The sequence below is a fragment of the Saccopteryx bilineata genome, chromosome 6 (genome assembly GCF_036850765.1).
Source record: "Saccopteryx bilineata isolate mSacBil1 chromosome 6, mSacBil1_pri_phased_curated, whole genome shotgun sequence".
NCBI classification, from domain to species: domain Eukaryota; kingdom Metazoa; phylum Chordata; class Mammalia; order Chiroptera; family Emballonuridae; genus Saccopteryx; species Saccopteryx bilineata.
In genome coordinates this window covers 152,899,876-153,040,127 of record NC_089495.1, presented here as the reverse complement: position 1 = coordinate 153,040,127, position 140,252 = coordinate 152,899,876, and the positions used below count along the sequence as shown (strand labels likewise).

Below are 140,252 nucleotides of genomic sequence, written 5' to 3'. Positions count from 1 at the left end.
GTGGGCTACAGCCTGCAGAGAAACACAGCCTCGGGGGGGGGTACTAAGTGGGCACAGCAGGTGCAGAGGGGATATAGGGGGAGTTCATGGTAAGGTGACCAATCGTCCTCCTTTAGGGTGGACAGTCCTTCTTTTGTAAGTTCCGTCCTCCCTGGAAAAGTGTCCTCCTACATGTCCTCCTTTTTGATATTGGAAGACTAATCTGTAAATGTCCATATTCAATCAATGCAGAGTCGATCCATCATGTGTGATGTGATGTATTTGTATTTGACAGGACAATTTGTCAAGGATCAGGACAGGCCGGCAGGATGCGATTATGAGATGCATGCGTTCCGCACAGAAGACCTCTAGAGAGCGCGCAATATACCGAGTGTGCAAATGGCTTTGTGTACTTCTTACTGAAATGCAATATGGCACATATGACGTTGTAGACTCACAATTATTTCTTTCTCGGTGAATATTCAATCATAGGTAAACACAATTCACGTTTTATTAATTCATTATCTATTTAATAATTTCCAAATATATATAATTTTATTTACAAGTATTTTCCCAAAATTAAAGTTTTAAAGTGGGAATCTAACCTCAAACCATATCTACTAATAACCATTTTGATTAAATAGTTGCATAAAATAGACATTTCTTAATTAGAAAATGATAAATACACCCTAATATCACTCCAAATTAGTGGTTTTGTTTGATATTTAGTTTTACTAAATGAGTACTTTTTTCTTAAAATTATTATTGAAAATTAATAGGCATGTAAGCATAATTACAATATAAAATATTACAAATGTTTTTATTATGCATTTATCATATTATAGTATATTATTGTTGCAGTGAATAAAATGTTTCTTTTATTTACGTTATTGTTTTATTCAATTTACTTTTGTCCATCTTTTCATTGTAAAAAAGTTGGTCACCTTATTAATGGGAATGTGGTTGCCCTTGAGGTCCAGTCTGCTGGAGGGAGAGAGGATTGCAGAGATTCTGGGGGTAAAGAATATGAAGGTGGAGCAGTATGGTATGGTGTATGGCACGGTGACCAAGTCAGATTTGGCTGCAGGGATGGGTGATGGCGTGGAGGTAAAGACTTGTAGTTGAGGAAACGAGGGGAAGTCTCAGGTGTAGGTGAGCCTTCTGGTAGACATGGCTCATTCAGGTGACAGCAGAAATCGGAGGACAGGAAAACAGAGCCAGGTCTTCCAGGAGCCCCAGGTGGGGCAATGGCCTTGCAATGGGGAGTTGGCCTGGGTCTCAGGGAGGAGTATCACATGTTTCCAGAACACAGAAGCCACGAGGAGCCAGCCAATACACAGCATGTGCCCAGCCCAGAGATGGGGAAGTCCCCACTCAGGAGACCAGGGCAAGAGGTGGAGAGCCAGCCTCTAGTCAGGGCGAGGAAATGGAGGGAGCGTCTGCGAAGAGATGCAGCCCTTGGTCTGGTGTCTCTCCAGTAAAATGGGTCTCAGGGCACAGGCAGGAGACTGAGCCATGGGAAGGACTAGCCTGAATATGGGTGAAAACACAGGAGCTGGTGGGAACCCAGCAGTTTGTGCTTCAGACTAAGTCTAATTCTGACTGGGACATATGGGAAGTTGCTCAGAGCCAGAAGTGACATGGGGCCCCAGGCAGTAACTGCGGTCTTGACTTTGCCAGCTGGTTTCTACACCAGCAGAGAAAACGAGGCAGTTCTCTGTTATTGCCGCAGAACCGGACCCTGGATGTGAGCCCACACATTGATGGGGAGACAGGAAGGCCTGATTCAAGCCCCAGGGCCAGTCTGATAAGCCCCCATCACTACTGCTGGACCTGGACCCCACAGCAGTCACCTCTGACCCTGGCCACATTCTCTACTGGTTATATTTGCAGGGAAAAAAAAATACAATTAGAGCCATTTAAGGGTCATAAACACCTGGTAGTATATAATTAACTTTAAAAAATGAATCTGTAACTATACACTATACACAAATATATATATATATTTTTTGTATTTTTCTGAAGCTGGAAACCGGGAGAGACAGTCAGACAGACTCCCGCATGCGCCCGACCGGGATCCACCCGGCACGCCCACCAGGGGGCGTCGCTCTGCTGCGACCAGAGCCACTCTAGCGCCTGGGGCAGAGGCCAAGGAGCCATCCCCAGCGCCCGGGCCATCTCTGCTCCAATGGAGCCTCGCTGAGGGAGGGGAAGAGAGAGACAGAGAGGAAGGAGAGGGGGAGGGGTGGAGAAGCAGATGGGCGCTTCTCCTATGTGCCCTGGCCAGGAATCGAACCCGGGACTTCTGCACGCCAGGCCGACGCTCTACCACTGAGCCAATCGGCCAGGGCTACAAATATTTCTTAATCTAACATTCAGCCTCCAAAAGAGAACAGCTTCACAGTTTAAAAAATAAAAACCAAAAGTACCGGGTATATTGGATTTGTATCTTGTTGGGTTTTACCTTAAGCTGCTTTTGTCATCTTTCCTAAGGAAAGAGTTCCATAGGAGTTCCTAGGGAAGCACCTGTTTTCTTTCCCCCTTGAAGTAAAGGGTAGATGAAGGAAAAGGCAGCTTGGCTGCCTTGACCCCCGCGAGTTCCAGAGATAAGGCATAATGCCCTCTCCCAAGAGAGACCCTCTCCGCCTCTTCCTCCCTTGGCTCTCTGGCTGTTGAATGTTTATGAATAAATTTGATGCATCGACATAGATTACCCTCCTTAACAACATTCTCTTAGGATCTCATCTTTGTCCAACCTACTTGTGATTATAGAGGAATGTCATCCACCATGCACGCACGCCACATTGCTCAGAAACATGATTGTCACACTTAGAGATTGGGTGGCGGGACCCTGGCTCACATCGGCCACTAGATGGCGCCCACACACGGCCTCTGTTGCTCCTCAGTGTCAGTCATCTGAGTCACAGGCATGTATGTCTATGGCTCTTCCAGCCTCTCTTCCCTGCTGCACCAGAGGTCTTGGTACGAGATGAGGCTGGGGTCCAAAGAGAAGGCCAAAGGGCCATGCTTTATAAAGAAGTCTCTCATGAGCAGGTATCAATAGTTTTCTAAATAGTGCATATTCACAGTCTTTTCTCATTCACGGATTAACATATAACATTATGTACAGGCCCCTCCCTGTGTGGGGATGATTTTAGGGTCTGACATTCCGTGAATTCATTCAATGGTCAAGACACATACTAAGATCTCCTAGAGACCTAGTCAGCCTATGTGTGCCTACAAGGACACGTGTAAGTTCATGTCCAGGCACCAATAGTAATTGAGTCTGAGTCAGTGTTTTATAAACCACAGCATTTATTCCTCCCAGAAGCCCTTAGAGGGGAACTCTGAGGTGAACCAGAGGAACTTAGAGAGTAGATGTGGGATCCCAACCAAATCTCTGCTCAACCTCTTGCTGCTGCATGCCTGTTCAACTCTCAACATGCTTGTGTAGTAAGCATAGCAGGAATGCTGGATGTAACTGTATTTTTACCCCATTTTACAGAGGAGCAAACTGAAGCTCAGAGATGTTAAGCAACTTGACCAAGGTCACACAGCCGGCAAGAAGCTGAGCAGATATTCAAACACAAGTTATCACTTCACTACATCAGAATGACTATAGTCTTCGTCATTCAGTCTGGCCTCCATCAGGCTAGTGATCCTACAACTGCCCTGTGAAACACTAGCCTTCCAAGGGCCTGGTCAGCACTTCTAATCCAAATGTCTGGTTTTTACTTGTGGTGATTGCTTTTACTTTTACTTTATTTATTTATTTATTTATTTATTTATTTATTTATCTATCTGAAGTGAGAAGTGGGAAAGCAGAGAAACAGACTTTTGTATGCACCTGACCAGATCCACCCGGCATGCCCACCAAGGGGCCATTGCTCTGTTACAACCTGAGCTATTCTAGCGGCTGAGGCAGAGGCCATGGAGCCATCCCCAGCGCCTTGGCCAACCCTGCTCCAGTGTATCCTCAGCTGCAGGAGGGGAAGAGAGAGACAGAAAGGAGAGGGGGAAGGGTGGAGAAGCAGATGGGCGCTTCTCCTGTGTGCCCTGGCCGGGAATCGAACCTGGGACATCCACACGCTGGGCCAACGCTCTACCACTGAGCCAACTAGCCAAGGGCCTACTTTGACTTTATTTAAATTGAGAACACTTTCACATTGGTGCTAATAGACTGTGGTCCCAGGACTAGAGCATCAGTATTTCCTGTGAACTTGTTAGTAATGCAAATCACATCTGCTGAATCAAAGTTCCGGGATGGAGTCCTCCAGTGATGCTGAAGATGCTAAAGTTTGGAAATATTTACTGTAAAACACGTGTCTCATCAAACCAAGCCTCCTGCTTAAGTCCTGTAAACAGTCATTGAGTGTGCTCTTGGTGGTGTGAGGAAGATGGCAGCAGAAAGTTAGCAGAGAAGGGAAGGAAATAAATGTGAAATGAGATTTGCCCAGAAGCTGGAAAAATAGAGTGAGGGAGTATGGGGGGTGGGGTGGGGAGAGGGGTTCTAGTTCAAATGATGCGTCAGAACTGTCTGTGTGGCTTTGAAGCTGGTGAGGGAGTAACAGTTGAACAGTTCTGGGGTGGGCCCAGCACCTCTACTGCTAAAAGCTGCATGGACAATTCTACGCTTCAGTCAAGTATGGGAACCCTGCCTATTAGAGACAGCTTTTGGGACCTCACAGCTGGGCTATAGTCAGGCCCACAGCTGACCTCTGCCGTCCCACAGGCACCAAACTGGACCATGCCTCCGTGCCTCTGCCCCCAAGTTGCCACCTGAGTCCTCACCCACCTTTCTGTTGTTTCACTCCTGTGCTGGCTCTCAGCATTGTGCACACTGAAATCACCTGGAGAGCTTAAGAAGGCACCTGCAGACTTAAATACACATCCACCCATATACATTCGCACATACATACACACACAACATGCAACTATTGTAACATGTACCATTTGAGACCCTAAAACGAATGATCTCAAATTCAAATTTAACTGGGTGCCAGAGGTGGATTAAGATTGGTTGAGGCCCCGTGCACAGAAGAAAATATTGGGCCCCTTACATTAGAAAAAAGTGTAAAGTTGGGGTTTTGTGGGGTCTTTCAGAAGCCACGGCCCTGGGAGGCAAGCCCAGTGCACCTGCCATTAACCCACCTCTGCTGGGTGCCTGTATTTTAGGAGGGTCAGAGATAGTGCTGGTGACCATGTTTAGACCCCCTATAATTCCAGAGCTCAGGCCCACTTCCTGAACCCCTTTCCTCATTGTGTCCCCCTCTAAATGTAGGCTTTGGTGCCTGTTGGGAAAACAGCTGTGTTAGGCTTGCTCATTTGTACTTTGCCTGATTAGTACATGAGCATGTGGCAGCACCACATGTGTGTAGTCTGTGTAAGGCTGTGGGTGCTTGCCCTCAGGGCAGATTGCAGGTTGCCTGCCTGTCACTATGAGGGGCCATTGTTGCTGTTTGTTTGCCTGGGAAGTGGTTTCCCTGTCTGTTTGCTCATCTGCCGTTGCAAGACTCTATTACATGGGAATGGTCCAATGCTTTTTGGCTCTGCAGTTTCTCTACCATCTATCTGCCCAAATCCAAAGGGGACCTGCCTGGTCTCAGCCGCCGGCATTACATCTGGCGTAGTTGGCAGGATTTGGATTAGATCTGTATGGAGCAGCCAACACCCTTGAAGGGTGGGGCAGAGGAGTGGTCATTCTCCAGCATATGGTTCCCTGTGGCTGTTCTGTTGGGCTGGGTATTTTTTACAGCCCTGTGGGAAGAAACTGAGAGCTCTGGTGAGAGACTGCCTGAGTTCAAGACCTCCAGGATGAGCTGCAGATGGAGTGCTGACAGAAGCAGGAACTGCAACAGTTGCTGGAGAAGGCCGACTGCTTTCGTGAGCTGCAAATTGCCCTGGAAGCTGAACGTTGGCAATGACAGTTGTTGGAGAAACAGCTACAGGTTCAAGAGATCGAGCTTCAGCTTTAGGCGAAGTGCTGGCAGCCGCAGGAGCCAAAATGAACACTGAAGATGCAGCCGCATTGTGCCGGCGGAGTGGCTCTGAGTTGGTGGGAACAGGTGTCTCTGACTCCTCTTCTGAGGGGAAGGTTGGGGCTGAGATTGCCATCTGCAGACTCAGAACCCTTCCAGTGGTTGCCCAGAAGGTAAAAGCCCAGCAGCCAGGAGTTCCTTAGGGGAAGGCACAGCCCTCTCCACAGGTGGTGGGACAATCTGTGATCCAGCCCTACACCCAGACAGAGCTGATGGAGTTGGAGGCGCAATTCAGGCAGAAACCCACTGAGCTCCTGGCGGCCGGGTTGCTGCAGTTGTGAAACATAGGGGGTGGATGTCATCATGCCCTCCGAAACAGAGATGGAGAAATTGGCTGCCATTACCACATACTCCTCCCTAAGGCAGCGTCTTCAGAACTGCCATGACAACCCAGGAAAACATGCCCTATTAGAATGGGTGGTGGCTGCCATTCGTACAGTCTAGTGCAGTGGTCAGCAAACTCATTAGTCAACAGAGCCAAATATCAACAGTACAATGATTGAAATTTCTTTTTTTTTTTTTTGTACTTTTTCTGAAGCTGGAAATGGGGAGAGACAGTCAGACAGACTCCCGCATGCGCCCGACCAGGATCCACCCGGCACGCCCACCAGGGGTAATGCTCTGCCCACCAGGGGGCGATGCTCTGGCCCTCCGGGGCATCGCTCCACCGCAACCAGAGCCACTCCAGCACCTGGGGCAGAGGCCAAGGAGCCATCCCCAGCGCCCGGGCCATCTTTGCTCCAATGGAGCGTTGGCTGCGGGAGGGGAAGAGAGAGACAGAGAGGAAGGAGGGGGTGGGGGTGGAGAAGCAAATGGGTGCCTCTCCTATGTGCCCTGGCCGGGAATCGAACCTGGGTCCCCCGCACGCCAGGCCAACGCTCTACCGCTGAGCCAACCGGCCAGGGCCCCGAAATTTCTTTTGAGAGCCAAATTTTTTAAACTTAAACTATATAGGCAGGTACATTCCTTATCAAGGTAGCGCCTGCATGTGGTACTTTGTGGAAGAGCCACACTCAAGGGGCCGAAGAGCCGCATGTGGCTCGTGAGCCGCAGTTTGCCAACCAGGAGTCTAGCAGAATGCCGGAGACTTGCTGGGGGCAGTGAGTTGGTGGCAGACATATACGGAGCAGCCTCAGGTCCTTCAGGAACTAGGTATGAAGGATGCTGCTTTTAACCTGAGGTCCAGTGGGCCAGATGAGGAAGTGTTTACAGCAGGGATGAGGGACCTTATTCTCTGTAGGTCCCATCTGCCCTTTTTGGGTCATTAGTAGCTATCTGAGTCCCTATGTGGGACAGTCCATCAGTGTGGTTACACAAACTGTGGCAGATTTGGGAGAGCTGGAGGCAGCACGGGACTGTAGGCTCTGTGGGCTGCTGCCCATGCTGCCCCTCCTCCATTAACAAGAGAAACAGGCCTGTAAAGGTTACTCGAGGCCCTGGCCGGTTGGCTCAGTGGTAGAGCATCGGCCTGGCGTGCAGGAGTCCTGGGTTAGATTCCCGGCCAGGGCACACAGGAGAAGAGCCCATCTGCTTCTCCACCTCACCCCTTCTCCTTCCTCTCTGTCTCTCTCTTCCCCTCCCACAGCCAAGGCTCCATTGGAGCAAAGTTGGCCCAGGTGCTGGGGATGGCTCTATGGCCTCTGCCTCAGGCACTAGAATGGCTCTGGTTGCAACAGAGCAAGGGCCCAGATGGGCAGAGCATCGCCCCCTGGTGGGCATGCCGGGTGGATCCCGGTCGGGTGCATGCAGGAGTCTGTCTGACTGCCTGCCTGTTTCCAACTTCAGAAAAATTAAAAAAAAAAAAAAAAAGGTTACTCGGATACAGATGTGGGTAGATTTGATTGTGGCCAGGGAAGATAGAGAGAAATTGAATGGCAGGTCTAATAGAGTCCTGTTAGAGCTTTGGTGGCACCTTGAGCCGGAACATTAGTTCCAGCCACTGAAAAAGAGGGGAAAGTGAGTGGCCCCTGCAGCTGCCAAGAAAATGGCTGGCATTCAAGTTGCACAGTTGCAGGATTATGTGTTGGAGACAGCTGTGGGAAAGGAGGATCCCCAAGACCCATTATCCCAGTTTGGATAGGGGGAAGACCGAGGGACCTGTCCAACAGGGATGGGCAGGGGGCTGGCTGGAGAGCCCATGTGAAACTGGCGATCCACTGGTCCCCTTCTAATGTGCAGCAGGGGTTGGTGTTAGAGTAGGTGTTTGTTTTTTTGTTTTTTTTTGTTTTGTTTTTTTTGTTTTTTTTGCAGGTAAGAGATCAAGAAGGCACAGGCCTTGAATATGTTTGACCCTGCCAGGCCCTATGAGCTTGGACCTCTGAGGGGTTTGGATGGGTCTTATGGTGATAGAGTGCTGAGGCCCGTTTTCAAAGAGCTGTGTGGCTAGTTGCCTATAATAAACTTCCACCTTGGGTGATTTTAGACTGATCATTGAGTAGTGTAATGGACCCTTAAAGCAGGGACTGCCACCAGAGTGGGGCCCTGGCTCCCTTGCTAGATGGACACGGCGCTTGTGGATGGTACTATGAAAGGCGCTGCTGGGGGGGCCATGGCACCCGTGGAAGTCCTCCTGCACTGGGAAGCTATTCTCACCCAGTTGCAGAGAGGCACCAAAGACACTTTCTTCAATGGACACAGCTCTGGACTATACAGTCCTCCCACCTACCGTGGGGTAGGGGGCTAGAGATGGGCCCCAGTTAACTCTCTGGGCAGAGTGTTCAGGAAGACATTGTGAAGGGCACCTTTGTAATTATTATGATTACTGTATAACTTGTGCTGTTGCTGTAGTCTGTTTGTTTATGTAATATACCTCGCTCCTCGCACAGGGACCATCATGGAAGATACCTCTCATGCCGGTAGCCGAGGCCAAGCAGGTTCACAGTGAATTCAGGCCGACGGTAGAGGAACTGCAGAGCCGGAAAGTGTCAGGCTATACCCATTTATTGGAGGTTCACAAAGACAGGGGAGCAAATAACAAAAGAAAAGGAGCTCATAAAGGAAAAATATGCTTTTTGCAGTGAAAGGCAAAGGAGCAGGGAAAACCGCACCTCACAAGGGCAGGAGAGCAGTCTGGGAGAATTGCCGCCCAGGGGAAGCACCCACAGCCTTACATAGTCCGCACACACAGGGCGCTGCCACACACCCACGCACCAACCAGGCCAAGTGCTTGCAGCCGGTAAACCCTCGAGTAAGCCCAACACAGCCATTTCCCCCACAATATCTGTTGCATAGATTGAGAGGCAAACAACCCTGAAGGTGTGGAATGTTGGGGAAGCAGCTGTGTTAGGCTTGCTCGCTTGTACTTTGCCTAATTAGTGCGTAAGCACGTGACAGCTCCACATGTGTGTATAGTCTGTGTAGGGCTATGGGTGCTTGCCCTCGGTGCAGATTGAGGATTGTCTGCTGCCACCGTGAGGGCTTGTTTTAGCTGTCTGTTGATTGCTGACGTGAGGAGAGGTTTTCCCTGGCCTGTATGCTCGTCCGGGACTATTAAACGGGAATGGCCCAATGCTTTCTGGCCCTGCAGTTTCTCTACCGTCTGCTGGAATCCAGTGTGAACCTGCCTGGCCTCGGCCACCAGCATTACAACATACAATGGAATAAATATTATTCAGCCTTACAAAGGAAGGAAGTTCTGACATGTGCTACAACATTGATGAACCTTGAGGATATTATGCTCAGTGAAGTAAGCCAGTCACAAAAGGACAAACACTGTGTACTCCCACTTCTATGAGGTCCCTAAGGTCATCAAATTCATAGAAAGTAGACCAGTAGTTGCCAGGGGTTGGGGGAGGGGCAACTGGGGAGTTTAGTGCTTCATGGGGACGAGTTCTAATTTGGGAAGATGAGAAGTTCTGGAGAAGGGTGCTGGAGATGGGTGCACAACATACAAAGGTACTTAGTGCCACAAAACTGTATACGAAAAATGGTAAAATTGCTATGTATCACAAGTTTTAGAAAAGGGGGATCGGCAGAGGCGGATTTAATGGTGGGCACACCAGGCGTGCCCTGGGCCCCGACTTCTGAAGGGCCCCACAAAACCGCAACTTTACATTTTTTTCTAATGACACCAAGTTTGGTTTCATCTGTGCAGTTTTAACATTAATAGTACATTATATTGCCTGACCAGGCGGTGGCGCAGTGGATAGAGTGTCGGACTGGGATGCGGAGGACCCAGGTTCGAGACCCAGAGGTGGCCAGCTTGAGTGCAGGCTCATCTGGTTTAAGCAAAGCTCACCAGCTTGGACCCAAGGTCGCTGGCTCGAGCAAGGGGTTATTCGATCTGCTGAAGGCCCATGGTCAAGGTACATTTGAGAAAGCAATCAATGAACAACTAAGGTGTCACAACGTGCAATGAAAAACTAATGATTGATGCTTCTCATCTCTGTTCCTGTCTGTCTGTCCCTATCTATCCCTCTCTCTGACTCACTCTCTGTCTCTGTAAAAAAAAAAAAAAGTACATAATACTTTAAAATATTTATTTTAAAATATGGTTAACATGTGTTTTTATTTTCCCTGTCTCTCTCTTTTTTTCTTAATGGGCCCAATATTTTCTTCTGCGTGCCAGGCCTCAACCAACCTTAATCGACCTCTGGGGACTGGACTAAAAGAAATGAGAGGCCCTGGCCGGTTGGCTCAGCAGTAGAGCGTTGGCCTGGAGCGTGGAAGTCCTGGGTTCAATTCCTAGCCAGGGCACACAGAAAAAGTGCCCATTTGCTTCTCCACCCTTCCCCCTCTCCTCTCTCTCTTCCCCTTCTGCAGCCAAGGCTCCATTGGAGCAAAGTTGGCCCAGGTGCTGAGGATGGCTCTATAGCCTCTGCCTCAGGCACTAGAATGGCTCTGGTTGTAATGGAGCAACACCCCAGATGGGTAGAGCATTGCCCCCTGGTGGGCATGCCAGGTGGATCCCAGTCGGGCGCATGTGAGAGTCTGTCTGTCTGCCTCCCTGCTTCTCACTTCAGAAAAAAAAAAGAAAAAAGAAAAAAAAAAGAAATGAGAATGTGGCAGAGGAAGCACATGACTTCTGAGAGCAAGAAACCAGGAAGCCTGAATTAACTCATCAGAACCACAGAGCATCTGCGGCAGCATCTCATTCAGCTTTCACCTCTTGGGCTGCACTGGACCCCTGGCCACACTCCTGCCCCATCACTGTCACTCCATTCAGCAGATGACAGGTAAAGTCATGCTTCTCACCTCCCTCTTGGCAAAATGGAAAGGGTTTGGGATGGAGTGTCCAGGACTGAGTTTCAGTCCCTTCCCCTCTCTGGGCTTCAGTTTCCCACGCGTGAGTGTGGGGGCTGAGGATCTGAGTTCCATCTGGCTGGATGTTCCCAGCTCTGCAACTCTGGTCTGCTATCTCTGGGCTCTGCTTTCACAGTGGCTTCCTGTTTTTGTCCTTCCACTTCCTCTCCAGCTCTGCCATTGGGGTGACAGATTCAGAAGTGTGGAGCTACCTTTTTGTCCAGGGGCCATCTGTGCTGGGCCAGAGCGAATACCTAACGGAAGGGACAGTCCCCTCCCTCTGGGGCTTACACCTGGGGTCTATGACAAACCTCATTTAGTGAAATCCTCTCTTGCCAATGAGAGGGGGACTTCCCTTACATTCCCATGGAGCCTCCTCTTCTTTCTAGACATGGAGGAATTTCTCTTTCAACTTAATGTCTGACATATATGTAACATACAAGTATATTATACACAGCACAATAATATGTTCAGCTCCAAATCCACCACTCAGCGCAAGGACGACATATTCCTAAATCTTGCATCTATCTGTGTGTTAGCACCCACCCAGATGTGACCACCCTCCCAAATTTGGGGTTTATTGTTTTCTTGATTTTTTTAGTGTTTTATCACATATGCATGCTTGTTCTTATTCTATGAAGCAGTTATATAACATTTACTGTGTGCTAGGCACTGTTTTAAATACTTAAAAGTATTAGCTCCATTATATTAAATCACCTTTGCATACCTGTGGTGAGCTCCACTTGGATGTGATGTCTTACATTTTTTATACATTGCTAGAGTTGGTTTGCTAAGTATTTTTTCCCTAATTATTGCTTCTATATTCATGAATGAGACTGGATACTAATTTTTCTTTTTCATCCTGTACTTGTCTCATTTTGGTGTGAAGGTTACCGCTGGCCTCATAGAAGCAGTCATAGAGGGCCCCAGCCCTCCCGTTCTCAGAAATAGTTTTATAAAATTAGAGTTATCTCTACTTAAATTTCTGTACAACTATCTGTACTAGGTATTTTCTTTGAGGGACATTTTAAAATTACTGATTCAATTTTTAAAAATAGTTCTAGAACCATTGGGGCTTTTTATTTCTCTTAAATCAAGTTTCATAGCTATATTTTTCTAATATTTGATCTACTTTTTTCATATTTCTTGGAATAAATTATAGCCATTTTTAATTGTGGGTAAAGTACACATAACACAAAATGTATCATCTCGACCATTTTTTTTCTGTCTGCTTCATTATTCATAGTTGAGGGTTGTGTTTTATTTATTTATTTTAGAGAGAGAGAAAGAAAGAGAAAGGGGAGAGGGAGCAGCAGGAAGCATCAACGCGTTGCGTTGTAGTTGTAGTCACTCATATGCCTTGACCCAGCAAGCCGGGGTTATGGAACCAGCAACCTCAGCATTCCTGGTCAATACTCGACCTCAGCATTCCTGGTCAACGGGTGACCTCAGCTTTCCGGGTCAATGCTTGATCCACTGGGCCACCACAGATCGGAGTTGAGGGAAGTGTTTTAAAATGCCTTGCTATGATGGTGGCTTGATCTGTTTGCAGTTTTTTCAAGATTGGTGCTTACAAAGTTTAGAGCCATTCAATCTTCTCGGTTAATTGACCCTTTAGTTTAGGCACTCGTTCTATCTCTAGTAAGTATTTTTGTCCTAAAAGACCTCTTTGTCTGATAGCAATAGGTGGCTGCTCACGCACATCCACGTTGTTTTGCAACTAACCTCTGGAATTTTCTTATACAAACCGGAAGTCCTACCCAGTAAACAACTCCCCATTGCCCCACCCACCCACCACAACCGTTACAACTGCCACAGTACTTCCTGTTTCTGTGAATTTGTAACGTGTCCCTGTTTTCATTCCTAATAATGTATACTCTGTTTTTACCAGAGCTTTGCCCATTCCATTAGTTTTTCAAAGAACTAACTTCTGGTTGTATTGATTCTGTCTACGATATCTTTGTTTTCTATTTTATTGATTTCTGCACATTGTTATTCTCTGAGTTTATTTTTGGGTTTACTTTGTTTTGTTTGATTTCTTCTCTTTATTCCCTTTTGTGTCACATTTGTATTAACTTTTTCTAACAACTTGACTACTTAAATTGGATACTTATTTAACACTCTTTTCTAATATAAATATTCATGGCTAAAAATTTTCTTCTAAGTACCACATTTGATGTATCTCATAAATTTTAATGTTTTTTTCATTACCAGTCAATTCTGAAGATTTAAAAATGTGCTATTACTATTTTTTTTTGACCCATGGGTTATTTAGGGCATGTTTTTATATTAACAAATATATGGAATTTTAAAGTTTTAAAAAATTTTGTATTCTCTAATTTATAGGTACATATCAAGCTTTTAAATTGTGTGTTTCAGCTCTGCTATTCATTTACTGATTATTTTTGTCCACTGCATTATTCATAGTTGAAAGTGTATTAAAATTTCTTGCTATGATGGTGGTTTTATTTCTTTGTAGTTTTTTAAAGCTAGAGGCATACAACTTTAGAACTTGTATAACTTCCTGGTGAACTGACCTTTTAATTTAGGCACTTATGCTCCTCCTAAACATTTTTATCTTAAAAGTCCTCTAGTCTGGTATCAGTAGAGTTTTCCTGGCTTTCTTCTGGTTCGTGTTTGCCTGGTCTATCTTTTCCGAACCTTGGACTTTCAACAATTCCATACTCGTGTTAGGTATGTCTTGTAAACAGCATAAAATGGTTTTATGTTTTATTTTATTTTATTTTATTTTTGGAGAGAGTGGGTGGAGACAGACAGGAAGGGAAAGAGATGAGAAGCATCAACTTGTGGCACCTTAACTGTTCATTGATTGCTTCTCAAACATGCCTTGGTGGGAGGGGGAGGACACTCCAGCTGAGCCAGTGACCCCTTGCTCAAGCCAGCGACCTTGGGCTTCAAGCCAGTGACCTTTGGGCTTAAGCCAGTGACTCCACGCTCAAGTTGGTAAGCCCACACTCAAGCCTGCGACCTCGGTGTTTTGAACCTGGGTCCTCAGTGTCCCAGGCTGATGGTCTATCCACTGCACCACCGCCTGGTCAGGCTCTGTTTGTTTGTTTGTTTTTGCGAGAGACATAGAGTGACAGAGAGAGGAACAGATAGGGACAGAAGACAGGGAGGGAGCAAGATGAGAAGCATCAATTCTTCGTTGTGATACCTTAGTTGTTCTTGATTGCTTTCTCATATGTGCCTTGACGGGGGGAGGGGAGGCAGCTACAGCAGACCAAGTGACCCCTTGCTCAAGCCAGTGACCCCGCGCTCAAGCTGGTGAGCCCGTGCTCAAGCTGGCGACCCTGGTTTTTTTTTAAATTTTATTTTATTTTTATTTATTTATTCATTTTCGAGAGGAGAGGGAGAGACAGAGAGAGAGAAGGGGGGGAGGAGCTGGAAGCATCAACTCCCATATGTGCCTTGACCAGGCAAGCCCAGGGTTTCGAACCGGCGACCTCAGCATTTCTAGGTCGACGCTTTATCCACTGTGCCACCACAGGTCAGGCCTGACCCTGGGGTTTTGAATCTGGGTCCTCTGCATCTCAGGCCAACGCTCTATCCACTGCGCCACCACCTGGTTAGGGTGTTTTAATCTTTTAAAAATCTAAACCGAGATGAGTTGTTAGAAATAACTGAGTCCATGACTTTCACTAAGCCCTGCTAACTAAAAACTGAGTTTAAAAACCTGCACTTCAACAACAATCCATATTTGGTAAAAACCCCAACCCAGAAGATTCTCTTCTGAGGTTGCGTTTGAACTATAAAAAAGTTTAAACCTTTTAATAGGTGTTATATTTTATTTATTTATTTTTTATTTGATTTTTTTTTTTCTGTATTTTTCTGAAGCCGGAAACGGGGAAAGACAGTCAGACAGACTCCCGCATGCGCCCAACTGGGATCCACCCGGCACACCCACCAGGGGGCAATGCTCTGCCCACCAGGGGGCGATGCTCTGTCCCTCTGGGACATTGCTCTGTTGCAACCAGAGCCACTCCAGCGCCTGGGGCAGAGGCCGAGGAGCCATCCCCAGCACCTGGGCCATCTTTGCTCCAGTGGAGCCTCGGCTGCGGAGGGGAAGAGAGAGACAGAGAGGAAGGAGAGGGGGAGGGGTGGAGAAACAGATGGGCGCTTCTCCTGTGTGCCCTGGCCGGGAATCAAACCCGGGACTTCTGCACGCCAGGCCGATGCTCTACCACTGAGCCAACCGGCCAGGGCCTAGGTGTTATTTTTTAGAGCAGTTTTAGGTTTACAACAAAATTGAGGGGCTGGTACAGAGAGTTCCCATATACTCCCTGCCCCCAATATATGCAGCCTCCCTCACTGTCAACACCCCCAGCAGAGTGGTACGTCTGTTACATTCAGTGAATACACTGACCCCTCTCACCGAAGTCCGTTAGGTTTCACTCTTGGTGTTGTACATTCTGTGGTTGGGACAGAGAGTGACTTGTATCCACAGTTATAGGATCATACAGAGTCGTTTCACTACCAGAAAATCCTGTTCTCTGCCTCTTCCCTAACCCCTAGCAGCCGCTGACCAGCCAGCCAACCTCTTGCCATTCCTAAATTTTCATCTCTGCTCTGTCGCCTAACAGCTCTGTGTTCTGGGCATGTTAGTTATTCACCTGAGCCACTGCTCCTCATAGGCACAACCAGAATGCTCTTTCTGTTTGTAGTGTGGTGTGATAATTAAATAATATGTATATATTAAAACCATAGCTTAGACCCTAGCAAAGAAAACGCATCAGCTAAATGTTAGTTTCCTTTTTTCTGCCTCCTTCTCTTAGTCATCTGAAATCATGTTTTGCTGAGAATAAGATAGAGAAAAGTGCTCTGGTCACAGTATATCTCACCAGAAATCCAAGCACAGGGGAGGGGAGGGAGGACTCCCAAACCCTCTTTCCAACTTGGAAAATCTCTCTCCTTCTGCTTCCTGTTAAGAATGTAACAAGCCATTCATCTCAATTTTCTCAGTCCAACTCCTTCAACCTGCATCGGACAAGCACACAGAAGCACTATCCCATAAGTATTTCCAGAAGCTAAGTGATTTCAAACCGAGCTATGTGTACAAGGTGGCAGGTAGCTGGGGCATCAGAGAGACTCAAAATCGAGGTCATGCCCATTGGCTCGTCACATTGAATCTTCTGGTTTCCAAGGGAACCAGCTGGATCACATGGAAAATTAGAGGATTTGTAAGGGTCATAGGCCCATGCACTAGTCCTCTCTCCTGGCTGTTCCAGTGTCACTGATGTATGAATATGAGGCGCTGCCCTTTCATTAAACCCAGACATCAGACAGTAATAGATGAACACAGGGCAAGGATTAAAAAAATCAGATAGTCTCTTTGAACTGTAGCTAATTTTTTTTATCTTTCTTGTGGTTATTAACAAATTTTTACTTTTTTTTTTAAAGGAGAGGAGGGGAGATAGTGAGACAGAATCTTGCATGTGTCCCGACTAGGATCCACCTGGCAATCCCTGTCTGGGGTTGATGCTCAAATCAATTGAGCTATTTTTAGCACCTGAGGCTGAGACTTGAATCAACTGAGCCCCTGGCTGTGAGAGGGGAAAAGGGAGGGGAGAGGGAGAGGGAGGGGGAGAGAATCAGTGGTCACTTCTCCTGTGTGCCCTGAATGGGAATCAAACCCTGGATGTCCATACACCGGGCTGATGCTCTATCCACTGAGCCAGCTGGCCAAAGCCAACAAATTTGGACTTTTTAACAGCATCTTTTAAAAATTTACATTTATTTAACTTTTTCTATGCATTTATCCTTATTTGATTTGTTTAATTGATTGGATGTTTGTTTCTATACCATATTAACTATTCTAATGGTTTAGAACTTATAAACTCTATCTCTTCTAGTCTTCCTTGAAATTTTTTTTAATTTTTTAATTTTTTAATTTTTTACAGGTACAGAGAGAGTCAGATAGAGGGATAGATAGGGACAGACAGACAGGAACGGAGAGAGATGAGAAGCATCGATCATCAGTTTTTTCGTTGAGACACTGTAGTTGTTCATTGATTGCTTTCTCACATGTGCATGACCGCGGGCCTTCAGCAGACTGAGTAACCCCCCACTCGAGCCAGTGGCCTTGGGTCCATGCTAGTGAGCTTTTTGCTCAAGCCAGATGAGCCCGCTCTCAAGCTGGCAACCCTGGGGTCTTGAACCTGGGTCCTTCTGCATCCCAGTCCGACGCTCTATCCACTGCGCCACCGCCTGGTCAGGCCTTCCTTGAAATTTTACCATACTCATAAAACTGAAAGTGTACCTTCCCTTCTGCACTACATAGGACTCTATAATGCTTTAACTGTAATCATTTCTTATACATTATTGCCCAGTATGTTAGTTTTGAAGTTTATAAAACTTCTCAAAAAATATTATTATGGCAGACAATGATTATTGGGAGTTCCATACTCATTTGCCATTTTATTTTTTCATCTTTTCTTCTTGCATAGAAAAGTGTCCTGCAGTCATTTTTAGTTTTACCTGAGCCCTGTGTTTAAAAGTTCCTGTAGGGTTCTCATCTTGGGAGCAAGCTCTCTCAGACTTTTATTTGTATCTTTAATTCACTTTAATTCTTGAAATACAGTTTTTTTCAGAAATATGGTTCTAGGCTGAAAGTCATTTTCTTTCAACAAGAATATAAGTGATAGAGGTCCCTGGGTTGAGACCTAGGCAGCCCTGTAAAAGAGATGAGCTCACCTCCTATACCGAGGCTCCAGTCTCTCCCCCCTCAAAGTCTCTGCTATCTTCCAGAATCTGTGATTCCTTCCCCCTGGTGTCCAGCTACCCACTCTCTTGTACACATAGCTCGATTCTAAATCATTTAGTTTCTGGAATTGCTTAAAGGATAAAGAGTGCTTCTGTGTGCTTGTCAGATGTAGGTTGAGGGAGTTGGACTAAGAAAAATGGATGAATGGATTGTTACACCCCTGACAGAAGTGTTCAGTCATCAAGGGCTGGCCTTGTCAGCTGGACCCAGGGAAGCAGAAGGGAGGGGATTTTCAAGTTGGAAAGAGAGTTTGGGTCCCTGGCTGGTTGGCTCAGTGGTAGAGTGTCGGCCGGTGTGTGGATGTCCTAAGTTCAATTCCCGGTCAGGGCACACAGGAGAAGTGCCCATATACTTCTCCACCCTTCCCCCTCTCGCTTTTCTCTCTCTCTCTCCTCCCCTTCTGCAGCCATGGTTTGATTGGAGGGAGTTGGCCCTGGGCACTGAGGATGGCTCCATGACCTCTGCTTCAGGCGCTATGAGGGGCTCAATTGCTGAGCAACAGAGCAACGCCCCAGATGGGCAGAGCATCACCCCCTAGTGGGTTTGCCAGGTGTATTCCTGTTGGGGTTAATGTGAGAGTCTGTCTTTCTTTCCCCCCTCACTGAATAAAGAAAAAAGAAAAAGAAAGGGTTTGGGAGGCAGTAGCTGGAAGTGCTCTCTTTTCCTCTTCCCTCCCCTCCCCTGCTTTGTCCCTTCCACTGTGGAACTCAGAGAGACTTAAAAAATAAGCCAGGGAGTATTTGATGAGGAAACAGTGGTCTGGGAAGGAACACCTGAGTTTCTTCTCTCTTTCTCATGATGTTCGGTGGCCTCCATCTCTGAGCAACTCCTTGGCATCAGAAGCTTGCTCTCCCCCTTTATTTGGAAGCAGTGATTATGGCATTCTAGGGTCTACTCATCATCAGCCCCCAAATCCTCTTCATTCTCTCTCCCAGAGGCTTCCTGGGAAGTAGACAGCTCCACCCCCCACCTTACCTCCCCTCTTGCCCTCAAAATCTTGTGAGGCAGAACGCACCCTGTGGGAACTCCCTTTATACAATGACCCACATCTAGCCCTTACTCTCAAGGGCAGGTTTGAAGGGCCAGAACCTTCCGCTGATGCCTGGCTAGAAAAGCTCTTTCATTCCTGCAACAGAGAAGCATCATCAGCCACTCCCCCGCAACCCCCCACCCTCCGGAGTCCACCCTGCCCCCCCCCCAAGTCAAGCACATTACCTGTGATAGTTCTTCGCTCCACCAGGGAGCCTTCGCTCTGTTGGCTTCTTCACTCACAGGGGTTGGTGGGCAGAGGCAGGGGCTGGTGGGCTCAGGGCAGGACCTGGGGCCACAAAAACCTCACTAGGTCCTGTGGGGAAGGAGTCAGGCTGGCCGGGCTGCGTGGGCAGTTGGGGTTCACAGGCATTGTCTCTTCTAAGAATTGGGGCTCTCCGGGCATGAACAAAACTGCCTTTCCCGAAGCCTGCATGGCAGGGAAGGCCCCAGCAATATCTCTGGCCATCTGTCACCTTGCATTTCCCTCCCAAGGATCTCCTGGGGATCAAGTCCCTAAGAATCCTTCTCTTGCCCCTGCTCTGGTGGGTTTCAGCAGTCACCAGGCTGCCTCTCATTCATTGTGCCCATTCACTCTCTCCTTAGTGCGTGACCTTGGGCAAATCACTTAAAAACTATATCGCTCTGTGACTCAGTTCCCCCATCTTATAGATGGGGACAACAGCATTACCTACCTTGTGGAGTTTGGGGTTTAATTAGTTAATATTTCTATAGTGTGTATGCCCTGTAGTCAATAAGTGTTCACCATTGTATTATTGTCGTTTTTGGGTTTTTTTGGCAGAGACAGAGAGAGTCAGAGAGAGGGACAGATAGGGACAGATAGACAGGAAGGGAGAGAGATGAGAAGCATCAATTCTTCATTGCAGCACCTTAGTTGTTCATTGATTGCTTTCTCATGTGCCTTGATGCGGGGGCGGGGGGAGGGGGCTACAGTAGAGCAAGTGACTCCTTGCTCAAGCCAGTGACCTTGGGCTCAAGCTGGTGAGCCTTGCTCAAAGCAGATGAGCCCATGCTCAAGCTGGCGACCTTGGGGTTTTGAACCTGGGTCCTTTGCGTCCCAGTTTGACGCTCTACCCACTGCGCCACTGCCTGGTCAGGGTGTTTCTTTTGTTGTTATTATTGTTCTTCAGATTCAGTGGAGACCACAGAGTTGCCACCAGAGCAGGACCTGTTGTGTGGGACCTTGGGGCTGCCCCCTCAGTCTCCAGCTTGGATGGGAGGAGTGTTTCCTGAAGCCACACAGACTCAGATCCCTGGGCTGGGGTTCAGCCTCGCTCTCTTGTCCACCTCCCCTCTGTATCTTTCCGAGGCCCAGCTCTTGTCCTAGGGCTTCCCAAGTCCTGGCTGACAAGGCCAGACCTTGATGACTGCACACAATGGTAAAAGCCTTTGGCCTCAGCAGCCAGAGAGAAGGGCTTGACTTCACCCTGCCCTCCCCGCCCAGGACCGAAGTTTGGCCTGAGCCCTGAGAATGCAGGTGCATTCCTTTGGAGGGGCCCCATCTGGGGTGCCCCTGAGAAGGTAAGGAGGCCTGCCCCTCTCCTGCCTCTCCCAGCCCAGCGGTCCCAGGTCCTCCTAGCCTAAAAAGACTGGAGCCGTAAAAGGTTGGATGAGTCAGGATCAAAAGCCTTCTGGCAAGATCCTCCCTACCACTAGAACCCCCTTTTCCCAGGCTCACTGCTTCTGAGGAGCCCCACCACAGGTGACAAAGCCTCCTAGAAACACATCGCAACTTGTTGGGGCCCTAGTCTCCCCAGACTAAGGCTGTCTGCCTGAATGGGCAGGGAGAACACCCCGTGCATGAGTCAGGTCTGGAAAGGGAGGCTGAAGATTTGGGCTACAGCTAGACTGACCCCCACGACCTCTGTCTGTGCCTGGGCTGCTGGGGGACTATCGCGGGGCATTTCCCGAGGCTCTGAGCCTCAAACTGTCCCTGGACCAGCTGAGTCAGGGACAGGCTGAGGTTGCAAGGTAGTCGGGTGTTAAGGTTTAAGTAGACTTGTGCTGAGCTGTTAACTGGAGCGCCTCTGGTTCCCACCTACATTTTCCGGGAAAAGCTCAGCTCTATCTGTTTCGCTGCAGTGACCTGTGTCATGCGCACATCCTGACTTTGGATATTTCCTTCCCAGAGGGGACCACAAAAATGTGTCCTATGAGATTTGGGGTTCCCTGGATCTGTGGCTTGTAGTGATCACTGTCTTCTGTGCCCACACAGCACACTGAAATCCTGTGTGCACACTCGTCACTCACACACATGCACTAACACACCCATCACCGCCCTGCCCTCCACAGGAGCATTGCCCGAGGACTGGGTTACGGCCCGCTTATCAGCAGCTTCCCGGCTTCCTCTGCTAGATTCTTACAGGCCCAGCCCTGGGAGCCCACCTTCCACGTGGCCTCCCAAGAGCCGCTCAGATAATGAGAGGAAATGCAGTCACCAGCTTACAAAAGGCTGGAGATTCCAGGCTGCCACTGCAGGCCACCACTCCCTGATTGCACCCTCCGTCTCTCTCCAGAGTTGCTGTTCTCTGCATGCCTGTGGATGTCACCTGAAATGTCCCCTTTTGGTTGCTGGGGTCTGCCCGCGGCCCTTCTTGCCCTGCTCTTCTGCCCAGGTGAGCCAGTGCCCGGGGTTCCTGACTTGGTATGTGCCAGCCCAAAGGGCGGGCCGCCCGCCCCCCCAGCTTTAGGTGGGGGGAGTGCTGTCCCTGAGGTCTCTGAGGCTTTGAATACAGTGGCTGCTCCCATGGCTACACATGCAACCTGGCTTCCCTGTGACCCAGGGCAGCAGGTGGATGTCCTCACCATTTGGACACCAGGCTGAACGGCCCCACAGCTTCATGGCATCTGGATGTGGCAGGTCTTGGAGGCTGAAAGGTGGGCGGGGTAGGGGTCTGAGGAGGTGAAGGGGTGCGGGGCTTCAGGAGAAGGTCAGGGCCTGCCCCTGCTCATCTTCAGATAGGGCCTAGGAGACAGAAGGGGGTAGCAGAAGGCCTCACTTCCTGGCTATCCTCAGAGGAAAGCTGAAACCCCTTTCAGTGGGTCATGGGGACTGAGAGGGAAAATGCTACCGTGTGCCAAGCACTGTGTTTTGGACAACCTGGCAGGTACTTTCAATGTGCTATCTCTGAACCTTCACAACAACACTAGGAAAGGAATTGCTAGCCCATTTTACAGATGAAGAAACTGAGGCTCAGAAGGAGAAAACACCTTGCCTAAGGTCACATAGCTGGTAGATGGTGAACTCAGGACACAAATTCAGTTTGCCTAATGGTAAAGTCCCTCTCTTGCCACTTCATTATATACTACGATCTGAGGGCTGAGTGGCGGCATGTGGGCGTGGCATTAGCACAGGACACAGGCTGGGCCTCGGTGGCTGGAATCGAGGACCTTCCTGGTCATTGCTGAAGGAGAGGTGAGTGCTGAGTCTTCATGGATCAAATACTTCCTGAGCCTGTACACACAAGACATTGTGCTAAGCACAGTGGGAAACAGAGCCCTGCCTTCTAGAGGCTAAGGAGAGTCAATGCAAATATGAATCACCGGTTCAATGGGTCATTGGCAAGGTGGTCCCATTTCCTCTCTGGCCTCCTCCCCTGCCTTTGTCCTGGCTGAGCTTGAGCACCCTGGACACCTCACTGTTCCTCAGACACACCAAGCCCACCCTGGAGCCAGGGTGCCCGGCTGCAGGTCCCTCTCTCTGGAACACTGTTCCCCAGATACCTGCAGGGTTCGCCCCCCACCTCTCTCACGTCTGTGCTCTAACGACGTTCCTTCAGAGAGGCTTGTGCTAAAATGGCCACCCTACCCCACTCCCTATATTTCCTTTCCTTTGCCATCCGATGGCTTGCATATTTGTTTATTACTGTCTGCTTCCTTCTCTAGATTGTGAGCTCTGTAACGGCAGGGTTGGATTTGCTTTGTTTATTCCTGCAGGGCCGAGAACAGAACCTGGCACATAGCAGGCGTTCAAGGAAGAAAGGAAAGGAGGGAGGGATGGGTTGAACCCTGGGCCGCAAGGGGCTCGGAAGACACAGTCCACCTCCATCTCAATGAGGCCTTCGTGGAGGAGGGTACATTAGGGCCAGGCCCTGGTGGTCAAAGGGGATCCCTCTCCATGGAGAGAGAGGGTGTGCGTGAGGGAGAATAACCCAGAGGTGATGGGCTGGAGGAAGGACAACCAGAGGCAGGGAGACAGCCCGGGGTAGGAGCAGCCTCCTCGATCTACACTCGGGGCAATAAGGCCCAAACAAGGGTAGAGCAGAGGGACCATGCCTGGCCTTTCTTCTGGGCCCCTCCTTCTTATTTTTTTATTTTTTTTAATTTTTTTTGTATTTTTCTGAAGCTGGAAACGGGGAGAGACAGACAGACTCTCGCATGCGCCCAACCGAGATCCACCCGGCTCGCCCACCAGGGGGCGATGCTCTGCCCCTCCGGGGCATCGTTCTTTTGCGACCAGAGCCACACTAGCGCCCGGGGCAGAGGCCAAGGAGCCATCTCCAGTGCCTGGGCCATCTTTGCTCCAATGGAGCCTTGGCTGCGGGAGGGGAAGAGAGAGACAGAGAGGAAGGAGAGGGGGAGGGGTGGAGAAGCAGATGGGCGCTTCTCCTGTGTGCCCTGGCCGGGAATTGAACCCGGGATTTCTGCACACCAGGCTGACGCTCTACCACTGAGCCAACTGGCCAGGGCCTCTGGGCCCCTCCTTCTTGATCAGACTGTTAGTGACAGGCAGCTCCACTGCACAGGACAGAGGGGACATCTGCTGTTGTGTTTCTGGTTTTCCAGGGTCTGATGGGGAGGTGTATGTGTGGCCAGAGCAGCTGGTGGTGAAACACGGAGGGTCCTTGCAGATCAACTGTAGTACTAACTGTCACAGTCCTGAGAGGGGTGGTATGGAGACATCCCTAGACAAGACACTGGTGGAAGAGGACACTCGGTGGAAGCAGTACTCAGTCTACAACATCTCTGAGGACACGGTCATGCTTTGCTACTTCACCTGCTCTGGGAGGCAGGAGTCAACGAATGTCAGCGTCACTGTGTTCCGTGAGTGCTTCACACAGGGCCCTCTTCCCCCCACGGCAGAGCCTGTGTCTACTGCATGTTCCTGCCCCCAGGCCTTCCTGTCATGGCCGCCTCACTCCTGGGGCTCCTGGGGTGACGGGGAGCAAGACCCCAGCCAGGGGCTCAGAATCTGCTCACTCCCTTCACTGGCCTCCTTGAGCCTGCTGGCAACCCTGGCTTGGAGGCTTGCTCAGAGAGGGTGATCCAGGCAAATTTTACAGATTTAAAAGTCCCCTCAGTTGCAGCTCCATCACCGGAACACCTCACATCCCATGACAAGTAGTGGGGCACCCTCAGGAGGGCTGCAAGCTCTCCAAGCCCTTTCACCTTGAGAGAGAAGGGGGAAACGTCACCAGGTGGTTTTATCTGCCCCTGAGAGCCCTTGGCAAATGTGAGACTGTCACACACACCTGTGCATGGGCCATGGAGACCGGGGTAGGCCAGGATTCTCTCTCGTCTTGGGACTAATGGTATTGCTTGGGACCTCCCCCCTTACTGATGTCAGTGGATCAAATGAATAGAAAGATGTCCTAAAGCCAACATATTACCCTGGGGGGGTGGAGGGGAGATATTCTGGTTTAAAGGGAAACCAAGGCCACACTGAGGGTCCTGTTTGATAAGAGATTGAGGTGGCTGTAAACCTGACCCTAGAGAACTAAGTCGGGTCAGACTTCAGCCCCCACCTCTTAAGGGAGAATCTCACAGTTCATGGCCCAGTTCCAATGAGTACTCCCTTCTAGTCTCTCTGAACATAATTATACAACTGAATTTTTGAAATTAGTTTTTAATTTCTGGAGAGAAAGGAGACAGATGCAAACATTTATATCTTTCTAGTTGGCCACTCAGTTTCTGCACCCTTTCTTTGTAGACACCTGACCACCTCCACTCTTGTCCATTCCAGAAGTCATCATGTTTGTAACACTACCACCCAGTACATCCTTCACTCTAAACTGCTTCCTGCTTCCTCTTCACACTCGAGAGCAGGCCAGGCCCCAGCCAACTTCCCCCTCTACAAGTCAGCCAAGGCCCTGAGAACACTGTGCTGATGGGGGATGTTCTTGGCCAGGTGGGTCTACTGGAACTGCACCCCCACCCTAACCAGACCCCCCACTTCTCCCTGCAGACCCTCCAGAGGAAGTGCTGCTGAAACTACAGCCCACTTGGGTGACTGTGGGGAGATCCTTCACCATAGAGTGCTGGGTGCCCACTGTGGCACCCCTTGAGAAACTCACGCTCACCCTGCTCCGTGGCAAGAAGCCCCTGTACAGACAGACCTTTGTGGGAACAACTGCTGTCCCCCAAGAAGCCAAGCTCACACACAACATCACAGCTCAGAAGGAAGACGGTCACCACAACTTCTCCTGCCTAGCTGAGCTGGACCTGCAGTCTGGTGATGAGAACATCATTCGCATAACCTCACAGCCCCAGATGCTTGACATCTACGGTGAGGGGGAGCCCCCTAGACAGAGGAAGGGAAGGAGAAGGCACTCACTTTAGGCTCCATGAAAAACCAAAACCTTAGCCCACTCTCTGCCAGCTCACAGGGTAGGCACCCAGGGCCCCCCAACCAAATCCTGAGTTCCCTCTTATGCTCCCTCCTCCCTGAAGTCCTCCCCAAGTCCCCAGGATGGACCTGGACTAGTTGGTTGACTACTAGTGAGCTGTGTGACCTTGACCAAGTCAACCTCCTCTCTCTGGCCTTGACTCTACAATGAAAAGTTTGACCTAATTGACCCCTAAGTCTCTTAGAATTCCACTGTTCTGTGCTTCTTGATGGCCAAGGTGTTCCCTGTCTTCAGAGAGTCTGGTGGAAACTCACTCAGCTCTGCCCAGGGAGGGGTTGGCCTGAACCATATGCCACTGTCCAGGCCATGGTGTCCAGAGACCACACGCTGGAAGGCAGGGGCACATCTGCCTTCACAGTCTCAACTGAGGCCTGGCTGGTAGCCTGGACCCCAGCTTACCTTTCCCCTAGTTAGTACACCATTTGCCACTCATCTCTGTAGCACAGGGTTTCTGCATGATGGACGAGGGGGGTGTGGGAGGTGGGTGGTTCTCCACTCCCCCTTGGGCCCCCACACTTAGGCCCAGAAGACTTCTAAGACCACTGCCCCCTTCTCTCTAGAGCCTGGGCAGGACAACCAGATGGTCATCATTGTTGCAGTTGTGTCAGTGCTGCTGTTCCTGTTTGTGACATCCGTCCTGCTGTGCTTTGTCTTTGGCCAGCAGTGGCACCAGAGGCGAAGTGGCAGCTATGGGGTGCAAGCAGCCTGGAGGAGCCTGAGACGGGCCTACCGGGCACAGCCTGTGTGACTGGCGCGGCTGCCATCATGGCAGCCACTGAACTCGGTGTGGCTCCTCAGGGGCGTGGTCCAGCCCTGGCTGAAGGACAGTGACAAGCAGCAGAGGACTCTGGGAACATTTCCTTTTCTAGTCTGAATACAAACACCTGGACGTAACTCTGTGCCTCACTGTCCCCTCCTGGGAGGATACTCGGTGACTGGGAGGTGGCTCAGCAGGCCCAGACCTGTCTCCCTTTCCTTTACAGGGGTCTTCTGGCCAGCGCAGGCTCTGCAGTGGCCCCATGCTGACCAGTCCAGACACCAGAAACCTGATGCCCACCCTTGTTGGGTTTTGAATGACAAATTCCTCCTGGGGGAACACTGGGGAGATGCACCCTGGCCCAGGAACTCAGGCCACGCCCAGTCTGGACAGGACATAGCCAATAGAGCCAGCTTCCTGGGAGGAGGGTGGGCCCAAGGGGACTGGCTCAGCTCCAGGACCCTCCCCGTCAGGACTCTTGCCACTCTCACTCTTGGCCTTTAGAGAGCAGTGGACAATAAAACCCGCCTTCTCCTCCCAGCTCCCACTCCGTGATTAGGCCAAATTGAGCCAAATCCTGCAGCCCTGGCCTTCCCAGAAAGAGGGGTGAGGATCAGAGGTCTGAGGAGGAGGGCTCAGGTTCCTGGCCTCCCCCTAGCCCCAGCAGGAAAGAGTGGGGCAGACTTGGGTTTTCATGTGGCCCCCAGGCCTTGGACAGGACTCTAACTAGCTCTTCCTCCCGAGAAGGGATCAGTCTGGTTCAAGGTCTTGGTGGCCTGGAGAACAGACTGATTCATCCAGGAGGGGAGGGCCTGGCTGGGGTTGAGGCCAGAGAAGAGCTGCCAGGGATGGCTTCAAGCACTTGAGGGGCACTTGGGGGGCTCCAGGGCTGTCTCCAGTCCCGCAGAGAAGTTGGTGTGGGTGCCTGACCCAGCGTCTGTCTTCATGGTAGGCTCTCTGCATCATAGTAATCTGGGGAAGAGACGGCAACCTCGTGCTGACTCCCTTCTGCCTCAGTGGATCCCGAGAGAAAGGGGAGGGGATAGGCCAGTTGCCTGCAGCAGTGAGAGCGGTAGTCCTCCCTCAAGGGAACATGGCCCTCCCGGCTTCTGGACCCCTCCCTAGGCCTGGGCCACACTGCCCACCCATCCCGCCCCTACCTGAAGCCGGGGGGACATCTGCACCTACAGTCCCTGTGGCGCTGGGCGGCGGGGGTGGGGGCACAGCTCTCCTGAGGCAGGGATGGAAAAAGAAATACCCCCCCATCAGAAGTGGCCTCTGTGGTTTCACCCATAAGGATCCCCACCCCACTCCAACCCCAGAACAGGGTCCTGACAGTGCCGACCCCCGCCTCACTTACACCCCCCTTTTCCTGGAGGCAGGATTTCGCTGCTGAACCCTGGATGCATCCTGCAAGTGGGTCTGAGGTGGGGGAGGAAGGAAGGGTGCTGGCCAGGGTGGCAGGGGGCCCGGCACAGGCAGCACACCAGGCAGGTAGTGGTGGTGGAACACCAAAGGCCCTTCCTCTTGGGCTTCCAGCTCCTCTTCCTCCTCCTCCTCACGCTCTTCCTTTAGATCCTGCAGGTAGACCTGGGGGGGGGGGGGGAGAGGTGGTGGTGATACCGGACCTGGCTCTCCCCACCCCCGCTCCTCTGGTCCTCGAAGTCATTTTTCCAGCTACGCATTAGGAAATGACTGCTGTTGACTGGTATTATTACTACACTCAAGCAGGGCACTTTGGAGACATTTTATCCCTTATTTTGCAGGTGGGAAAACTGAGTCTGAAAGAGGTTGAGCAACTTGTCTAAGGTCACCCAGCTAACAAGAAGCCAAGCAGGAACCTGAAGAATCCAGGAGTGACGCCAGAGCTGGGGGAGGGGGGGTCCAGCCAGCTGCCCATGGCCTGCTGCCAGGCCCTGGGCCCACTCATCCCAGGGCCCCTTGAGGGCTTTGCCCACCTAGATGGCAGATACACGCCTCACCTGCAATCATCAAAGTCCCACCTGACTTTCAAGGGCTTGTTCAAAGGCCACCTGCTCCTCCAAAGAGCCTTTCCCCTCCCCCCAGCCAGTGTACCTCTCCTCTGCCAGTCACAGCCAGCATTGCTTTGTGTTCATAGCTGTTCATTCACTTGTTCAACAAACATCAACTGAGCCCCTAATAAACACCAGGCATCCTGCAGGTCCGGGCACAATGGCGCCTGTCCTCCTGGTCCTGCAGTCCAGTGAGGGACCATTGCGGGTACATTTCCACCACCTGAGTGGTCTGGATTTAGGGACCCTCACCCCCCAATCCATGGAGGTTGGCACAGGACCTGGCACAAAAGAGATGCCAAACAGACCCAGGCAATTAGGGGCGGACTGGCTTCCCTTTCCTCTTTCTCACCTGGTCCTTTCTGTCACCGGGATACTCCAGATAGATCCCCACCCCTGCCCTGCAGGTGGGCGGCTCCAGGGGCCCACCCCCAGCCCTCGCACCTGCTCGCTGGGAAAGGCCGGCCAGGGGTTGAGCGCTGTCGCTGTCAGGCGGCTCAAGAGCAGCTGGTGCATCTGCGCGTTCTGCAGCACCATCAGTTCCAGCAGGTCTAGGGGGCCGGGGGTCAGCGGGCGCGCCAGCCCCCACCCCCCGCCCGCTTAGCCCTGTGCCCGACCCCAGGGCCTTTTCCCAGACGCCCAGCCCCGGGACTCAGAACGGGTGGCGATGCGGCCCCAAAGCCCAGACGAGTGCCGGGGTGGAGGGCGCACAGGGGTGGGGGGAGCCCGTGGCCTCACCTTCCTTCACGCGGCCTGGCTGCGGGGGCGGCAGTGGGACAGCCCACGGGAGGGGCTGCAGGACGGTCACCCAGGGCTGGGGGGAGAGGTGACGCAGCCACTGGCTAAGCGGAGTCGGGTTGGGGGGTCCGACCTCCCCCAGCCCGAGTTGCCTCCCCTAACCCGCAGGGCCTCGAACTACTGACACTCCGCGCCCCTCTTGGCCTTCCCGCTGCCTGCCAGTCTCTCCTTCCCCGACTGGGGTCGCTCTCCTCACCCCACAGAGCTCCCTCCAGAATTCGTCCCCCCACCTCTCACCCCGGCACGGCTTCCCAACTCTGCCATCGCCCCTGGCCTCCCGGGTAAAAGCCGGCTCTGCGTCCTAGCTCAGCCCTCAACGTCCGGGCTGCACTCTGTGGTGGGGGGTGACTCCAGCTCCCTCCACTCCCGGAGGCCACCGCCAGCGTCCTCCAGCAGGGTTGCCTTGGCGACACGACTCCAAAACCTACTCCCAGGCCTGCGCAGGTCCGGCCCCACCCGCTCCGGATGCCTGGGCGTTTGCTCTCAGTCGCTGCCTTCTGCTCTCCTCTCCCCACCACCCAGGACTTGGAGTCCCCAGGACGCCTCCCCGCTGGAGGCCTGTCCTTCTCCCGAGTGTCCAACTCCCCTGCTCCAGGAATGAGCATCATATCTTATTCTTTGCTGGAACTCCGACCCTTGTGCACCCAGTATGGGGCCTGGCGGGGGTGGGGGAGGGAGGCTGGGCTTGTTGAGTGAATGAGTGAGTGGCTGGGGAGGCCTGCCCTAACTCAGAACTTTGTTTTTGTGTTTCAAAGCTCAAATGCCTAAAATGATAAGTTAAGCAAAAACAGAGATTTCTGGGTTGTTCAGTGGATAGAATGTCGGACTGGGACGCAGAAGACCCAGGTTCGAATCTCCGAGGTCGCCGTCTTGAGCGTGGGCTCATCTGGTTTGAGCGCAGCTCACCAGCTTGAACCCAAGGTTGCTGGTTTGAGCAAGGGGTCCCTCGGTCTGCTGTAGCCCCCTGGTCAAGGCACATATGAGAAAACAATCAGTGAACAACTAAGGTGCTGCAAAAAAGAATTGATGCTTCTCATCTCTCTCCTGTCTGTCTACTGTTCCTATCTGGGCCTCTTTCTGTCTCTCTTTCTCTGTCTCTGTCACACACACACACACACACACACACACACACACACACACACACACACACACACAGATAGAGAGACTTTTGTAGGATCAGGCCAGGCACGAGGGGCAGGTGAATGAGGAGGGCGGAGGATCTGCTGTCACTGAGTAAGAGGGGAGTTTTTCGCCAAGGGTGGTTTCTAGAGCAGACCAAAGAAGGAACCACCAACCAAGTTCACAGGAAAAGGCCAGGCCCTGGACAGAAACAGGGGGCTGGCCCCTTGACTTCCCCCTGCCCTCTTTTAGCTGTTTGCTCCCTGCTCCGTGGCCAAGGTGAGCAGCTACTCCGTAGTCGGCAGAGCCTGGGGAGCTCAGCAGCAACGCCCCACTGTTGTCCCTCATCTTGGAAAAATGACCAAAGCATACATTCTTTGACAGGAAGTTATCAAGTTATTCTTTGCTTAAAAACAGGTGAGAGGAGAAATCTATTTCAGTAGTTGTGAATGTCCTGAGCAGCAGTCAAGGAAAATCAGAACAGGAAGCTGGGATTAGCACCCCCTCGATCGCCCTTCCCCCACCCTTCACTTGTGTTCAGCAACCCTTCCTGGCCATCCTGGTGTATAAAATCAGAAAGCCTATTTCCACCTCCTACTTTGAGCCCTCGTCCCTCTCCCCAGGGGCCTGTGGATAGTGCATTAGCTGTCCTTGTGGGACTTACAGCTTCAACAGCCATCAACAAAGAGAGATCAGGCCCTGTGGTCACAGGCCCCTGGGGAGTCAGAGGACACAAATGCGTCTTTCCATCTCCACCCTCATCTCACCCAAAACCAGTCCTGTGCTCATCGTCCTCGACCTTGACCCAGGAGCTGCCTGTGTACAAGGCACCCTTCTGAATACTGAGGCACGGTAGTGTGTGCTCGCTAGTTCCAGTATGGCTGGGAAGTGAAAATGTCTCCATGAAAAGAGAGTGAAGGCCCCAGCTGGTGGCTCAGTGGATAGAGCATTGGCACAGTGTATGGATGTCTGTGGAGCCAGTGGCCAAGCCATCATCACAGCCGCCTGGCCCATGCAGGTTTGCACTGGATTCGGACAGTCGGTAAAGAAACAACGGAGCCAAAAGCTGATGGGCCATCATCTTTAATCCTAGCTTGTATCCAGTGGGCAAAGTGAGCATAATATATTTTATCTGCCCAACAATCCACCCCTATGCTCACTTTACTACCCACAAACTACACCACCAGCATCTCTGTGCAAGGAAATTAGGCACATTACACAAATTACAACAGCACAAATCATACAGTTTCAACAATCACAAAGGTACACTTAACTAGTCGCTGAGCACTTTGCCCAAAGCGCAAAATGTCCTCGGCCTTCTTTCTAACTATGGGAAAAGCTTCCTGGGGCAGGGGAGTGCTTCCAGCAAAGCCACCCCCCACCCCCATCAGAGTATTTCACATTGTCCAAAATCCATAATCCGTAAATCCATCCAACAAAGGAACCAATGCCCACTCCGGTCGTAGTCCAGGAATCAGTCCATGCACATGAGACCTCAGCCACCCCCCTCATTCCTGCCATCCTGGCAGGTCTTACACTGTCCCAAAGAGGAGCACGTGGCAATGGCAGTCAGCATTTCCATCTCTGCTCCGGAGAGCATGATGGCGACCAGTCCTATGTCCCAAAATTGCAGACCTACCAGGGCTGTAGTAGGTGCTCCTTCCAGCTGGGCTCTCATCTTATGAAGACTGCGGATTGCAACTCCAGCCTGATTCTCCTCATCCTCCAAAGAGGAACTGAAAACACCAGCTCCCACTGCCGGGCTCGAGTCCTGGGCTGCTGTTGCCTTCTGCTCCGCAGACCTTGCAGCTCTGGACCTGGCCTCAGCTTCAGCCTCAGCCCCAGCGTCCCGCTGTTGCTGGCTCTCCACAATGTCCAGGGCAATCTGCAACTCACGAACCTGTAAATCCTCCTCCAGCAGTTGCTGTATTTCCAAGTGAATCTCATGAACCTCGTCAGCCTCCTCTGGTGCTTGCTCCAGCTCCAGGGTCGGCATCTCTTTCTCCCATGTTTGCTCCAGCTCCTTCCACTGCTCAGTTTGCAGGTCCCAGGCAGTGTCTTCCACAGAGCTCTCAGTTTCCTCAAGCATGGCTGTAAAAGTCAGCCAGCCTATGGCCCCCAAAAGGACAGCCAGGGGGAACCATAACAGCAACCAGTCCTCTACCATGTACATCAAGGGTGGCGGCTCCATACTGATCTCCAAATCCTGCCGACTACACCAAATGTGGAGCCAGTGGCCAAGGCCACCATCACAGCAGCCTGGCCCATGCAAGTTTGCATTGGATTCGGACAGTCGGTAAAGAAACAAAGGAGCCAAAAGCTGATGGGCTATCATCTTTAATCCTAGCTTGCACCTGGTGGGCAAGTAAAAACACACACTGGGCTCCAAAACCCACTCATTCAGTGCTCACAAAGCTACTGACTTATCCGAGTTTCCTAGAATCAAAGGTTTCTAGCTCACCAGACTTATTCACCTCTGTTCCCCATCTCCTTCCCTTTCCCTGCACAAACTCTGCACAAACGGGATTCTCATCACTCCATCATCTTGGCTGCTTCTCCTGGCCTCCTCCACGTGGCCTTTTTCTGCTCTCTCTTCTAATGCTAATCTCAGGAACAGAGAGAGAGAGAGAGAGAGAGAGAGAGAGCAAACTCCCGGTCTGCCCCATTTTATAGTGTAGAAATCAAAACCTTTAATCCAATATACAAAATAGGGAAGTCTCTAATACAAAGTCACTTATCTGAGGCATGATGGGATTATACCACCCACATCAAAAAGGGTGGGAAAGGCTTAGTCCTAAAACCAAGCCCCAGGCTACAAGGATCCTGCCTGCCCACAGCCCGCCCCCAACACACATTAATATCACCTGGGCGACAGGCTTCCATGTGGGCAGTGCCATCTTTAACAAAGTGAGCATAATATATTTTATCTGCACAACAATGTCCTAGGTTCGATTCCTGATCAGGGCACGCAGGAGAAGCCACCATCTGCTTCTCTTCCCCTCCCTCTGCCCCTTCCCTCCGCTTCCCCTCTCACAGCCAGTGGCTTGATTGGTTCAGGTGTGGCCCCAGGCACTGAGGATAGTTGGTGTTTCCAGCATCTGCCCCGGATGGGTTTGCCAGGTGGATCCTGGTCAGGGCACATGCAGGGATCTGCCTCACTATCTCCCTTCCTCTCACCTAAAAAAGAAAATAAGACAGTGAAGATAGAAGACTGTGCAAACTTTCCCATGAATGAGACACACAAGAAGGGGTCATGAAAAAATGAGGACTCTATCACTGAGGGCTGAGTTCTGAAGGAGGGGAGGCCCTTGGGATGGGGCCCAGCAGTGTGGAAGGGAGAGGGAACTCAGGCTGAGGACACAGCCTGAGCAAAGGTGCAGACGCAGGAATGGACAGGGCCTGCAATGACCCAATGGGTCAACCTTCCTGGCTGTGCTGGAGCAGGGGCAGAGAGAAGCCCAGACTCAAAGACCTACTTATGGAGTTTGGGATTCAACATGTGGGTAATGGAGAGCTCCTGGTGGGTTCCGAGCAGGAGAGAAAAAAGGGGGCGACATGCACACAGCCATGTTTTAGGAAGATTATTTATCTGGTTTCTCACACCTTTGTTTATGTCAACCAGGATTAGAGAGAACATGTCTGATGGGAATGTGTCTTCCCAGGTAATACTATTCAGTCACTGACAGTTTTGATATAGAATGTATCTGTTGGTGTGGAATGATGTCCAAAAGAGTTGAGCAAAAACACTCATTAAGCACAGTAAGACCTTATTTCTGTTTTTAAAATCACATGTATGTGTGTGTGTGTGTGTGTGTGTGTGTGTGTGTGCATGCACAGAGAGGGAGGAAAGGAGGAAGAGAGAGGAGAAAGAGAGAATGGTACAGAGAATAAGGAAGGAGGGAGGACGGACTGGAGGCAGGCAGGAAGGCAGGAAGAGAGAGTTGCTGCCAGGGCCTGCCCACACCCCCTAGCCTCCCCAGGAGTCTCCTGCAATTGCTTCCTGCACGAACCTGCAGTCTCTCCACCTGGGGGCATTTTCCAGCCACAGCCACAGGGAGGCTGTCCTGAGGTCATCCCAGGAGCAACCTTGAAGCATTAAGGGACAGGAGTTGATGGTAAGCTTCCCAGACTCCTGGCCTCAGTAGGACAGGTCTGAGGGGTCCTCCCCACAGTCTCTCAGGGGCCCAGTGGCCTTGTGCCGCTCACAAACAGCACACTTTATTGACTTTTTCCCTCTTCTTGTCACTTCTCCAGTCCCTCACAGCACTTCCTGAGATTTCTTTTTTTTCTTTTTCTTCTTCTTCTTCTTCTTTTTTTTTTTATACAGAGACAGAGTCAGAGAGAGGGATAGACAGGGACAGACAGACAGGAACGGAGAGATGAGAAGCATCAATCATTAGATTTTCATTGCACACTGTGACACCTTAGTTGTTCATTGATTGCTTTCTCATATGTGCCTTGACCGCGGGCCTTCAGCAGACCGAGTAACCCCTTGCTCGAGCCAGCGACCCTGGTTCCAAGCTGGTGAGCTTTTGCTCAAACCAGATGAGCTCGTGCTCAAGATGGCGACCTCGGGGTCTTGAACCTGGGTCCTTCTGCATCCCAGTTCCATGCTCTATCCACTGTGTCACCGCCTGGTCAGGATCTTGAGATTTCTTTCCCAATAAACTGCATGCGCCCAAATCTCCATCTCAGGGCTCTGCCTTTGGGGAATTCCACCAGCCTCCCACTTGCTCCGTGTCTGTCCCCAGGCTGCTGAAAACTCCTGGCCAAAGCTCCAGGATAAATTTGTGTTTAAGTGAAGTGAAATACTGAAATAAACATTGAAGAATATTTGTCTAGGAGTATAGTGGTCAATGAATTAAGCTGAGGAAAACTGGAGTCCAGGAGGCAGCAAGGAGGCCGCCACACTCGTCCGTCTAACAAAAAGCCCAGAGCAGGCTGGACGTAATGGCGGAAAACAGGCAGGAAGAGGCGATCAGCAATCAGGTCAATACCTGCAATGAAAGATTGCGTGTTAACCCTGCGTGAAACTTGTGTTTTGGAAGACAGGGCTGAAATAAAAACTATGGGGTTCTATTCAATTAGATAGAGTTCTTTGTCAAAGGAAACTGAAGCATTTGCTCTATTGGAGGAAAGGAAAAGCCGCACACATCTGCCAGAGCTATTTTGTTTATAGAAGATCTAACATCAGCGTAAGGTGGAGGAGGCGAGTTTCCAGCTACTTTCCTGCCTACTCTCATTTCCTCTGAGTCACTGACCACTCCAACTATTTCCTTTCACTTTTTCTCAATGGGGACTCTTGTTTGCATCTTTGGGTGTTGTTTTTTTTTTTGTTTGTTTGGGGACTTTTTTTGTTTTTAGTGTCCCAAGACAATATGTACCCAAAGTCCTCCCGGTTGGCATTGGTAAAATCTATTCCTGGGACTAAGCTAAACATAAACCAAAATGATTTCTAATCAAATGTGTTCATCACTGGGTTATTTTTAAGAGTTGAACATTGAACATTACCCAGTGTCTATAAATAGGGGAGTGCATATGTAAAATCAAGGGAATTTACTAAAAGGAAGACTGTGCAGTCATTAAAAGCCACAGAACTGAAAAAGGAACTCCCTCCTCCCTTCCTCCTAAAGGACTAGAAAAAGGCCCAGTCTAAGAATTTAAGTGGTATTTTAGCGCTTCTTTCTGGTACAGAATTAGAAGCGCCAAGCAGGAGGAAGACCCAGCAATGGGCCCCTTTCTTGGGTTTAGTTCCTAAAGAGGCATGAGTTGGAAGGAGCTAGAATATGAGGGCTGGAGGAAAGGAGGTACATGCCGCTTTACAGAACGACAGGACTCCCTGGGTGGGCCAAGGAGCCTTAAAAACACAGCAGTGAGGAACTTCCTGTTTTGTTTTGTTTAGAAACTCTGACAGTGCTGTTTCTGCAGGTCATGGTCATCCTTGTGAGGTGTGGGGGGCGGTTTTTCTAACAGGCCCCCAGTGGTACTTTTGGGGACTTATAAGGACATAGATTGCATTGGTGGGATGCCTGGTGGTGGGGACCCGGTTTCAAGGCCTCGTCCGCCACTCTCAAGCTGTGGGATGGTTTCAGAGACCTGCCCTCCCTGGATTCCTGGAATTGAGGTGCCAGCCACCATTAAGTAACACCTCCTGAAGCTTCCAGAATGTCACCTCTCAGGGCAGAAACTGAACAGCTCGGGCTGGGGCTTGGGGGTGGGACAAGGTGTGAAAAGGCCGGTTCCTTTGAGTCAGGGTGGCATTTTCTGAAAGGTGGTTCTGTTTTGCAGAACTCTTGTTTGTGGGCAACTGCAACTCAATCTAAACTGGCTTTCTGGCTCCCGTGTGATGGAAGGACAGGGATGGAGCTGCTCTGTAGTTCAACTGGCTCAGGAGTCAAAAGGTGTCTTCAAGGCCCTTTTCCTTCGTCTCTCCCTCTCTTTGGTCTCTCTCTCTGCAGTGGTCTCACTGCCTCCGCCTTCAGACAGGTGGGAGACACACCGCAGGTACTTTCAGACTTTCCCGTGACTCCAAACCTAGAGGGTTCTGAGGAGAGTGAGACCCCTTTCATCTGCATCAATACATGTAGATCCCGGGAGGACTGAGACTGCCCGCTTGCCTTCAGTTACATGGCCAGCTTTTGGACCAACAACTGTGGCCAAGAGGATTGGCCAAACCTAGGTATCACGGCCACCTCTGTGGCTGGGCGGGTGGCTGTCCTGCAATCAGCAGCCCTACCAGAATCACATATTTGGAGTAGGCAAGGAGCAGTTTCCCAAAGGAAGGAAGGAAATTATCATAAATAGGAGAAAAAGAGTCATATTTAACATAAAGATTTGTTTTCCAATCAGCTCCATCCCTAATCCAAAAGACCTTGTGCAAATTAGAAATGAGCCCCTTCTTCTAGACATTTTATTACCATCTGCTGGAAAATGATCATTTTAAATACACTAACCTACAATGATGACAAATGTGATTGTTTCCCAGAATTGTACAGTGTATAACCCATACAACCGAAGGCAGCCGCCCTGCCACCTCATATGCTGTAGTTCACTGTAATTACCCCAATTCCTCATTAAAGGAAGTCTTATCCCATAGAGCTTTGGACAGTGGCCAGGCAGAGACCAAAGGGGCAGAGCCATAAAGGGAATGACAGCTGCCTCCCACCACCTTGCTTCCAGTGCCAAGGGAGCAGAGTGCTATCAGTGAGACAGCGACCAGGAGTTCCAGACAGTGGCCATCAGCAAAGCAAACTGGAGCCAGAGCAGGGCCAGGAAAGATGACAGGGACCCCAAGGAACAGCTCTGGGGAGACAACTTGGGAAGGATAAGAGACAAAACGTTTGCTTTTCTACTGAATGCTAGAAGCAGCAGACCCTTGTAAAGAAGAGGCCAGGGTGGGCAGGCCCTGGATGACATTGGCAATAGAGCTGTGTGCGAAGGCTCAGGTCAGGGGGCAGAGCAGGATGAAGGATGGCACAGAGAAGACCAAGTTACCATGTTGGCCTAGAAAACACACCTCTGAAGGTATGAGCTGATGCTCAAACTACAGCCAGGCCTGGCCCCTAGGGAGGGGTCTGCCTGAGGAGGCTGTATCCACAGAGTCCCTGGGAGGAGAGGTGCCATTGGGCCCACGCCCAGGATGGAGGGTCGCCACTCCCCAGGTCTCCATGAGCCCATCTCAAAGTCCGCTCTGTCCTGGACTCAGCTCAGCTGGGACTCTGGCTGCCAGAATAGGCAGAGTCGGGGTGAGCAGGGGAGACGGGATGATGGCAGGGAGATCTGGGGGACAGGGTTCTGGATTTGCCCAGGGATTCTCACATTAATTAGCCTGTGGTAGGCTCTGGTGGGCAGGCTGTGAAATGGGGCATTTCACAACTGCTCCACTAGGGGTCACCGCAGCCCCAGAGTGGAGGAAGGTGGGCTAAAATCAACCTCATCCGTCCCCCACCACGGCCCTTCCCCAAGCTCTGAGAGAGATCTAGCCAGTGGGGTGTAATGGTGGAGAAATGACCCTCGAGACTGATGTGTGTGTGTGTGTGTGTGTGTGTGTGTGTGTGTGAGAGAGAGAGAGAGAGAGAGAGAGAGAGAGAGAGAGAGATGTGTGTGTGTTTGGGTGTTTTGTGTGTGGTTATATCTAGGTGTTTTATGTATAGGTGTGTCTGGGTGTCTCAAGTTTGGGTAAGGGTGTGAGTGTGTCTGGGTGTGATGTGCAGGTGGTCTGGGTGTGTGATATGTAGGCATGAGTGTACAGATGGGCATCACTTGGTAAAAATCTAGTGACCACAGGTACACATAGGTGGCCCTGTGTACATGTGGACAGGAGGGTGTATATGGGCAGAGAGCAGCTGGATGTAAGTAACAATATGCATGGGAATGCATGAGTGCGACTGTAAGTGTGAATACATGCACACAGATGTACACACGATGAAAGTCTAGTGTCCGGGCGGGTGGCATTCGTGTTCACCTGACAGGACAGTGCATAGGGCTACATAATATAATAATGCACCTGTGTGCACAAGCCTGCTGTGAGTGCAAAGTGTGTCTGCGGGTGTGAGCAGTACACTGTGAATGACACGTTTGTGTGGATATAGGAAGGGTGATTTACAGGGATGGCTGAGGGTATGTAAGTATGCAAGCACTAGGGGGCATGGACATGAGTGTGTCAGAGTGTGTGAGTGTGTGCCACAGGAGTGTTCCTGGAAATGAATGTGAAAGAAGGTTCACATATGAGAATAAGCTTTGTACATTTGTCATGGGAGGGAGAGCAACTGTGTGTACGGACTCGTACGTGTGCCCCCGTGAGTGTGTGTGCATGAGTGTGAGTGTGTCACGCTGTCACTCGGGTCAGTGGGGCCCAGCCCAGGCAGTCCCAGGCTGAGCCAGAGCACACCCAGTAAGGGAAGTGCGGCTGAAGCTCCCACCTGAAGATTGGCCCAGTCCTCAGGTTTCACTCATGACCCTGTGACATCAGCCGCAGCAGCTGTCTCAGCCGGGCCCGGCCCCCCGGCCAAGTCCCCCAGAGTCCCAGCCTTAGCTCGAGGTGGGCATGACAGCAAGCACTCTGCTCCTGTCTGACGGTGAGTACTGCGCCCCTCTGCACCCCTCCTGGGCAGGGCTCCCTGAGGGCTGGCCACCCAGACAGGCTGGGCACCCTGGCCCCAAGCCTAGCCTGGCTCCAAGAAGTCACCTCTTTGCCCTGGGCACCACTGTCCTGCCCACACCGGGCCTTGCTCTTTGGCTACCCCTGCGGAAGCTCCTGCTGCCTTGACCCTCTGTCCCCAACTTGCCACTCTGTCTTATCCTCTGCTCTCTGTGCCCCTGCATGGCTGGCTGTCCTGCCCTCGGCCAGGGTCCTTATTCTGATCACAAATGGCCCAGTGCTAAGTCTGAGCTCTGGATAGGCACGGGGTCGCCCAAGAGACGGAGCTGGGCTGCGTTTCTTCAGGAGGGGACAGTGGAAGAGCCAAACCAAAACAGAGTCTGGGTTCTGCCTGTTTGCAGCGCAGAGGCAGGGGTGTGGGGGGGAGGGCGGCAGGAGGCCGGTGGGGGGTGGCAGGCGGCCAGCGGCCCCTTTGCTCTGCTGAAATAGGAATCTGTGAGATGCCAGTGGAGGACACTTCTCAGGCGGCGCGGCCCGCCTGCCAGGCTTGCTTGAGGCAGGCCCGGCCTCTCAACTCGCGTGGGGAAGAGTTGGGCCCCTTTCCTAAAGAAGCGGGAAAGGGAGGGGGTTTGAGGAGTGACCCCACACAGCAGCCAGAAAGCCCTTTGTAAGGGAGAAAAGATGAAGCCAGCCAAGAGAGGGGACCCCCTCCCCCCGGGAAGGGGCACTCAGGAGGAGACTTGAGGTCAGGGCAGGAGCTCCGGCCGAGGTGCCACACCAGGGCAGAAGGCAGCCCCCTCTCCCGCACTCAGGACCCCGGGGAGGGTGGGTGTGGCTAGCGGGAGAAGGAGGGGTGGTCTGAGCAGAGCTGGGAGGTGGCATTAGATGGCGTGTGTAGCTGAAGGGCAGTGGGCCCTGAGGGTTGTTGCTCACCAGAGGGGGCATTTATTCAAAAGATCAGGAAGTCCTGTCTAGAGGGTTCTGTGGGTGGGTTGGGGGCTGCGTGAGGTTTCCAAGAATGCACTGGTGTGGGAGGCAGGCCTGAGCCCCTCCCCAGTCACTGGGCTAAGCACTGTGATTGGCTGCTCGTCCCCCTGATGGGGGGCGGGGCACTGGGTCAAGGAAAGGGCTCACAGCATCCCACTGTTGGGGAGGTGGCCCTCCAGGTGGGGACTGGACATGTCCTACTCCCACCCATACCGCCTGTAGCGGGGACTGCCCAGAAATAAATCACCCCAGGGCCTGAGAGGGTTAGAGCCCAAAGGAGCCTCAAAGGCCATTTCATTCAGCCTCTAATGATGACCCAGCTCAGGAGAACCGCCAGAGACAAGTTCGGGGCCAGCCGGGCTGGTCTGGAGAGAGGGGACTGACAGAAGGTGGGATGAGGCTGGGGGGGCATTGTTGTCTCTCGGCTGTGACCAGGGCTGTGACTGTCCCCTGGGGTCCTGAGTTAAGCTAAGGAGATCCCAGGAATGCAGGCTGGGGTTGAAGGCAGAGAGCTGGCTCTCCCAGGGCCCTCCAAATTCTTCTGGGGTCACCCCCAACCCCCTGGCCATGGTTGGCGGCCTCACTGTGTGGCAGCAGTGTGGACAGTTGTGGTCATGTCACTAGCATTTGAAGCCACATCACCTGTGGGGGATGCCACAAGGGCCCAGATGTAACCCAAGGGCCCACCCTCATCTTCATCCCTGACATCTGTCTCTCAAGGGATTGACTGGAACTTTGTCGGGATTTGTGTGGCCCTGTCCCGGCCCGGTCCTGCTTGTCATTTCTGGTTGGGAACCTCTATGGGTAGGGGGTCAGGACTCGAGGTCGCCTTCCCAGCTCTCGGCTGGCCTGAGGGCCAGGGCTACCCAGAATCTTCTGTCGCCAGGGTTTCTGTGTTCCGACACCAGGCCCAGGCCCGGGGAAGTCCTGAGTCAGATGCTGAAGACATAGAACTCTTGTTGGGGGTGGTCCTCACAAGGTCCCTGCCTTTGGGCACCACTCTGGCCACCAGATCAGAGAGAAGTGTAGATAGTGTCAGGGAGGGGGTGGGGGGCATGGCGGGGGTGAGGTTTGGAGAAGGCTCTGAGGGGAGAGGGGGAGATATCATCAGAGAGGAGAGAGGAGATTGGCTCTTACAGAGAAAAGGGGGAAGTCTCTCTCCAGGTGACAGGAGAGAGACTCATTGAAGGAAAATAAAAAATCTGAGCCTTGGGGCCTCATAGCAGGTAGGAGGACAGGAGGGGACAGGGAGGGGACATGTCAACAACCGCAGTACAGGTTATACAAACCTCAAGCCCTCGACTCCTCTTACCAGGAGGGTTCCAGCCAGAGGGTCCTGACACTTATTGGGGGCACACGCTAGTGAGTGACAGGGCCCTGTCCTCAGTGGCCAAGGCCACTGTTTCTCAGGGCGGAGCTGACCCTGGTACAGGCTGGTGGGGGCAGAGCTCATACTGAGACCCGAGTGGGGGGGGCAGTGGGTCCCCATGGGCAGCCCTAGAGTGTGGCAGGGACAGACCAGGGCTCCCTGGGGCTCCATCTGAAGGTGCTGCAGGGGCTGGGGAATCCCAGGTTTCCTCCACCTCCAGTGCCTGCCCCAGACCTTTCATGTGCTCTGGCCCACAACCTGCCTCATCAGCAACAGCTATTTTTATTCCCTGCAGTTTTCAGTCAACAGGGAAGGGGGAGGGGCTCGAGGAACCCAGGGCTGTCCCCTCCATGGTCAGGCTGCCCACCTCCCCACAGGACCCTTAGTGGAGATGGAAAGTGCAATAGTCACCCGACCCCACTCTGTTTTAGAACTGGTTTGTGACCCCCCCACCAGATAGGCTCTGGAAGGCCACGCAATATAGCTTGGTAGTCAAGAGTCAATGTCTTTTTTGTGAATGGAGAGCAGGGCTTCCAGGCCTAGTGTATTATGTAAATAACAACCCCCTGGGGGGTTCCTTACCTTCTCTGTGCCTCAGTTTCTTCATCTGTGAAATGGAGTGATAACAATTGGATCGCGGTGAGAATTAAGTGAGCTTATGACATGAAAGATGCCCAGAACAGTGTGTGGCCAGTAGTTGTGTCTACAGAAGCATTAACTAGCAATACCGATTGCGGATGGCCGTTCCCAGCTGTGGTTCTGCAACAAGTGTCTCGTTGTTGTGGAGTTGGGGTAACAGATGGGGAAGGAGCTGTAGGAAGAGGGGTCTGCCCACAGGGAGCAGGACAGAGTAGCAGGGGCGGATTTCTCAGGTGAGAGAGGTCCTTTGTAAAAGCCCTGCAGAGCTGCTTCCATGAGGGTCCGGAGTTTGCCAATGTCTTCGCTGTGAGACCCAAGAGCCATGAAGCCAAACAGCAAAACAAAGCCCCTCTGGCTGTAGTATTAGCAAGTCCTGCCAGTGACTCTCAGCTTTTTTGGGGCTTATCAATTCTCCATCAGCCTCATTTTGGAGAAGACTCTTTTACCAGGGTAGTAAGTGAGGAAGCATCCCTGGAGGAGTTTCTGGGTTGAAGTTCTCTGAGCAAGTGGTAGTCAGTGAATGGCTGGCTGAAGGGCAGGACTTGGTCCATCAGCCTTCCTTGGGGGTTTCAGGTCATAGGAGGGCTCCTCAGACAACTAGAAGACTGCTCGTCCTAGTGCTGGTGACCATGACCCCAACTCCTAAGGGCCCGGCTGGAGCCTGGCTGGGGCCTGGGACCTGAGCCCACCCTCCCCAGATGGTTAAGTGTGGGAGACTGCAAGCTGGCAAAGCCCTAGCAGTTTAAGGCTTAAGCTAAAGGCTAAGCTCTTCCCCACAATTCCATATTGGCTATGAAGCTGAGTATTTGTACTCATCGCATCCCCCCACCTCACTTGTTTGATTAAGTTGCTAGAGGCAATTTACATGCCCTTCCTCTCATCCTTTGTTCTGATGTTGGTTGATTTCAGTTATGCAGGGTGGAGGGATTCTTGTTTATGCCTTAATGGATTCCTGGCCTTGAGAGAATTCCTGTTATGCCTCAGATGTGTGACTTTGTCTCAGAGGCTTCTTTATTTGCATATGGCTCTGCACTATGTAATAAAGCAGACCCAGGGGGCTTTGCTTCCCTCTGGCTGGCGATCAGCTTGCAGAGGCCTCCCGATCCCATTCTTTTTTTCTCTGAGTTTATTTCTTCATTCTCACTTGGGACCTGGACAATGACTAGCCGTGCTGGTCCACGATAGTTAAGGGTTGATAGAGGGATTAGAGAGGCAGATTGGCCCTGGGATTCTCCAGGCTCAGGATCCGTTTTGCACAGTCCTCTTGGCCTCTTGGTGGACTCAAGGCAGGAACAAGACCTGTCAGCTGTGGTCTGGGAGGGGTGAGGGCACCAGGCAGAGAGAGAGAGAGAGAGAAGAGAGCAGAGGCAAGATGGAGGCAGCATCTTAGGGTAACACAGGTAGGGGCAGGCATGGGGGGTGAGGGGTGGAGGGAGGCGGCCCTGTGAACAGGGGAGGATTTGCCCAAGGGCCGTGAGGTGGACCTAGACATAGTGTAAGAGAGGATGTGCACGCACAAGTTTGGAGGGGACATCCATGGAGCCATAGTCACCATGCTTGTTGGTGCCTTAGAAATTGCCAAGCCAGTGAAGGGTAGGAAGTCCCAGGCCGGAACTGATCAGCCTGACCATCTTCTGGAACAGCTGGCAAATGACTCATAGAAGCAAGGAGTGTGTGTTTGTGTGTATGTGTGTGCGTGCACAAGCAGGCTGCAGAGGGAGTTGGGGAATATGGGGGTCAATAGTGCATAGAAAAACTAACCCTTGAAGTATTCTCTTCATCAAACTGTTGACCTATAGGTCTCACCACCCATAGTTCCCAAAGCAAGGTTTTAGGAGGCCTGAGCCTGGTTCCCCCAGAGCCTACCAGATGCTCACCCCAACCCACGCCTTTCAGGGGCTTGGCCCAGGGACTCTGGTCTGTCCTTTGCAGAGAACAAAGAGGTGAGGCTCAGACCAACCCAATCTGGGTGTACCCTGTGTTGGGAAGGGTGGCTATGCCCAGCCCAGTTCTCCAAAGGGCTGGAGAAAGGTGGTATTTGTAGTAGTAGGCACTCAGGTTTGGCATCAAAAAGCTGCATTCGAATCCTTGCCCTGCCACTTGTTAGCTGGGATGATGAATTTGAAGCACTTGGAGCAGTGTCTGGCACACAGTAAGCACCAGATGAACGTATCCGTGGTTGTTTTTCATAAAAAAATATGTCTTAAGCCTCTACTTCATGGACCTGTGCATTTGGGGACCAGAGGAACCAATCTCTCTACCCCAAATAGACTCTTTTCCAAGTCGACAGAAGCTTGGAATTCAATATATTTATTTTATTTGAATGATTGATTTTTAGAGAGGAAGGTGAGAAGCATCAACTCATAGTTGCTTCACTTTAGTTATGTATTTTTTAAGATTTTAATTATTTATTGGTTTTTACAGAGAGAGAAATGGGGGTGGAGGGAGAACGAGAAGTACTTGCTTCACTCTAGCTGTTCATTGATTGCTTGTTGAATGTGCCTTGACCGGGCAAGCCCAGGGTTTCAAACCCATGAACTCAGTATTCCAAGTCAGAACTCTATTCACTACATTATCGCAGTCCAGGCCAGGCTAGAATTAATATATATATATATATATATATATATATATATATATATATATATTTTTTTTTTTTTTTTTTTTTTTTTTTTTTTCCTGAAGCTGGAAACGGGAAGAGACAGTCAGACAGACTCCCGCATGCACCCGACCGGGATCCACCCGGCACGCCCACCAGGGGCGACGCTCTGCCCACTAGGGGGCGATGCTCTGCCCCTCTGGGGTGTCGCTCTGCCACGACCAGAGCCACTCTAGTGCCTGGGGCAGAAGCCAAGGAGCCATCCCCAGCGCCCGGGCCATCTTTGCTCCAATGGAGCCTTGGCTGCGGGAGGGGAAGAAAGAGACAGAGAGGAAGGAGGAGGGAGGGGTGGAGAACCAAATAGATGCTTTTCCTATGTGCCCTGGCTGGGAATCGAACCCGGGTCCCCCGCACGCCAGGCCGAAGCTCTACCGCTGAGCCAACCTGTCAGGGCCGAATTCTTCTATATTTTGAGGTGAGATAAATTCCTCTGATTTAAGACTCAGTCTTGGAAGGGGATACCCACTCGCAGGACTTTGCTTCCAGAGAAAAAAGACTTCCAGGACCCACAGATGAGCTGGAAGGAGTTGATCGGAAGAGAGCACAGCTCACAAAACTCAAAGACAGCCCATTGGTGGAGTGTTATTTCATCAGGTTCCTAACCAACCAGAAGCACTCTGAGTGGAGGGAAAGGTCAGGTTTGGGAGGAGGAGGCAAGTTGGGGGAAATCTGACCAATGTTCTTAGAGGGCCTTTGGGAATTGGCAGAGTACAGAGTACAGAGCTGATTGGGGGAGGAGTCGTGGGGGCTACCAATATATCCTGAACAGGAAGCCAAACTTGGCATACAGTAAGTGCAAGAAAAATGTGGCCACCACTGTCATTCTTACTCCTTAGGGAGGACAGATCCTCAGGCTGATTGAATCAGGGACCTAAAAAAGGGGGCTTGTTTTGACCCAGTGAACCTCACAGAGAAAATATAATCAGCATCAGCCCACCCCTCACTCAGGAGCACCCATGTAACTCTGATTGTTTCCAGAACTCTCAGGGCTCCTGAGAGTCCGGAGGTTTCTACACTAGGCTCCAGGCTTCAGGCTGCCCTCCAAGACCTCTTAAAGCCAACTTCCTCTGCAGAGATTGTTAGACTAGGGGGGAGGGTCATCCAAGCGACTTCCTGTAGGCCTTTGGCTTGTCAAGGCCAAGGCCTTAAGTGCTGGCAAAGAAAAACACTATCCTTCCATCTCCGCCCCCAGCCTACCCTTGCCCTAGCTGATAAAAAGTTGTAACTTGAGATTTACAACTAGGGGGACATAGGGATCCATGTTGTATTCTTGGAGTTAGGCCACAGCGGGAATGCAGGAATTTGGGAAGTAGGCCACCCGGATGCCGGATGCTGTCTTTGGCCAGGACAGAAAAAGTTTGGACCTGTTTCAGTTTCCCAGGAAGTCCTGAGGTTGAGCCCCACTACTGGTAACGCTTGAGGGGTCTTCACTGGCCATGTACAGCTCTGGGTGATTTTGCTCCCAATCCACAGAGAAACCAAGAAGCCAGATGCTAGTGGGTGACCGGAAGCTTTGCTGGATATGAAGAGCTGGCTAGGTTGGCAGGAAGGATGGTGACAGGGCCTAAGCATGGTCAGCAACTACCTCTGCATCCTTGGGATATGCCCAGGGGACAGCCTGTGAGGGGCACATCATATCCATTTTCCATCTTCGGGAGAGTTCCTCCCAGAGGCTTTTACCTCTTAGGCCGGAGGGGCGTGGCTGAGGCTTCTTGGGGGGTAATTTCAGGCTAATGTAGTGCAGCTAGGGTGGGTTTCTGGATGCTTGAAGGACCCTCCTTGAAAACATTTGTGTTCTAGGAGAGAAGATTCTAGAAGCATATGTTGACAGGAGGTAGGGGAGGGGTGGTGCCTGTCATAAGCTTTATTTGGCCAAAAATTTGGGATAATCAGGATCACAGACATCCAGTTGTGAGGGATGGCCTTGAACTGAGTGAAAAATCAAGATCCAACAGGCTTTCACGAAAGACTGGAGGTGAAGAGGTACAGTGAGCAAGAGACATTTATGTAGAAATAGATGTAAAATCTTACACTTGGATTTATATTAACCTTGCATCCTGAAACCTTGTTATAATCATTATCAGTTCCAAGAGTTTTTTTGTTGTTGATTTTTTCAGATTTTGTACATAGGCATTATGTCATCTGAAAACAAAGACAATTTTCTTTGTCTTTCTTCCTAATCAGTATATCTTTTCTTTTCTTTTCTCTTCTTTTCTTATCTTATTGCATTAGCTAGGACTTCTGGTACAATTTTTTTTTAATTTTTATTTTATTTATTCATTTTTAGAGAGGAGAGAGAGAGGGAGAGAGAGAGACAGAGGAGAGAGAGACAGAGAGAGAGAAGGGGGGAGGAGCTGGAAGCATCAACTCCCATATGTGCCTTGACCAGGCAAGCCCAGGGTTTCGAACCAGCGACCTCAGCATTTCCAGGTCGACGCTTTATCCACTGCGCCACCACAGGTCAGGTTCTGGTACAATTTTTAAAAAGAAGTGTTGAGAAGTGACATCCTTGTCTCGTTCCTGATCTTAGTGGCAAAATTTCTAGTTTCTCACCATTTGGTACTATATTAGCTGCAGGTTTTTTAAATGTTCAGGTTAAGGAAGTTCCCTCTATTCCTAGCTTGCTGAGAGTTTTTTTAAAATCATGAATGGATGCCGGTTTTTTTCCAGTGCTTTTCTCTGCACCTATTCATATAGTCATGTGGTTTTTCTTTTTTAGCCTATTGATGTGATGAATGACATCAACTGATTTTCTAACGTTGAACCTGCTTTGCCTACCTGGGATAAATCCCACTTGGTTGTAGTGTATAATTCTTCATGTACACTCTTGGGTTCAATTTGCAGATATTTTGTTGAGTTCCACCTGGATTTAAAAGAGAAAAATCAGGTGCACAACTGATAGGATGAAGAAAATTTAATGGAACCACAGCTCATGAAACAACATGACAGGGGTGACTGCAAACTCCACCTTGTGAGCAGGCTACTGAGGAAGCAAAATGCCACACGGGGATGAATGAATACAAAGGGTGGCCAGGCCAGGGAGAAGGCTTCTCCCTGAAGTCAGACTATATCTGGAATTGGGTGTTCCGATCTGGCAGCCCCACAGAGAGACCATGCCGGGCTGGACCAGCTCCAGGGAAAAGTGGCCTCACCCTCCAGTGTCCTCACCCTCGGCTCCCTGCGTGTGGACAGCTGGCCTCGCTTGGCTCCCTACTCCCAACCCTTCCCCCCTCACCCGCCCCTGTCTTCTCACTGCCTCCCCCAAGACGGCCTGACTTTACCCACCGCTCTGGCCCAAACTTCCGTTTTGAGAGCAGTTTCAGTGGGGCTTCTCACTTACTAAATGGGCTCTGGTCCTGGCACCCAAGGAGCTGGGTTTTAATTTTGGCGTGGTTTCTCATTTATCACTCTCTAAAATTATCTTATTTGCTTCCCTATTTATTGCCTGCCTCCTCACTCTGGAATGCAAGCTCAGTGAGGACAGGGACTTTGCCACTGCTATATCCCTGGCTTCCAGAACAGAGCCTGGTGCAGAGCAGATGCTCAGGAAGTGTTTGTTGAATGAATAAATGTATGATCGGGGGGGGGAATTTGTTCCTCTCTGGGCCTCAGTTTCCCCATATAGAAAACGAAGGAGTTTGACTCGTTGATCTCTTGGGTCCTTACAACTCTGGCATTCTTAAATTCAGTGGGAAGAGCTTGCCTGGAGCCCCTGGGAACTTTTAGCTGCCACATCTGAGGAGCGGGTCGAGGCCAGAATCTGACCTTGGGCTGGGAGAAGGAGGGTTCGAGCTATGCCATTGACCCGCTTTACTCCAGGTTGTGGCTGGAGGAGCCATGTGGAAATAGATCTGCCAGTGCAACACCCAGCCCATGACATGGAGCATTGTCATGCTTGTCCCTGCCAGGAAGTCACAGGTGCATATATCCCAGGTGTCCTCCATTCCTCCACTGGTGCCCAACACAGGTTGTCCCATCTATTTATTCTAGATATATTGAAAGGGTGAGCAGAAGGCACATACATGCTGGTCCATTTCAACCCACCACCACTGAGGGGAGCTTTTCAAGGCTGCAGGATGAAGTCCAGATTCCCAGGCCTGTCATTTAAGGCCCCGATCCAGCTCTCCAACCCATCTCCTCGAAATGCCTACACAGTGGCTGACACAGTGTAGTTTTCCCTGTGTCTTGCCTCTGTCTTTGCTCTGGCTCTTCCCTCTCCCTGGAGTGTCCTTTCCCTCCATTTCCCTGTGTTCATAACTTATTCACCTTTGTGGCCCAAATGAGGTCACATCTTTCCTTCCCCACATGGTATTAACCACTCATCCACCTGAATTCCCATAACATGATCACCTCCCATAACATAATCACCTTGCCCTCTCCTCATGTCATAGTCACATGTGCCCATGTTCACCTTCTCCCCAACTATCAACTCTTGGAAGGCAGGATACCCAACTGGTACACCTTTGTGTCCTACTCAGGGCTAGCTTAGCTTCTGGCTTATGAATATGTAGATGGATGGATGGATGATGGATGAATAGATGGTGGATAGATGAATGGATGAATGGGTGGATGGATGGATGAAATATATCAGAATCCATTTTATCCCCGGAAAGGTCTGTATTCAAGGCCTTATCCACTTATTCCTTCCACAAATACATATTGAGTGCCTACTGTATGTCCACCGCTGGGACTGGCTGCGGTGACTTAGACACAGTTCTTGCCCTCTTGCCATTTCATCCTGGTGGAGGAGACAGACAAATAAACAAGCAATTATCAAGTATGATAAATGATGTCAAGGAAAACACAGGGGACTGTGATAATAGAGATGGGAGGAGAAGAGACATGTGAGTCTAGACCAGGGATGAGAGGAAGAGCCATGTGAAGAGGGAGGGGATGAGAGCCCCAGGGACAGCAGAGGCCCCAAGGCACACACAGTCCCAGGCAGTGGTCAAGGAGCCGGAAGGAGGCCTGGGGGACTAGGGCAGAGTGAGCAGGGAGGAGGGCACAGAGACAAGGGTGGGAAGGTAGGCAGGGGCTGGATCATGAGACAGGTTTTATTCTAAGTGTGACAGGAAGTTACTGGAGAAATTTAAGCAGGAAAAACATGATTTGTTTCCTGTTTTTATAAAGATCATTGGCTGCTTTGTGGGACTGGTTTGGAGGGGGCAGCACCAAAGCAGTTAGCAGGGAATAGGCTATTGCAAGAAATCATCATGATATGGATTGGGGAGAAAGGTGCGGTTAGGGTTATCTGTATTAACAGAACTTTGGACAGATGATGTAGAAGGAGAAGGAAAAAAAAAAGAGAGAATCCAAAGAGACACCCTAAATATTTCACTTGTGCAACCAGATGGATGGTGGTGCCATTCTGAGTTGAGGAAGACTGTGGGTGGGACAGACAGTGGGAAGAACACAAGTGTGTCATTCCAGACACTGGAGGTTGGGATGTCTATTAGCTACACACATGGAGTGGTCAGTAGCCAGTTGAATGTCTCCATCTGGAGTTCAAAACAGAAGTTTCTCATATTCCTGTAACACTATTTACAGTCACCGGAATGATGCCATCCAGACCCAGACTGAGGCTTGAGAAACTTTAGAGACTGGGGAGTCAGAGGACAAGCAAAGGAAATGGAGAAGGAACAGCCAGAAGGCGGGAGGGAAACCATTGGGCGTATTCTCACGAAGGCAACAGAACAGAGCATCTCAGAAGGGGGCTGCGGCCAAGTGGGTTGAATGCTTCTGAGAGGCTGAGAGAGGTGAAGACAGAAATCTGTTCAGCAGACTTGGCAACAGGGAGGGTGCTAGTGACTTGACAAAAGCCGTTTCAGTTGAGTTGGGGGAATAGAAGCCAGGCTGGAATGGGTTGGAGCATGAGCAAAAGGTAAGGAAGTCAAGACAGCTGGTGTTGACACTTTCCAAGAAGTTGGTTTATGAAGAGGAACAGAAAATGAGGGCAATAGATGAAGGGAAGTGGGTTAGGACGAGAGGTGGGGATAGGGTCGTTGTCACAGCTGCCATTATTTTGAAGAAGGGAGAGGTGAATGGTGGTGGAGAGAAGACAGAATATAGATCTTTGAGGAGAGAAGACAGGTGGGAACCAGGCATTTGGATGGAGGAGGAAGGGGGCGGGGCAGTGAAGAGAGGTCGATTTGACTGATTTGATGGTTTATGATGGCTCCTGTGCTCTTAGTGAAGACTGGAGGCAAAGTCACCAGCTGGGAGCATCATGGGGAGAAAGTGTGGGAGGTTTCAGGAAAGAACACGAGGCATGACACGGTCATTCCCCAGAAGTGGAAAAGTGAGGCTACCAGAGAAGCCTGTACTTACAGAGCAGAATGGAGGGCACACCTGGGGTTTGTAGCCATGAGGTCAATGTAAAACCAGCCAGGTCCTGCCTTTGCTCCAGCAACGTCCAGCTGCCCGGGGGCTAACTCGGGACTGCAGAGCTGGGACAGATGGGCTGGGGCTCTCCAGGCAGGTGGAATAGAAGAAGGGAGGATGCTAGACGTGAGGGTATTTTCTAGGGAAGGATTATGATGATGGCTCTTGTAACGGAGGGTGAACAAGGAGAGAAGTCAAGTCAGAGGGGTCTGATAAAGAGGGAGAAAGTGCAGGGTTGAAGGACTGAGAACTCAAATAAGTCCAAGGAGCACAGCGGCCAGCACGTGGGCTGAGCTCCGAGGCAGGAGGTGGGGGAGGGCAGGGCTGGAAGAGTAGCTGCAGCTTCTGGTTACGCTGTAGGTTCAAGTGCGCTCAAAGGAGCAAGGGGCTAACGTGGAGCATTCCACTAATTAATTAATTCATTCATTCGAACAACTTTGAGCGTTAAGCACACTGCTTCCTGGAGGCAGTGTTTTTGTGTGTGTGTGTAGGTTGAGACTGGAAGGACAAATGAAAGCTCCCCAGGGAGACAAAAAAAGAGGGGTACTCCGGGATGTAGACAGACCATACGCAAAGGCACAGGTGGGGTGAGAAATAGTTTAAGCCATTTGTAAAAATGGAGGTACCATGGCCAGAGAGTGGGAGGGGGTTGGTGGCAAGGTAAGGATCGGATCATGGGAGCCTCAGGAAGGCCACATGGAGGAGTGTGGACATACTATTAAGCAGTGGAAAGCCACTGAAGGATTAAGCAGGGGATTGACATGATCACGTTAGTGATTTTAGAAATGTGGATGGTGGGTGGAGGGGACCCTGGCAGTAGGTCGGGAGGCGTGGGGAGGTTATTTGAATAGAGTGGGTGAGGGGCGCTCACACTGCACTCGGAGAGAGCATCACCAGAGTGTGGAAACTGATCAGGTGTATCACCAGGATGCTCTCAGCAACCATGAACCAAAAGTGGGCCTCAGCTGGCTTGGCCAAGGAGGACATTTCCCCTCTCACATATAAAGACATCCAGATGTTACATGGCTTGATGGTGGGGGGAGAGGATAGGAGGAGAGGAATTTAGATGGAGTGCAAATTTTGAAGGGAAAGATGAGGAGTCTGTTTGGGGTCAGCAGGGGGACAGCAGGGAGGTGTCAGGCTGGCTGTGCCATCATCTATGGGTCGAGTGCCAATAAGCCAGACACCAGAGTCAGTGGGGACCCCAAATCTAGCCTGCAAGGAGTTTGGTGGGAGGACAGACACCAGCAGGCCACGCGCACAAGCAGAGCATGAATGACTGGGGCTCTGTGAAGGAGAGAGTGGGCAGCATCACCCAGAGGATTGTTGCCCAGTGGGGCCTGTGAACTGGGAGGGTGCCCAGCAGCCATGGGGTCCCTCCAGGGTCAGCCTCTTCTATATGGGCATGTACTTGGGATTGGTGGTGGTGATGAAGGTGGCAAGGTGTGTGCTAAGTGGCAGGGTAAAAATGATGGGAACTGCATGAGGGGCAGTTTTGGGTGAGGTGTGTGTTTGTGTGTGCATGTGTGTGAACATGGGCTCACACACATGTACTCCTACGCACAGAACGGGGCCAATGAGCAGCTGGGGGACAGAGTCAGCAGGAATGAGCAGAGTCATCCCCGTGGAAACGTGACTCCCTGAGTGATGATGGTAGGGAGCAGCTGGGCGGCAGGGCCGGGGGCGTGGCCAGCTCTCCCCAATGGTTCTGCTAGCCCCCACCTGTTGACCAAGCCTGAAGAAGTGGGACACTGCTGGTCATGTAGGCCCACTGTGAGAAAGCTACTACCAGCGGAGCTCTGGATGTTTCTGGGGGGTGTGTCCAAGCCCCTGGGATGGAGCAGGGGCTCTGGAGTGTCTGTCTGTGTGGATTCTATGGTGGCGACAGGTGACCAGACAGCAGGGCTTCCCCTGTGCCTGCCTGCTGATGTGGGCCATTCCCCAGCACCTTTGAGATAAGTGACCCACTACCTCCCTTCCACAGGGAAAGGCTGAGGATGGCTAGTCAGGCACCAGCAGAGGCCAAGGGAATGGCTCAGGAGACACAGTCCACACAGTGCTCCTGGGCCTCTGAAACTCCCGGGGTGGGTGCCCCTTGATCCACCCGCTTCATATAGGGACCACCAGCCTAGAACAGTCCCTGGGAGCTCTAGCGCTCACCCGCCATTGAAACCGTCCATCTGCTGGTGCCCATGATCTTTTGTGTGCATCCTCCTTTTCCACGTTAGCATCTGCAGACCCCCTCACACACACACTGCGTCTTCCTGCTCCATCTCCCCCTGCCTGCCCAGGGGTTAGATCTCACGGGTCCCATAGGAGAGAGCTGGAGGGACGCTCTGCAGGGCCTAGGACCCTTCCTTCTCTTTTCCAGCCCAATATTGTGCTTCCCCAAAGTCAGGACAGGACACTGCACCCCTGTTTCCCTTCCTTCAAGGCCAGGGATGGCAAACACACGCAGATGTGCCACAGTCTCCTTCCTCTCGCCCCTGGAGGACATCACTCACAGTCACAGCAGTCTTTGCATTCAGTCTGGCTGCCCCTCAATGGTCTCTGCCTACATCTCCAGGCAGCCAGTGGCAGCCAATTCAAGTTGGCCCTCAAGGTGAAGTCCATTTGCCATTCCTGCTTAAGGCCGATCCCACCAGGCCCTTGTCTTAGTCCGTTCTCTGGGTCCACCAGCACATTTCACCTCTGACTCCTTTTCACCTCTCATTGGGATGGAGGCCACGTGGGCATAATAGCCTATTGTGATTCTTTCTGTCCTTGTAGGCTGAAACCACAATTTCCAGAACCCGGGCACAGGAGGCATTGCAGGGTACTGGGGTGTTAACCCCCAGCCCCCCAGGCTGAAGAGGATCTGGTTGGTTTGGCATCAGTCCTGAGGGCAGCCACCCCCCACTGGGGAGAATGTGGTGCAGGGCTCGGGGGTGATGCCCCTGTGTCCAGTACCTGTGCAGCAGCAGCAGCAGTGCCCAGGCCTTGCAGGCACTCCTCACAATCCCAACCCGGCCTGCGCACCCACCTCGCGGTGGCCACCTAGCACTCGGGGGCTGCACGCTACAGCTGCCCCGGTTGCCCACTGCCCTCCTTGCCCCTGAGCCCAGGATGCAAGGATGGCCCGTCCGTCTCTGTCCATCGCGGTGCCTCTGGGCCCCCCAAGCCTGCGTCCCTTCACCCAGGAGTCCCTAGCAGCCATAGAGCGGCGGGCGGTGGAGGAGGAGGCCCGGCAGCTGCGGAACAAGCAGATGGAGATCGAGGAGCCGGAGCGAAAGCCGCGGAGTGATCTGGAGGCTGGCAAGAGCCTGCCTTTGATCTTTGGGGACCCCCCGCCAGAGCTCATTGCCATCCCCTTGGAGGACCTGGACCCCTACTACAGTGACAAGAAGGTCTGGGCCTGGGAGGGCTTCCTCTGCCTGTCTGTCCATTGTCTATCTGTCTGCCTGTCCCTAAGCCACACTACTCTCTTCCTGCTTCAGACCTTCATAGTGCTCAACAAGGGCAAGTCCATCTTCCGCTTCTCGGCCACGCCTGCGCTCTACGTGCTGAGCCCGTTCAACATCGTCCGACGAGGCGCCATCAAGGTGCTCATCCACTCATATCCTGCCTGAGTGGGGCGAGTGCAGGGGCAGGGAGAGGGAGAGGGAGAGGTGGGGGAAGGGATAAGCACAACGAGGTGCTCTGGGCAAGGAGCCCTGCTGTCCACCTGCCCTCCCCTCCTGCTCCCTCAGTTTCCTTGACCCTTCCCTCAACGCTGTTCAGCATGTTCATCATGATCACCATCTTGACCAACTGCGTGTTCATGACCATGAATGACCCACCTCCCTGGTCCAAGAATGTAGAGTAAGTCTCTCTCTGCCCTCGACCTTCCCCACCCCTCCCCCACCGCCACGGCCCCAGGACACAGCCCATCCCAGGTGTCTGCACTCTGAGGATTGTCCTCCAGGGAGATCCATACTGTCACTGTCACCCCATCGAAGCCTTCAGCCCCCACGGTGGAACCAATGGCCTCAGCTCTCACCAATGTCCTCAGCCCTGTATTTCATTTCTGTGCCCCTCCCGCCTGGGAGGTCCCTCACGTCCACCCGTACCCCGTCCAGGCATGACCCGCCTGGCCCTGGCCGGCTCTCTCCCTGCCAGGTACACCTTCACAGGGATCTACACCTTCGAATCCCTCATCAAGATGCTGGCCCGAGGCTTCTGCATCGACGACTTCACATTCCTCCGGGACCCCTGGAACTGGCTGGACTTCAGCGTCATCATGATGGCGTGAGCCGGGGCCCGGGGTGTCCTGAGGCTGAGGACGGGGAGGGAAGAGTGGCTGGCCTTCTCAGAGGGGTGGACCCCGGGAGCCTTGGGTCAGGTGTGCCAGCAGTGAGCGGTGTGTGCAGTTCCAGGAGCTGCTCTCCTCAGGGTCTGGCTTGGAGGCTCCTCTGCTACTCCCCCACATTTATTTTTTAGAGAGACAGAGAGAGTCAGAGAGAGGGATAGACAGGGACAGACAGACAGGAATGGAGAGAGATGAGAAGCATCAATCATTAGTTTTTCATTGGGCGTTGCAACACCTTAGTTGTTCATTGATTGCTTTTCTCATATGTGCCTTGATCGCGGGCCTTCAGCAGACTGAGTAACCCCTTGCTCGAGCCAGCGACCTTGAGTTCAAGCTGGTGGGCTTTTCCTCAAACTAGATGAGCCCGCACTCAAGCTGACGACTTCAGGGTCTTGAACCCAGGTCCTCTGCATCCCAGTCCGACGCTCTATCCACTGCGCCACCGCCTGGTCAGGCAGGATTCCTGATTTCAACCCTCTTGCCCACCCCCAGCTCTGACACAGTCTCCCTTCCCCCCACGCCCAGGTACCTGACAGAGTTTGTGGACTTGGGCAACATCTCAGCCCTGAGAACCTTCCGAGTGTTGCGGGCCCTGAAAACCATCACAGTCATCCCAGGTAAGGGGGAGGTGTAGGGACTCTCTGCCCAGGTCAGCAAGCCGCCCCCCATGCCCAGGCCTGCAACCCGATTCTCTAGGTCCAGGAGCATGACCCAGGGTCACAAGACTCCCAGGCGGTGTTTGTAAGACACGCACCAAGGCCTTGACACAGAGGACTCCCATGGCCAGTGAGGAGAAGGGCCCCAGGCTGGAGGATGGTCATTTGTGAAGCAGCATAGCAAGGTGGTTAGAGCACAGGCTCTGGAGCCAGGTCTCACCTCCTCCACTTACTGACTTTGACTTTGGGCAAGTGCTTAACCTGTCTGTGCCTCAGTACCTGGAAAGGTGGGGAATAATAGTGCCATGAAAGGGTTGTGATGAGGATTACAAAGGGATCAGTGGTGGAAAGTCCCTGGCCCTGGGGCTCCATAGGAAACACACTGCTTACCCACTGAGCCACAGACCAGGCAATTCCAAAGTGATTCATCAAGAAGCAAGAAGTAAATAGAATCTGGATCTTCCAGACCAGGGGTCCCCAAACTATGGCCCGCGGGCCACATGCGGCCCCCTGAGGCCATTTATCCAGCCCCTGCCGCACTTCCGGAAGGGGCACCTCTTTCATTGGTGGTCAGTGAGTCCTGGAGTACTGTATGTGGCAGAGCCACAAAGTGCGGCGTCGCTCACGTACAGTACTACTTCTGGTGATGCGGGACGCACGCGTCACAGCTCCGGAAGTGCATCATATTACTTGTTACGGCTAGCAGTGACAAATATGGAACCAGACATTGACCATCTCATTAGCCAAAAGCAGGCCCATAGTTCCCATTGAAATACTGGTCAGTTTGTTGATTTAAATTTACTTATTCTTTATTTTAAATATTGTATTTGTTCCTGTTTTGTTTTTTTACTTTAAAATAAGATATGTGCAGTGTGCGTAGGGATTTGTTCACAGTTTTTTTTATAGTCTGGCCCTCCAACGGTCTGAGGGACAGTGAACTGGCCCCCTGTGTAAAAAGTTTGGAGACCCCTGTTCCAGACCGTCAAAAGAGCATGCAGAGAAATGGGAAGGTTCATTAAAGGAGGGACTGGGCAGGCTCTGGAAGGAGGGCAAGCTGTCCAGTCTTGGTGTCGGAAAGTACCTTAGTTCTCCTCTAGACAGAGCTCTCAGACTGCAGAGTGCAAAGGGGACTCTGATACCCTAACAGGGAAAGTGCTTACAGAAGGCCACACATTGGCCACTGAATAATGACGGTACACCTGTCCTTGACATCATGCTCACAGCATCCTTGGAGCACAGGAAGGTTTTTATAAGGAGATGACTGAGCATCTCTTACCTATGCTAGGATAAGAAAAGACAATAAACTGATAGAAGCAAGAGACACTGTGATGAGGTCCAGAGGAAGAAGCCGTGACTCTTCTATAAATGCTGGGACTAGGTCCCTGGAATTCCAGAGGAGTTGTTTATGCCTTTGTCCGTCCAAAGGGGTCGAATGCAATGACAGCGCAGTCTAGAGCTTCTCAGAGTGATCTCTGCTATTCCTTGGGGGTTAATAGACATTATAAGGAAAGGGGTTCTATAACCAAGTAAGTTAAGGAAATACAGTGTTAAAGTTTTTGTTTATTTCTGGAGGACTTATCAGAGCCTTTGATGAGTTGATCTACACAATGACTCTCCAAGAACAGACATACAGCTCAGCCTCTCCCAAACATTATGAGACCTTCCTCCACCCCCTTTAAGGGCACAGCTTGGGAGGTTAGTGTTTTGTAGAGTACACTTTGGCAATGCTGACCTAGTAACATTTATTAAGCTTCACTGTGTGCCTGTGTGTTGGCCTATGAATCAGGCAGCAGCTTGTGAAGGCCTTATAGTCCGTTCTTCTAGGGACTGAGATTCTGTGGCCATTTGAAGGCTCCTGACTGAGGATGTGATTAGAGAGGGGTTGGGCTAATTTGGGAAGGCTTCAGGGAAGTGGTGTCCCTAGTAAGTCAAGTCTTGAAGAAGATGGAGTAGGCAAAGGATTGGAGGGAAAAGGAAGCAAGTTACCACTCTGCCCTGCCTGATCCCCCGTCCATGCTCTTACCTACCCGGTGGTCAGGGCTGAAGACGATTGTGGGGGCCCTGATCCAGTCGGTGAAAAAGCTGTCAGATGTGATGATCCTCACCGTCTTCTGTCTGAGTGTCTTTGCCCTGGTGGGGCTGCAGCTCTTCATGGGAAACTTGCGGCAGAAGTGTGTGCGGTGGCCCCCGCCCTTCAACGACACCAACATCACATGGTACGGCAACGATACGTGGTACGGCAATGACACGTGGTACAGCAACGACACGTGGTACGGCAACGACACCTGGACCAGCCAGGAGAGCAGGGCCAGCAACTATTCCTTTGACTGGGATGCTTACATTAATGATGAAGGTAAGAATGGACGCTGGAAGGCAGTGGGGCCCTTCCCAGCCTCAAGGGCTTCCCCCTGTGAGATAAATAGCATGGGGGGATCTACCACTCACCACTTGGGTGACCTCTGACAAAGTCACTCCATCTCCCTGACCCTGAGAATCCTCACCTGTAAAACCAAGACAACTTTCTCAAAAGGTTAATGTGACAACAAATGCCAAGTTGCTCCCACTAGAAAAAGCAACAGTCTGTATTTCCTATTCCCTAACTTACACTCTCCCTGGCAAGGCACCACCAGGCTCCCCCACACCCACACCCCATTCACAGACGCACACTTCACAGGCGCGCGCTCTTACATGGCCACTGTTAGTCTACACAGTGCCTTCTGACAAATTAGAAAAGGCTATCCCTTCTTCATCCTGGTGTCCTGGAGTCAGTCTAGCGTCCCCCGCCCCCAACCTCAACCCTCAGTCAGGGGCCTTGTTCAGGTAAGTGGTAGCCGCATGCACGCACATGTGCATTCCTCCCGTCTCTCTGTGCTCCTGCTGTGTTCTGACTGCACAACCACACTAGGCACTGGGCTGACACCGCCTGGAGCTGAGCTCCCTGCAGTGTATCTCCCCAGAGACCTTAGGACTTGGGCTGCCCACAAAAGAGTGGGAGGGGTGCCCAGAAAGCATCTGTTTGGTGTGGTCCACACAGATGTGTCTGCAGGTGTGAAGTGGGTACATATGCCCGCAGTGTGTCCACGTGGTGACATGTTTCTTTTGTGGCCTCTGACTCCCGAAGGGAACTTCTATTTCCTGGAAGGTGCCCTTGATGCCCTGCTCTGTGGGAACAGCAGTGATGCTGGGTGAGTGATGCTGGGGGAAGGGAGAGATGGTCTAGGGGTATCAGAAAATGGGGGCTGATCAGGGCCAAGGGCCCGGGATGAATGGGAATGTAAGGAAAGCCTGTGGGCATGCATGGAACACTTTCCTGTTTGGGGGACCAGAAGGACTGAAGGATATTTTTTCCATTGGGACTGCCCTATCTGCCCCACAGCTGGGACTCTCCTCCCTCCCTGAAACTAGCACCCACTCTATCCCCAGGCACTGCCCCGAGGGTTACGAGTGCATTAAGGCTGGGCGGAACCCCAACTATGGCTACACCAGCTATGACACCTTCAGCTGGGCCTTCCTGGCTCTCTTCCGCCTCATGACACAGGACTATTGGGAGAACCTCTTCCAGCTGGTACTGCTGCCCCCGCCCTGCTCTTCAACCCTAAACTCCCTCCTCCATTTCTGCAGCCTCTTCATAGCCTGGCGGGACCCCCAGCAGGACCCCTCGGTGCTCCTAGAGACAGGTTCCTAGAACCCCTCCCCCACACTGGGCACCTGCCCAGGTCTGAGCCGCAAGCCCTTCATCCTTTTCCACCGTTAGAGATCTGGGCCTGGCACCAGTAAGGCAGCTTAGAAAGTCAGCTCTACCCAGGCACAATTATTTAGCTTCTACTGTTTGTAGAGCAGGCAGGTTGAGTCTGGAGCAACAGTGCCTTCCGGTCCCTGGTGATGTTTCTAACACTGATGATATTAATGAAAGTAGTACTAATAATAATGACTATCTGTTGAGCTCTTAGTAGATGCCAGGGACCATTGCAAAGCTAGGATTGAAGTCGACACTAAAGCCTATGTTTACCATTTTCTATCCTGGTTCTCTGATCTCAAGATGTCTGACTGGGGTTCTCAGGGCTGTCAGAGCCAGGAGACCAGGAACGTCTGGGTCTCAGGTATACATTTGGAAGCTCCCCAGAATATGGTTTAGCCTGCCAAGGATGACCATACTCTGCCTCAAACCACCAGGTTCTATGAGGGATGCCCTCTGTCTATCTGTCTGGGCAATGGGAGTATGGAGAGGGGTGGTTGGTGAAAACAGGCAGAGCACCATGTGATCCTTTCTGTCCTGTCCCCACCTTCAGACCCTTCGAGCAGCTGGCAAGACCTACATGCTCTTCTTCGTGGTCATCATTTTCCTGGGCTCCTTTTACCTCATCAATCTCATTCTGGCGGTGGTGGCCATGGCCTATGCTGAGCAGAACGAGGCCACCCTGGCTGAGGATCAGGAGAAGGAAGAGGAGTTTCAGCAGATGCTGGAGAAATTCAAAAAGCACCAAGAGGAACTGGAGAAGGTCTGGACTCAGGGAGAGGAGGCCAAGGACCCAGGGATCTCCCTGCCCCTCGGCCTGGGTTCTTCTGGGCAGGCATAGGGTGAGGGAGAGGAAGAGGAAGGGGCTTTGAGGCACGGGGAGCAGAGGTCCCAGGCTGGAGGCTTTGGTCGGATGGGAGACCTCCAGGCAGTAGAAAGAGTATTTTGCAGGTCTGTGTCTCAGTTTCCCCATATGTAACAAGAAATCTGGAGGAGTTAAACCTGAAGTAGCCTCTCAGCTTAGATAGCTATGATTTTGTGATTCCTTCTGGGTAGAATAAGGGTCTATGTCAAGAGAAGGTGGGTCTTGATGAGGCCCCTGGGAGCAGCTGCCAACTTTCTCATCACAAGAATTGTAGGCTCAGTCAAGGCTTCAGAGAGTGGAGGGTCCTCAGGGATGGGGGTCCTCAGTCACTTTGAACCACCACTGAGGTTGCCCCTCAACCTGTACTAGGCTCAGTGCAGGTCAGGAAGAGGGGCCCCATCCTAAAGAACTCATGAGGAAGCTCTGAAAAGATTAATCTATCCTCCTGGCTCAGGAATGGATGCATGTCCATCACTCTGCTCTTCCACAGGCCAAGACTGCCCAGGCTCTGGAAGGAGGGGAGGCAGATGATGACCCAGCCCATGGCAAAGACTGCAATGGCAGCCTGGACACGCCACCTGGGGAGAAGGGGCCCCCGAGGCAGAGCTGCAGCGCAGACAGCGGCATCTCAGATGCCATGGAAGGTGAGGGCCTGGCACCTCCATACCCACCCTACTCTGCCTGCCCTGCCCATCAGACCATACAGGGTCCTGGGGCGGTAGGGTGGGGCTGGCTGGGCCCAGCTTCAGGAGGACAGTAACTTAATATTGGCATCGAAGAAACGGCCATGATAAATATAGTGCTGGCTTAACTAGCCCCAGTTCTGGCTGCAAGGCTGGGCTGCTGTGGAAACTAGGGGCTTCTGGGAGGGCCTTGGGGGTTTCCAAGGCAACAGAGGACAGGATAATAATACCAACCAGGAAGGCCCAGTGTTCTGGAAACTGGAGATCCTGCTCTTCAAATGTCTTCTGGGTAAAAGTTAAAGGCCAAAGGTCAGGTTCTGCATAGGTAGAGTCACAGACGCCCTCAAATCCTCATGCTGCTCCCCGAGTCTCAGGAGGAGTATAAGCATGAGGTAATGAAGAGAGGGTGGATTGATACACAGCAGTAGTTGATGGATGGATGGATGGATGGATGGGCTGAAAGATTAAAGAATGGGAAGAAACATATAGGTATATGGGTGGATGAGAGGGAGGGAGGGAAGAAAAGAGAAACAGAGGGAAGGAAGAAAGGAAATCTGTCATAGAAGAGATCTGGTCCCCTAAGGACTTAGAGGTTCTAGAGGACTTTGCAAACCCCTAGGGGGCACCATCTCACCTGACCTTGTATGACAGGCATCCAGGTATCTGTGTGCCCTGCCAGAGAATGCCCCAGGGAGTTCTGGGCAGAGGTGGCAGAGCAGATCACTCAACACTGACTGCCCTTGCTGGTTTGGTTGTGAGGAGTTTTGGCAGTAGCACCTGCAGTAGCACCCAGGTTGGGGATGAGGTGAGGGTGTTAACGGTTAGGCTAGAATGTACAGCCTTTCAGAGAGGCACAGCTTGCTAGCTCCTAGTGGAGGTGAGTGTCAGCCAAGCCCACCCCTTGGGTATCCCAATAATGCACGCAAACCCAGGTTCCTGTATGGGGGCTCCCCCCACTCCAGCCCTTATTCTTCCTCTATGAGATGGGAGACACTAATAACATTTACCCTATAAATTTCTGGTGGAAATTAAATGAGATCATGCCTCCCACAGGCAGCCCAGGCCTTAAAGTCCTGGAGGAGGGGCAGCCTCATGCATGGGCCTTACGGAACCCCAGGGCCTTTAGAGCTGGGGTGGCAAGAACGGGTCCACTCTCATGGGAAATAATGGATTGGATGGGGACAGTCTGGAGGAGCCAACATAACTGCCAGAAGGAGAAAGAGCCCACAGGGAGATCCCAGTCTTCCTGGTGGCATTGGCCAGCAGCAGGTGGAACTGAGGCCCGACCCCAGCAGCTACCTCCCACCACTCCCTGGGATCCCTCAGGCCCTGCCAGAGCAGGGTGTGGGATCATAGTCTGGGCCCCTGACGGGTGTGGGGGTCACTGAGGGGCTGGGCTTTGTGGGGTGTGTCAAGAAGGCTAAGCTTGAGCCTGACCAGGCTGTGGCACAGTGGATAGAGCATCAGACTGGGAAGCAGAGGACCCAAGTTCAAAACCTCAAGGTCACCTGCTTGAGTGCGGACTTATCTGGCTTGAGTGAAGGGTCGCTGGCTTAAGCATGGGACCATAGACATGACCCCAAGGTCGCTGGCTTGAGCAAGGGGTCACTCAGTCTGCTGTAGCCCTGTGGTAAAGGCACATATGAGAAAGCAATCACTGAACAACTAAGGAGCTGCAGTGAAGAATTGATGCTTCTCATCTCTTTTTCTTTCTGTCTGACTGTCCCTATCTGTCCCTCTCTCTTTCTTTGTCAAAGAAAAAAAAATAGAAAGCTAAGCTTGAAATAGGGCATTGAGCGAAGGATGGTAAGGTAAAGGTCTCTAAGGGAACAGGTCTTTGGGGGAGGGGTATAGAGAGCATGTCTCGAGTTTGCTGCACTGAGAGGTGTGTCTTAGAGTAGGTGGTGCTGAAGAGTGAGGTTGGAGATGTGGCGATCTAAGGGGCAGGGCTTCGAACGGGGTAGCCTGGAGACCTAGGTGGAGGAAGGTAGCATCTGAGAGGGTGATTCTCATCTCGTGTCTACTTCACCTTACTCCAAGAGCTGGAAGAGGCCCACCAGAAGTGCCCACCGTGGTGGTACAAGTGTGCCCACAAAGTGCTCATATGGAACTGCTGCACCCCGTGGGTGAAGTTCAAGAACATCATCCACCTGATCGTCATGGACCCCTTTGTGGACCTGGGCATCACCATCTGCATTGTGCTCAACACCCTCTTCATGGCCATGGAGCATTACCCCATGACGGAGCACTTTGACCACGTGCTCAGCGTGGGCAACCTGGTAGGCAGGGAACAAGGAGAGGCGGTCATTCCTAGGCAGGACAGGAGAGGGCAGAGGGCCCAATGGGACTGTCTGGGCCATGTGGAAATATGGGACAGCATGGGGTGCGCATGCAGACAGGCTGTAGTTGTTTTCCCAGCATATGGGGGGGGGCATGAACTGATGTACAAGGGAGGTGCATGGGGTGATCCCTGGGAAGTGGTATTTGGGCTTCCAGGTGGTTGAGGGCAGAGAGAGTGGAGATGAGTTGCTGGAACCCTTAAGATTGGGACTCCAGGAGATCCGGAGTTCAGGCCATGCCCTGGGTGCAGAGATGAGGGAGCTGGGGCCTGGAGTGGGGAAGCTAGGTGACCAGTCTCTCCACTTTTAGAGGCTGTCGGTTGTGGGCCTGAGAGGGACTAAGGCAGTGGTCGGCAAACCACGGCTCGCGAGCCACAAGCGGCTCTTTGGCCCCTTGAGTGCGGCTCTTTGGCCAGCTCAGGAGCGCCCTAATTAAGTTAATAACAATGTACCTACCTATATAGTTTAAGTTTAAAAAATTTGGCTCTCAAAAGAAATTTCAATCGTTGTACTGTTGATATTTGGCTCTGTTGACTAATGAGTTTGCCGACCACTGGACTCAGGGATCTGGAAGTGGGGCATACAGCCATGGGCTCCCAGGCCCAAGGGGCCCCGCTCACCCTGCAGGCCCAGGGCGTAGTCTCCCAACCCTTAACCCCCGCCTGCTACTCTTTCTCCAGCATGACCAGGCCTGCTCCCCTTTCCAGCTCTTCCTGCTCTACTATTGTTGACACACGCTGATCCGCCTGCTTATCCCTACCCATTAGGGGCATTATCACCTCGTTTCCAGCCCTGGTGGAGCCTGACAAAGGGAAAAAGCCGCCTCCTCCTCCAGCCCTGCCCCACCCTTCCCAATTCCCTTTAAACTGTTCCGGGATGGCACATGGGAGAGATGCTCCCCCCACCCTGAGGGTCAGTGGGTGCGACTTAGGAGGAGTAAGAAGTGAGGACTGGGGCAGGACCGGGACTGAGTGGGTAACAAGGGAATCAAACCCTGGACTTACTGGCCTACACGGCAGGCTGGTCTCTTTCATGTAGATGCCTGAGGCAGCCGTGGCCAGGCTCAGCTGGGGGGGGGCAGGGTGTGCCCTGGACTTGGCGCAGCTGCTGGGGTGTGCGTGATGGGGCCGGCCGACCACTTGCCCACTCCTTGCCCACCCCCTGCCCACTCCGTGCCCACATTCTGTTGTTGTCTGGGCACCTGCTATGGCCAGGGACAGCTCCTGGGTGGGGCTCAGCATGTGCCGGGGCAGCTGGTGCCCAGCGGGGGGTACATGCCCAGGGAGCTTTTGGGGGCTCTGCAGCCCTCAGACTCTATCAAGGATTGGGGGGTTTGCTCTGGCCTTCTCATTGTTCCTGATTTTGCCCCCTTTTAGCCCCTGCCTTAGACTTCTGAGTCTAACAAGATGTGCAGGTCCTGGGAGCCCCCACCAATGGAGGTAGAGAGGCTGTAGGGTATAGAAACCGGAGACTGAATCAAGCAGGTTTGAGATCTAACTCATTTCCCATTTCCACATGGGTGGCATGACCAAGTGCTTTCCACTAACCTCTCTGAGCCTCAATTTTCTCTTCTCTGAAACGGGTGTGATAATCCCTTGCAACTGCATAGAAATCAGCATACCAGTGAGGTCGTGATGGGAACCTCAAAGCGTTCTGTGAGTGTTAAATATCAGTATGAGTAGGGTGAGATGCCAAGACATTGGGCTGGCCTACGGTCACATGGCCAGAAATGGATAGGCCCAGGTCTCTCCCCATCTGCCCTGTGGAATGCCCATCCCACTCGTCACTCACGGACACACACATGGACCATGGGTGCCACCACTGGCCTCAGGGTTCTGGGCACCCTGGGTTCTTCCAGGTGGGAGTCAGTCGGGTAGGAGACTCCCAAGGCCCAGTGTTCCCTGTGGCTCTGACAGGGACTGCATGTCACCCCACAGGTCTTCACGGGCATCTTCACTGCAGAGATGGTGCTGAAACTCATTGCCATGGACCCCTACGAGTACTTCCAGCAGGGCTGGAACGTCTTTGACAGCATCATTGTCACCCTCAGCCTGGTGGAACTGGGTCTGGCCAACGTGCAAGGGCTGTCGGTGCTCCGCTCCTTCCGTCTGGTGCGTGAGCCCCAGGGCCAGGGCTGAGGAAGGGCAGTTGGGAATTTCCTTATAGAAAATGGGGAGAAAGGAAGCCCTCTCCCTTACCACACAGGGCTGCTGAGGGCAGAAATGACAGCCCAAAGAGCTTGATTCCTTAGTCAACCTATGGATGGCCATAGAATGGAGACTTGAGCCTGTACTATACACCTAAAAGCTGAGGCTTGGGGCACTCTTCCGGAGTAGAATTGGAACTTTGAATTAGTGTCCTTTCCACCACCCTAGAGGAGCACTTTTATTATTATTTTTTAAACTTCATGATGGGACTTTTTATGCATCCACAGAAGTATAAAGTATTGATATAAAAAACCTCTGTGCACCAATCACCCATCTTCAGCAGCCATCAATATTGTACTGTTCTTGTTTCATTTGTAGAGGAAGTAGGTTAAAGCAAATCCAACATATCATTTCAGTGGTAAATCCCTATCTGTATCTTTAACAGATAAGGACCCTTTTTTTTTCCTTTTGAACTTATGAAGAGCATGAGGTGGTAGGCCATGAACATTCCCATTGAGCAGAGAGGCAAATTGAGAACTGTGGCCACTGAGGGGATGGGGAATCAAGCTACTCAAAATGATTGTCTCTCCTAAAAATGGGGTTCCTTTGAGTTGGCCAGGTGTCCCTGGGTCTCATTCACCTCTGCCCTCTTCCCCCGCCTGGCAGCTGCGGGTCTTCAAGCTGGCAAAGTCGTGGCCCACACTTAACATGCTCATCAAGATCATCGGCAACTCCGTGGGGGCGCTTGGCAACCTGACGCTGGTGCTGGCCATCATTGTGTTCATCTTTGCTGTGGTGGGCATGCAGCTGTTCGGCAAGAGCTACAAGGAGTGCGTGTGCAAGATCTCCTCGGACTGCAGCCTGCCCCGCTGGCACATGCACGACTTCTTCCACTCCTTCCTCATCGTCTTCCGCATCCTGTGCGGGGAGTGGATCGAGACGATGTGGGACTGCATGGAGGTGGCCGGCCAGGCCATGTGCCTCACGGTCTTCCTCATGGTCATGGTCATCGGCAACCTAGTGGTGAGTGAGTCTGGCCGGGTGGCTCCCCCCCACCGCCTGGGAAACCCAAGTGCCCAAAATGTGGCCCGTTCCTTTACTTCCTTTAAATGGGGCTGTCATTCGAGAGCCCTTTCCCTATTGAGGTTGAACTGTATGAAATAACTGATACACGTGTCCCCTTGGCCCCCTAAAATGGCAATTTAAAAATTTTTATTTTTCAGTGACAGTTTATATTTAATATTATTTTGTATTAGTTACAGGGTAGATAATTGTATACTTTATAAAGTGTTCCCCCTGATATTTCCATTACCCACCTGGCACCATACACAGTTATTACAATATTATCGACTATATTCCCTGTGCTGCATTTGACATCCCTGGGACTATTTTGTAACCACCTCTTAATCCCTTCAGCTCTTTCACCCAGCCTTCCAGCACCCCTCCCTTCTGGCAACTGTGAGCCTGTTCTCTGTGTATCCATGAATCTGTTTCAATTTTGTTTTGTCATGTATTTTGTTCATTAGATTTCACATATAACTGAAGTCATATGGTATTTATTTTTCTCTGACTGTCTTATTTCACGTAGCCTAATACCTTCTAGGGCCATCCATGCTGTTACAAATGGTAAGATTTTATTCTTTTTTCTTTCTTTCTTTCTTTTTTTTTTTTTTTGCAGAGACAGAGGGAGGCCGAGAGAGGGACAGGTGGGGACAAACAGGAAAGGAGAGAGATGAGAAGCATCAATTCTTCGTTGTGGCATCTTAGTTGTTTGTTGATTGCTTGTTCATTGATTGCTTTCTCATATGTACCTTGACTGGGGGGCTACAGCAGAGCAAGTGACCCCTTGCGTAAGCCAGTGACCTTGGGCTTCAAGCCAGTGACCTTTGGGCTCAAATCAGCAACCATGGAGTCATGTCTATGATCCCACACTCAAGCCAATGATCCCACGCTCAAGCTGGTGAACCCGTGCTCAAACCAGATGAGCCTGCACTCAAGCTGGTGACCTTGAGGTTTCGAACCTGGGTCCTCTGCGTCTAGTCCAATACTCTATCCACTGTGCCACTGCCTGATCAGGCAGATTCTATTCTTTTTTATGGCTGAGTAGTATTCCATTGTATATATGCACCACCACGTTTTTATCCATTCACCTGTTGATGGGCACTCGGGCCGCTTCCGTATCTTGGCTGTTGCATATCATGCTGCAGTGGATGTAGGCATGCACATATCTTTCAAGTTAGTGTTTTGGGTTTCTTCAGGTAAATACCCAGACGTGGAATTGCTGTGTCAAGGCAGTTTCATTTTTAATTTTTTGAGGACCCTCCTCTATTTTCCACAGTGGCTGCACCAATCTGCAATCCCACCAATGGTGCATGAGGATTTTCTTTTCTACGCATCTTTGCCAACACTTGCTTGTTGATTTATTGATGAGAAGCAATCTGACAGGTGTGAGGTAACAGCTCATTGTGGTTTTAATTAGCATTTTTCTGATGATTAGTGACCTTGAGCATCTTTTCATATGCCTATTGCTCAGCTGTGTGTCTTCTTTGAAGAAGTGTCTATTAGGTCCTCTGCCTATGTTTTAATTAGATTGTTTGGATATTTTTTTTTCTTGCAGTTGAGTTGTTTGAGTTCTTTATAAATTTTGGATATTAACCCCTTATAAAATATATCACTGGTGAATATCTTCTTCCATTCAGTAGGTTGTATTTTTGTTTTGTTAATGGTTTCCTTTGCTGTGCAAACATTTTTTAGTTTGATGTAATCCCATTTGTTTATCTTTTCCTTTGTTTCCCTCAAAATGGCAACTTTTGGTCATTGAATCCAATGGTTCTCAAATTTTAACCCGCTTAAGGGTCACTTGGAAGTTTCTTAGAACCTAGAAATGATAGTCATTTCTTGACCCCACCCGACCCCCCGAGTGGAATTCAGCAGCTCTGGGCCAGGGCCTGGGAATCTGTGTTTCCAACAAGCCCTGGTGATTCTGCTGGTGCCGGCCCAGGGACCACACTGTGAGTAGTGCTGTTGAGACCTAGTATTTTGTACAAAGTAACATCATAACTGGAATCAGACAGATCCAAGTTCCAGTCTCAGCAGCTCCTTTGCCATCTGCATGACCTTGACCCAAAAAACTGCTTTCTGGTTGGCTGGGTTCTCTAGCTTTACACAAAAGAAATGCGGTAGGTGCCATACGGAGTGGCCGGAAGGCTCAGTGTGGAGTTGGTGTCTGAAGATCCCGGGCCTCTTGGCCTTCTCCCACTCGCTCACCCTCCTCTGTGCCTGGGAATTGGGCCCTGGGCGTTGGGAAGACCCAGAGGTGGCACAAACTGCATCCATCTTGCCACCTTCTGTGGCTCAGGGCTTGGCACATGGGGCTGGTGCAGGGGAGGGGGGAGCGGCTGGTGAGAAACAGGCTGTGGGGCTGTGGTCCAGCCGACCAGCATTTCTGTGGCTAGATCCTGGCAGGCATCTGTCCTCACCCTGCTGACCCGAACTCCTCCCCTTCTCTGGGTGGGGTGATGGGGGGTCAGTCCTACCAGGAGTGCTATGCCCAGCTGCCCCCTGCGGTGGCGGGTGCCTTTCTGGGCAACAGGAGTGGAAAGATGCAAGTCTCCATGTTTTGCAAAGGCCTGTGGAATCCTTGGGCTGCTGGGTCAGCACTTCTCAGATATCACTGAGCTCCGACTGGGGGCAGAGCAGACGGGTGGGGGGCAGTTGTCACCTCAACTGAGGAGGAGACCCTGGGATGAGGTCTTACGCTTCCAGGGACAGCTAGCTAGATAGGAGAACTCAATCTGGTTGTCCCTGGGAGGGAGGTCTTGGGGAGTGAAGAGACAGGGAAGTGCCCAGGCAGAACACTAGGGCAGAATTAGGGTGCGGGTAGCGCTATCTGAGTAGTGGTTTGTAAGTGTAAGTTTAAGGACCTGGGTGTGACTTAAAGGGTCTTCAGGGGGTTCTCTCTGTATGTATACAAACTCGGAACATTTCAAGCCCCTACTTTGCCGCTACTAACTGGGAAACCTTGAGCAAGTGATTAACCCTATCTGGCCTCAGTTTTTCTCATCTGGAAAATGGGGGTGCTGATGGAGGTGACCTACTTCCCTGGGTGGTCCTGAGGATGACATGACACGTATCTAAGTGCTTAGCAAAGAGGTGACCCACCAGGTCAGGGAAGTTCAAATGTCACAGCATGTGTGGTGCGGATGCCTGCCACCAACATCACGCTCCCAAGTACTCAGCTCCTGCCAGGTGCCGGCTTTACTGGCATTGTCCCGAATGCTTCTCAACAGTGCTGTGAGGCAGGTAGTGTTGGCTCTGTGCTCTGATAGGGCAGTGCCCAGAACCGTATAGCTAGTGAGAAACTGAGCCTGGACTAGAACCGGAGTCTATGTAACTCCAATAACAATAAGATCAATAATAGCATCAGTGGTGATAATAGTCATAACATCCACACCCACAAGAACGACAGCTGACCTCTATTTCCATTTATCCCATACATGGGACGCTTTCTGTGTGCACCTCTCTGCTTTGTAGATGAGGAAACAAAGGCTCAGAGAAGTAAATTAGTAATCTTTGAATTGAAGAAGGCATACACACACACACACACACACACACACACACACATTCTCTCTCTCTCTCTCTCACCACTGACACCTTTTACCGGCTCAGCTCTGTGGTTCTCCCACTTTGCTCAGAGGCAGGAGGCACTGTCAGCTCCTTGGGCACTGTCCCTGCCACCCCTCCCCCCGGCTCAGGGAAGCAGGTGTCTGCTGAGGGCTTAGGGGCACCCTGCCAGGGAGTGTGGGTACCCATGTCCCCTGCACCCATGGCACTTGGGCACTTCCCCTGAGCTTCTGTGAAGAAGAGGAAGTGATGAGGTCATAGGTCACCCACCCCTCAGAGCCCCCAGGGGAACATGGTATCCATCCCCCTCCTTCCAGCCCCCTGCCCCCCGCCTTGCTGGAGGAGGCTATTTCTGTCCCAGGCAGGAGCCGTGTGCAAACCCTGCTGACCCAGAGAGCAGCTAATTCCCATCTCAGATGTGTTTCTGGCAACTGGACGCCTCCCCTCAAGAGAGGGAAAGAAAGACCAATAAACTTTGGTGGGGAGCAAGGCAGAAAAGTAGCTAGGGGCGTGGAGGTGAGGCAGACCCCCCAGCATATTCCTCCGAATCAAGAATATATATACAATATATAACATTTATTTTTAAAAGCTATTATGATGACATGATAGTTAAGACGATGACAAAAAGACCTTGGAAGACTGTAGTGAAAGTCAGACAGTGACAGGCACATGGAGAAGATGGACAAGGGTGGCAGATCCACATAAACAGCCCCCGCCACAGGTCCCCAGAGAGAGAACCTGGCCCTGCCTTCCAATACTGCACACATAACAGCAAACATGCTTTTAGTACCTACTGTGTGCTAAACAACAATGTGAGGAGGTAGGGACTGGAATCACCCCCATTATACAGGTGAGTAAACTGAGGCACAGAGCCTCAAAGCCAAGCAACGTGGTCTCAAAGCCTCTGCACCCATTTTTACCACCGTGCACACTCACTGCATTGTCTTTGTCTAACCAAGTGTCTCTCTACCAGACTAGAACTCCCTAAGCCCACTTGCTCCTGTGAACACTGGAAAATAAAATAGTATTAGTAAATGTCTGTCCACTGGAAAATAAAGTAGACAGGGAGTGGGGGTAGACCAATAGTCTCTTAAGTCCCTTCCAGCAGGGCTATGGAAAGAGAACCAGGTGAATCAGGGAAACCTATAGGAGAAAAGGAATCCAAAATGCCCCTTCCAGAGAAATAGGGGACATGCCTCTCTCAAAGTCCCTCTTATCAGGCAAGAAAATATGGCTCAAAAGATTTTGGTTCCCAGTAAGTCCTGGAAGCTAGTAGGTATGCACCCTGTTTTTTGTTCTATGTTCCCCAGTAGTGGAGCTGGGGGACAGTGTCATGGAAAGAAAGAGTCCCTGTTACCCAGTGGACCCACAAACCCCACCTCGGCTTGGTCAGCAGAGTCCTATCCTGTGCTCAAGCCTCAGTTTCCTTATCTGCAAAGTGGGGATGATAGTAATACTCCTCAGCTCCATGAGCCGTCATGAGGATCCCATTAGATGATGTCTTTTTAAATGCTCAGCATAGGGTAGGCCTGATCTGGAGGCCTGAGGACCCCCTCATGCTGGCTGAAGATGGTACCCTCAGGGGCCTGCAGGCTAAGCTGAGTCTCCCCCCACCCCTGCTCCCCAGGTCCTGAACCTCTTCTTGGCCCTGCTGCTAAGCTCCTTTAGCGCTGATAGCCTGGCTGCTTCGGACGAGGATGGCGAGATGAACAACCTGCAGATCGCCATCGGCCGAATCAAGTGGGGCATCAGCTTCGCCAAAGCCTTCCTGCTGGGGCTGCTGCGTGGCAAGATCCTGAGCCCCAAGGAGATCATGCTCAGCCTTGGGAAGCCTGGGGAGGCAGCAGAGGCCGGGGTGAATGCCCCTGGGGACGAGAAGAAGGAACTTCCCCCTGAGGAGGGTGACAAGGACCCAAGGGACAATCACATCCTGAACCACGTGGGCCTGGCCGATGGGCCTACCCCCAGCATTGAACTGGATCACCTCAACTTCATCAACAACCCCTACCTGACCATCCACGTGCCCATTGCCTCCGAGGAGTCCGACCTGGAGATGCCGACTGAGGAGGAGACTGACACCTTCTCAGAGCCTGAGGATGTCAAGGTGAGCCCATCACAGAGCCTGGGTAGGGGGTCAGACAGACATGGCTTGACGTTTCTGTGCGACGTTAGACAAGCCTCCAAGCCACCATTTCTCCATCTGTAAAGTGGGGGTAATGGTATCAACCTGTGTCATTGTGGTATGCATTCGATGAGTTGATGTGTGTCATGCACATAGTGAGCTCTCTGTAAATGGTGAATGTTATTACTGTTATTTACATGATTATTATGGCCTGTCTTGCTTGTCCTAATACGTACTCTCCCTTCACTCCTGTTCCACAACTGCACCTGGGCCCCATCTCACCAGTAGGTAGTGCTCTGGGAAAGGCTGATCTTACCTGTAGCCCCTCTAATCCAAGGCTGGGACCCTGAGGCCTCTGTTTAGCCCACTCTGGGTCCTTGCCATTGTTATCTATTTCTGTTTAGACCCCACATGGGGTGGTTCCTCCCTCCCAGTGTGGGCCAAAGTGCCAGGCTGGGCTGGGGACTCTGAGGAGAGGTGTGGTGGGGTGGGCCGATGAGGTTGGATACAAGAACAGAGAGCCTCGCAGGAACCCTGACCCATGCACCCAGCCTGTGCAGGGGACCTGCTGCTTGGCTGAAACGTCCCCTCCCCATGTTCCTCCCCTGCCAGGGTGGCAAGGGACTGGTGGCCACCCCCAGAAGCTCAGGCTGAGGGGCTTTGTCTGGCCTGCTGGAGAAGGTGACTCTCAGCCCCCCACCCGCCCTGCTCTGGCAGGGGAAGGACTCACATACGCTCGGGCTGGGCCCCCTGCCCACTCCACCCTCTTGGCCCTGGCCTTGGGCCCCGCTGGGTGCTGGGGCCTGCACAAACTTTGCCCTGAAAGTTCTTGACTTCTTATTCCCCCTGAATATGCGGCATGCTGACTTACCAGGGGCCGGGTGCCTGCCAAGCTATAAATACCCGGGCACGATGGCATGGACCTCGGTATGAGGATCGGGGGTGGGGAGGGCTGGAGAACGCCCGGGGCCAAGGCCCTGGACACGCTTTAGAGCGAGGCGAGTGTGGCTCCAAGGGGGACCGTGAGGGGGCACATGGGCAGAGTGAGCGACTCAGTGGATGCCCTGGCTGACCTCATGTGCTGTGCCTCGGTTTCCCTTTCTGTCAACTGGGCCAAAGGACTCCCTTGGTTTTCTGGTCACCATTCTGGATCCAGAGCTGGCCTCTAGCTGCCCTTTCCATCTTCCTATTTGGGGCCTCGCCTCCAGCCATGACAGGGTCCCCCCAAAGAGGGGAGTCTGGGCTGGGAAGCTGGACCAGGGCAGCACCAGGAGGAGGTGGGGGGGCAGGTAGGAGAACCAGCCTCTCCAATTCACTCGACTCCCATCAGGTTCAGCTGGGAAAAGTGTTCATCCTCAGCCAAACAGCCCCTGGGGGCAGGAAGCTTAGGTCTGGTGATATCACATATTGTTATCTGGGGTTGTGGCAACCCCAGTCTGTCCTGACCCCCATTCATGCCCTTTCAAAAGTACCGTTAGGCATCTTATTCCTCTGCTGCCCTGCTCACACCTTCCCATACCCCCTGGGGCCTCCCAGGACCCCGGGGGCCAGGCCCCCCCAGCCTCCGCCCCCCAGCCCACTACTCCCCCACCCTCCTCCCTTACCGGAGGCCCTTACCTGTCTCATGTCCTTACCACCCCTCCCCAAGCCTCAGCCCTGCCCTGCTCCAAATCTAAGTGCCATGCGAACAGGACCATGACTTCCTTGGTCACTGTGGTTCCACAGCATAGGCCGCAGTGCTGGTTTGAGTGTGTGAATGAATGAATAAGTCAGTCAGCTCCGCCCCCTCTTTCTTCTTCCCTCTGGTCTCCCACCCTGACCTCCTCTGCCTCACCTGGTGGGAGGACCCAAGGGTCATGTCACCCTGTGGCCCTGCAGAAGCCGCCACAGCCCCTCGACGGGAACTCCTCCGTCTGTAGCACAGTTGACTACAAGCCCCCCGAGGAGGACCAGGAGGAGCAGGTGGAGGAGAGCCCGGAGGAGCAGCCCGAGGAGTGCTTCACGGAGGGTGAGCTCACAGCCTGCCTGGCGCCCCAGCCCCGCAGCCTCCAGCCTTGCCTCCTCGGGAACATCTCGGGGGCATAGGCATCACCCAAAGCACGTGGGGCCTTCCTCTAATGCTACTGTGCCCTGCAGACCTAGGCAGGTGTCAGAGCCGGGGCCTGCCAGCCCCTCTCCTGAGCCTCCAGTGTGTACGGTGGGTGAGGACAGCCCCCTGAGGGGCTGTGAAGAACCCCCATAGAGCCCAACATGGAGCAAGAGCTCAGGAAAGTCTTCTCAAAGACTGTCGCCCTCCTCAGCCTTGTCTTCAGGGAGAAAGGCCCGTGCAGCCCTGCAGGGGACAGCTCTGGAGAAATATTTTTGCCCAAATAGCCCAGGCCATGCGAACTGAAGGCTGCCTGGGCGGCGTGGGAGAGGATGGGACAGCTGATGGTTCTGGTACCCGAGCTGGTGGCCTATGCCCTGTGGGTCTTCCCTCTGCATGTCCATCTCTGGCAGCAGTTGGCACATGAGTGGAGTGGAGGGAGGGCTCATGGCTGCCGTCAGGGGGAGGGGCTGGGCCCGTTTCCATCCACTGGTGGAGGACGTGAAGCCAGGTGTCGGGAGGAGGTGAGGACTCTGGGTCTGGGGGACAGTGAGGTGCAGTTCTAGAGGGGGCGTCCTGGAAGGTGGCGGGAATGTGCTGACAGTGCGTCTGGAGGCAGCCCCCAGGGCCGTGACGCAGTACCCTTTGCTCCCCCAGCCTTTGTACAGCGCTTCCCCTGCCTCTATGTGGACATCTCCCAGGGCCGCGGGAAGAAGTGGTGGACCCTCCGCAGGGCCTGCTTCAAGATCGTCGAGCACAACTGGTTCGAGACCTTCATTGTCTTTATGATTCTGCTCAGCAGTGGGGCCCTGGTAGGTACCACCCTGGGGGACAGGCATGGGCAGAGAGAGAGGTGCCAGGGCCCAAGCAGGCCCGCCAGAGCTCCCTCCTACCACACCATGGGAGGGACGCAGCCTGGACAGTCTCCAACCCAAAACCCTAGAGGAACTCACCCAAACAGCTTCTCCCACAGGGGACTCATTCACCTCCATGGTGGGCACGGGGAGTCTGGGAGGAGCCACCATCTTGGCCCCCCTGCCAGTCCCCTGGGAATCAGCAGCATTAGGCAGGGTAGCGGACGTGGCGGCTGCCCTGGCCTCCCGGGCCGTGGCCACCCCTCCGTGCTGGTGCCCCCAGGCCTTCGAGGACATCTACATTGAGCAGCGGCCAGTCATTCGCACCATCCTGGAGTATGCCGACAAAGTCTTCACCTACATCTTCATCATAGAGATGCTGCTCAAGTGGGTGGCCTACGGCTACAAGGTGTACTTCACGAATGCCTGGTGCTGGCTGGACTTCCTTATCGTGGATGTGAGTCTGTCCCTGGCCCCACAGACAGACCTAGAGGCCATTCTTGTGGCCAAAGGACCTTAGGAAGCCCCAGCTCCAGGGGAAGCAGCTGCCCAAGGCCACACAGCACTTCAGACCCTCACATAATGAGACTGGCCCCCCAGCTCCTTGGACACAGCGGCCCAGGAAGGGGAAGGACTGGCTAGGGAACCTCCCCTCCCCTCAGAGGAAGGGTAGCCTTGAGGATAAGACAGTGAGCAGGAGGGTTACTCACCATCTTTGCCAATATCTGTGGAGGACTTGGTGTCCTCTCTGATGGGCACACAGGTCTCCCGTTTAGTGATGACATCACTGAGATGGAGCCCAGGCTGCTGCAGGGGTTGGGACAATTTCTACTAGACAGGACCACTCACTAGGGAAGGAGTCTGGCACAGATACCTAGAGCCGTGAGTCCAGGAAGGCCCCTTGTGGTGGACCTGTCCTCAAGGACTGTGCCGCTGGGTTTTGGGGGAGCCAGGGACCTGCACTCCCTGACACCCCTTCCCTGTTGTCCCTTCGCAGGTCTCCATCATCAGCCTGGTGGCCAACTGGATGGGCTACTCGGAGCTGGGACCCATCAAGTCCCTGCGGACACTGCGGGCCCTGCGTCCCCTGAGGGCACTGTCGCGATTTGAGGGCATGAGGGTGGGTGTTAAGGAAAGCTTTGAGTGGGACGGGGTGTTGGGGGAGCAGCCACCACAGAACAAGGTGCAGGGATCACATGTCTGTACTCTGATCACCACCAGGGGGAAGCAGAGAGTTTGGCCCATGGCCCTGCTGAAAACCAGGTTCTGGGTCCTGAGACATCTCTCTCTCACCAGCCCAAGTGCCCATTCCTGCCCTCAGTGCTGCTCCTTAGCTCCTCTCTGCTACCACTGGGGGGCAGCAGAGGCTAATGCTGCTTCCAGGAGGGCATGAGGGCACAATGGCAGGGAGGAGAGGTGGACCAAAAGTAGGTCTGTAGGTTTATGGGTATTCCTCCCCAACTCAGAATGGGACCCCCATGGTTCTGAGACTTAAGCAAGCAGGAAGATATTTGTGCCCTTGAAATCAGGGTCATGCCAAGTTTGGAAAGATCCCCTTGGACCCTTGAGGATGGAAGTGACTGGTAAACACAGGGTTTGGGTGAAACAGATGAGATTTCCCCAGTAAAGGGAGGTCTCCTGGAAACAAGACACCCCGCCTTCCCAGCTGAGACAAATCTCGGTGAAGTGGCTGGTTGCAGGCCCTCAGTGCGCTCAGCCTGAGTGGCTCACTCTCGTTTCATACAAAGGGCCAGCCAGGGCTGGGCCTCCCAGCCCGAATGGAGGGAAAATGACTCTGAGGGCAAATGACCTGCACATGGCCATGCAGCTGTTTGGTGACCCAGCCAGGAATAGAGCCCCCTGAGTATCACTAGGCATGTGCCACCCACTCTGCCTGGAGCTCAGGAAATGTCTTCACCTTGAAAAGGGACAATTCTCAGTTTTGGCTCAGTCTGAAAAAGTGAGGTTGGTCTGTGTGATTAGGGCTGATGGGGCCCTGGGTTCTGGTCCTGGGGTCCAGCTGCTATAAAGACCCTGGCGGCTTCTTTTCTGTGCCTGTGTCTCTGAGGCTGTGAGCCAATGGGTTGAGGACTGGTCAGGAGGCTGAGTTTCTTGTGAGGGCCGAGGAAAGAGTGTTTGTCTCTTGCCGGTGAACCATGGCAGGTCGCCTCCAGAGAACCCCGGCACCCTAACTCTGGGCTGGTGGCTCCAGCCAAGTAGAGAGCCCTCTCCACCACCAGGCTGGCAGCCCCTAGCCCTCCACTTTGCTCCCCCGTCCCCAGCCATACAGATCAGCAGACTTCCCCAGGCCTGGCTCAGAGTGGTCCTCCTCCAGGAAGACCTCCCTGAGGAGCCATGCCCAGCCCTCCCTGGTCTCCTGGTTAGTGTAGGTAGGGAGCCGTCTCCCAGAGCAGACCAGGTTCCCTCCACCTGCCTGGGAGAAGATCTGGCACTGATTCCATCCCTGGCCCCCCAGGTGGTGGTGAACGCCCTCTTGGGAGCCATCCCCTCCATCATGAATGTGCTGCTTGTCTGCCTCATCTTCTGGCTCATCTTCAGCATCATGGGCGTCAACCTGTTCGCTGGCAAGTTCTACTACTGCATCAACACCACCACCTCCGAGAGGTTCGACATCTCCGAAGTCAACAACAAGTCCGAGTGCGAGAGCCTGATGCACACGGGACAGGTTCGCTGGCTCAACGTCAAGGTCAACTACGACAACGTGGGTCTGGGCTACCTGTCCCTCCTACAGGTGGTGAGTGTGACCCCCTGGCCCTGCAGAGAGCTGGGATAGGTGTGTCCCCCATCTTTCATTATACCTGAGCCCATGCTGTTTCCAGGGCGGCAGAACCCTGAAGCAGTAGTGTCTAGACCTCTGGTCTCTATTTTTTTTTTTTTTTTTTTTTGCATTTTTCTGAAGCTGGAAACAGGGAGAGACAGACAGACTCCCGCATGCGCCCGACCGGGATCCACCCGGCACGCCCACCAGGGGGCGACGCTCTGCCCACCAGGGGGCGATGCTCTGCCCATCCTGGGCGTCGCCATGTTGCGACCCTCCTGGGTGTCGCCATGTTGCTACCAGAGCCACTCTAGCGCCTGGGGCACAGGCCACAGAGCCATCCCCAGTGCCCGGGCCATCTTTGCTCCAATGGAGCCTTGGCTGCGGGAGGGGAAGAGAGAGACAGAGAGGAAGGCGCGGCGGAGGGGTGGAGAAGCAAATGGGCGCTTCTCCTATGTGCCCTGGCCGGGAATCGAACCCGGGTCCTCCGCACGCTAGGCCGACGCTCTACCGCTGAGCCAACCGGCCAGGGTCTCTGGTCTCTATTTGATACCTGCCCAGAGGGGCTGCGGGGAGGCAGCCCATCAGAAAGACCAGATTAGATGACAGAGGCAGCAAACAGCCCCCTCCTCTCACACCTGCCTACATTCTCTCAGGCCACCTTCAAAGGCTGGATGGATATCATGTATGCAGCCGTGGACTCCCGGGAGGTAAGTGAGGGGTCACTGATGTACAGCTGGTGAGCGAACCAAGGGGGAGGACTCAGACCAGAGGCACAGTGGCACACTGTCCCCACCCCCACCCTCTTCCCCCATGCTGTTTCCTGGGGAGCCCCTGAGACTCTGAGGGACCCAAGGCCCCTCCTGCCCACAGTGAGTGAGATGGAGCACAGAGCAGCCAGCGTGTGTCTGTCTCCAAGCCCACCCAGCACCCCCTCTCCTGTCCTGTGGCCCCTGCAGCAGGAGGAGCAGCCGCAGTATGAGGTGAACATGTACATGTACCTCTACTTCGTCATCTTCATCATCTTCGGGTCCTTCTTCACCCTCAACCTCTTCATTGGCGTCATTATTGACAACTTCAACCAGCAGAAGAAGAAGATGAGTATCTGGCCCCGTCGTCCCAGGGCCTTCCTGCACCACATGCCCTCCTCCCCTCCTTGGTCCACCCAGCCCTTCATAGTTCACAGCTGCTGCCTCCCACCCACCGTGCTATCACTGACCACAGCTAAGGCAGCAAACCTGGCAACCTTGAACAAGGGACTTGGCCTCCCCGAACCTTGGTTTTCTTATCTATAAAATGAGGGTGATGTTACCTACCTCTCTGGGTCATTCTGAGGACCCAATGAGATACTGATGGAAAGTGGCCTAAAATAGACCATGAGGCAGCACAGGTCCCCTTCCCTCTGTCTCCCCCCTTCTCCCCTCCCACAACCCCAATCTCTGGTCCCTCCAGGTCTCCCAGCCCCCCTCCCGGGGTGGGGGCTGCTTTAAGGGTGATATCTGAAGGAAGGAGGTCCTGGAGGCAGAGAAGGGGGACCTCCCAATCTTACGGGTGCCATCCCATTATACTTTGGAGGGAAAGACATCTTTATGACGGAGGAACAGAAGAAGTACTATAATGCCATGAAGAAGCTTGGCTCCAAGAAGCCTCAGAAACCAATTCCACGGCCCCAGGTACCTGCCCTCTGGGCCCCTCTCCCGGTAGCCTGAATGAGGCTCCTGCCTGAGGGGGCCACCAGGACCAAAATAATGCCTGCTCTTTGCCCACCAGGCTAGGTCACTGGGTGAGGCTGGGTCTGCCTGCCAAGAGGGATGCCTCTTTGTAACCATACAAAGGCACTGTACGCGCAAGAAGCAGCTGCCTACTAAATGCCAGTCACTGGTTTACCCCTCCCCCAGCCCTGCACAGTCCCCCAGTGTGCATCCATCTCAATGGGTGGCTTCCGGGGCAAGGGCCGGGCACCCTCTCCAGTGCTGCATTGGCTTGAGGGCAGCATGAGGGGCTGCTTGGGGGCCTTGACAGGTGGAACGGTCTCAGAGCGAGGGAGGGTGCCCACAGACCCCACAGAATGGGTCTGCCCTCTGTTTCTCTCTCTCATGCTATGACGTCATCCTGTGTCTCTTGCCTACCCCCGTCTTGCGTGGGCCCTGACCACTCTCCCCACTGTGCCCCCATGTGCGTCCCCATGCTCCCTTCTGTGCTACAGAACAAGATCCAGGGCATGGTGTACGACTTTGTGACAAAGCAGGCCTTTGACATCACGATCATGATCCTCATCTGCCTCAACATGGTCACCATGATGGTGGAGACGGACGACCAGAGCCAGCTGAAGGTGGATATCCTGTACAACATCAACATGATCTTCATCATCATCTTCACGGGGGAGTGTGTCTTCAAGATGTTCGCCCTGCGCCACTACTATTTCACCGTTGGCTGGAACATCTTCGACTTTGTGGTTGTCATCCTGTCCATCGCGGGTGAGCAGGGCCAGGCTGGGCTGACTTATTCAGGAAGGCCGCATGTTCCTGTCCTCATGCACCTGGCATGCTTACATACATTGTCACACATACACGTGTGTGTGTGCACCTGCCATTAACATTTCACACACAAAGGCACGTACAGGTAGGCTCACCTGCACACACATGAGCACACTTCAGGGAACGGTTACCTGACAAGCGATGCACACTCAGACGCCCATGTGCTCAGTGAAAAACATTAAGAAGATGGTCCCAGCATCCATATGCCCTAGAAAAGTGCGTGGACATGCGTGTACTTGTGATGGTAACGAGCAATCCTTTATTGAGCATTTATGATTTGCCTGACACAGTCCTGTGCCCTTTAGAGGCATTAGCTCACTAATTGTTCATAACAATTCTACAGGCAGATATAGCTACCATTTTACAGATGAGGAAACTGAGTCAGAAACGTTAAACGTGCCCAGATTCAGAAACACAAAGCTGCCCCCTCTCTCTCTCTCTCATCTGTGGCATCTGTAAACAGTCTTGGGAATGGGCCTTACCCTCACCCCCAACAACTTTGGCATATCCCACATCCATCAGCTGTGTTGAAGCAAAGATGTAAACCCCTGGCCCCAAGGCTCCGGGAGGGATTTGGCCCAATGGGCGAGGCCATCCAGGCTGTGCTCCAAGGGTTAAGCACCCCAGGCCGGGCCCCCTTGAGCCCTGCATGCCCCCACTCTGTAGCCCAGCCTCCCACCCTAGGACAGCAGTCCTCATCATTTCCTCCCTGCAGGTCTTGCACTCTCTGACCTGATCCAGAAATACTTCGTGTCCCCCACGCTGTTCCGTGTGATCCGCCTGGCCCGGATCGGGCGCGTACTCCGGCTGATCCGCGGGGCCAAGGGCATCCGGACACTGCTCTTTGCCCTCATGATGTCACTGCCTGCCCTCTTCAACATCGGCCTCCTCCTCTTCCTGGTCATGTTTATCTACTCCATCTTCGGCATGTCCAACTTTGCCTATGTCAAGAAGGAGTCAGGCATCGATGACATGTTCAACTTTGAGACCTTTGGCAACAGCATCATCTGCCTCTTTGAGATCACCACGTCAGCTGGATGGGACGGGCTCCTCAACCCCATCCTCAACAGTGGGCCCCCTGACTGTGACCCCACCCTGGAGAACCCGGGAAGCAAGGTCAAAGGGGACTGTGGCAACCCCTCCATGGGCATCTGCTTCTTCTGCAGCTACATTATCATCTCCTTCCTCATCGTGGTCAACATGTACATCGCCATCATCCTGGAGAACTTCAACGTGGCCACCGAGGAGAGCAGCGAACCCCTCGGCGAGGATGACTTTGAGATGTTCTACGAGACGTGGGAGAAGTTCGACCCTGACGCCACGCAGTTCATTGCCTACAGCCGCCTCTCTGACTTTGTGGACACCCTGCAGGATCCACTGAGGATCGCCAAGCCCAACAAGATCAAACTCATCACGCTGGACCTGCCCATGGTGCCGGGTGACAAGATCCACTGCCTGGACATCCTCTTTGCCCTGACCAAAGAGGTCCTCGGCGACTCGGGGGAAATGGATGCCCTCAAGGAGACCATGGAGGAGAAATTCATGGCAGCCAACCCCTCCAAGGTCTCCTACGAGCCCATCACCACCACCCTCAAGAGGAAGCACGAAGAGGTATGTGCCATCAAGATCCAGAGGGCCTACCGCCGGCACCTGCTTCAGCGCTCCGTGAAGCAGGCATCCTACATGTACCGTCACAGCCAAGACGGCAGTGGGGACGGGGCCCCCGAGAAGGAGGGGCTCATTGCCAACACCATGAGCAAGATGTATGGTCCTGAGAATGGGGACAGCGATGTGCAGAGCAAGAATGAGGAGAGGGTCTCCACAGGGGACACTGGACCTGCCGTGGGGCTCACAACCATCAGCCCCTCAGAAGCTGCCCTCCCTTCCCCCCCACCCCCAGGGCAAACAGTACGCCCAGGGGTCAAAGAATCTCTGGTCTAGCAGGCAGCAGCAGAGTGGCCTGCTGAGGCTGCTGAGCCCTGAAGCTCCCTCAGAGTGGCCCGCTTGCTGAGGGAGCAGGGCTTCGAATCTGGGACTGATCGGCTCCCTGTTGGGAACAGGATGTGGCTACGCTGGGACTAACACCCAGGCCAAAACACCTGTCCCCCCAGCCATGGAAAATGGGAATTGTCATCGGAGGCTTCAAGCTGGGCCTGGGCCCCCGTCTCTGTGATGTCGCCCTCAAGTGGCTCTAACCTCTTCATGGACCCTGCTGCTCCTTCTCTTGGCTTGGGGGTACAGCCAAAACATCAGAATCTCTGTCCCCCACTTGGGGCAGAGATGGCCTACAATAGAGGGATTGGCTGCCCTCCGACCACCAGAGTCTTAACGGCTGCTGGCCTCTCCCCAGGAAGTGGGCCCTCCAAAGATGTCTTAACTTGAGTGAGAGCAGACACCTGACCCCAGGCCGGCAGCCCTCCCCAATCGGGGATGCAGCTTTGCCCGCCCGCCAGGCTCGGGGATTCCCTGGGAAAGGAAGACATGGCTGGTCTGAAACGGCTCCACCAGCCTGACTGGCCACTGGGTCCGGGCTCATCGGGCTGGGGGTACGGCCCCTGAAACCGTTTCCCAGTATGTCCTCCCCCCAGACCTCCACTCCCCCGGCTGGCCCCTGGGGGGGCACAGGGGGCAGTGAACTTGGGGCTGCCTTTTTCCAGGACGCATGGGTGGTCAGCACATGTCGCATCTCCCTGGGGGATCACTGCGCTGGGGGCTGTTCTTGGCCTGAGCACCCAGACCTGGGGTGGGGTCAGGAACCCTGGCATTCAGGAGAAAAAAACCCTGTTCCCTCCCTCCCTTCCTCACTCCTCATCCTTCCCTGCCCCCCAAAGTGATCCTAAAAATATTATAGCTGAGCCCATGTTAGAGATTTCACACTGGGCCATGCCAGGCCCACCTGGCAGAGGCCCAAACTTCCGACTTCCTGCTGCCTGGAAGGTTGGGCGGCCGCTCTGCTGGCGTGGCCGATCAGGCCATGGCAATGTAGGGCCTCCACTGGCTCTCCGATAACAGAGAACGAGCCTGGGGGAGGGGTCCCTGGATCGATTCACTTGTGTGTGTGTTTAAGTGTGTGTACCCTCGTGTCCCACGATGCCTGCATATGCATTTGCGTCTGGGTGTATTTGTGTAAATGTGTGTCAGTGTACCCTGTAGTGTCTGGCTGGTATGTGTGTGAGTCTTCTGTGGAGGCTTGTCCATGTGAGTGTGCCTGAGCTGTGAGTGTGTGTATGAGTGTGAACACGTGTGCTAAGGTTGAGTCCCCGTTGGCCTTAGTTCCTCTTCTGTTTCTTCTTGTTTCTTGTGAACAGTTTGATTAAAACTCAGGAAGCAGCAAAACCGCCAAAACAACATGTGTGTTGTGTGTGTGTGCACAAGCCCACAGGCCAGATCCCTCCTTTCTGCCTTCCCTGCCCTCTGGCCCTACCTGGGCATCCCTCTCTCAGCCCCTAAGACTCCGCGGTTCTCCCTTCCCTGGTTGTTTTTGTCGTACCATTGCCCCAGCCCTGCTCCATGTCTCCTGCCTGTGTCCCTGTGGAAGGCGACCCTACTCCATCCCCTTCTTTCAGTGTGTTCATCCTCCCAATGGGCAGCCTCCTCCTGACCAGCACCCTTCCCGCTGCCTTGCCCTCCCAGGGCCCTGGACCGGCACGGCCCCAAGAGCCTCTGCATCAGTTGGACTGGATTGACTGTGTACAGTCTGTAGAGCCTCCCCCTGGCTGCGCCCCCTCCAGCCCTGCAGACCCACACCTATGTGCACCTTGTCTAGGTAGGAACAGGCCCAAGCCAGGCTAGCAGACAGGTCCCTTTGTACAGTTCTTATAATAAATCCCCCATCTCATGCCTCTGACGTGTGGGCATCTTCCTTCTGTGGCTCCAGGTGGGCATGTCAGCAGGGGCTGAGGGCAGCAGGCAGCTAGGAGAGCTGGTGGGGGTTGGGGAGACCTGGGAGCCTCTGGGAGGGGGTAGCCCCAACTCCCTCCTCTGGCCTGTTTGTTTCCTTCTGCCCTCCTCTGGAGCCCAAGGGGCCAGACGAGGTTGGGAGTCAAATCCCTCCTTCCCTCCTGGGTTCACCCTTTTCCCACCCGTGATGGCGCCCAAGAAACGGGTATTGGGACCCTACATCCCCAGCTTCTCTCTGGAAGCCCTTCACTTCTCTGTCCCCACCCCAGAGGCCCCAAGGTGCCTGTGGGGGCCCATAGTGTGGCTCCTGCCTCTCAGAGATACTGCCCCCCCCCGAACCCTGCCTTTAACCCCTGACCCCAGAGAGCCAAGGATCCCGTGGGTCTAAGAGTAATATTATGAAGTGGTTTATAATCCCAATGGGTGAAATATAATTTTGTTTCCTACAACTTGATTTCTGACTGCCAGACCTATATTCCTTTAAACTAGTAAACAATCTCTTTCAAGATTTTTGTACCCCCCCTTTTTGGGGGTCTTAGGTTACATGGCTCCCATGGGGGTTGGGGAGGGATACACACTGACCCTCCTGACATCCCTGAGCCACGCCCCTCTGCCATGTCCCAAAGGACCCCCTCCACCCCCTCCACATGCTGTCTTCTTCTGACTGGGGAGGGTCCAGCCTCCCTGCAGGGCTCTCTGAGCCCTCTCTAGGGTGCTGACCACCCTCCCTGGGGGCCTGGCTCCTTCTGGTTTGAAGTTTCTCCAAACCACTCTGGGGCCCTATCTGGCCCCCAGGACAGGAGAGCTCTCCGAGTGCCCCAGCCCGCCCCTCTGCTGAGCCTTGAATGACAGAAGAAAAAAAAAAAAGGCAAATGCTGAGAAACACAGACAGAGGTGAACATTTCAGAATCAGCCCCACTCCCCAGTTACCAGTGCGACTCATCACCCTCTGAAGGGTGCACCGTGGTCCCGGGTTCCTCACCAGCAGATGCACGTTTCCTTCAAGGCACCCAACAGCCCTGTGAAGACTGTATTACGATGATTTCTATTTTTTATAAACGAGGAGATCTGGTCTCCGAAATGGTAAGAATGCGTGTTGGTGAAGTGGGCATAAGAGGCACAGAAATTCTGCTTTGTGAGACACTGTCCCTCCCACTGCAGGGCCTTTAACACCACCGGCCCCTGAATGCTGGTGGCACCAATTGGTCCTTGCAACCAGCAAAATGGCCCTGATGCATTTCCAAGTGCTCTCGGGGTGGAGTGGGACCACCCCTTATTGGGAACCACCAGGTAACTCGGGGAGACTTTCTGACTGGTACCCAGCAGGGCCAGGGTTCAAACCCATATCCTGTTAGCCAGCAAGCCCCCTCCCAGTAATGGAACAAACGGCCCAGGATGGCAAGGTCAGCTGGAGGACCGAGAGAAGCCAGGGAGAGCGGAATGGCAGAGGGCAGAGGTCTGAGCCCTCCTCTCCAAACTGAGGTTCTACCCTCTCCCATCTTTCCAAGGTTGCTGGGCACCCCCCTTGGTTCCCCAAGTCCCAGTGCCCCTTCTCCCTCTCCCTACACCCCCATCTCTTGTTTTGAGGCCACCTTCCCGGACAGGTGGGCGGAGGCTGCCAGATGTCGGGATGTGTGACAGGGGAGCCAAGGGCAGAGGCCTCATGTTTCCAGGAAAGAAAAGGCGTCACAAGCCCCAGACAGAGCTTGCTACTGTTGTCACTGGGGAGGGAACAGCACAGCCCCAACTAGGACAAATAACCTTGCAGGCGGTGGGCCCCCCTGCCCCCACCCCCTCCTGAAAGCAGATCCCTGCCTGGCATGAATGGGGATGAGTCCAAAGGACACAACTGCGTCCCTGTCCTCCAGGCAGGGTGTGTGTGGATGTTCATGTTTGAGGGATGTCAACTGCTCCACCCAGCCCTTGTGCCCCTTGCAGTCACCCTGGGCCCCAAGACCAGCCCCTGAGCAGGCCCCGTGCCACATAGCCTGGGGAGCAGCCCTGCGCAAGCACACACATGCACACACACGTGTGCGTGCCCACGCCTTCCCCCGTGATCTCCGCCGCTGTGGGGGACACCCCCCCCCAAAGCTGAGCAAGGCTTCAATCTGCAGGAGGTACTTTGCTAAAAGCAAGAGACCTCTTGATCCCTACCCTCTTCTTCTGGGGAGCTGTCTCCAAATATTCTCATCAACACCAGGGGCCTGTCGTCCTCAAGTTGACCTCAGGCAATGTTTATAATCTTGGATTGTTTGTTCTGTGAACTGAACATCTGACACCTTTTCAGGGAAATGTTTTTTCATTTGTAACATCTGGAGACAGCAAGAACATCTGGGGCTGCTTGGAACAAGCCGCTCCTCGGATGAAATTCTAACCCTCCTGCCTCCGCTTTCCGTAGTGCCAACCCCGGCCTGTGCTCCTTGAGGGCGGCCCCCACTGTGCCAGGTGAGCCTAGGCCTGGGCACAGAGGACAGCCTCCAGACCTCTGCCACCTTTGTCGCCCACCCTGGCATGAGAGGCAGGTTCACATCTCCCTAAACCCCAACAGACCACCAGCAGCACAGGCTGCTTCAACAATGGAGGGTGGTGGGGAGAATGAGAAGCAGCAAAGGATGCAGAGAATTGAGCATTTTTCTTCCCCTCCTGGAAGTTAGGAGAATAGAGAGAGGGAGAGAGAGAGAGAGAGGGAGAGAGAGAGAGAGAGAGAGAGAGAGGCGCTACCAGGAAACAAAACCTGGAGCTAGCTCGGGGGCAGGTTAGGCTGTGCACTGTGCAAGTGCACCCCCCACCACCACTGAGGACGAGGGCTGGGCCTGACCCAGGGGCACTGAGCTGAGCTTAGACAAGCTCCTGATCACTACGGTTGCATCTAGCACTCTGCTGACTGGTGAGATAAAACCAGAGAGTCTCTTACTGTCAGAACCTAGAGGCTTCCCAACTTGAACCTCTTGTCTGTCTCCACCCAAAGATACCTGGAGCTGTGAGCAACAAACACTTCAGTGCCCTGGGAGTCTCCTGGTGGCTGAGTGGTGGGTTTTCTCTGAGCTGTCTCTACCTAGGTGCACCCCTTTCGGCCGCTCCCAGCAAACGCTCCTACCCAGTGAGGGAGGGAGGCCTCACCCCTGGACCAGATCTTTTCCCAAATGGCTGCCACCCGATAACCTCTGTGGCTTTCTTACTCCATAGGGTCAAATCTCCATCAACCCCTAACATGGCTGCATGCCCCCCCCCATGCATGTCCTGGGCCCAGAGCTGCCCCCCAGCACCCCCATACCGCCCTTTCTTGGTGCTCCTCCTCCCCAAGGGTACAGGCTTGTCCAGGGCAGAGGGACCACTCTCAAGTTCAACTCTAGGACCCGGAGTATTCAGCTAAGTGCCTGGGAATCTAGACTTCAGGATGGGAGGCTGACAGGCCCAGGGCACCGGTGGGGTGCGACCCATGGAGGAAAGCACAGGCAGGTCCCAGCCGTAGGAACATCCACCACAGATCTGAGCTGTGGTGCCCAAGCTGGGTGACTTTTGAGCCTTAACAGCACAGCTGACAAGAGAGCCCGTCCTTCCCCAGGGTCCCCAGAGAGCTGGTGCCTCCCCTGGGTCCCGATTTGCATGGCAGGAAGGGGCCTTGTGGGGAAGAGGTGGGGAGGGGACAGGCGACAGCACAGGCAGTTACACGTTTCCCCCCAGGAGCTGTGGTCGTCATCACAGGCTTGGGGTCAGAGCCGAGTGGGGACCATGGCCAGGCTGGCGCTGTCTCCTGTGCCCAGCGACTGGCTGCTGGTGTTGCTGATGCTTCTCTCAGGTACAGCCCCTTCCCCGAGGCCCCCCGGTTTCCCCTCCATTGCTCTGTGTCCACTGCTTCTGTCTCCAGCTCTCTTCAGCCTCCTCCTGTCTCTCACACTGTCTGCCTCTGGTCTCCCGCTGACTGCCCTGGGGTCTGGGTCCGGGGGTCCCAGCCGTGCTGGCTGGCGGGCTCCAGGTGCTGCAGGCTGAGCTAGGCCTGAGTGGGTGGTGGTTCTGACCCAGGAAGAGCCAGGCCAGGGAGGAAGAAAGGAGGGGAGAGTGGTTCACCCGCCGAGGACTCCGTGTAGAGGGAGGTAGGGGAGGGGCTATCCCCAACCAGACCCTGGGACATATGTATTCTGGGAAAGGACTCCCCTGGAGGACAGGAGAGCCCTTTAGCTGTGAGTTCCCTCCTGTCTCATCCAGATGCCTGCTCAGGGCAGAAGAAGGGCTGGGCGGTAGATCTTCTGGGGGGGCCCCACCCCTCTGCTGCCTCTTCAGAGCAGGGCTGGTGGGGGGAGCGGAGGGGCCTCGGAGCTGCGGTCAGGGGCGAGGAAGCGGGTCTGGGGATGAAGAGGGCGGAGGGTATGCAGAGGCGGGGCAGCCAGCTTGCTAGAGGCCCTGACCTGGCCTCGCTCACTTCCTCCCAACCTGCAGGTGAGACCCTGTTCGCAGCCGCCGCTGAAGTAAAGGATTGTCAAGGTCAGCCATCTCCCCTGCTCCTTCTGGGGGGCAAGGACACCTGTGTCCAGTAACAGCCACTGTCCTTGTGACGGACCCTGTGCCCTTGTCTCTTGGGTTCTGTCCACAACTCCCTTCCTTAGGCCTCCTTAGCCTCCCTCTCCAAGGCCTGGTTCTGAGGCCCATTTGCACCCCCCCCCCCACTCCACCCTCCTGCCAGTTGTCATCTTTATTAGACACAAGTGTTCTGGTCCCAGTGTCTGAGGAGCTGGGTTAGGCAAGATGGGGATTCCCACAAAGCCCCAGAAAGAGCTCCTAACCTTAGGGACTCAGACAGGACACAGGGGCTCCGGGTCCCCAGGGGGCCACTCACTGGGCACAGTGAGGCAGGGGGGGGGGGGGCTCCTGGGAGCAGGTGGGTGGGGAGACGCTGCCAAGCTGAGAATGAAGGTTTAGGAATAAGAAGTGGAACAGGCCCAAGCAGTGGGTAGAGAGAGGCGATGGAGAAAAGAGGGCAGGGGTTGCTGTGGGGCCTCAGTGACGAGGCTGAGGGTATCTATGGGGAACCGCCCAGAACTGCAGACTAGCCCAGGGCAGCTCCCTGGCAGGGCCAGACAAGAAGGCAGGCAGCTAGCTGTTCGGGCATGAGGAATCCAAAGTTTCCAGGGCATGGGAAGGAACCCGAAAGTTCCAGGGCCTTTCTAAGGGAAAATCAAATGTCGGGCAGAGGTGAGGTCCCGTGGTTTGGCCTGTGGCCTCTCCCATGGCTCTGTTCCCCCACACTCCGCCTGATTGGCCCACACTCTAAGAAGCAAGGACAGGCCAGGGGGACTAAGCCCGGGGTTTGTGTCCCCTAGGGTGGGGGGCCCATGGTGGGGCTGGCAGTCAGGAAGATGCTGGGTGAGGTTTCGATCCTGGCCTTGGCGCCCACAGGAGGGACTTGTCTCCGGATCTGGCAGTACCCGCGTTTCACAGCCAAGAAACGAGGCTCCACGGTGAAAATACATTGCTACATCAATGTCATGGGCTCGGTGAGCTGGCTCTGGAAGCGGGATATCAACTCGGAGTTCAAGTTGCTGGCCAAGGAACCGGACCACATCGAATACAGCCAGGACAGCACCCGCGCCACCCTCGTCATTAAAAACGTCCATTTTCAGGACAACGGCATCTACTTCTGTCAGCAGAAGCACCCGGAAAAGGGCCTTGTGACAAGCTGTGGCACCGAGCTCCGAGTCATGGGTGGGTACGGGCCTTGCCCTTTAGCCAGGGAGGGGAGAGTGGATGGGGCCACAGGGTGTTCATGGAGCCATCCACCCCCCACACCACCCAGCCTGCCACCAGTGAGGGGCCACGTGGTGGAGATGACTGGGGCCCTAGAGCACCCAGAAGAGCCACTGACAAGAAGGCCCTGAGGGGTGCAAACCCAAAGCAGTGCCCCAGGATCACCGTCCCCCCCCCTCCAGGGTTCAGCACCTTGGCTCAGTTGAAGTGGCGGAACACACTGAAAGACAGCATCATCATGATCCAGACCCTGCTCATCATCCTCTTCATCACAGTACCCATCTTCCTGCTGCTGGACAAGGTGACCTCAGGGGGCAGGGAGGCCACCCAGGGGCGGGCCAGACATGGGCAAGGTCTCCATCTCCACATCTCCCCAGCCTGAGTCTGCCCATGGACTCACTTGTTCCATCACTCCTTCATTCATTCAGTTGTTCTTGCAGAGCACACCTCATCCCCTGACCTGGCCCCTGACCCCTGACCCCTGACCGGGCCGGTCTACCTGGCCCTATCCAGCCTGGCCCAGAAGTGGGTGGGGTGGGGAAGCCAACACCCTGCTCTTCCTCTCTTGCCTCACCAGGATGACAGTAAGCCTGGGATGGAGGAAGACCATACCTACGAGGTAAGGAGCAGGGGGACCCGCAGCTCTGAGGGCTGGGGGGGGGGGGGTTGGCAGGATCATCTTTTGGGGCAGTTGGGGAGTGGCTGAGGCCTGAGCTCCACTCCATGTCTCCAGGGCCTGAACATTGACCAGACGGCCACCTACGAGGACATAGTGACTCTGCGGACAGGGGAGGTGAAGTGGTCAGTGGGTGAGCACCCAGGCCAGGAGTGAGAGGCCAGCCCTTCCCATGCCCCTGAGCACAACCTGCTGAGCCCTCATTGACTTCTTTTGAGCCACCTGGCTTCCAGTGTGTCCCCTTTGCCTTGGCCCCCTGTTGGCCTCCAGAGCTGACCCACCAGATCTGCCTGCCTGCCCCTCCAGCCCAGGTCCCCAGCTCTTGCCAAAGGGACTGGAATAGAAGGGCCATGGGACAGCGATTTGGAGCGGGGTGTTCTCTAGGGATAGACTGGACCCAGTCTTCTCGGGGTGCTATGTGGGGATACACCCCACCTTCAAGACAGGGAAGGCATAGCCTTGTCTGGAACCTGCAAATGGACTCTGAGCAGACAGCTTCTTGTTGGAGCCTGAGAAGGCCAGGGCCCACCCCAACTTAGCCGCCAATGGGCCACCAAGAGCGTCATCCCTCTCCTCCCCTCCCTCTCGCACCACACTGGGCTCCTAGCCTTGAACCTATTCTCCTGTGGAATAAACAGTGTATCTTAAGAAACCACACCCAGGCTTGTGATATCTATGGGTATGGGGTGAATGAGAGCATCTGTTAGAGCACAAATGTTTGGGGACCTGTGGACCTGTGGGGCAGGAGAGGGGACAACTGTCACAGAGCTCATGGACTTCTCCTGGGCTCATTGGCTACTTCTCTCTAAAGGTCCAGTTGGGACCTGTGGTCATGTCTTCTTTTATTCTCTTGCTCTGTCCCTGGCTGGGCCCAGAGCAGCTGAAGAAAGGCTAATCGGATGGGCGCTTCGCCTTGGCGGGCTGTGCTCATCCTGCATTTGCTGTAGCCAACAAGCAGTACTTGAGTGCTACTTTGTAGGGCAGGGGTCTCAGCCCAGAAGAAGCTCCCCCTGCCAATCCATCCCAACCCTGCTGACCTTCAAGGCCCTTCACACCCGGGAAGCCCTCCCCAAGCGCCCGGGGCCCTGCCCAGCTCCTGTTCAGACCCCAGGCCCTGCGGCTCTAGCGTAGCTACAGCCTGTGCTGGTCTTGCTTGTCAGTTAAACTAGAAGCTGCCTGGGGGCAGGGGTTCCCCTGCTTCTACCACACACCCTCCCACCCTGCTGGCCCCCACCAAACCTGGAAATTTATTTTTGCAGAACCATCTAAGAGACTTGTAAAGAGGAAGGCTTTGTGGTGGTCAACTCTGCGGGGGGTGGGGGGGGGAGGGGGTTAGTCAGGTGACCCCTTCATTTTCCAAACATCACATCAGAAGCCCCATAGAGTTACAAAGTCACCGCAAAATGGTCCCCAGGGCCCTACAGATTAGGGCTCCGACCCACCAGCTGCTGGAATGACTGGAAGCAGCTCACAGCTGGGAGCTCAAGTGCAGTTCACATCAGTGTCCCAAGCCAGGCCGTGCTCTACTTCCCATTGACCTTGGGGAGACCCCAAAACACTTCTTTGCCATTCATGCTCTGGATTCAGATGGGAGAAGTCCCTGCCCTCAGGGAACTGGAGAGCCAAGGCCAGCTTGTGGGGACCTGTGAGAGCAGTACCAGTTTTTACCAGCTTCCCCGGAATTCTGGGTGGGCAGGTGCTGAAGGCACCCGGACTTGGGGTTCAGCGGTGCTGACTTGCAGCCAGACTGGGCCCAGCCGAGCTGGCTGCTGCCTCCCTGGTCTCTGGGCTGCCACAGGGAACTGGCTTGTTTTGGCATCTGGCGCCGCTAAGCTGGAGCTCTTCCTCTTGGCTGCTTTGCATAATGGCACTAATTCTGTCCTCCTACCTCCGCGCCAGGGACCTTGGGCAGCTTGGCTGGGGGTGCAGGGCAGTCTTCACTTCTCCCCACAGCAGTCTCCCCCTGCTTGGGGCTGCTCTGAGTTAAGGGAGGCCTTGACTTGACGGAAAGACAACTTACGACCTCTGAGTAACTGCGTTTGCCAAATGCTTTGAAGTGTTGTCGGCGGAGAATCATTTGAATGGCAAGGCCTGTCTTCTCCACCAGACACCCCCAAAGCATGTTTGCCTCCATGGTTATGACATAGAGGCCATCTCTGGTCTGTGTGTCTGTTTTAGGGTGTCGTCGTGTCTGACTTAGGCGGTAGAAACACAGTGGGTGATGCTAGTGAAGATGATGAATGCTTCAGGCCTCAGTTGCGGGAGTCATAAAACCTGCCTGAGAAAAGGGAGTTGAACCAGATGCTGTGTGTGTTTTTTAGTGATTATACAGTAAAATTGACTTTTTTCTTTTTTTTTGGTGACAGTTAGATGAATTCTATCTAGCACATATCCAGGTTCGTATAACTGCCATCACAAAAAGATACAGAACGTGAACCAAAATCTTTTACTGGACCCCCCAGATATTTATATATGGTGTATCTTTTCATGCCAATAAAATTTTATTGAGCACCTCCACGTTCATTTACATGATCTTGCCTAAGCCCCAATGTACCCTGGAAGGCGTCCTTTCTCAGCAAAGGTTTCCCACTGCTCACAAGTCCCAAAGTCCCAAAGCCCCAAAGGCCCCACTCCTTCCTAAAAGGCCAGATGTTGGCACCGCTGGCAACCTCTGGGAGTCCACTGGGCCGCTGCTTGGCCCTCTCCCTCACCAGAATGCAGCTCTGAGGCCCCTTGGTGGTGGGCACATGCCCCACTGCCCACTGGGGAATCCAGCCCGTCCCTGGGGCCCTGGTGTATGCACAGGCAACTTCCTCCTCTGTTCTAGCTTGACTTCCTGCCCTCTGGCTGCAGGTGCTGCTAGGCCCCAGGCGCTCTGACCTAGGGCTTGGGTGTTTTCCAGCAGATTGGAGGTAAGAGAAAAACAAAACAAAACAAAACGCCAAGAGTCGGCCCTGTCTGGGTAGCCGTGGCAGGTTGTGTTGGTCCCTGAGCAGGTGTCTAGCCTGGCTGGGTCCTCCGGGAAGGGCCTCAAAGGCCGTGTCGGCACACACGGTTTGGGACTTGCAGATGCTGTCCACATGCTCCCGCTCGTTAGATGACCTCAGGAGCTGGATGCAGGCCCACATGGGTGAAATTTCCGAACCTGTCTCTGCTGTCCGTGCCGCACCTGGTGCTGGCGCCCTAGGGACCTGCCAGTGACTCAGTTGCAAACAAAACCAAAAACAAGCAACCCCCACAAACCTTCCACTTGGAACCCCTCAGCTGCCGTTGCCAACCCAAAAGCTTTCACTTAGGTGACTGCACGGAACGAAACTTAACAAGTATTAAATTCCCAATTCAGAGTAGTTTGGTTAAAACATATTTAGATGAATCCCAATGCAATCTTCAAAGTAAAAAAAAAAAAAGAGTGGGGGAGACATTTTTCTCTGGGACCTAACTCCACGTTCTCACGTTGCACACGTGGGAGGGCTGGACACTTCGCAAGGTCCCTTGCAGGGCTCACACTCTGAAAGTTGTGAATCCGTGTAGAACATTTGTGTGTACTTGGGCTCAGCGTCTGTCTACTGCCTACTGATTGTCTAGTTTTTTCATTTAAATGTTCATATTGCTGTGCATTGCAAGATCCTGTATTTTTCATTATTATTTTTTGTGTACTTGTTATTTTAAATCACTCTACTCTGAGGACACTGGGACACAGAGACACATCATCACCTGCCTTGTCATTTCCGGCCGGGTGGATATTTGAGTTCTTTCCTTGGCACGGTCCTTCTTACCATTCGATCCACTCAGCGGATGCTTGCAGAGTTCCTGGGCCTGGGATGGTGCCAGCTGCCAGTTCCCCCGACTCTCACCTCTGTATCTTAGCTATTTCCTTCACGGCTGTTTTTACAATGTGAAATGTCTGTATACATGTTAAGATTATGTATTTATTTGTTTGCTGTTGTCTCTCTTCCTGTAGACTGGTAGCTCCAGCAGAAAAAGGATCATGTCTTTTGTCCATCTAGGTATGCCTGTCAGCCTGGGATAGTGTCTGGCATATGGAAGGAGCAGCAACCACTTGGTGAATTAGTTAGGACATGAATGAATGAACGAATGAATGAATGGCACGAATACAGCCTCAAAGAGCTTACAGTCTCATAAAGGGAGTAAGATATCCACATGCACCCGGGGTGGATAGTTCAGTTGGTTAGAGCATTGTCCTGAAGCAGAGAGGTTGCCAGTTCGATCCTCGGTCAGGACACATACAGGAACACATCAATATTCCTGTCTGTCTCTCTCTCTCAAATCAATCAATCAATCAGTAAAAAAAAAAAAAGATGTCCACACGTAACCATAGAATAAGGTAAAAGGAGGCAGAAGTTATTTCCAGCTGAGGTCACAGATAAGGAAAGCACCCCAGACTTCCCACAGCTGCTGGACACACTTTGGTTCTTATTACTTCTTTTGTAATCCACCTGTCTCCCTAGGGAATAATCCACCAAGAGGAAATTACTTAGTAGGTCCAGTTATAGAGATTGCTGTGCACTTCTAGATTGATTGTTTGGAGAGCCTCAATCAGTTGTAAACAACACCCTCTAAGACAGCGGTTCTCAACCTGTGGGTCGTGACCCCGGTGGGGTCGCCTAAAGCCATCAGAAAATACATAATGGATATCAGGTATTTACCTTCCGAATCATAACTGTAGCAAAATTACAGTTATGAAGTAGCCACCAAAATTATTTTTTGGTTTGGGGTCACCGCAACATGAGGAACTGTATTGCAGGGTCACGGCATTAGAAAGGTTGAGAACCACTGCTAAGACCTGTCCCCCATGCTTGAACCCTCCAGCTAACCCAAGGGTCCGATGAGATAAAGGAAGTGAAAACACCATGCACACTGAAACGTGCAATACAAATGTGAAGGGTGAGGTGAGCTGTTTCATTAAATCAGCTGCCTCGGGTTGTTTTTCTGCCACTTGTCTTGGTGCCTGAGCTGCAGTGCCTTGCATTCAGTTGCCCCCACCTTTCTTGTACATCTGAGTGAACACGTGGTGTTGCCCTGCTAATTTTGCACTCAGGAGAGTTCTGTCCATGCCTAATAACTCCACTGTCCTTCCTACATGAAGTTTCCAAAGAGCTGGGTACAATGGGAACACCAGACTCTGGGCGTTCATCACTTAGGTCAGGAGCTGGGAGACTCTAGGCAAACTGCTGTATCTCTTTGAGCCTGAGTGTCTTCTGTTAAATAGGCCTCCTCTGCCTATCACCCAGGACAGTGCCTGGCATATGGCGGGCACTCAGAAATATTGATCTCCTTCCCCAGCATCCCCAGAGAAGCCCATGGGAATCCCCACATAATATTCTTTAAAGACTTTGACTCGCCCTGAGTGATCAGCGTCGTGTTCAGACCCGTGCTGGAGGCAGAGAGGCGGGCAGGCTGTCCCAGGGATAATCCCAGATTTTGGCCTCCAGGGAGGCAGGGCAAAGTGAGTGGTAGGAAGTGTAGACCTCAAATGACCAAGAAGGGAGTGGAAAGAGCTGCCACCAGTCCCTCTGCAGCTGTTCCTAAGATCAGGATGAGCACGACTCTAAATAATGAGATGGCCCCGAATCCCACAGGGACCTTGGAGGGGTTCTTAAAGCCTGAAAGAGGCCACGCTTAGATCAAGAGCAGGTCTGAGAGCTCTCACAATAGGTGCAGAGAACCTCAGAGATGGTCAAAGCCAGAAACATGAAAGGCTTCCCAACACACTGAGATTCATGGATTCCAAGTTAATGAGGGATGCATCACAAGGCTTTCAAGGCTGACCTCAGGGGTGTTGGTCACAGCTTCTCCCCACTGGCCACCATGCAGAGGCCACTGGTGGGCAGTCTCTGAACCTGGAGAAGCCAGGGGCCTGCCCCGGGTGGTGCCCAAAGAAAGGGTGTGTGACTCCCTGCATTGGAAGGAAAAGCCAGTCTAATTCCAAGTGTATCTTCTCCTAGCAATGAGTCATGTCTGTGGTCTCCATCACTAAGGACCCTGTAAAGGTCCAGACCAGAGGAGAGCATCACCAACATCCACCCCACACCCTTCAGTTCTTCTCTCTTTGGGTCCAATAGTTGCTGCCATGGTAACCTTTTTTTGTGTGTGTGTGACAGAGACAGAGAGAGAGACAGAGAGAGACAGAGAGAGGGACAGATAGGGACAGACAGATCAGAAGGGAGAGAGATGAGAAGCATCAGTTCTTTGCTGCAGCACCTTAGTTGTTCATCGATTGCTTTCTCATATATGCCTTGATGGGGAGGGGGGCTGTAGCAGAGCAAGTGACCCCTTGCTCGAGCCAGTGACCTTGGGTTCAAGCTGGTGAGCTGTGCTCAAACCAGATGAGCCTGCATTCAAGCCGGCGACCTCGGGGTTTCGAACCGGGGTTCTCCATGTCCCAGTCTGAGGCTCCATCCACTGTGCCACCACCCAGTCAGGCTGCCATGGTACCCTTTATGTAAAGGTATATCCCCATGGGTCCCCAGAGTCCTGTGGACCAACCTAGTTCTGGGTCAACGGATGTGGGTTTGGGGAGAGGAAACGCTCCCTGCTCTGGCCAATCCTGCCTGTTCTTGGCGGTAACCTACGTGGTGGAGAGCCTCAGCCACACCTCACTTGTGCCACACTATGTGGCTCTTGGGCAGTCCCCAACTTGAGCTTTACCCCCTCACACCTAGGGGATTCCTGGAGCTTTTCTCCATGGTCCACAGCTCACATACAAGGTCCCCAGCATTAGCTAGAAGCCTGTCATGAGGGGTCCCACATCAGCGCCCCTTCCCCCAGTGACAGAAGGAAGCAGTGGCGGGGGAGGCAGAAGGCTGTGAGGGGCTCAGAGACCCTCCCCCACACCCCACCTGGCTCTCCTTCTTTGGTGGAGTCAGAAGAATGGGAGGAAATTGTTGCCCCCACCTTCCTCAGAGCCTGTAGCTTTGATGACAGTCCGACAGTCCTGCGTGGAGAACAGCTCCATGGGCCCCAGTTCCCTCCCTAGAAGACAGCTTATCAAGGGCATGGTCATGGGTAATGGATCAGGAATGGTGGGAGGAAAGGGGGCTCTGTCTTCTGGCCCTCATGGGGGAAGTGGCAAGGTGCACGCACTCACACTGTGGGCCATGAGGGTGATTTTCAGTGTTGGTCACTAACACTTCTAGAAGGGTTGGTTGGTTGGTTTTCCCACAAGGCCAAGTGCTAAATGTTCCTAGACTCAGGGGGCAAAAAAATTAAAACAAAGGGAAATGTGGTTTTTTTTTCCTGCTCTTCTCCCTGGGGGGTGATTTGAGGCTGGTAATCTCCAGACGTTGAAACGGACAAGACTATGAGCACCAGGAGGCTGGAAGGCAGCGGTCCCAGCCTTCCTGGTACTAGACTTGCCTACTGTCTGCTCTCCAACAACCATCCTGTGTCTCTGGGCTGTCCTCACCTGGGATACAGGGACAACAACCTTCCCTTATCGACTGGTTAGAGCATCGTCCCAAAGCTCAGAGGCTGCCGGTTCAATCCCAGATCAGGGCACACACAAGGACAGCTTGATGTTCCTGTCTCTCTCTTCTCCATTCCTCTCTCGCTAAATTAATACATTTAAAAAAGAAAAGAAAAGAAGACAAAATGAGGCAAAGGGACCCTTGTGATTAGGGGGCAGAATCCCTGTGTTCAGAGAGATGTGAAGTTAAAATAACTGAGTGGTTCCCAGAACCCAGCCTGCTTGGGATGATGCAACACATGGGAAGAAACTTAGAGATCTTTGGCCTTGGTTGAAGTAGCTCACGCAAGTCAACCTCTCTGTAAAATGGGGTGACGATCATGCTCCCTGCACAAGATGGTCATGAGGGTCAGATGTGACCCTCATGTGAAGACAGAGTGGGAGGAGACTGCAATGAGTGGAGAGAACACCTCCAGGGTGTCGTACCCTGAGTTCCAGGGCTGGGGACAGGATGAAAGCTCTCACGTTCTCTTCAAACATTGAGATTCTCTGATAGTGAACAGGGCTGCGAGAGGAAGCACCTGTCCATCCCAGAGATTTCTGCTTCCTAGTTAGTATCTCTGTGCACGTCCAAAGGCACACCCATACCTGAAGTTTCGGTCCTTTTGCCTTCCCACCTGGGGGAACCCCAATGCTAAGGGAAAGGAGAAGGCCGTTTGAGGGGGCTGGTGCCCCCTTGTGGTCAGTATTAGCACTGCATCCAGCTGCCTGAGGCCCGACCAGGTGATGAGATAGATCAGGGGTCCCCAAACTACGGGCCCGCGGGCCGCATGCGCCCTCCTGAAGCCATTTATCCGGCCCCCCCGCTGCATTTCCGGAAGGGGCACCTCTTTCATTGGTGGTCAGTGAGAGGAGCATAGTTCCCATTGAAATACTGGTCAGTTTGTTGATTTAAATTTACTTGTTCTTTATTTTAAATATTGTATTTGTTCCTGTTTTGTTTTTTTACTTTAAAATAAGATATGTACAGTGTGCATAGGGATTTGTTCATAGTTTTTTTTTATAGTCCAGCCCTCCAACGGTCTGAGGGACAGTGAACTGGCCCCCTGTGTAAAAAGTTTGGGGACCCCTGAGATAGATGGTCTGAGGATAGTGATCAAGGCCAAAGTAGAGCCTGGGGCTAGACGGTGCCCAGAAACCCTGGGATCTGTTGCTGTCTTGACCCGCTTCCCCAACACACACATTCTCTGTGATGGGTGGAGGGAAACTGCAGGGAAGAGGAAAGGCATATAGCAAAGAAGGGGTCGACACAGCTCTGAAGGCACAGCCATCCTGACACAGCCTCCTTTTGGGGGACCAGAGGAGCCCTCCTCACTCTGGTGGACAACTTCAAGCGATATCCTGCCAGCATACGCCTGGACTCAGACTTCTTTCTCCCTTCTGCCACCACCTCCCCTTATTAAAAAGAGGACAGATTGGGTAGTCTCTCTAGCTGAAACCCTCCGGACACAACCCTCAGAGGCTGGTGGCAGTAGAGAGAGAAACAAGCCTGGGGGACGTGACCTCAGGAGAGGAGCGGGAACAGGGTGAGTGCGAGCAGGTTCTACATTATCCATCAGCAGAGGCCCGGCTGTGGGCCTGTACATAAATGCATAGAGAGAACAGGTGGGGGCAGAGGGGGAGAAATGGGGCCAGGGTATAAAAAGGGTCCGCGAGGTACCAATTCCAGGATCCTAGGACCCAGATCCCCAAAGCACTTAGGGACCTGTGGACAGCTCACCCAGCTCTGATGGCTGCAGGTAGGCACCCCACAAATCTCCCTGGGCTTGCCATGTACTGAGGGCACAATACCGGACCCCGCAGATGGATGGGCACAACCCCTGGGTTTGGGGCACCTGAATGCGGGCATAAACAACCATGCCCAGACATTTGGCCAAGTTTAAAATGCTCCCAGTCCCTGGGGGTGGGGGAGGAGGAAGGCAGGCCCCTGGGGCAGGAGTGGGCTGGCGCACAAAAGCGACTTAGGCTTTCTTCTCTCTGGGCCACCACCTCGACCTCCATGTCCCTCTCTAGGCCCTTGGACCTTCCTGCTCCTGGCTTTCTCCCTGCTCTGCCCGCCCTGGCCCCAGGGTGTGGGCGCCTTCCCCACCATGTCCTTGCCCAGCCTGTTTGCCAACGCTGTGCTCCGGGCCCAGCATCTACACCAGCTGGCCACTGACACCTACAAAGAGTTTGTAAGCAACCCAGGAGGCCGGTGGGGGGAGGGTGGCTGAATTCACACACACACACACACACACACACACACACACACACACACACCACCCCACTCCCAAAGAAAGGGGAGAAAACTAATGAGTTCTTGCCCAAGCGAAGATGCTGAAAGGTGAGTGTGAACTGAGGGGGTTCTGAATAAAGCAGTGATGAGACTCGCGCACTGGCTGAGCCCTGGCGAACATTCCTTCTCCCAGGAGCGCTCGTACATCCCAGAGGGACAGAGGTATTCCATCCAGAACACCCAGGCTGCCTTCTGCTTCTCCGAGACCATCCCGGCCCCGACGGGCAAAGAGGAGGCCCGGCAGAAATCTGTGAGTGGCCTCCATGTTCCAGCTGAGGAACAGAGGCCTCCCTTTTTCTAAGAAGGTCGCCCCTTCTCTCCACAGGAGCCCCGGGGCAGCCATGCCTGCACCCGGTCCCCCAGGTGGCGGAGGGTGGTCGTGGATGGTGGGAGGGCGGGGGAAGGCCTGCAGGGGCCGGCCGGGGGTGGGGTTGCCCGGCGCTGACCACCCACCCCTGCCCCGCAGGACATGGAGCTGCTCCGCTTCTCGCTGCTGCTCATCCAGTCCTGGCTTGGGCCCATGCAGGACCTCAGCAGGGTCTTCACCAACGGCCTGCTGTTAGGCACCTCCAGCCGTGTCTACGAGAAGCTGAAGGACCTGGAGGAAGGCGTGCAAGCCCTGATACGGGTGGGGATGGTGTTGGTCCCCAGCCCTGGGGCCAGGCCCACCCTCCCCTGGACCTGGAGGCCCAGCTGGCTTAGCTGCGGCGTCAGGGATGTACATGGGCCGGGGAAGAGATACTGCCACTCTCTTTGTAACAGCCCAGCCTTGACCCAGGAGAAAGCGTACTCCTCATTTCCCCTGGGGACCCTCCACGCCTTTCTCCGAGTCCTCAAGGGATGGGAGAAACATGGAAGGGACAAGAGGGACCTGGAGGGGACAAGAGGGACCTGGAGGGGACAAGAGGGACCTGGAGGGGACAGGGGGGACCTGGAGGGGACAAGGGGGACCTGGAGGGGACAGGGGGGACCTGGAGGGGACAGGGGGACCTGGGGGGGACAGGGGGGACCTGGGGGGGACAGGGGCAGCCGCTGGCAAGGACTGAGCTGGTCTCTCCTTCCCTGTTGCAGGAGCTGGAAGATGGCAGCGTCCGGGCTGGGCTCATCCTCAAGCAAACCTACGACAAGTTTGACACAAACTTGCGTAGTGATAACACAGTGCTCAAGAACTACGGGCTACTCTCCTGCTTCAAGAAAGACCTTCACAAGGTCGAGACCTACCTGCGGTTTACCAAGTGTCGCCGCTTCATGGAGAGCAGCTGTGCCTTCTAGCTGCTGAGTTATCTCTGTGACCTCTCCCCAGTGTCCCGCCCCCCAACCCTGGAAAGGGTCACTCCAGTGCCCACCATCCTTTCCTAATAAAATAAAGTTGCATCACAGCGTCTGAGTAGGTGTCACTCTGTTACGAAGGGTGTGGGGGAGGGAGTGCGGGGCAAGGGGCAGGCTGGGAGGACAAGCTTCAGGAATCCTTTTGGGTCTATGAAGAACCAGGCTGCTGAATGATCACCCCATTCTTCCCGGGTAAGAAAGAAGCTGACACGGTACTCAGTTGGTTGGCACCTCATCCCAATACGCCAAGGTTGTGGTTTTGATCTCTGGTCAGGGTCCAGGCAAGAACCCACCAGTGAATGCATAAATAAGGGGAACAAAAAATCAGTGTTTTCTCTCACTCTCTCTCTCCTTTGTCTCCCTCTAAAATAAATAGAGTTTTAAAAAGCTGACACGTTCACTCCTCTCTGTTACACACCAAGTCCGCTCCCTAGGTCCTTGGTGCCAGCTTACTGGACAGTCACAATGAAACCAGAAAAAAATGACCCGCAGGCCCAACTGTCTGTCGCCATGGAAACCAACCACATGGCCTGACCAGGTGGTGGTACAGTGGATAGAGTGTAGGCCTGGGATGCTGAGGACCCAGGTTCAAGACCCCAAGGTCACTGGCTTGAGTGCAGGTTCATCCAGCTTGAGCGCGGGTTGCTGGCTTGAGCATGGAATCATAGATATGCCCCAAGGTTGCTGGCTTGAAGCCCAAGGTCACTGGCTTGAGAACAAGGTCACCGGCTTGAACAAGGGGTCACTCCTTCTGCTGAAGCCCCCTGATCAAGGTACGTATGAGAAAGCAATCAATGAATAACTAAGGTACCACAATGAAGAACTGATGTTTCTCATCTCTCTCCCTTCTTGTCTATCTGTTCCCCCCCCCACCTGTGTCTCTAAAAAAAGGAAAAAAAAACCCCAAAAGGAAACCAATGACATGACACAACTGCTGGTGAGAAGGAAAGAGGTTTCTTCAAGTGCTGGCTACCTGAGAAGATGGAGAGACCCTGTTCTCAAAAACTCACCTGCCTGTCTGGTGCAGGCAGGGGGTCTACAAGGAGGGAGAGGCATAAATAAAAGAGAACAGAAGAATCCTAAGGAGGGGGTTGAGAGTTCTCTGCTGAGGGGACTCAGCACAATTTGTTCAGATAACTGATTGAAAGCCACACACACATCTTTCAGGGTTGGCACATCTGGAAGTTGGACTCCATTCCTTTGGTTGTTACAGGAATCGAAGCTAGCAAACAACTTACAAATTAGGATTTTTGTTTCGTGTAACAAATGTCCACAGATTCCCACAATCGAGCTGCCCTCTTTGGCCTTGAGTGAGCCAGAATCAGAACTGCAGGCCCCAGCTAAGTGCGAGTGAGAAGGGCAGGAGCTTATGTTTTATTCTTGTTCACATGTTCAATGTGCGTCAGCCGGCGGGGAACAGGTCTTTTAACTGTAATGAAAGTATGGCTAGAGGTGAAAGTACAAGATTGATGATATACATTTGATTCATTACAGAATACATAACTGTGATTACCAAACTAGTAATATTGAATCATGGCTACAAGAGCAACAAACTGGATTTAACATTTTACAGGAATCCTTTTATAAACTTACTTTTTTTTAGTACGCTCTTATTTAGCTCTATTTTGTGGCTAGTCAGCTAATATCAGTAAGTCAGTCATATAGCATATTTCTTCCCAGTTTCAGTAGGTCAGGACCACCCCCATAGTATTCGGTGGCATTTCCTGCCACCTACCCCAGCACCACAACCCCAAATGTAGCCCCCAAGAGTGGAAAGAAAGGAAAGCAAGACAGCTATTAACTACAGAAGCAAAACACCCACCATGTGAGAAAACAATGAAAGAAACCACAGAATTAACTCTTGTGCAGACACTTTAAGGGAAATACACATTGGGCCCCACTGCCTTTGGGGAATGGGAACAAGGCAAAATGGCTTTGGGACAAACAGAACCAGAATGTTTGGGCTCTGAACTGGGGCAAGAAAGATTCTAGATTGGGGATTGCAGATCAGCGCTGACAGGGGCCAGACAGATAATTACATAATTATGAGGGCTGCAAAGGAGGAGATAAATCTTAACTGACAGCCTCCTTGCGAGGAATACAACATGGAGGGGCGAGGACCAGAACCACCTGAAGAACTCAGGCCTTCGCTGAGGCGGGCCCATCCAGCCTGGTCATGGGGGACTCTGGGAACAGGGCTGCCGATCTTCTGATTCTTCGAGACAGACAGGACATCCAGACCTTAATGTGAAATCTAATTTTTAAACATTGGCAATTAATTTATATGGAAAACATTTTAAGGGGAAAATTAAACCTATATGCTTTGGTCTTCAAGCAGTCAGTGAGCAAGTTGTTCTAAGAGCAGTAGATTCACATAACTTGGTATAAGGGACAGAATCCCAAAGACTTGGATTTAAATTTATGCTCATGAATAGATTACTTAAGTTCTGTGAGACCCAGTTTCCTTACAAGGCTTACCTGAGGATGAAATAAATTCATGTTTCTGAGGTGATTGGCACAGAGCCGCACTCAAGAAATTGCAGCTGTTTTTGCATTGTTTTTGAGGGTATTTCGTGTTTTCTGGTGGAATGATTAAATAATTGTTATTAAATCATATTCTGTTTTCCAAATGTTTCTTTTTGAAATTTTCCAAATGAAGTTGAAAGGGCACCTAGACTAAGTAACTAGTGACCTGTAAATCAATACTTAGATGCTTGAAGTAACTGTATTATCCAAATATGAGTTTACAAAATCAGTAATTTTTTTACAATGCAGAGAATCACCCTCCTAGTTAGTCTTCTTAAAAAGTTCACTGGTATTCATTTTCAATATTTTACATCTAGTATCATAAGTCTTTGGGGAGTGCTTGAAATGTGAAATAATCAGAATCTTAGAACTCTGTTTCTTAGCTCAGAAACTGTTCATTTGCCTTAGATCATTCTTTTATCATCTGACTTTAAAATCATGGCGTTTTGGAGTTAAAGGGGCCTCACAGGTCATACTAATTTATTTTAATTTAGGAATCTTACTCTAGAGCACTGGTCCCCAACCCCCGGGGCCGCGGACTGGTACCGGTCCACGGGCCATTTGGTACCGGTCTGCAAAGAAAGAATAAATAACTTACATTATTTCCATTTTATTTATATTTAAGTCTGAACAATGTTTTATTTTTTAAAAATGACCAGATTCCCTCTGTTACATTCGTCTAAGACTCACTCTTGGTTCTTGTCTCGGTCACGTGATACACTTATCTGTCCCACCCTAAAGGCCGGTCCGTGAAAATATTTTCTGACATTAAACCAGTCCGTGGCCCAAAAAAGGTTGGGGACCACTGCTCTAGAGCATCTCTTACAGATGGTATTCATCTGTGTGGCACTAGTGTCAAGGGAATCACTGTTTCACAAGGCAACTCTACTAAATTGCTCTGGTTTCAGAGAAGTATTTCTTACATTAAAGCTGAAATCAATATCCTTGTAATACTCTTCATTTGATCTTGGAATTATTTGGAAATCCCACGGTCTTTAGAAGCTGATGTAATTAGCACAAACATATAATTATATCTTGGCTTGAATAAGTGTTTTAAAAGGAAATGTGAGCCATCCTAAGAAGTGTTTGTTGAATGAATGTGGCAGGAGAGGGATGCCTCCAGGGGTGGTACAGCTACTAGTAAGAGGATTCTAAAGTGTCATGAGAATAGTCAATGGCAGGGGGCGCCACACTCCACAGAGTATCCATCCCCTCAGTTCCTTGGTGGTGGTGGGGGGATGGCTGAATCTACTCCATCCCTGCTGGTTGAGAATTACAAAGATGTTAGCTGACTTTGTAAAATTTTAGAATTTAAAAAGATCTTAAAGACCATCTTCCCTAAACACTTTGATTTAACAAATGTTATTCTGCTTTGCAGCTCTTCAATTAGGCAGCGAATGGCAGCCTCCCCTGCAAACTAGAAACACCTAGTATATTAAACAGCCATTCTGATTTTATTGGTCTGGGAAGGGATCCAGGCAAGAGTGTTTTTAAAGCTGATTCTCAGGTGAGAACTAGGTTGAGAACCACTGACTTCAGGACCACAAAAATGAGATACATAGCTCACAGCTATTTTTTTGGTTACAAAGGGCAAAAGGAAATGAGAGACCTGGGCCGGTTGTGGCTGACCCTTTTTCTAATTCTAACCAGTCGTTCAAAATGTTTCTAATAATAAGGTGACCAATTGTCCTCCTTTAGGGAGCACAGTCCTTTTGTAAGTTCTGTCCTCCCTCGAAAAGTGTCCTCCTATGAATACATGTCCTCCTTTTTGATATTGGAAGACTAATCTATAAATGTCCGTATTCGATCAATGCAGAGTCCACCCATTGTGTGTGATGTGATGTATTTGTATCTAAATGAGTACTTTATTCTTACAATTATTATTAAAAATTAATGGGCATGTAAGCATAATTACAATATAAAATATTACAAATATTTTTATTATGCACTTATATTATAGTGTATTATTGTTGCAATGAATAAAATGTTTCTTTTATTTACAATATTGTTTTCTTCAATTTATTTTTGTCTTCCTTTTCATTGTAGAAAAGTTGGTCACCTTATTAATAAGCCAGTAACAAAAAGGTAAGTACTGGATGGTTTCTCTCATCTGAAGCACTTAAAGTAGTCCCATTCAGAGACAGAAAGTAGAACGGTGGTTACCAGAGGTGGGGGGCAGGGGGACCAGGGAGTTGTTAGCGGCTTCTGAGTTTCAGTTTTACAAGATGAAAAGAGTTCTGGAGATTGGTTGCACAACAATGTGAATGTGCTTTACATCACTGAACTGTACACTTAGAACATTTAAGATGGTAAATTTATTGTCTATTTTATCACAATGTTTGAAAATTTTAAATAATTTCTAATGAAAATCTTTCCAAGGGGAAGAGTAGCAAGATTTGCACAAGAGAGACAACACCAAGCCTAGACTCAACCAGCTCTACAAACAAAACATCCAAACACACAGATATGAGAAGACAGAGAAGTGCAATCCAAATAAAACCACAAGAGAAACATCCAGGAAATGAACTGAGTGATATGGAAATAACCAAACTTCCAGATGTGGAGTTCAAAATAATGATTGTAAGGATGCTTAGGGATCTTAGAACAACAATGGATGGTCATCATGAACACCTAAATAAAGAAATAACAAGTATAAAAAAGGATATTGAAATATTAAAAAAGAATCAGTTGGAGATGACATATACAATATCAGAAATAAAGACCACAATCGAAGAAATTAAAAATAGGATGGATAGAGCTGAGGATCAAATCAGCGAGTTGGAGGACAACTGAAATGAAGGCATGAAAGCAGAGAAAAAAAAAGAAAAGAGACTCAAAAAGACTGAGGAAACTCATAGAGAGCTCTGTGACAACATAAAGAGAAATAACATCTGCATAATAGGGGTTCCTGAAGGAGAAGAGAAAGAACAAGGGATATAGACTTTGTTTAATTATATCATAGCTAAAAACTTTCCAAAATTAATGCAGGAGAAACTCTCTCACAAGTTCAAGAAGCACAGAGAACTCCATTAAAGAGAAACCCAAAGAAACCTATACCAAGACATATTATAAGTCCCAGCAACAAAGCCCCAGCCTGCAGCCCCAGAGCCTAGAAGAAGCGTATGGACAGTATTTAGCTGGAAACAAGACAGGATACTGTTTGTGAGAAAGAGTCTGATTTCTCAGACCCAGGATTCTTCTTAAAGGGACTGCGCAGAAAAACTCTTTCACAACCACTCACCCGGGGCTCCGGGGAATGGGAAGAGAGGAGAGGATCAGAGTAGCAGGAAGAGAGTGTAATCTAGGAGGCACAGGGAGAAACATTTTGGGAGACAGCCACCCTAATGCCTGAGACAAGTCACTCCCCAAATCTAAAGTGAACATTTCCCCTGGAAACAGCAATACCAGCAAAAGGAAGCAGGACACCAGCCAAACAAGCTCTCCTGTGGCACTCAGAGCAGAGTTACTTAGAAGGAGGGAGTTTTCGCGTCTACAGTAGTGAGTGTTAGGGTCTGAGCTGCAGCGGCCGCACCCCACACGGCTGAGGGCTTGCTGGAGGGCAGGTGGCGGCAGGATGTGGAGGCGTGTTCTGACGGCAGGGGCGGAAGCATGCTGGCTGCCACTGGGCTCACGTGTGAGCTCAGTCTTGCCCAGCTGGGGAGGAGTAGGCGTGCAAAAGCGGTCAAGCCCAGCTGCCGGCAGCCTGTAATCCAGCCTGCGGAAGAAGGGCGGGAACCCCGGAAAGGGTGGAGACCAGCCCTTGAGCAAGGGCACAGGAGCACAGCCTTGCCCTGCCCATGCAACCGAGGCTTGTGGCCTGACTTGGGAGCCAGCTTCTCCCGCGGGGGTGGAGCCAAAAGCCCAGAACAGGTGGAGTTCCGCTACTGAGCTGAGCATGGGCATACAGTCCTGCCCAGCCAGTAGAGCCAAGGCTAGCAGCCATTCCACGAGTGGGCTCCTCCTGCAAGGGTGGGGCGAAAGCCCAGAAACAGGCAGGGACCCGCAGCTGACCAAAGGTGCTCGCCACTACCCTCAGGGCTGAGCATAAGGCCACACATGGGGGTGGGGCAAAGGCCAAGGCCACCAAGGCTTGTGCATCCGAGCACATGATCACAGCCACTCCCGTGAAGGAGAGGTGAAAACCACAGCAACAGCCCCAGTGGGCAGGCACTGGCAATGCCCAAACCCAAAAGCCCTAGGCAGCAACAGAAGAGGGGGTGGCAGGCCGGCAGAGACACCATACCTAGGGAACAGAGGCCATACCCAGTGGACTCCAGTGGCCAAAACCTTCCTTTACACAGAGAAAATGCAAAGGCAAAGAAATGCAACACAAATGAACCAAGAGAAATCCTCAGAAAAGGACCTAAATGAATCAGATATAACCAAATTACCAGATGCATAGTTAAAATAATGATTGTTAGGATGCTCCAAGATATTAGAACAACAATAGATGGCCATTATGAACACCTAAATAAAGACATAGCAAAAATAAAAAAGGACATTGAAATAATAAAAAAAGAATCAGTCAGAAATGACAAATACAGTATCTGAAATAAAGAACACAATGAAAGGAATTAAAAGCAAGATGGATAAAGCGGAGAATCGAATCAGTGAGTTAGAGGACATGATAAATAAAGGCACGGAAGCAGAGCAGAAAAAAGAAAAGAGACTCAAAAAGTCTGAGGAAACTCTAAGAGAGCTCTGTGACAACATGAAGAGAAATAACATCCGCATCACAAGGGTTTCTGAAGAAGAAGAGAAAGAACAAGAGATAAAGACTTTGTTCAAGCATATCATAGCTGAAAACTTCCCTCAATTAAGGCAGGAAAACATCTCACATGTTCAGGAAGCACAGAGAACTCCATTAAGGAGAAACCCAAAGAAATCAACACCAAGACACATTATAATTAAAATACCAAAGCTAAGTGATAAAGAGAAGATATTAAAAGCTGCTAGACAAAAAAAGACTATCACCTACAAAGGAGCCCCCATAAGGATAACTTCTGACTTCTCAACAGAAACACTTGAGGCCAGAAGGGAATGGCAAGAAATATTCAAAGTAATGCAGAACAAGAGTCAACAACCAAGACTACTTTATCCAGCAAGACTATTATTTAAAATTGAAGGAGAAATAAAAAGCTTTCCAGACAAAAAAAACAAAAACAAAAACAAACAACTAAAGGAATTTACTACAACCAAACCAAAGCTGCAAGAAATGCTAAGAGGCTTGTTGTAAACAGATCAAAGGAGAAAAAGAATATAGCAAAAGAGGAATAAGGTTTTAATGAATAAAATGGCAATAAACAATTACATATCAATAATAACCTTAAGTGTAATAGAATTAAGTGATCTGATCAAAAGACATAGGGTAGCTGCTTGGATAAGAAAACAGGACCCATACATATGCTGTCTACAAGAGACACACCTTAGGCCCTGGCTGGTTGGCTCAGTGGTAGAGCATCGGCCTGGCGTGCAAGGGGTCCTGGGTTCGACTCCCGGCCAGGGCACACAGGAGAAGCGCCCACCTGCTTCTCCACCCCTCCCCATCTCCTTCCTCTCTGTCTCTCTCTTCCCCTCCCGCAGCGAGGCTCCATTGGAGCAAAGATGGCCCGGGTGCTGGGGATGGCTACTTGGCCTCTGCCCCAGGTGCTAGAGTGGCTCTGGTCGCAACAGAGCGATACCCCGGAGGGGCAGAGTGTCGCCTTCTGGTGGGCACAGTGTTGTCCCCTGGTGGGTGTGCCGGGTGGATCCTGGTCGGGCGCATGCGGGAGTCTGTCTGACTGTCTCTCCCTGTTTCCAGCTTTGGAAAAAAATACAAAAAAAAAAAAAAATAAATAAAAAGAGACACACCTTAAAACAAAAGATGCACTTAGACTGAAGATAAAAGGATGGAAAAAAATATTTCATGCAAATGGAAATGAAAAAAAAGCTGGGTAGCAATACTTATATCAGACAAAATGGACTTTAAAACAAAGACTGTAGTTAGAGATAAAGAAGGTCACTACATAATGATAAAGGGAGCAATCCAAAAGGAAGATATAACTGTTATATATATCTACGCACTTAATATAGGAGCACCTAAATATATAAAGCAGACTTTGATGGATTTAAAGGGCGAGATCAACAGCAATACTATAATAGTGGGAAATATTTCAATACCCCACTAACATCATTAGATAGATCCTCAAGAAAGAAAATTAACAAAGAAACAGCAGACTTAAAGGACATATTAGATCAACTTGATTTAGTAGATATCTTCAAAACCTTTCACCCTAAAGCAGCAGAATATACATTCTTTTCAAGTGCTCATGGTACATTCTTTAGAATAGACCACATGTTAGGGCACAAAAATGGTCTCAACAAATTTAAGAAGATTGAAATGAATCGAGCACTTTCTCTGATCACAATGGCATGAAACTAGAAATCAACCACAACAAAAAAACTGAAAAATACTTGAACACTTGGAAACTAAATAGCATGTTATTAAATAACAAATGGGTAAACAATGAGATCAAAGAAGAAATTAAAAAATTCCTAGAAACAAATGATAATGAGCATACATCAACTCAAAATTTATGGGACACAGCAAAAGCAGTTCTGAGAGGGAAGTTTATAGCGTTACAGGCATACCTCAAAAAGCTAGAAAAAGCTCAGATAAACAACTTGACCCTACATCTAAAAGAACTAGAAAAAGAACAGCAAGTAAAGCCCAGAGTTAGTAGAAGGAAGGAAATAATAAAGATCAGAGCAGAAATAAATGACAGAGAGGCTAACGAAACAATACAGAGGATCAATGAAACTAGGAGCTGGTTCTTTGAAAAGGTAAACAAGATCAATGAACCTTTAACCAGACTCACCAAGAAAAAAAGAGAGAGGATTCAAATAAATAAAGTTAGAAACAAGAGAGGAGAAATAACAACTGACACAACAAAAATACAAAATATTGTAAGAAAATACTATGAAGAATTGTACGCCAAAAAACTAGACAACCTAGATGAAATGGACAAATTTCTTGAAACATACAATCTTCCCAAAATCAATCTGCAAGAATCAGAAAACCTAAACAGACCAATTACAAAAAATGAGATAGAAACAGTTATCAAAAAACTCCCAACAAAGAAAAGTCCTGGGCCAGATGTCTTCACAAGTGAATTCTACCAAATATTCAAAGAAGAACTAACTCTTATCTTTCTCAAGCTATTTCAAAAAATTCAAGAGGATGGAAGACTTCCAAGTTCCTTTTATGAGGGGAGCATAATTCTGATTCTAAAACCAGGCAAAGACAACACAAAGAAAGAAAATTATAGGCCCATATCCCTGATGAATATAGATGCTAAAATCCTTAACAAATATTAGCAAACCAGATCCAACAATATATGGAAAAAGCATACACTATAATCAAGTGGGATTTATTCTTGGGAGGCAAGGCTGGTACAATATTCGCAAATCAATCAGTGTGATTCATCATATAAACAAAAGGAAGAAGAAAAACCACATGATAATTTCAATAGATGCAGAAAAAGCATTTGATAAAATTCAGCACCCATTCATGGTCAAAACTCTCAACAAAGTGGGAATACAGGGAACATACCTCAACATGATAAAAGCCATCTATGACAAACCCACAGCCAACATCATACTCAATGGGCAAAAATAAAATCAATCCCCTTAAGGTCAGGAACAAGACAGGGGTGCCCTCTTTCACCACTCTTATTCAACATAGTTCTGGAAGTCCTAGCCACAGCAATCAGACAAGAAAAAGAAATAAAAGGCATCCAAATTGGAAAAGAAGAGGTAAAACTATCATTATTTGCAGATGATATGATATTGTATATAGAAAACCCTAAAGTCTCAAGTCAAAAAACTACTAGACCTGATAAGTGAATTCAGCAAAGTGGCAGGCTATAAAATTAATACTCAGAAATCAGAGGCATTTTTATACACTAACAATGAACTGTCAGAAAGAGAAATTAAGGAATCAATCCCCTTTACCATTGCAACCAAAAAAGTAAAGTACCTAGGAATAAATTTAACCAAGGAGACTAAAGACTTGTACTCGGAAAATTATAAAATATTGATAAAAGAAATCAGGGAAGATAGAAACAAGTAGAGGCATATTCCGTACTCATGGTTAGGAAGAATAAACATCATTGAAATGTCTATATTACCCAAAGCAATTTATAAATTCAATGCAATACCAATTAAAATACCAATGACTTACTTCAAAGATATAGAACACATATTCCAAAAATTTATATGGAACCAAAAGAGAACATGAATAGCCTCAGCAATCTTGAAAAAGAAGAATAAAGCAGGAGGTATCACACTTCCGGATATCAAGTTATACTATAAGGCCATTGTACTCAAAACAGCCTGGTACTGGCATAAGAACAGGCATATAGATCAATGGAACAGAACTGAGAACCCAGAAATAAACCCACACTTTTATGGAAAACTGATATTTGACAAAGGAAGTAAGGGCATACTTTGGAGTAAAGACAGCCTCTTCAACAAATGGTGTTGGGAAAATTGGATAGCTACCTGCAAAAAAATGAAACTAGACCACCTACTTACACCATTCACAAAAATAAACTCAAAATGGATAAAAGACTTAAATGTAAGCCGTAAAACCATAAGCATCTTAGAAGAAAACATAGGCAGTAAGCTCTCTGACATCTCTTGCAGCAATATATTTGCTGATTTGTCTCTACAGGCAAGTGAAACAAAAGACAGGATAAACAAATGGGACTTTATCAAACTAAAAAGCTTTTGCAGAACCAAAGACAATAAGAACAGAATAAAAAGACAAACTACACAATGGGAGAATATATTTGACAATGCATCTGATAAGGGGTTAATTACCAAAATTTATAAAGAACTTGTAAAAGTTAATACCAGAAAGACAAACAATCCAATCCAAATATGGGCAAAATAAATGAATAGATACTTCTCCAAAGAGGACATACAGATGGCCAATAGGCATATGAAAAAATGCTCAACATCACTAATCATTAGAGAAATGCAAATTAAAACCACAATGAGATATCACCTCATACTGGTCAGAATGATGCTCATCAATAAAACAACACAGAATAAGTGCTGGTGAGGATGTGGAGAAAAGGGAACCCTCCTGCAGTGCTGGTGGGAATGCAGACTGGTGCAGCCTCTGTGGAAAACAGTATGGAAATTCCTCAAGAAATTAAAAATGGAACTGCCTTTTGATCCAGCTATATCACTGTTAGAAATATACCCCAAGAACACCATAGCACTGTTTGAAAAGAAGAAATGCAACCCCATGTTTATGGCAGCATTGTTCACAATAGCAAAGATCTGGAAACAGCCCAAGTGTCCGTCAGAGGACGAGTGGATTAAAAAGCTTTGGTATATATATACTATAAAATACTACTCAGCCATAAGAAATGATGACATCGGATCTTTTACAACAACATGAATAGACCTTGATAACATTATACTGAGTGAAATAAGTAAATCAGAAAATACTAAGAACTATATGATTCCTTACATAGGTGGGACATAAAAATGAGACTCAGAGACATGGACAACAGTGTTGGGGTTACAGGGTGGGGGGGGAGGAAAAGGAGGGGGTTGGGGGAGGGGAGGGGCACAAAGAAAACCAGTTAGAAGTTGATGGAAGACAATTTTATCAATGTCACCCCATTAAAATTAATAATGATAAAAAAAAGAATTTGTCTCACGGCCAATTCAGGCAGGTAGAAGAATAGTATAAGGATGCTAATTCTGCTTCTCAGGCCACATCCTGCAAAAGGGGCCCCAAGAAAATTGGTGATTTGGCTCCTCTGATTTTGCCAATTAGATTAAAAAAAATAGGTCAGGAACGCCCTGAAATAGAACTAACAATACATGAGTATAAATTTAAAGTTCTTTTAGATACTGGAGCTGATGTATCTGTTATTGCTAAGCTACATTGGCCTCCTTCCTGGCCCACTCATGCAGCAGCCACAGAATTACAAGGTATAGGGCAGAGTAAATCCCCTCAACAAAGTTCTAGTTTTCTAAATTGGGAAGATTAAGAAGGTCATTCTGGATTTTTTAAGCCTTATGTGCTCCCTGGGTGGCCAGTTAATTTGTAGGGTAGAGATGCTTTCAAAAATATGGGAGCGTTGTTTGTCAGTCCTAATGGTTTAGTCAGTACTCAGATGCTTGATCGGGGATTTTTGCCCACCAAGGGGCTAGGGAAAGAAAAGCGAGGAATTCTCACCCCCATAGAAGTGGCACCCAATATCAGAAGATGTGGATTAGGATATCAAAATTTAGCATAGGGGCCTTGGTAGCTCCTGCTACCTCAATAACACATTGTGCAAACCAAATTACTTGGAAATCAGATAATCCTGTATGGGTAGACCAACGGCCCCTTTCTCAGGAGTAACTTAGGTCAGCTGCTCAATTGGCACAAGAGCAGCTACAGCTTGGGCACATTGAACCATCTAATAGCCCATGGAATACACTTCATATTTTGATCTTGTTGCCTCCTGGATTATCAAGGGACATAGGCAACCCTTACAGATTATAGGTTTTGAGCCTCAAAATTATTGTTGTTCCTTTTTTCAAAGGATCAACAACAATAGCTCTTGGAAACTTCCACTAAATGGCAAATTGCTCTTGCAAATCAATGGACAACTTTATACTGAAAATGTCAACTTAAAATCAGCTCAAAGACTAGAATTATATGCCATTATCATGGCTTTTCAGCATTTGCCATATTCCTCCTTTAATCTATATACAGACAGCAAATATTTACTTATGGTGTTTCCACTATAAAGACTGCAGTCTTAGGGACAAATGCTGATGAACTATTTCAGCACTTCCTCCATCTTCAAAGACTTGTATGTCAACATAAAGCTCCATGTTTTATAGGACATACTCGAGCTCACTCCATGCTCCCTGGAGCTTTAGCACAAGGGAATACCCTTGTTGATCAAGCTACCCAAAAGAAAATTATTTGGAGCAACCATGACAGATCGAGCAATTCAGTCTCATACTATTCATCACCAGAATGCTGCAGCCCTGTGTAAACAGTTTCAACTTTCTCGGGAAGCAGCATGGCAGATTGGGAAATCCTGTCCAAGTGCTTTTTTTTTTTTAATAAATTTTTATTAATGGTAATGGGATGACATTAATAAATCAGGGTACATATATTCAAAGAAAACATGTCTAGGTTATTTTGTCATTAAATTATGTTGCATACCCCTCGCCCAAAGTCAGATTGTCCTCCGTCACCCTCTATCTAGTTCTCTGTGCCCCTCCCCCTCCCCCTAACTCTCTCCCTCCCTCCCTCCCTCCCATGTCCTCCCTCCCCCCACCCCTGGTAACCACCACACTCTTGTCCATGTCTCTTAGTCTCGTTTTTATGTTCCACCAATGTATGGAATCATGTAGTTCTTGTTTTTTTCTGATTTACTTATTTCACTCCATATAATGTATGGTGGTTCCTCAAAAAACTGCAAATAGAACTACCTTATGACCCAGCAATCCCTCTACTGGGTATATACCCCAAAACCTCAGAAACATTGATACGTAAAGACACATGTAGCCCCATGTTCATTGCAGCACTGTTCACAGTGGCCAAGACATGGAAACAACCAAAAAGCCCTTTAATAGAAGACTGGATAAAGAAGATGTGGCACATATACACTATGGAATACTACTCAGCCATAAGAAATGATGACGTTAGATCATTTACAGCAAAATGGTGGGAACTTGATAACATTATACGGAGTGAAACAAGCGGTCTTATACTACAATCTGTCCCTTCATTTGGAGTTAACCCTCAAGGACTCCTACCAGGACAACTTTGGCAAATGGATGTTACTCATATACCTTCATTTGGCAAACAGTCCTATGTCCACGTTACAGTGGATACCTATTCTGGATTTATAGTAATCTCTTTCAGAACAGGAGAGGCTGCTAAACATGTTATAGCTCATTGTCTGTATGCATTTTTCTATTATTGGATTTCCTAAACTGGTTAAACTGACAATGCTCCTGCATATGGAGCAAAAGCATTTATTATATTTTGTCAAACCTTTTGAATTATGTGTATTTCTTAAAATCTTTAAAGTCAAGGTATTATTAAAGTGTACCCAGCAAATATTTTAAGGTCAATTTAAAAAAATTTAAAAGGGGGAAGTCATATCCTGGAACTCCTACAAGTCTACCATACCATGCTTTTTACTTAAAAAATTTTAAATTTCTTTTGAAAGCTGATGAACAAGAGATGGCAAATCTTTTTCTCCTGCAAACTACTACCTTCTTTATTTGATCCAGCTAATAATACTGTTTTGTCTTTTTCCAAATAGCCCCAGATATATGGAAAAAATTTATATAGGTGGATGGGGATCCTCAAACCCCTCAGCAAGATCTTCTAAGCATGGCTTTTAAGATACCAAGAGGCAGAAAAAGCCTAATAGAGATCAGGGTAACTACCAGCTTTTAGGATACACCCTTAAAGGCTCCAACACCCCAAAGGGGTCTCATAAGATGCCATCTGGGTCCCGCTTCAATAGTGGAAAGGAAGGTCATTGAGCTAAAGCCTGCCAGACTTACATGCCTCTGCTGTGAGGAAACAGGGACACTGGAAGGTAGGCTTCCCCCTTGCTCCTCTAAAGGAGGGTTCAGTCTCTTCCAGCCCTGCACCAGCCACCTATGACCTAACCTTGCCCAGAATGCTGGGGTTTTCCACTGAAGGCTGAAGGTGCCCAGGGCCGTCGGCCCCATCTATGAAACTATGGACAAGCCTAGGGTATTTCTTCCAAGAAGCAGGTAAACTGATCTCATCTGCACAAGAGCCACTTAACTATGTCTTGCCTGAATAGTCAGGTTTTTTATTTTTCCCTCGAAGATTTCTGTTGTGGGTTCTATTTCTGTTGATAGTTCTATTTTCTGCTGCTTTGTTTAATATATAGTGTTTCTTTTATTCCTCCTACTTCAATGCCCCACTCATATTTCAGGCTGGGACCTACTCCTAATGTAGAGCTTTCTTTCCCCCTTTTGCCAGCTTCTATTATGAATCTACCTTTGCCACCCAGCTTAGTGTATCCCAAGGTTCTCTTTACCAAGCCACAGTTGCAGAGCTCCAGGGAAGAGCAACCTGGTCTCATCTATTCAGGCAGAGGAGAACAGAAGCTCCATCTCCATACATGCTGCAGATGGCTTTTTCAGTCTACCTGTATCATTACTAGCTAGAAGCAGCGGTCATTGGGACTTGGATGTGAGCTGCAAAGTATAGAATTGTGACATCAATTCCAGTGCCATGCAGTCTTTTCCTGGATGTAAACTTTTCATGACTCCTGCTCCTTGGGAAAGCTCCTAATAGGCTGAACTGGGGTTGGGTTGCATTTATCAAGGACTTGGCATGGTATTGGGGCTATCTTGGACTTGGTGAACTTGTTAAGGACACTACTCTTTTATGGATACTTGCTGTATTGGCCAAGAGTTTGCTTAAAGGCTTTAATCACTGTAAAAAAAAAATAGAAGACTAGATAAAGAAGCTGTGGCACATATACACCATGGTATACTATACAGCCATAAGAAATGATGACATCGGGTCATTTACAACAAAATGGTGGAATCTTGATAACATTATACGGAGTGAAATAAGTAAATCAGAAAAAAACAAGAACTGCAGGATTCCACACATTGGTGAGACATAAAAACAAAATTAAGAGACAGGGACAATAGTGTGGTGATTACTGGTAGTAGGGGGAAAGAAGGAGAGATAGGGGGAGGGGAATGGGGAAGAGCACAAAGAAAACTAGATAGAAGGTGACGGAGGACAATCTGACTTTGCGTGATGGGTATGCTACAGAATTGAATGACAAGATAACCTGGACATGTTTTCTTTGAATATATATACCCTGATTTATTGATGTCACCCCATTAAAATTAAGAAAAATTTATTTATTAAAAAAAGAATATAGCAAAAGAGGAATACAGCTTTGAAGAATAAAATGGCAATAAACAACTACATATGAATAATAACCTTAAATGTAAATGGATTAAATGATCCAATCAAAAGACATAGAGTAGCTGCATGGATAAGAAAACACGACTTGTACATATTCTGTCTACAAGAGACACACCTTAAAACAGAAGATGCAAATAGACTGAAGTACAAGGATGGAAAAAACATCTCATGCAAATGGAAATGAAAAAAAAGCTGGGTAGCAATACTTATATCAGACAAAATGGACTTTAAAACAAAGAATATAGTAAGAGATAAAGAAGGCCACTACATAATAATAAAGGGAGCAATCCAACAGGAAGATATAACCATCGGAAATATCTACGCACCTAATATTGGAGCACCTAAATATATAAAACAGACTTTGATGGATATAAAGGGCGAGATCAATAGCAATACTATAATAGTAGGGGATTTTAATGTCCCACTAACATTACTAGATAGATCCTCAAGAAAGAAAATTAACAAAGAAACAGCAAACTTAAAGGATACACTAGATCAACTTGATTTAATAGATATCTTCAGTACTTTTCACCCTAAAGCAGCAGAATATACATTCTTTTCAACTGCTCATGGTACATTCTCTAGGATAGACCACATGTTAGGGCACAAAAGCGGTCTCAACAAATTTAAGAAGATTGAAATCATATCAAACACTATCTCTGATCACAATGGCATGAAACTAGAAATCAACCACAACAGAAAAGCTCAAAAATTCTCAAACACATGGAAACTAAATAGCAGGTAGTTTAATGAATGGATTAAGAATGAGATCAAAGAAGAAATAAAAAAATTTCTAGAAATGAATGATAATGAACATACAACTCAAAATTTATGGGACACAGTGAAAGCAGTACTGAGAGGGAAGTTCATAGCACTACACGCACACTTTGAGAAGCTAGAAGAAGCTCAAATAAACAACTTAATCCTCTATCTAAAAGAACTAGAAAAAGAACAGCAAGTAAAGCCCAAATGTAGTAGAAGGAAGGAAATAATAAAGATCAGAGCAGAAATAAATGACATAGAAGCTAAAGAAACAATACAGAGGATCAATGAAACTAAGAGCTGGTTCTTTAAAAAGGTAAACAAGATCAATAAACCTTTAACTAGACTCACCAAGAAAAAAAGAGAGAGGATTCAAATAAATAAAATTAGAAATGAGAGTGGAAAAATAACAACTGACACAACAGAAATACAAAATATTGTAAGAAAATACTATGAAGAACTGTATGCCAAAAAACTAGATAACCTAGATGAAATGGACAAATTTCTTGAAACATACAATCTTCCCAAAATCAATCTGCAAGAATCAGAAAACCTAAACAGACCAATTACAAAAAATGAGATCAAACAGTTATAAAAAACTCCCAACAAAGAAAGTCCTGGGCCAGATGTCTTCACAAGTGAATTCTACCAAATATTCAAAGAAGAACTAACTCTTATCTTTCTCAAGCTATTTCAAAAAATTCAAGAGGATGGAAGACTTCCAAGTTCCTTTTATGAGGGGAGCATAATTCTGATTCTAAAACCAGGCAAAGACAACACAAAGAAAGAAAATTATAGGCCCATATCCCTGATGAATATAGATGCTAAAATCCTTAACAAATATTAGCAAACCAGATCCAACAATATATGGAAAAAGCATACACTATAATCAAGTGGGATTTATTCTTGGGAGGCAAGGCTGGTACAATATTCGCAAATCAATCAGTGTGATTCATCATATAAACAAAAGGAAGAAGAAAAACCACATGATAATTTCAATAGATGCAGAAAAAGCATTTGATAAAATTCAGCACCCATTCATGGTCAAAACTCTCAACAAAGTGGGAATACAGGGAACATACCTCAACATGATAAAAGCCATCTATGACAAACCCACAGCCAACATCATACTCAATGGGCAAAAATAAAATCAATCCCCTTAAGGTCAGGAACAAGACAGGGGTGCCCCCTTTCACCACTCTTATTCAACATAGTTCTGGAAGTCCTAGCCACAGCAATCAGACAAGAAAAAGAAATAAAAGGCATCCAAATTGGAAAAGAAGAGGTAAAACTATCATTATTTGCAGATGATATGATATTGTATATAGAAAACCTTAAAGTCTCAGTCAAAAAACTACTGGACCTGATAAATGAATTCAGCAAAGTGGCAGGCTATAAAATTAATACTCAGAAATCAGAGGCATTTTTATACACAAGCAATGAACTGTCAGAATGAAAAATTAAGGAATCAATCCCCTTCACTATTACAACCAAAAAAATAAAGTACCTAGGAGTACATTTAACCAAGAAGACTAAAGACTTGTACTCGGAAAATTATAAAACATTGATAAAAGAAATCAGAGAAGATATAAACAAGTGGAAGCATATATCGTGCTCATGGTTAGGAAGAATAAACATCATTAAAATGTCTATATTACCCAAAGCTAAACATCATTAAAATGTCTATATTACCCAAAGCAATTTATAAATTCAATGCAATACCAATTAAAATACCAATGACATACTTTAAAGATATAGATCACAGTTCCAAAAATTTATATGGAACCAAAAGAGAACACGAATAGCCTCAGCAATCTTAAAAAAGAAGAATAATAGGGGAGGTATCACACTTCCTGATATCAAGTTATACTACAAGGCCATGGTACTCAAAACAGCCTGGTACTGGCATAAGAACAGGCATATAGATCAATGGAACAGAATGGAGAACCCAGAAATAAACTCAGAGCTCTATGGGCAACTGATATTTGACAAAGGAGGTAAGGGCATACAATGGAGTAAAGGCAGCCTCTTTAATAAATGGTGTTGGGAAAATTGGACAGCTACCTGCAAAAAAATGAAACTAGACCACCTACTTACACCATTCACAAAAATAAACTCAAAATGGATAAAAGACTTGAATGTAAGCCGTGAAACCATAAGCATCTTAGAAGAAAACATAGGCAGTAAGCTCTCTGACATCTCTCGCAGCGATATATTTGCTGATTTATCTCCACGGGCAAGTGAAATAAAAGACAGGATAAACAAATGGGACTATATCAAACTAAAAAGCTTTTGCACAGCCAAAGACAATAAGAACAGAATAAAAAGACAAACTACACAATGGAAGAACATATTTGACCGTACGTCTGATAAGGGGTTAATAACCAAAATTTGTAAAGAACTTGTAAATCTCAATACCAGAAAGACAAACAGTCCAATCAAAAAATGGGCAAAAGAAATAAATAGACACTTCTCCAAAGAGGACATACAGATGGCCAATAGGCATATGAAAAAATGTTCAACATCACTAATCATTAGAGAAATGCAAATTAAAACCACAATAAGGTATCACCTCACACTGGTCAGAATGGCGCTCATCAACAAAACAACACAGTATAAGTGCTGGCGAGGATGTGGAGAAAAGGAAACCCTCCTTCACTGCTGATGGGAATGCAGACTGGTGCAGCCTCTGTGGAAAACAGTATGGAGATTCTTCAAAAAATTGAAAATCGAACTGCCTTTTGACCCAGCTATCCCACTTTTAGGAATAAACCCCAAGAACACCATAGAACTGTTCCAGAAGGAGAAATGCACCCCCATGTTTATGGCAGCATTGTTCACAATAGCGAAGATCTGGAAAAGCCCAAGTGTCCGTCAGAGGACGAGTGGATTAAAAAGCTTTGGTACATATATACTGTGGAATACTACTCAGCCATAAGAAATGATGACAGGAGATCATTTACAATAACATAGATGGACCTTGATAACATTATACGGACTGAAATAAATAAATCAGAAAAACTAAGAACTATATGATTCCATACATAGATGGGACATAAAAATGTGACTCAGAGACAAGGACAAAAATATGATGTTAACATGGGTGGGGTGGGGGGCGTGGGGAGGGGGCGAGGAAGGAGAGAGAGGAGGTGGGGAGAGGGGAGGGGCACAAAGAAAACCAGATAGAAGGTGACGGAAGACAATTTGACTTTGGGTGAGGGGTATGCAACATAATCAAATGTCAAAATAATATGGAGATGTTTTCTCAGAACATATGTACCCTGATTTATTAATGTCACTGCATTAAAATTAATAAAAAATGCTCATATTGTGCACAGAAATAGAAAAAGCAGGACATCATTCTGTACATAGTAATTTTTTAAAAGAACAGAAAACAATTTTTGTAATTGACTTTGTGATACCTAAGTGTATAAAAGATGTAAAATGTGTATTTGGTGCTACTATTCATCTGTGACTTCAATGCCATCTACAGTGATAATTCTGTCTATTTTAGATATAGAACTTAGGTTGAAATATCAGCAATCTTCCTCTGAGTGTCTATTTTACATATAACTTTAGAACTAAAATTTAAAAAGGTTTGCAAAGGATTTTGACAAAATCATGCAAAAAAAGGGAAAGGGAATTATGAACAGAATCTAAGCTTCTAAAGACCTTAAATTTTGGCCTTGCCTGTGGTGGTACAGTGGATAGAGCAGCGGTTCTCAACCTGTGGGTCGCGACTCCGGCGGGGTCGCCTAAAGCCATCGGAAAATACATAATGCATATCAGGTATTTACATTCCGAATCATAACTGTAGCAAAATTACAGTTATGAAGTAGCCACCAAAATTATTTTTTGGTTTGAGGTCACTGCAAAATGAGGAACTGTATTGCAGGGTCACAGCATTAGAAAGGTTGAGAACCACTGGGATAGAGCATCAGACCCTAGAACCATGAGGTCACTGGTTCAAGTCCCTAGGCTTGCCTGGTCAAGGCACATACATCAAGCAAGCAATGTACAACTAAAATGAAGCAACTATACTTCTCACTCCCCATACTCCTCTCTAAAAAAAGAAGAAAAAAAAAAGATTTGCACTAGAACATTCAATAGGCAGAATTCAAGTAATCCTAGAACCCTGGAATGATGTTTTTCGGATTCTTTGTAATCTTTTATTTTTTAAAGATTTTAATTTTTTTATTTTTTCCATTTCTTTACCCAAACATTTTTAAGTTTGTAAATTGAATTTCTTGGGGGGTAACATTGGTTAATAAAATTAGATAGGTTTAAACTTTCAAGTGTACAATTCTATAACACAGTCCATGTAATCTTTTAAATTTAACCTAAAATGAACACTTCTGATTTCTTCTGTCAGCATTCCAGAAACCCATACAGCGAATTCTGTCTCTTTATACACATTGGAGGACAGAACTCACCATTTCTCCTTTCTTCACCTGTCCTTTTCAGAATGAAAAAACCTGGGTTTCTAGGTCAAGCAAACATGACACTTTGCCATACAGCTTTTGTATTCAGACTCCTCCATGTCAATGGCTGCGATAGATTTCAAGTGATACAGTATTAGAGTCACCAGCTCATTCCAGGTTAAAGGAGGTTAAGTGTGGATCTGCAGAGGCAAATGAAAAATATTTGGCACAGAAGAGAGTTTTAAGTTATACTCAGGGCCATTTTAAGTTAGGATGGTGCCTTAAAAAAGAAAAGAGAGAAAAACAGTAAGAGAATTTAGCGACTTCCAGGCCTCCATGGACCGCACAGCATCTTGCTGGAGAAGCCAGCTGCTTCCCTAACACAGCGCTCAGAGACATAGACTGAAACCATGTGCATCAGCAGTGGTGCTAACGCTTGGTGTGTGCAGGAGTTCTTATCTGAATCTTCCTAAATTGAGTCTGTGAACTCAATGATATATTATTACCAGAGTATGTCAATATTGTAACTTCTTAAGTGTGCTGGCATTGTTGGGATGGGCAAAATTGAGTTGGGAAGGTGCTTCAGGTTAGCTATCACTGTGTAACAAACAACTCCAAAGCTTCATGGTGAAAACAACAAGCATTTATTTTCACAGGAATCTGGGGGCGGGGCAGGATGCAGTGGGCGGCTCCTCTTTGCTCTCTGAGGCTCCATGTGCAGTGCTTAGTTGGCAGCAGGAGAACCCACGTCCATGTTGCCTCCAATGCATGGCAGCCATGTAGGCTCTGCTGGCTGATGTAAGAGCAGCAGGGGGAGTGGGCCAGAGACTCCAAGTCCACGGGCCACGTGGGCTTCCTCACAACATGGTGGCCAATTTCCAAGGGCAAGCACCCCAAGAGAACAAGGAGGCCTTGTCCCTAATCCCACCTCAGAAGCCACAACCACCCACTATTTATGAAAACAGTCACAAAACCCATTGAATTTAAAGGCAGGGGATACAGACTCCACAGAAAGAGTAAAAAGCTCAGATTACAAGAAGAATAGGTAGAATAGAACAGTGGTCCCCAACCCCCGGGCTGCGGACTGGTACTGGTCCATGGGTCATTTGGTACGGGTCCGCAGAGAAAGAATAAATAACTTACATTATTTCCGTTTTATTTATATTTAAGTCTGAACGATGTTTTATTTAAAAAAAAATGACCAGATTCCCTCTGTTACATCCGTCTAAGACTCACTCTTGATGCTTGTCTCGTAAATTCGACAATTATATTAGAAATACCACAGTTTTTACGCCGGTCGCATAATTTTATTTTGTGCATTTATCCATTGCACCCTAAAGGCCAGTCTGTGAAAATATTTTCTGACATTGAACTGGTCCATGGCCCAAAAAAGTTTGAGGACCACTGGGATAGAGGATAGTGTTATGGCCGTCTTCAGAAAATACAACCTACCATATTCACAAATCTAATTTAAGAAGTAAGTAATTTAAGAATTAAAGTAATTTAAGAAGAAGAATAAGTAAAATTTACCTTATTTTCAAAATGTATGCCATATTTTTTAGAGAATACTGCAAAAACCACTTAACTTTTCTTTAAATACATTCCTTCCAGCTTCTTTATCTATATTTTTAATGCGTTCATCATATCTCATCTTTAGGTATTTTATTTTTCCTCCTTTTCTTGCTCTGATATATTTAGCCCTTACTAGTTTAATTTCCTTCTCTAGTTGCTCAGCATAGATTATCTTCAAATCCTCTACCTGACATCTCAGCTTCTCCTCTATGTCCTTGTATACGGCGTCAGAGAAGTGAGTCCCCCCGTTCTCCTGCACCATCTTCTCTATCAGCTTCACCAGCTCCTGCACTTGACCTTCCCTCTCAGCCTCGTCTGCACCTGGGCTGTTATTGAAGGCACAGCTGCGGTTCCCACACTCCCAGATGATGTTCTTTAGGTCCATGTCTGCCTCTCCTATAAACTGACTCAGGCTCTGACCCTTCCCCAAATTATCTTTGCATGTGAACAAGACGATCATGTACTTCATAGCTGCCTTCCCGAAGATGTGCTTGATCAACGCAACTGTTTTATACTCTTCCTTCATGAAGTAGCCCAGCTGCACAACCAGGAGGATGGTGTGAGGCCCAGGTGAGGACTTCAGGCCACCTGGCTGATCTCCTCACAGGTGGTCATCAGTGTCTCCTTAGTGTCGAAGAGCCCTGGGGTGTCCACGACAAGAAGGTTCCTCCCCTTCCAGTTCTGCGTTGCTGCCTGACACTCCTTGGTAACAGCTTGGGCAGCAATTCTAGAATCAAATTCACTTCTCCCAAGGATGCTGTTTGCTGTCGCACTTTTCCCATTCCCTGTTTTTCCCACCAGGACAATCCTCAGAGTGTTGTCCTGATGGCCAGCCATGTTCTTGTCAAGAGGCTCTGGGGTGTAGGTGCCCACAAGACCTTAATGTAGGGAAGGAGAGGGGGAAGGGTTTACTTAGGTAAGAGGGCACCATTCCCAAATCTCTTTTCCTCATTCTTTCCTCTCTGAAAATGTGTAATAGTTTATGACATTGACACCAGTGAGAGCAGAGGGAAGACACAGCTCAGTTATTGTGGAAGAAATAATAAAGTAGTGTTTTCCCACAAAGGAGCACAAGGTCAGAGTACTTTCACAGGGAAAGTCATCTAACTTTTAAACATCTGATCATCTCAGCGCCACATAAGCTGATTCTGTTCATATAAAAAAGAATAGAAATTACAATTTTCTCTATGAATCAAGTATAATACTGATCCCAAAACCTAACAAACATTTCACCAATAAATAAAGCTATAAACATGTCTCATTTGGAAATATTATTACAAAATCCTAAATAATTTATTGGGCATCAAAAAATGTAATGCACCATGATGAAGTGTGACTTCTTTTAAAAATACTGGGATGGTTCAAATGAGAAAATTGGTTGTCACAACACATTCCACGTTAATAGAAGAAGAAAATTAACTAGATGCAGAAAGGACACCTGACAAAATGCAACACTGACTTGTGTTGAAAGCATTTCATAAGATTGAAATCAATGGATACTTTTCCAACATGATTTTATATAACCTAAATTAAAGTTTTCTTGCCATCACTCTTTTTTTCCTGCAGGTGAGAAATAGTAGGTTAGAAAGTTAAATAGTGATCATAAAGATAAAACAATGGGTTACAAAGGTCATTTAGATGAAGAAAAAAGAATGATCCGGCACCATCAAGAAAATGAACAAAGAGGTTGGACTAGCTCCACCAGGAGTCACACATCATAGTTTCCGTAATTACAGCAGAATGATATTTGCTCACGAATGGAGAGATCAGAGAAATGAAAACTGAAAATTCTAAAATAGACCAAGTTAATCATATTGTAATATATGCACTTAGAGTCACTTCAATTGCATTGTGTTTCAGATTCTGAGGGCAGCATCTCACATCCATAAGGATATAGACGGTTAGTAGAGCAACTGTGGGGTAACCGTGGAACCACGTAGAAAAGATAAGATGGTACCTGTGCCTCATGCCACTCAACTGCCATGTGAATGAGAAGTCTACATGTAAAATCGAATCCATATAAATAATAAAACAAACATGGTTAATCTCTTTGTAAGCTGGTGTTAAGGGAGATATTTCTAAGATTTGAAATAGAATGAGGAAAAGGACTAGTAAGTGTGGTTACATAAAAATATCACACATAAGACAAATAGACGGTGACAGAGAATGATTTGTCTTTGGGTGATGGGCACACAAGACAATCAACAGTTCAAACACTATAGAGCTGTTCACCTAAAAGCTATGTATTCTTATTGATTGATGTCACTCTGTTAAAATTCATTTTCTAAATAAAATAAAAAACTTAGTTCTTAAGATTGAATAAAAATATTGTCACTTTTTAAAATGAGGACATTGATGTGTCCTCAAAATGCTGAGACACTTGCCCAAGGTCACAGTGCTAACAGGTACCAGGCAGAGCAGAAATCCAATGACAAGTCTGTCTGACCAGCACGTCCCCTTCTAACCACTGCACACGGCGCCTCTTCCTGGTGTCTTCTCAGGACTGTGATTCTAAAATCCCATTGGATCAGAGGTAGATGGAGAGAGGGCAGGGAAGGGGGTCCACACTCTTGCTGAGTGGAGAACTGGCAGGAAGCCTGTACTGAGGGAGTTCCCAGGAGGGTTTCTCATGCACTGTTTCTCCAGAATAGCCTGTCCTCCTTCAGGGCACCCCTCCCCACCTCATAGGTCACACTACTGGGGTCACAGCCTCTCTCTGCTAAATCATGGAAATGATTCCACAAATCACATTCTAGATGTCCTCTGCTATCAGAGATGAGGGTATCCCTGGAGAGTCCCTGCTCACCCTGGGATCCGGCTTCTTCTTCAGTCAGGAGAGGGGTTTAGATTGGGTAGTCTCTAAATTGTCTTTGAGCTGTAAAAACCTGCTTTGGGGACACTAATATCCTATTGGGGAAAAAGGAAGGCTACTCAGGCAGCCTTGTTACAACAGCAAATGTATGAGATGCACCAGTCAGCACACGTGTCCTGTTAAGTATGAGACGTGCTTGGCTGGGAGCCCTGTTGGTTAGAGCATTGCCCATATATGCCAAGGTTACGGGTTTGATCCCAGGTCAAGGACATACAAGAATCAACCAATGACTGCACAAAGAAGTGGAACAACAAATGAATGATTTCCCCCCTCCCTTTATCTATATCTCTTTCTCTCTGTCTCTCTACCCTTCTTTATAAAATCAATAAAAGTTTAATAATAAGTAAATACACATGAGACGTATGACACTGTGCTAATAATGCTCCTTTCTCCCCCTCCCGGCCTTTCACCATGGCCACCCTGACAGCATCTCCCTGCTGAGCTGCGGGCCAGTCCCTGGTCCCTGGTTCCTTCCTGGACCAGACCCACCCCTGCTCACTCCCTGGACCTCCTGCTCTCACAGCTCTGTCCTCAAGGCCCCTCTCAGCCAGACTCACCTTCTATTCTTCAGGTTGAGGAGCTCTCAGGTTTTCTCCAAAGTAGTCCTCTGAGCTGGTGCTTATGCTTTAACTTTGAGGAAGGGGAAAGTGCTTGAACTACCCAAAACACTGAGCCAGGGAGCTCGGAGTGGGTGGGGTCCGTGGAGGACTGTTTGCCTTTAAAGAGACAGAAATATTGCCCCATAACCTGCTGGCTGCTTCAGTTTTGCCAAGTTGAAACCTTTTCCTCGGTGAGCCTGCTCTGGTACCAAAATTTCCAAAGCTACAGTCGGTGTTTGGGTTATATGGTGGATACAAGAAGCCCTTATTAATGATGTAATTATTCTTCTTCTTCTTCTTCTTCTTCTTCTTCTTCTTCTTCTTCTTCTTCTTCTTCTTCTTCTTCTTCTTCTCCTCCTCCTCCTCCTCCTCCTCCCCCCCCCTCCTCCTCCTCCTCCCCCTCCCCCTCCTTCTTCTCCTTCTCCTTCTCCTTCTTCTCTTCTTCTTCTTCTTTTTCTTCTTCTTCTTCTTTTTTGTGAGAGAAAGAGAGAGGGACAGACACTGATAGAGAGACAGGAAGGGAGAGATGAAAAGCATCAACTCATACTTGTAGCACCTTAGTTGCTAATTCATTGCTTTCTCATATGCGCCCTGACAGGGGTGGAGGGGGGGAGATACAGCCAAACCAGTGACCCCTTGCTCAAGCCAGCAAATTTGGGCTGAAGCCAGCGACCTCTGGGATTTGCACCTGGGAAATGACCTTAGTCTTGCCCAGAAAGCCAGACACAGTGTCTGGTAGTGTTCCCCAGTGCAGAGGGAGACTGCAGGGGATTCTGGGAGAAGGGAGTTGGGTCTGTGACTTGGCGTATCCTTGGGGTGTTTGTTAGTGATTATACAATCTGGGTTTTGATTGTGGTCTTTCAGGAGGGTCTCAAGTTACCAATTCTGAAATTAACAAAACTCAGACAGGAAGCCATGGAGATCTAAACCATTGGTATCCAGGGGAAAAGAGAAAGAAGAGGCTGGAGAAAAGACTTTCAGTGACCACACAGCTTCTCTGGTTATTTCCATAGGGCTCTTGCAAGCTTAAAAATCAGCATGACCAACAAGTAAACAGGCACCTTTCCTTCCCGCCCTTCCCACCGCAGGCCAGACAGGCAGCTTATCTGAGATTTACCCAGGGGGTGGATCAACAGGCTTTCAAGATTGTTTCCAGGTGAGAGGCAGACTGTTGCAGTGGTCAGAGTTGACAGGATGTTCTAGTTTTCTTTTGCATCACCATAAAATTATTGAGAGTATTATACATTTTGATTCACTAGATTAAAAGTTTGATCAGTCAGTGCTTAAGCTTGAGGATGGGCACTAAGAGGACCCGATGCGACAGGAAGTGGTGGACAGTAGGGTGAGTACCTATGGACGGAAGCAGCTAGCTTTGGAAACGATGGTGTTAATGACCATATCATTGGACCAGTTATTGGCATTAAGAACTTATCTCACCCTGAAGGACCCTAGGTAATAGTTTTTTAACTTCCAATAAAGACACCATTCAGGACCAACTTTGTAATTCATAAGGTTTGGCTCTAAAGGAAACTACCAGACACTTTGATCAAAAATAATAGAGGAGTTCAAGATCATATTACAGAGCATTAAACCAAGAAGGGGCCCCTCCAAGCACAGAGCCCTGTGCAGCCCTGAGACACACAGCCATGAAGCTCATTGTGACCAGGAATCTCACACCACGCCTCTGTCCTCTCTTCCATCTTTTCTCTGGTCTCCTCATGTTCCATCCCCACAACCACCCAGAGGCTGCCCTTCTGCATTCGTGCACATTTACCAGAACACGGCCTTCCCACCCCACCTCACACCTGTCCTGGTGGACCACAGAGGCCTCGGTGACGAGCGAAAGGGGGAAGGGTGTCTCAGAGAGACGTTCTGATCCTTGCCTGACCCTGTTCCTCAGCACCCGCTCTCTGCCCTGGGCTCCCAGAACCTCCAACCCCTCCCCCACACACACCGCATCCTCTCTGCCCTGACTCTTTCTGAGCTTAGACCTGTGCCGTTGAATTTAGCGGTTGTCAACAACTTACACAACACTACAAGAAAAATTTTAAATTGTGGTTTTTTGAGAGAGACAGAGGACCTGAAGGGCTCCTGAAGTCTTCAGGGGAACGGGCAGACCGCCATGCTGGTGTGAGCTCAGTGGGTCCTGAGACCACCCCTGCCCGAGAGCGTCCCCAGACCCCTGGGTACAGTGAGCTCACCCTCCCACAGAAGACCAAACGCACACAGAAGAGGGACCAGTTTTACAAACGCTCATAGACACAGCCCACAGTGTGCTGGTTACCAGCAGGATGGAGAGGAGGGGCCATATGATAAAGGGGGTCAAATATATGGAGACTGCAGATGACCTGACTGTGGGTGATGGGCACACAATGCAATGTACAGACCATTGTACCATATGTATCATACCACTGTACAATCAAAACCTATATAGTGCTATTAATCAATGTCACCCCAATCAATTTAATTTAAAAAGAAAATAAATAGTACTATGTAAAAATTACAGGAGGATATTATACCTTAAAAAGTAAGACAATACAAGCTTTCATGCATAAAAAAACACAAAACACAGCCCTGGCCAGTCGGCTCAGCAGCAGAGCGTTGGTCAAGCGTGTGGAATTCCTGGGTTCAATCCCCGCTCAGGGCACACTAGAGAAGTGAACATCTGCTTCTTCTCTGTTCCCTCTCCCCTTTCACCTGCCCTCCCCCTTCCCCATCTCTCTTTCTCTCTTTCTCTCTCTCTCTCCCTCTCTCTCTCTTTCTCGTCCCCTCCCACAGTCATGGCTAGAATGGTTTGAGCAATTTGGCCGCGGGTGCTAAGGACGACTCCATGGCCTCTGCCTCAGGTGCTAAAATTGCTCGGTTGCTGAGCAATGGAGCATTGGACCAAGATGGGCTGAGCATCCCCCTGAGGGGGCTTGCCAGATGGATTCCGGTCGGGGCACATGTGGGAGTCTGTCTGCCTGCCTTCCCACCTCTTACTTAATAAAAAAAATTTAAAAAATTGTAGCCAACGTCAAACACAGCCTCGAAATGACAAGAAGGTCAAGGCCAAACGCTGCAGAACAAGAAGCACCCCCCAAAACGTTTTTCCTCAGCCCACATGCTGAGATGGAGAGAGAGCCTGAAATAATCAAACAACCGAGAGAACAAGCAGCAGAGAGAACAAGCAGCAGCCGCACACAGCTAGGACACCCAGCTGGGGGAACTTGGGAGACACAGCCCCTTCCTGCTGCCAGAAGATTCTGAACTGAGTCTTTTCAATAGTCACAGATAAGAAATTGGATACCAGGGGCCCTGGCCACTGACTCAATGGATAGAGCCAGGGCCAGACACTTGAGGTGTTTTTTTTTTTTTTTTTTTTTTTGGGTTTTTTTTTTTTTTTTTTTTTTTTTTTTTGCGTTTTTCTGAAGCTGGAAACAGGGAGAGACAGTCAGACAGACTCCCGCATGCGCCCGACCGGGATCCACCCGGCACGCCCACCATGGGGGCGATGCTCTGCCCATCCTGGACGTCACCATGTTGCGACTAGAGCCACTCTAGCGCCTGAGGCAGAGGCCACAGAGCCATCCCCAGTGCCCAGGCCATCTTTGCTCCAATGGAGCCTTGGCTGCGGGAGGGGAAGAGAGAGACAGAGAGGAAGGCGCGGTGGAGGGGTGGAGAAGCAAATGGGTGCTTCTCCTGTGTGCCCTGGCTGGGAATCGAACCTGGGTCTTCCGCACGCTAGACCCACTTGAGTTTTTAAAGTGCCGGATTCCCCTTCACATGGAGTTGGGGCAGTTCCCCTGCTGCTCCTGCTGCCACACAGGGTGGGGGTGGCATTAATCCCCTCATTGCTCCCGGGGCCGCAGCACCTCTGAGTCCTCCAGAAGGAGGACTTAGAGTGTTTAAAAGACTCATTTCCCCCCTGTCTGTGCAGGGAGTGACATTTCTCCCCCTGTTTGAACCATCAATGTAGATCCTGTCTGAGTGGAATCCTCGCTCTGTAACATGAAAGCTTGTATGTAAGAGATCTTGTCCCATTTACAGACCTTTGCAAAACAATTCTAATCAGTCATTGGCTTTATAGATGTGTGTCAATAGTCAGCTAAAATATGGACTAATGGACTCCCTGATGGAACTGAGACTGAGCCACCCATGTCAAACAGAAACAAAGTCCAAAACAAATAACAAGTTCAAACAATCAGGTACTCTCAAACCAAGTCCTCTGGTCTTAGACTCTTATCTCACACCTACTGATACCACGAAAGACCTCTCTAAGCTTTAAATGGCACGAAGTCCAAAGGGCAGAGACTGAGGACTCATGGTGCATACCTGTTCAACTTACCCAGTTGTGGTGCCTGCCAACTTCCTTAATGACCATTGCCTTCCTCCAATAGAGCAACTGTAGGGGGCTGACGCCATTGAGAGGGAGAGCAAGGAGCGTCTCTGGGATAAGAGACTGTTGGCAGCTGTCATCTAAAAATCTCCTGGTCCCAAAAGTCTCAAGTTCCTAAAGTCAGAATCTGCTGCAGTAAAATTCTAGAATTCTGAAGCAAACGGGCTGTTTATTGAGTCACATGTTAGTCAACAGGTTATTGTTTACAGAAATAATGTTTAAAGGATGGTGGGGTGGGTTAGAAGATGTGTGGGGACCACAGCAATGACTAGAGGCCACAGTCAGGTGTCTTTGTTCTTCTCTCTGGATGAAAGGGAGCCTGTTGCTCACAGGGGCCACCGGACAACCAAAGAGCAGGAACGAAATGACTCATAAAAGGGTGACAGTTTGTTCCCTATTTTTTTTAAGTAAAAATTAAAAAAATAGAATATGGTCTCACATCACAAAAGAGCTCAAGCCCTTTGCCTTCTGTGAGAAGGAGAGAATTTATGAGGTGTCATCCCAGACTCTCCCTCCTGGAGTGTGGAGAGTTGAATTCCTCCTCTTTCCAGAGGGAGACAGTCAGCTTGGTGCAGGAACGCTGCGTCCTGTCAGTGGGACCCTTCCCTGTGATTTCAAACTCCTGTGAACAAGCTAAAGGCTACTGAATGCTTCACATATGTAGTTATTGTGGGAACCAGCCGCAGAACTGAATGTCAAGTATATACGAAATGGATAAAGCAGAGGACAGTGGCTCATGATCGAGGACGCAGAAGGCAGCTTGAATAAGAGAGCTCAGAAAGTTCTCAAAAGAACAAGACAGATTTGGAACTCTCCATGCTGTGGGGAAGTACCCTGAGCCCAGTTTCAGCAAGGCTCCAAAGGGGCGGGTGGAAACCATTTAGTGAGGTCTCCTGTTCACCAGGAATTTGGAACAAGATGGTGTACCACTCACCATGATGGCAGTGTCAGCACACTGAGACAACCAGCAATGAGAATGCACGATAAAGAGCTGACTCTTCGTCCCGCATACCCAGCCTCAAACAGGTGGAAGCCCTGCTGATGTCTTGGATGAGACAGGAACATTCCCATAAGCAGCGCAGATGGGAGGAGGATTCTTACTTGGGTTATTCAGCTGCGCTGACTCCTCTGTTGTAAACATGGCACCAGGGATTGTCCCGCCCTGTTCTCTGCATCACAGGGAAGGGCCCTGGAGACGGTCCTTGTGGTCCCTTTTTGGATAGGTCTGCGTTCGGGTCTGCCACTGGGGTCTTCAGCAGATGTTTCCATCATGAAGGATTTGTGCCAAATAATGATAAAATTCTCATCTGACAGGTTCAAAGGATTTAAAAATATCTATATCACTAATTTAAAATGTTTCCACTGAGTTTATAAATTTCTACATAGATTTGGCAATCCTTCAAGACATACACTGTTTGTTACTTGACCAGTTTCTTATATTCCAAGTCTCATATAGTTCTAAAGAAAAATATTTGCAATTTTTCAAATTTAAATCAATTAGCCCCTGAAATTATTAAAAAGGTCTTGCCTTCTATGGGCAATTGTTTGGTAACATTGTGGGAGATTTTTCAAGATCTGTACACTTTAAAATTTTTAAGTCATTTCTTAAAATTTTCCAATAGAACTTTTAAACAAAACTTTCCATTACCAAAGCAATATTTTCTTTTATCATCTCTTCATCTAAAACTGTTCTTCTTTTGGGGAGAGGGGGGTTGCAATTTTACCCCAACTGTTTTATACCTGAACCAAGTTCCAAGCTCAGATCATGTTAATAAGTGTTTAGGGCCCTGGCCGGTGGCTCAGTGGATGGAGCATTGGCCCAGTGTGCAGACATGCCGGGTTCGATTCCTGGACAGGGCACACAGAAGTAGCGACAATCTGCTTCTCCACCTTTTCCACTGCCCCTCTCACAGCCAGTGGCTTGATTGGTTTGAGCAAGACCCGGGTGCTGAGGTCCTGATAAATGTATTTTATCTGACTCTAGCTCTGACTGTGGCCCTAAGGGGAAAGATTCCTTGCTGGGTAACAGAATTTGTTTTCAATATCAACTAAGATGCTTCAGTATCAGTTCCTTACTGATTGTTGCTTAAGTAACATCCAGGTGGGCATGCCATTTTAGGGTTTTTAATTAAAAGAGATCAGCAGCAACAAAAAATATTACTAATAATTGTAGAGAAGACAAGATGTTTCATTTGTCCTTGACAACATTTTAGGGAGAGGAGACATCGGGAATGCACATCTTCTGTAGCTTGAGGTTTTTAACAAAATTGTTTTATTGATTCATTTTTAGTGAGCAACAGAGAGAAACATTGGTTTGTTGTTCTACTTATTTATGCACTCATTGGTTGATTCTTATATGTGCACTGACCAGGGATCGAACACATAACCTTGGCATATCAGAACTATGCTACAGAGCCAGGGCTAGCCACTTGAGTTTTTAAAATGCCAGATTACCCCGTCACATGGAGTTGGGGCAGTACCCCTGCTGCTCCTGTTGCCCACACCGGGTGGGGCTGGCATTAATTCTCCATTGCTTCTGGGGCCGCAGCACCTTTGTGGCTTCCAGAAGGAGGACTTAGAGCAGGAGTCAGGAACTTTTTTGGCTGAGAGAGCCATGAACGACACATATTTTAAAATGTAATTCCATGAGAGCCATACAACAACCTGTGTACCTTACGCATTATCCAATAAAAATTTGGTGTTGTCGCAGAGGACAGCTGTGATTGGTTCCAGCCACCATAAACCATGAACATGAGTGGTAGGAAATGAATGGATTGTAATACATGAGAATGTTTTATATTTTTAACATTATTATTATTTTTATTAAAGATCTGTCTGCAAGCCAGATGCAGCCATCAAAAGAGACATATCTGGCTTGCGAGCCATAGGTTCCCGACCCTTGACTTAGAGTGTTTAAAAGACTCATTCCCTCATTTCTCCCTTTCTGAGGTTTACTGTCTGGGCAGAGAGTAACATCTCTCCCCCTATTTGAACCATCAAGTTAGATCCTATCTGAGTGGAATCTTTGCTCTGTAACAACGTGAAAGCTTGTACATAGGACATCATGTCCCATTTATAGACCTTTTGCAAAACAATTCTAATCAGTCGTTGGCTTATAGCTGTAAGTCAATAGTCAGCTAAAATATGGACTAACAAACTTCCTTATGAAACCAAGACTGAGCCACCCATGTCAAATAGAAACAAAGTCTAAAGCAAATATCAAGTTCAAACAATCAGGTGCTCTCAAACCAAATCCTCTTGCCTTAGAATTTTATCTCACATCTACTGAAAGATCTCTCCAAGCTTTAAAGGGCACAAAATCTGAGACTGTGTGGTCTGCCCCTTCTCTGCCCCTGCTCCATGCTGCCCGGACCCTTATTTCCCGGTCGCTGCCTCTGCTTTGCCCAAGGTGCCACCCACCCCACCTCTGTGACCCCTTTTCTCTCCTCCCCTCAAGTCCAAGTCCCCTTCTTCCTCCCTCCCAGGACCCTTCAACCTCCAGAATTGTCCCCCAAACATCATCAACCTCTCTGGGATGGGGGAAGCCATGTGCATCTTCCCTTATAGCTTACGATGACACCAGAGTGCGTTTCTGAATAAAGTGAGGAGTTCTTCTACTAGATTTTCATATACTATGTCTTCTCCGTCAACAGTGAGTAAACACCACAGTCCGCTCACCCTCCTTCCTGCAAAGCCTACTCTTCCCAAAGATTTCAAGGTGGTGTCCAGTTCATTTATTATATACATTGATAATTTTTAATAAAACAAAAAAAGAAACATTTTTTCCTTTGAGTTTTATTTATCTGGAAGCCCTTGGAGAACATGAATGACATGTCTGACGTAGGAAAATAAATAGAAACTGAGACTAAGTACTAAGCAAATTAGGTCACTTACAAACATAGACAGAGATGGTGAGTCTGAAAATGAAAGCCAATGGGAGAAGTCAGCTGAAAACGCTCAGTATCCACCAGTAATGCCCAAGTGAATCAAAACGGCAAAAAGAATCAAAATGCATATCACAAGAAAAGCAGTTATCCCAATGTGAGAGAGCATCCACTCTTTGATGCTGAGGAACACCCTGGACGTCCCATGACACGGCTCCTTCAGATCTCGCTTTTGCTTTTCAATGCACCTGTGCACCTCGGCCAGGTAGTGCGTGTGGTTTTCTCCGCCGCCTTCCCGGAGCAGCTGTGCTCCGAAGAAGAGGTCGTTTGTGTAGAAGGCTCCCTGGTGCTGTCGCTCCAGACTCTCGACCACAGCCATCAGCTCCTCCAGCTGCCTCCTCTGCTCCTCCCCGGTGGCCCGGTTGTTGAAGCCACAGTACCTCCTGTCACACTCCTGGACCAGGCTCCGCAGGCTGAGGTTGTCCGTGGTGGCTACGTACTCACGCAAGGACCCCCCACATAAGTCCTCCTTGTGGGTGAAGAGGATCACCACGTGTCTCATGGCTCCTGCCCCAAAGACCTCCTTCACCCTCCTCACGGCCACTGTGTCCTGGGCCGTGAAGCGGCCCACCTGCGTCACCAGCAGCAGCACGTGGGGCCCTGGGGCCAAGAACCGGTAGCAGTCCCCAATGTCCTTGTACATGTCTTGGTTCGGGGCCTTTGCCTCAAAGATGGAGGGAGTGTCAACCACCAGGATGCTCCTCCTGTTCCACGTGCCCGTGGCTGCCTCGCATGTCCTGGTCACAGCCTGTGCCCCCAGCCTGGACTCAAACACAGGTCGGCAAAGGATGCTGTTCCCGGTGGCACTTTTCCCGCAACCAGACCTGCCCACCAGGACGATCCTCAGCTGGGAGGATGCAGACTGGTTATCTTCTACTCTGATGTCTGTAAAAATAAAAAAATAAAAACAAAAAAAGAGAAGAGAGTGAGAAAGAGAAAGAAAGAAAGAAAGAGAGAGAGAAAGAAAGAAAAAGAAAGAAAGAAAGAAAAAGAAAGAAAGAAAGAAGACTAAGTCAGTGATTCTTCAGATTTTTTGGTCACGGACCCTCATGGTATTTCATGAGAGCCATGCCCCCCCACCCCAGGGGAACAGTCACATCTAAAGGCATACAAGGGTTTGCTGATAACTTTAGGACAGGGGTCCCCAAACTTTTTACACAGGGGGCCAGTTCACTGTCCCTCAGACCATTGGAGGGCCAGACTATAAAAAAAACTATGAACAAATCCCTATGCACATGGCACATATTTTATTTTAAAGTAAAAAAAAACAAAACGGGAACAAATACAATATTTAAAATAAAGAACAAGTAAATTTAAATAAACAAACTGACCAGTATTTCAATGGGAACTATGCTCTTCTCACTGACCACCAATGAAAGAGGTGCCCCTTCCAGAAGTGCGGCAGGGGCCGGATAAATGCCTTCAGGGGGCCGCATGTGGCCTGCAGGCCGTAGTTTGGGGACCCCTGCTTTAGGTTTGTGGGTCGTTGGAAATCCACATAAGAAACCGACTTTGCACCCACAGCCAAGAGGCATAACTGCCACACTGAGGAGGTGCTCCAAGCCCTTCACCAAGACCAGGGAAGTACAGTTTTCCTCAAAGAAAGGAGGTCCCTGTGTTCTTCCTGGATGGTGCTTAGGCCAGTTTCATGCTAAATAAATGTGACATTGGGAGGCAGAGGCTGAGAAGTTACAAGTGGGAAAAGGTTACCACCTCTTTCTCAGCCACACATTCCCAGGCACATCTGTGCAGAAGGGAGGAAAGGAAGTCTCAGATGTGCCCTCCCACCGAGGACCAGTGGAGGGTCCCTGGGTCTCTGCTCTTTGGGTGGTGAGCTGGGTGCTTGAAACGGGCACAGCAGAAAGGTCACAGTTAATGTCAACGGCCAAGTCCAGGAGGTGACCCTGGACAGGCGGCTGAGGAAGAGTGGAATAGAAGACCATTAGAAGCACGTGTGTTGGAAAGATCATCTACTTGGCTGATGAAACTTCAGGAAGTTAACAAAAGTGGTGTTGGAGAGGGCGCCACTGAGCCAAGAGCTGAGACCTTCAAAGGACGGAGGACGGTGAGAGCCTGAGGATTTCTGGAGCTCTTATGAGCCCAAGTGCTTCCAAGTTCACTGTAGGTTCCTAAAACTCATTGTTCAATTCCTTCTACTCTGTGTTGCTCTCTCCTTTCCTGCAGAGTGTGGGGTGTTTTGTGGCAAGCACAATTGCTAACATCTCTCGGGGGAACTTTGCCACTTTTCAGCTCAGAGTGGACAAGGCAAGAGAAACTTTATTCTCAATTCAGTTTAAAAGCCTCCAACTTCTGACTTGGAGTTTCATTTCCACTTTTCCCCACACATCCTATGCATGATAGCACGGTACTGTGGGGGTCGGGTGTGTGTGGGGGTGATGATGGGGAAGAGAAAGAACAAATGAGCATTGTTTTTTCCTTCTTCAGTTTAAAATAACT

The 140,252-nt window shown here is 50.0% G+C and overlaps 6 protein-coding genes and 1 pseudogene across 14 annotated transcripts in view; 4 read left to right on the top strand and 3 right to left on the bottom strand.

Moving 5' to 3' along the window:
• Positions 1-11,044: 11,044 nt before the first annotated feature.
• ICAM2 (intercellular adhesion molecule 2) lies at positions 11,045-28,914 on the top strand. Of its 3 annotated transcripts, XM_066236091.1 has the most exons (6): positions 11,045-11,191; positions 21,606-21,704; positions 23,875-24,132; positions 25,274-25,594; positions 26,276-26,499; positions 28,239-28,912. In XM_066236091.1, exons 1-5 carry the CDS (start codon positions 11,185-11,187, stop codon positions 26,461-26,463), a joined length of 873 nt encoding a protein of 290 aa, XP_066092188.1. In that variant the 5' UTR covers positions 11,045-11,184; the 3' UTR covers positions 26,464-26,499; positions 28,239-28,912. The 3 variants fall into 3 exon arrangements, with proteins under 3 accessions (XP_066092188.1, XP_066092189.1, XP_066092187.1); XM_066236092.1 differs by lacking the exon at positions 26,276-26,499 and having other exon boundaries at positions 28,239-28,914; XM_066236090.1 differs by lacking the exon at positions 28,239-28,912 and having other exon boundaries at positions 26,276-26,609.
• Positions 26,748-29,824, bottom strand: PRR29 (proline rich 29). The gene is made up of 6 exons (XM_066236093.1): positions 29,541-29,824; positions 29,244-29,319; positions 28,950-29,056; positions 27,833-28,062; positions 27,633-27,703; positions 26,748-27,444 (listed from the first exon to the last, which is right to left on the bottom strand). The coding sequence occupies exons 1-6, from the start codon at positions 29,565-29,567 to the stop codon at positions 27,416-27,418; spliced, it is 540 nt and encodes a 179-aa protein (XP_066092190.1). The 5' UTR covers positions 29,568-29,824; the 3' UTR covers positions 26,748-27,415.
• A 9,603-nt stretch (positions 29,825-39,427) lies between these two features.
• SCN4A (sodium voltage-gated channel alpha subunit 4) lies at positions 39,428-85,132 on the top strand. Its single transcript, XM_066234953.1, has 25 exons — positions 39,428-39,499; positions 54,324-54,940; positions 55,031-55,149; positions 55,305-55,394; positions 55,692-55,820; positions 56,407-56,498; positions 58,576-58,890; positions 59,659-59,722; positions 59,961-60,102; positions 60,827-61,036; positions 61,629-61,782; positions 63,862-64,100; positions 66,098-66,271; positions 66,974-67,330; positions 72,558-73,034; positions 74,931-75,060; positions 75,796-75,950; positions 76,276-76,449; positions 76,990-77,112; positions 78,469-78,747; positions 79,428-79,481; positions 79,731-79,868; positions 80,340-80,444; positions 80,978-81,248; positions 82,024-85,132. Exons 2-25 carry the CDS (start codon positions 54,668-54,670, stop codon positions 83,247-83,249), a joined length of 5,490 nt encoding a protein of 1,829 aa, XP_066091050.1. The 5' UTR covers positions 39,428-39,499; positions 54,324-54,667; the 3' UTR covers positions 83,250-85,132.
• Positions 85,133-88,856: 3,724 nt separating this feature from the next.
• CD79B (CD79b molecule) lies at positions 88,857-92,278 on the top strand. Its single transcript, XM_066235197.1, has 6 exons — positions 88,857-89,007; positions 89,646-89,690; positions 90,603-90,908; positions 91,133-91,251; positions 91,528-91,569; positions 91,684-92,278. The coding sequence occupies exons 1-6, from the start codon at positions 88,941-88,943 to the stop codon at positions 91,780-91,782; spliced, it is 678 nt and encodes a 225-aa protein (XP_066091294.1). The 5' UTR covers positions 88,857-88,940; the 3' UTR covers positions 91,783-92,278.
• Positions 92,279-101,135: 8,857 nt separating this feature from the next.
• On the top strand, positions 101,136-102,659 carry GH1 (growth hormone 1). The gene is made up of 4 exons (XM_066235521.1): positions 101,136-101,286; positions 101,521-101,637; positions 101,854-102,015; positions 102,459-102,659. Exons 1-4 carry the CDS (start codon positions 101,203-101,205, stop codon positions 102,657-102,659), a joined length of 564 nt encoding a protein of 187 aa, XP_066091618.1. The 5' UTR covers positions 101,136-101,202.
• Positions 102,660-125,848: 23,189 nt separating this feature from the next.
• LOC136307826 (GTPase IMAP family member 7-like) overlaps positions 125,849-140,252 on the bottom strand; it is a 128,451-nt pseudogene continuing 114,047 nt past the window's right edge.
• The window catches only part of LOC136308667 (GTPase IMAP family member 5-like), a 7,897-nt gene continuing 5,281 nt past the window's right edge, over positions 137,637-140,252 (bottom strand). For all 7 annotated transcript variants that reach the window (XM_066236252.1, XM_066236254.1, XM_066236257.1 and 4 more), the window contains one exon: positions 137,637-138,680. In XM_066236252.1, coding sequence (XP_066092349.1) covers positions 137,809-138,680 — 872 coding nt within the window. In that variant the 3' untranslated portion in view covers positions 137,637-137,808. The remainder of the gene's footprint in view (positions 138,681-140,252) is intronic.

Bases quoted from the DNA above. Each gene is read 5' to 3' on its own strand.
- ICAM2 (XM_066236091.1), top strand. The intron at 24,133-25,273 runs GTGAGTGCTTCA...TTCTCCCTGCAG, and splicing joins TGTCAGCGTCACTGTGTTCC to ACCCTCCAGAGGAAGTGCTG. The intron at 25,595-26,275 runs GTGAGGGGGAGC...CCTTCTCTCTAG, and splicing joins CCAGATGCTTGACATCTACG to AGCCTGGGCAGGACAACCAG.
- PRR29 (XM_066236093.1), bottom strand. From the start codon at position 29,567: ATGGCAGAGTTGGGAAGCCGTGCCGGG. The intron at 29,057-29,243 runs GTGAGGCCACGG...CCGGCCCCCTAG, and splicing joins GCCAGGCCGCGTGAAGGAAG to ACCTGCTGGAACTGATGGTG. The intron at 28,063-28,949 runs GTGCGAGGGCTG...CCCCCCCCCCAG, and splicing joins CGGCCTTTCCCAGCGAGCAG to GTCTACCTGCAGGATCTAAA.
- SCN4A (XM_066234953.1), top strand. From the start codon at position 54,668: ATGGCCCGTCCGTCTCTGTCCATCGCGGTGCCTCTGGGCCCCCCAAGC. The intron at 55,821-56,406 runs GTGAGCCGGGGC...CCCCACGCCCAG, and splicing joins TTCAGCGTCATCATGATGGC to GTACCTGACAGAGTTTGTGG. The intron at 81,249-82,023 runs GTGAGCAGGGCC...TCCTCCCTGCAG, and splicing joins TGTCATCCTGTCCATCGCGG to GTCTTGCACTCTCTGACCTG.
- CD79B (XM_066235197.1), top strand. From the start codon at position 88,941: ATGGCCAGGCTGGCGCTGTCTCCTGTGCCCAGCGACTGGCTGCTGGTG. The intron at 89,008-89,645 runs GTACAGCCCCTT...CCCAACCTGCAG, and splicing joins GTTGCTGATGCTTCTCTCAG to GTGAGACCCTGTTCGCAGCC. The intron at 89,691-90,602 runs GTCAGCCATCTC...TGGCGCCCACAG, and splicing joins TGAAGTAAAGGATTGTCAAG to GAGGGACTTGTCTCCGGATC.
- GH1 (XM_066235521.1), top strand. From the start codon at position 101,203: ATGTCCTTGCCCAGCCTGTTTGCCAACGCTGTGCTCCGGGCCCAGCAT. The intron at 101,287-101,520 runs GTAAGCAACCCA...TCCTTCTCCCAG, and splicing joins CTGACACCTACAAAGAGTTT to GAGCGCTCGTACATCCCAGA. The intron at 101,638-101,853 runs GTGAGTGGCCTC...CCTGCCCCGCAG, and splicing joins AGGAGGCCCGGCAGAAATCT to GACATGGAGCTGCTCCGCTT.